Source organism: Vidua macroura, chromosome 2 (assembly GCF_024509145.1).
Source record: "Vidua macroura isolate BioBank_ID:100142 chromosome 2, ASM2450914v1, whole genome shotgun sequence".
In the NCBI taxonomy this organism is placed as follows: domain Eukaryota; kingdom Metazoa; phylum Chordata; class Aves; order Passeriformes; family Viduidae; genus Vidua; species Vidua macroura.
In genome coordinates, this window is record NC_071572.1 from 93,350,049 (window position 1) to 93,494,227 (window position 144,179).

General features: G+C 43.0%; 1 protein-coding gene and 1 long non-coding RNA gene across 3 annotated transcripts; both read right to left on the reverse strand.

Moving 5' to 3' along the window:
* Positions 1 to 7,638: 7,638 nt before the first annotated feature.
* Positions 7,639 to 10,320, reverse strand: LOC128803771 (uncharacterized). The gene is made up of 2 exons (XR_008435828.1): positions 10,216 to 10,320; positions 7,639 to 7,951 (listed from the first exon to the last, which is right to left on the reverse strand). It is a non-coding gene; the product is annotated as an uncharacterized LOC128803771 (long non-coding RNA).
* Positions 10,321 to 19,110: 8,790 nt separating this feature from the next.
* UBL3 (ubiquitin like 3) lies at positions 19,111 to 73,243 on the reverse strand. 2 transcript variants are annotated; one of them, XM_053971432.1, is made up of 5 exons: positions 72,242 to 73,243; positions 29,166 to 29,274; positions 25,517 to 25,603; positions 21,272 to 21,349; positions 19,111 to 20,866 (listed from the first exon to the last, which is right to left on the reverse strand). In XM_053971432.1, the coding sequence occupies exons 1-5, from the start codon at positions 72,266 to 72,268 to the stop codon at positions 20,814 to 20,816; spliced, it is 354 nt and encodes a 117-aa protein (XP_053827407.1). In that variant the 5' UTR covers positions 72,269 to 73,243; the 3' UTR covers positions 19,111 to 20,813. The 2 variants fall into 2 exon arrangements, with proteins under 2 accessions (XP_053827407.1, XP_053827406.1); XM_053971431.1 differs by lacking the exon at positions 72,242 to 73,243 and adding an exon at positions 61,503 to 61,589.
* Between the last annotated feature and the right edge of the window lie 70,936 nt (positions 73,244 to 144,179).

Sequence of the window (144,179 nt, forward strand, 5' to 3'; positions counted from 1 at the left end):
AAATACACAAGGGACCATATGTGCACTCCAGTGTCTTGGCTGTGAGTAGAGCTGGAGGAAAGTGCTGGATCCTAATCCTCTCCCCAGGATGTGACAGCTCCTTCCAGTTCCCTACCAGCCCTCCCAGGGACCAGCAGCACCTCCAACACCTGGGTGAGAGGTGCTCTTTGGATGGGTTGAGTTTTAAACCTTTCTATTAATTAGTTGAACCAAGAAAATGACAATGGCTTTCTGTTTTGTTTTCCTAGTCCAGTAGACTTTTCCTTCTACCCTGTTGGTCTTGGAGAAACCTCCCTTGCCTTCAAACCATTTAGCTCAGTTTTGCTCTTCACTGCTTGCCCTGTGCTCAGTACTCTTCTATTCCTTGCACTCCCATGTGCATTGCCATGTAAGGGATCTTTTAGACGACATTCCTGACATGCATCCAAGTAATCTCAGCTGTCTTTTCCAACACTTCAGTAACAAGGCAGCTTCTCCTCTTAGCTGTTTCCCTCATCACATCATCTTTTATTTTCTGCAGCTCTAGCCCAGCTGGCTTCTCTCTGTGGTGCCCATCCCTGAGTTGCTGCCGTTCTCGTGCTCCACACCCTGAGCCATTCAGTGAAGCCATCTTAAACACACTCATTCCTGACTTTGGCAAAATGTTGGGAGTGCACTCCAGTCTTGCAGCTTCTAGAACTGTTCCTCTCCTGGTGCCAGTTTCACAGCTCTAATCACTTCCAGTAGCTCTCCACCAGGTTTTTCCCTTCCCAACTCCCAATTCAATCTTTTTCTCTTCCTGTTGGTTTCCATTTGAAATTATTTTCTCCTGCATGCTAAGCCTCTGTCCAAGCTTTCTGAACTTTCAGTCCCACTTTATCCGTTATTCCCTGCAGGCCTTTTTTCATCAGTGGTACCAGGTCATCAAGAGAGCTGAGCTGGGAAAGCGGCAATGAATAATTTATGTGAGGGGTGTAGCTCCTTTGTGTGCCATGGCATAGCCGTGAGCAGTTCGTGTTTCCCTGGACTGCTTCCAGGCCCTAGCCCCATTCAGAAGCCTGTTAATCACCAAGAGTTTTATTACTCACTCACAGGCTCATCAGCCTGGGGGAAGCCAAGCCCTGGCTCTCACCAAGTCCCAGCAGCACCTGGTCTTGCACCGGCATCCAGCACTGGTGGCCGAGCAATTTTCCCTCTACAGGCACCTCACTGCTGCTGCCTTCCACTGGAAGAGGCATTTGGGAGATTCCCCTAGGGGTGGAAGAAGTGGTTCTCACACACCTGTGGAGGCAGCATGGTCATTCCTCATCACTGAGCATGAACAGCAACGTGGCTGGTCTGGGTGAGCATGTGTGGCAGCTGGCTCCCAGAGGGATTTTGGGAGAACATGGGGCCAAGGGGCTGTTTGTGGCACACAGGTAGGAGCCTCACCCAGCTCCCATCATGGGACAAACTCCTGATAGAGACCTCTCCATAAGGAGCTGCAAAGGCTACCAGGTAATTTTAAAATCTAATTTCATCACCAGTTAAGTCAGAAGAAAAGGTTGTCAGGAAGGTGAATAGCACAGAGAAATGTCTGACTCTTAGAAATGTCAAGGATTATTCAGGGAAACCAGTGTGCTGGCCACTTCTTTCTGAGCAATCCTTGCACTGATAAAGGGATACCTAAACTGAGCCCAGCCCTTCCTCCCCTTGTAACCTCAGTCACAACAGACTGATAGACAGACAGACAATCTTATGTAAGTAAGAGAGCAGAGCTAATGGGTTGCCTTCATTCCCTGAAGGGATGGGATTTTATTCCCTTTTAGCTTCAAGTGCTGCCTTTGCACATTGGACTGCAGTGGTGATTAATAGGAGGAAGAAGCCCATTGACCCAAACAAAAGCCCATTACAGTAAATGGATGCTGCCCATTGATTTTTCTGCATCCTTCCTCCCGTGGTCCAGTGAGAGAGGATGTCCCTAGAGCTGGTCTGAAACACTGCTGCCTCTTGGAAACTACTTGGGTTGGGAAGGTGGGAAGTGAAGGATGGTTCAGATCCCCCCAGCTGTGCATCCCCACTGCCCCATGTTTTGGGCCCAGCACATCATGACATTGTTTGCTCTGACAATATGAGTGCATACAGTCACTCCACATTACTAAAGTCATCATAGTGATGAACCTCATGGAAGAGGCTGTGCAGGCCCTGGGATGGGGGGATAAAGCTGGGGATATAAACACCCTGGGTGTGGTAGGGTTTACCCCAGGGCTCTACTTCACGGCTCACTGATTTGGAAGGGCTCAGGAAGGGAAAAAGGTTCCTGAAAGAGCAAGTCCTGGCAGAGGAAGGTTGCTCCTTTGAGGGCTTTGAGGGGAGCACAGTCACATCACGCAAACAAATGTATGCACTGTTGACTCCATCAGCTGGGGTCAAAAGGACTCTCAGGATTTAAAACCTGTGTTTTCTGGCATACCCTAATCTGGTTCACAGGAGGTCACCAGTCAAAACCAGGTCATCTTTTTGCCCTTGAAATCTTCACTGTCCCATGGAAAAGCTTCATTTTCACATGGGAGCCTGGAGTTCCGATGCAAGTCAGCTGGCACAAAAGCTACCACTCCAGACAAATATTAGATGTGTGCAGTTTCTACATCATTGCAGACAACAAACAGCTTGTCTGGATATTCACAAATTGGAACAGGCATAAAGTTAGAAAGGGAAGTTAAAAGACCAATGGGAACAAACACAAATGCTAAGCAACAGCAGAAAAAATACTTGAAATACGCTGGATACCATCCTGGGACTGTTTTCTCTCCAGATGATAATAGCTTTCAAGTCTCTAAATATTGGCTAGATGTTAGGATACAGCAAAATGGCATCTATAAGTCAGAGTAGATTACTTTTCACCTGGGATCTGTTGAAAATGTTGTTATAACAGTCTAGAGAAAGTTAAGGTTATTAAGCCACTGGCTCTTGGAGCTCAGTCTGCAAGACAGTTTTATTCCCATAAAACCAGTGATGTGGCAAAGCAAGCCCTGGTAATATCTAAATGTGCTTCCCCCTGCAGTCTCACCGTGAGGATTATGATGCTTGGCAGCTGAATAGTAGTGTGTTTGAATTCATGAGATTTGGAGTTATTTCAGGGTAAAATCTCACAAAGTTGTTTTTTTTTAAAAAAAAGAAGTCTACATGTTTAAAGGGTCAGAAAAACAGAAAAGGGGATAAATGAGGCAGGATTTACTCTTAGCTATTCAAAAGACTGAATTCAAAATGGAAAAAGCCTTCTCCATGGAACTCCATCCTCCTGCAGTGTGGAGTCCATGAACACAGGATGCCCTGAGTTCAGAGAGAAGAAGAGGAGAAGAAAGGAGCATTTGTCTCTGTTCTGTGCCAAGTGGTGCCCTGGCTTCTGTCTGCCACGCTTTGCACTCCCTGGCAATTTAAATCAGGATTTCCCAAGCTGCGGTCCAGCCTACGCAATAGGAGTTGAAATACTGAGCATGTGGCTGCCTGAAGGCAGGCAGAGGCCCGAGGCAGGGCCAGGCAGGGAGGGAGATGAAGGGCCTGGCTCCTCCGACTTCACACAAAATGCAAATGCATTGCTCTGCTTTGACCACAGGGAAACAGGGGGAAATAACTGTGCCCCCAGGCCAGCCCCCGGCAGCTTCTGCCCCGTCTCTGCCTTTCCTGGTTGTTCAGCTCCCGCTCCACTTTGCAGGCAGTGGTTGTCCTGGGGATGGCAGAGGAAGAAAAGAGAGATTTTCCCAAGAACTGAGTCCAAAATCTTATCACAGCAGAACTCATGTCCTACTTCCCACCTCTGTCTCCAGCTGGCATCCATCTACCTGGCACCTCCACTGGGAGGCAGGCCATCTCCACATGCTGCTGTCATGTCCCCAGCTCCTTGTGTGGTCATCAGTGGGTCACACTAGCAACGAATACCTCCGCTCACACTCCTGCCTTCCCCCTCTGGGTGTCCAGACCTCTCACCCACGCTGCCATCCATCACTGCTAACATCACCTGTAAGATCTCACTACTGGGAGTGACACCTGCCTGGCAGATTGAGATAGAGTTGATCAGTGGCATCAGAAGCTGCTGAGAGCAAGCAGAGACAGCTTGGGTGCCTGGCTGGTGAGACAGATGCCTCGTGTGAGTTTATGGACCTCATTTCCTAAGAAATCTAAGCTAAAATTAAGTGTTTGTCCATGACAGCAGTGGTTCCTGTGATGATGTGAAGAGGTAGCTCTGGGCTCGCTGCATGTCCTGAGAGCAAAAGGTCAAATACATATATCCAGCAATAAAGATGTCCTATTAACACAGGCCTTCTTACTTCTTTGGCTGACAGAGAAATCCATCCCCAAGCACAGAAGCAGAGTCACAGAAAATAAGGATGGAAAAGCCTTTAAATAGGAATTCAGCCCCCCTTCCTCAGCTGGCACAACCCAGCCCCAGAGTGGGGGTGTCTGACTGCTGCCCACTGACTCTGCATCCGCCCTCTCTCCACGCTTCCGGTGGTTTGGGGAGCCTTCTAGGGACAGCCTCATGGCCAGCAGGCCCTTCACTCATACAGCAGTGGGTCCCAGCTCACCTACTGCCCATGCTTGCTCAGCTTCCTTGAAAAGAGTCAGTTAAGCCTTATTTAGCTGAGCCTCCCTTGCAGAAAAAGCTGTACTCCATCTAAGTCCAGGACAAAGCCTGTTCTGCCATTTTTGTCCATCTTATCTGGGAGAGGAGGGCACAAGTGGCCCGGAGCAGTCAGGCTGGGGTGCAAGGCTCATCCATTCCTTTCTCAGGGACAGCACTGCTGCCTGCCAGGCTCATGCCAGGCGTTGTCTGTATGATGGTTCTGACTTCAGGAGAAGAACAGAGTGATCATTCTCTTGCCGTGTTTCCTTCTGCTCTGTCTGACAGCGGTCACAGCCAAACAACATGAACATTGTGTGGGTGGTGCCCAGCCCAGAGACCTCACAGCTCTCTGCAGCTGTACCTTTCTGCTTTTCTCCTCTCACCCCCTCTTGCACAACAAAAAGGGACACTCAGGGTGCTTCCCAAAGAGCACACCTACAGCACCACACAGCAAAGATGAGCAGGGGCCCAGGGGAAACAGCCATCACCTCTACCCCAAGGATAACTTATGCCAACCCTCCTTTTTCTTCTTGGAGGAAGGCACAGGAGGCTTTGCCCTACAAGGTGATGACAGCCTTTTAGAACTATGGCACTAAAAGAGATCAAAAAGCAAATTTAAAAATACCATTAAGAGACATGAACAAGACCAGCATCTCCTGTGTCCAGTCACAGGGTCAATAGGCCAGTGCAGGAAGAGGGATGCTGGGGCCATGCCAGCAGCAGCAGGCAGGGAAGGGGCCAGAAACCCCTCTGAAAATTGCTTCTGGCAACTTCAGTTCAGTGAAGCCTGTTCAGGAGCCCCAATGCCTTCTTTTCTTCAGAAGGCATTGCTCTGCTGTGGCTCTGCACCACTGCACAGAGATCAGTCTCAATAAAATCTACTTTAAAAATAGATGGGCAAAACCCAGAGGTGGTTCCTCAGGCAGGGAGGGGGCCACTGTTCATCCCTTCTTTGCTTTCCTGCAGCCAGCATGCTCAGCACTGCCAGGGATGTGTGCAGCCTCCCCTTTTTGTCTCACTGCAGTCTGCTGGTGCTGAGGAGGCAGCAGCAGAGTGCAGAGAAACAGGGAATAGTTACCTGCAGCCACCACAGCCATGCCCTTCTCTGCAGGCAGAGCGTCCGCAGCCAAGCTGCCCTTCTGATCTGGAGCAGTCTCTGCCATCATGAAATAGCCAATAAAATAAAGTTTTGCATATAAGCAAAATATAAATTAATTTCCTCCCATTTTCTCCCTCTTCTTTGTGGTTTATAGGAGGTGAAGCACATGCTGCACCCTGACACTCATGTGCTGCCTTCAGGATGCTCTCCCACGGCAGGAATATGCCCATCTATCAGGGCCAGACAAGGGCACACTAACAGGCTTTCTGTGTTCCTGAAATCACAAAAGAACACATACCCTCTGCCAGGAGGCTCCTGTTGAAAACCAGGGACACCAGAAAATGGAAGTGGCTCTGTTAAATGGCAGGGACAAGGGAAAATTTCCTGGTGTTCAAGCAAAAGCCTCAGCCAAAGGATTTTGTTTTTCAGCCAGAATTTCACCTGACTGCAGCCATCCTCCTGGCTCCCCCTTTGACATGAGTCAACATCTCATTCCTGTAATTGGATAATTATGTCAATTATGAAGGTGAGGGAAAATTTTTAAGCCTGTAGATGCCAATACAGCCTCATGGAGACAACCTCTCACCACACAGCCAATGCCTGTGGCTCGGGAAGCCTTCTGCATCAAAGATGAAATTCACCCCTAGGAGAGACATGCCAGAACAAACCTATGTGCGCACACGTGGTCCGTGGGTGGGGAAGGGCTGAGCTATTGTCCTAGTTTAGGGACATAAAGCCACCCTAGGACAGCTATCCCCCACTCATCCCCTGCTGCCTGGTTTGGAGGTGCCTCTGGGTCTGTCTCGGCACACTGAGGCTCAGGGCTGCAGTAGTGGGAAGCTGCTTCCCCTGTCCCTGAAACCACCACGAGTGTCTCTGCTGCATAAACTGCTGTGAAATAGATGCTTTTTTTTTTTTTTTTTCTCTTCCCTTACAAGCAGATAAACAGTGTATTTGATCCTGTGAAAGCTGTGGTGTGTGCCACATGCCCCAGTCCCTGTCTCTGCTGTAGAGCCTGGGAGCAGCACTGGCAGGTCCTGGCAAGGGCCAAGAGCTGAGGGGGAGGCAGCAGCCCCTGGCATGGGGTGCACACCCAGGGGGAATTGAATGGAGCTCAAGAGGGTTTTCCCCAGGCATTCTATGAACATTATATCACGGTATAATCTAAAGTCATCTGACTCCAAAACCCAAAAGCTCAAAATCCAGCTAAAGACATTAAAGGGAGTAAAAGTGTCTTCAGTCACCTCTACTGCCCTCTGCAGGATGATGCAGGAGTAACTGGGAGTATAGCACAGCCAGGGACAGGAGGGGGATCCAGCACTGCCCCCGCCTGTACCTTCCAAAATAAACACGGATTTCCACTGCATGGGCTTGTAGCGAAGGCTAGGAGCACTTTTGGTCAGTTGTAAAGAAAGTTTTTTCATTCATCAGGAATTGCATCCTTGTTATGCCACCAATGGTAAATGGTGATATGGCAGGGGCTGGAGTGGCAGCATGAATTGCAGCTTCCAGAGACTGGGCTTTGCTGTGACAAAGGAGGAAAATGCTTTTGAACCAGCAAACTGAGCTGGGGCATGGGAATTCGAGGGTTTCTTTCAGTGCACCCAGCTCAACTGGCAAAGCAATGAGCTCAGCAGTCTGCAGCAAGAGCAGTGAAGTCACAGCAGATAAGTGATCTCAGAAGGACAGGAAGGGTTGTATTGATTTAGGGGCTTGGAGACCACTTTCATGCAGAGGATGCACAGGAAAGCCAGGGCTGTTTAGCAGAAAATGTACCTTTTTTTTTTTTTTTTTTTTTTTGTTGAAGCTATGAGATATCTGCCAGAGGAAAAGTGGCTTGGACAGGAAACGAACTGCCTTCTACTCCTGCCACATTACCCGTGTATTTTTTGGCAGAATCATCTGAATTGGAGACACTGTTAAATGTAAGAGAGAAAATAAATTACCCTTTTCAGACTGACCTTTCTTACATTCACTTTAATGTGGATTGCCTGCCTCACTCCAATCTGGAAGGCAAAGGCTTTTAAGTATGCAGGGGTCCTCATCACCTGCAATCATTCCAGGCAGGGCCAGAGAGAGGCTTTCTCCTCTTGCCCCCTGTATGCACATCACTGTTTTCCTTTTCTGTCCCTGCAGAGCCTCCTCAGAGGATGCTGCAGCTATTCCTGCTTCTCCCATCCTCACCTCAGGGTGACTTCAAAGAGCAAGACTGCCTTTTCTGTAGTGACAACCAGTTTTGTACTTCTCCCTGGTTTTAAGCAAGAAGGTTTCTGGAAAAAGTTGTGAGTAAATAGCTTTTGGACCTAGCAGTCAGCCATATCATTTGGTATGTCTGCTCACACTGGAGCCATTTTTAATGGAAGTATCTCTGGGTTTTTTTTGTAATTCTCAAGAAACCATTTGGAAATAGATACATAGCAAACAAGGCTGGGGCTGCTGCGTGTATGAGAGGGGAAGGGATGCATTTTGTTCATCTTAGGACCCTTGGATACTTCTGGCAGGAGCCTCAGGAGGTCTTCAGTCCAGCCCAGAGCAAGGTCAGCTTTGAGATTTGACAAATGCCCTCTCTTGCCCCCTCCAGGTAACTGGTTAACAATGTTAAACAGAACAGGTGCCCACGATGGCCCTTGGCACCCCACTCACGGGGCTGTGGGTAGAGCACAACCCATTATCTTCTGATCATCTAGACAGGTTTTTGCTTTTACTCTTCAACACAGCAGAGAGTAGGAAGAGGATGGTAAATTTGAAAAGCTGGTCTCTGATGGCACTACTAATTTCTCCTCCCTTCACAAATTTTGCCCTCTTCTCAGTAATTATTTAGAAGTGTGTTAACACTAGTCTTTGTGAGATCAGAAGCTTGCTTTCGCAAAGAGCAGACATGACAAAGATTAGGAGGAATTAAACAGAACCCATGAAGTGGTACTATAATAATCTGGGCAGATAAAAGTGTTCTTATGTCCCATCCATGGCTGCATCTGCAACATGGGCAGAGCAAAACAACAAGCCACCAAGAGAAAGATGTTTTCTCCTAGCCCGTTGCAGGAAGTCCTCAAAGGTAAACTGTGGCAGGGGAAGATTGATCCAGCCTGCTGACTTATTCAGATATCCAGGGGGATCTTCCTCCCAGAGAGACTTGACTCTGATCTTGAAAAGGACAGAGATATCTTGCACTCAGAAAAGGGACAAAGTCTTTCACAGGGAAACTTCCATCAGAGCTATCACCATGTTTAGTATAGGAGCCAAATGCAAACAAAGTAACAACTGGAGTCAACAAAAAACTTTCCATGAGCTCCTGTAGGAGCAAGACGAGGCCACATTTCTCAGTACCTTTTTCTTTTTGCTACTCCTCTCTATTGGCAGTCCTTGGAGACCAGCCAAGTCTGCTTCCTGTGTTCCTCATTTTTCAGCACACACCTAAAAATCAATAGCTTTGCACTGGCTGCTTCTGTTAGTGCATTATCATTTCCTGCAACAAGGATAGCTTGACAAAATGAAGTCTCAGCTAATTAAAGACTGTAAAACAGTTGTGTTGACAACTGGGTCTCCAGCACTCTGTAAGCCATTTCAAACATTTTCTTCTGGAGGAGACTGAAAGATCTTAGCTCCTTCATGAGTCCTTCTGCAGTTGCTACTCCTGTGTGGTGCTCAGGTAGGACTCTGTCCCCTATCCATTAGGAATTGCTTTGATTTTAAGGATGCAAGTATCATCCAGGTTCAAAGGGCTGTGAGCCCTTTGCATTGCTGTTGACACAAAGGCAAGGAAGGCTCCATCCACATGCAAATTTCCCATCTGTTAATGCTGAAACCTCCCTCATGGCACATGCAATCCTTCATGTAAATGAGCATCAGCCTTTCTGATTTCCAAAATGTTTTCAGCAGAACAGGTGTCTGCTGAGAGAACAACAAGAGATTGCCAAACCAAACGGCTCCCAAGAGCTGACCAAGGAGCCTTTGAAGGGAAGGAAACTGTGCAGCAGTTTTCAGTTTGCTGATAAATCCCAGGGTAGTCTGGGCAGAGGAAGACTGAGCAAAATCTGACAGCCATAGCTCGCCAACAGTCCAGTTAGGCGTGACAGATTTAGCAGACCAGTTTGCTTAGCAGCATCATGTAACACACGAGCTTCAAGTACTCAGGTAAGGTGGATCCTCAGGTTTTCAGACAGATGCAAAAAAGCACTGAGGGACCAACACAGCAGCGAAGCTAAATAGGGCAAAGTCAGTACAAGCTCCTTTACTCTCTGCCCTTTCTCTAACAGGGATATGATGTCAGCTTAGAGCTGTGTTAAGTTGCTCAGAGAAAAATCTTTCTTGCCTCCTTCTAAACACATGGTAAACGCAGGCCTGCAGCTTGGCAGAAGACAAATGCAAAAAGCCCAAAAGAGAGGATGTGCTGAAAGAGGAATCTAAGAGTGTGGCTGTGAAACAGCTGCTGGTGAGAGCAGACAGCCCTCTGTTTTGGTCCCAGTGTTCCAATATGTTAATTTACACCAGCCCAAAGTCAGTCATCACATGATGCACCTGTACACAGGCCCACCTTCCCATCCATAGACTAAAGCCTTTTCTGTATGGTCTTGGAGTACAGCAGCCTTATTTCCTCCTTCCCAGTGTGATGTGTGTGATGCAGCTCTCAGCTGTTTTTGCTGAGCCTTCCCTGCGATTGCTTAGTAATGACTGCACTAGCAGAGCAGCTATTGCTCTGCACACAACTGCATCATAAAGGTGCTTACCTCATAGGAGGAAAGGAGATTGATTCCTGCTGCTGCAGCTGGGCCAACCAAATCCTGTAGCTGGCACATCAAAAAAAAAAAAAATAAAAGAGTATATAAGTACACCGACCACTGGTACAGGATCTATGCAGAGACACAAATTGGGGAATTATTATAGGGTTTTTCTAAAGAAGTTCAGAGGCTTGCCCATTCAGAGGCTGCCCTGGCAGCCTCATCCAAGGTGTGATTGAGAGCCAAAGGTGGTGACCTCTGCCTCTGTCCATGGTCATGCCAGCAGTCCCAAGAGGGAGCAGTATACTTCTCACCACAGCAGGACTGATGGTCCAGCATTGCCAAGATGTCACATCACCCTGAAAGGTGATTTTTCATGTTGATCAAGTGAATTCAGTGCTCAAAAGAGGTGTAAAGAAGGGACAGAAAAAGAAGAATTTTTTGTTTAATCAGATGCTAACATTGTGTCTGGATTTTCAGTCTAGAAATGAATAATAGCATCTATTACAAGCTCCTGCATCTTTAGTCTTTTACAATCCTTTTTTTCCAGTTTTCAGTAGAAAAATACTGTTTTCATTACAAAACTAGGACCGAAAGTCAAGCTACTTTTACAGGACTATAAAGGTGACAAAAAGGGCCCACTCTGGTAATTATCCTTTGGTGAGACCTTATTTTCACCCTTAAGAAAATATCAGTAAGCACAAATACCCTGATGCAGGAATGGCAGCAGGTACAGTAGGGAAAGCCCTGATCTGTAGGTGCTGTGAGTCCCTTGTCAGGACCTGACATGAATGTCAGATGAAAAGCCACAACCTCAAGTTCCCCTCACCAGTCACTTCTGTCCTTCCTGACAAAACCAGCTCATCTCCTTGGAGCATTTCTTAGCACAAAGCTCTTTTCAGCACTAGAAACTGTACTACTGTAAAGAAACAAGCTCGAGAACTGCAGCTGTAATGAGCTATCAGATGTCAGAATTCAGCACCTGTATTCAGGGATCGATAACAGCCTCAATAGGGCAGTCTGCAAAATCCCAAAGTGCTGGAAGCAGCATTATTTACAAGCAGCCTTTCGTTGCCAATGCCAGTCACTGCAGTAGCCTGCTTGCTTCCCCAGCTGAATGGCACTCAGCCTTTTTCCTCTTCTTCCATTACTGTGCTGCTTTCACCTTGGAAACTGGCATCTCTGACAGCAATGCTGCTTCAGGGGAGTTGAAGGTATGATCTCTTTCCCCTTCCACAAATACTTTGTTTCAGCTTTGTCTCACAGCCCTTTTGGCTTATTTGGCCTGACGGTGCAATTAGGGATGCCCACATTCCTAATTTTAACCTCCTTATGCAGTTGAGCAGGGCTGAGGCAGCTCCACCAAGCAGCTGCTGGGCCCCTTCTCTCTCCTCCCACACCGGTGCCAGTGTGGCTGGGGCTGCCCCAGACTCTCTGGCCCCACACAAGGCCAGGAACTCTGGAGGGCTATCAAGTTCCCTTGTCTTCTCACTCAGCAGATAATAAGCTTCAGTCTGGGATTTTGCAATTCCCATTGGCTATCTTCAAAGAAACATCTGGCGAGCCAGGGAGTATTCATCCCAGGGGGTAGGAACTGAACCACTCACATTTAAATAACTCTCAGTGTCTGAAAAGGTGAGTTGTTGAACGCCAATTATGCCATGCTCTCAGAAGCTTCATTATCTCCAGGCTCTCGTGTTTGCCCTAATCCACCAACATAGAAATGTCTCTTGTCTCCATTTTTCATTTTTTCACCTGAGAAAGGAGAGGCTTCTCTCCAGGTTTTGGAATCAGCCTACATGGACCAGAGGAACCAGTCAGGTTTTTCCTGGCAGCAGTGATATTTCACTCTAAGGAGGATGCGAGGAATCTCCGTGTTTGCTGTCTGTGGCCAACTCTTCCCTCCTGGAGCACAGGGGAATACCTACACCTGCCCTCCAGGCAGCTATTTCCAGCAAAACTCTTACCAGAACTGACTAACGTCTGCACACTTCTTTCCCTTTCCAGGAAACAGGATTAAAGTTCTTTACTGAATCAAAGGGAAGCTGAGTTAGAGATTTAGCTATCACAACTCCAACCCAACATCTTTAAGACCAGGCTCCCTCAAGCAGCCCATGAACTTGTGCATGCAAGCCTTGCCACAGACAGATCCTCCCACCCATGCACAACCCTACATCGCTGATAGCCCAGCCCTCCTCAAAGGCAGGGTGGGTGTTTGGCATGTACACAAGCAACAAAGCACCACACCTTCAAGCTGCCTTAATTTCCAGAGGTAAGGAGAGGCTTCTAAGTGCCTGGCTGCAGTCTCCAGGGCTTAACGATTAACTTTCAGGTGAGAAAGAACAGCCAGGCACACGTACAGTCCAACAGAAACAAAAGCCTTCTCAGGCTTTTAACCAGCATCCAGAAGAAACTGTGTCTTTGAAGACGAAACTCCCACACCCCTGAAGCCCAGGAGAAGCTGCCAGGCCAATGAGGCAAAAGGAAAGCAACAGGCTTAGGCCTGGTAGCCTGCAAGACCTTCTGGAAGCTCAGGTGCCCCCATCCCACCTGGTGCACACTGGGGCACACCTCCAGGGAGCTCATGGGAGCATTTGATTCCTGAGGAGTTACCAGCTCAGATGTGAGTGCTGGATCTGGGAATAAGAGGGGGCAGTGAGGCTGCTCCCTGGTAGTCAGGTTGAGCCATGCAAGGTCAACGTGGTAATCGAGGTCACTTCTCGAAAGGGACTGGGGCACAGATGAGCAGTTGTGCTGCCACGGGGAGCTGGCAGAAGTGATCTGCACTGACTGCACCTCCCTAGAGGCTCTCCAAGGACAGGGCTGCCTCAGGATGTCTCAGCCCTGCAGTTACATCCCAGCCTCCCAATTTGGAGCTCAGGATTATTCTAATCATCACAGACCTTGAGATGGTAAAATGCACTGGCAGCTGAGCAGCCCCCAGGCGAGTTCCTCCCAGGGCAGCTTAGGGTGCTGAAGCCAGGGCCTGTGATCCCAGCTCTGTTCCACTGTGACAAGGAGCTCCAGCAGCTCCTTGAAGAACAAGGCCAGGTCCCAAACCATCCCCCTCAAGCACTCTTCCCCTGCTCATTCCCCATGGTCCCCAGAGTAGCCAGCATAGCACTCATCTCTACAGTAGGGGCAGAGCTTAGGGTGCTCTTGACCCACATCTGCTCTCCTGATCAGACCTGGAGAAGCAGCCCAGGAGTTACAGCCTCCCTGCTGCAGGAGGGCCAGTAGCTCTCACTAGTTTGGTCACCAGTGAGGTTCTCTGCTGCAATACAGTCTTACCCAAAGGAAAGAGGCAAATGCAGCTGGAGCTGGGGGCTGGCCAGTGTCATGAACGGTGGGTCTGCACTTTGCTTGGAAGCTCAAAGCATGTTCCTCTCCTCTAGACAGTTCAGACTACCCATCAACAACCAGAGCCATGGAGGAGTCCTGTCTGCAGGCAGGAGAATGATGTGATACTCATAGACCTTGGTGATGAAGCTAGAGACGGTCATTGCTCAGGGCACAAGAAAAATAGAGCCTAAGGCAGCCTTCATATCTGTTTGTTGAGACCAGACCCTTCCTTGCAATGCTGTCAGTCATGGTGACAGGAGCCAAAAGGTTTGGTTGGCATCGCTTGATTAAAGCCAGAGTGCAAGAGAAGACTCTTGCCTATTTGCTTCGCAGAGCACCCATCAAATTCACTGAAAGACAGCTCAGCTGGTACAGTCCCATGGATTTGGTGGAGTTCCCCAGTCTGGACACCTGCTGAGTTGCTACACTGACATTACATCCCACTCAAGACCTTTGTGCTTCTCCTGTCACACACTGGGCAGTTGCAGTGACTTTTCACCTGGTGAGACTGCAGAGCACCCTGGAGCTCCCTGCCAGCTCCAGCAGAGCCGTAACCTTGGGACCACTGGGGATTAATGAGCCTTATTTAGGGACACATGAGCTGCACAAATTAAAGAACTGAAACCCAATCTTTCTTTAATTTAGCCAGCACAGCTAACAGACAGATCAAGGTAAGATAAACACCAGTAGGTATTTCCCTCATTCTGGAAGTCCAATATCATCCATCCAATATGGAATTGGCTTCCAGCATAATGGATTTTTAAAAACATTAGTTTTCCAATCTAACCTCTACAGGCAGTTCCACTCTGTTATTTTGCTCCCTAATGACTGCTGCAAGATCCTATTCCCATTTTTTGCCAGGCAACAGCTGAAAGTCCCAAAGTGACAACTTGTCACCCCCTTTTGCCTCTCATTCTCAACCTGAGCTATTTCACCCTTGCAATCTCTTGCTGATGTGGGCAGTGATCTCCTCTTTCCTACAATTGCTCTTTCTTGCACAGATAGCTGCTGGTCAGTTTATTTTCCCCAGACATTTAATGGTTGATCCTATGGTAGGTATCTAAAACTTCTCCCATTGTTTCTTCCTGATTTTCAGTTCAAAGAAAGTAAAAGGAAACCTGTTGTTTCATCCTACTACTTTGCCTCTATCCAAACAAAATAGTAGTTGAAGAGTATTTTCTGTCAGAGTATGTCAACACATTTACTACCTATAAATGCATCATCCTTGGAATTGATAAAAGCAGGGTGCTTACATGTGGCACCACTTAAGAGGCGGCAGCTTCTGCCCTAAGGAACTGTGGTTCACATTGTCTACCAGCTAAAACACAGTAAATTATTCCCTCAAGGCAGCTCCAGGAAAGCACAAACATCCCCTTGACTCTGACCAAAATTTCTTCTGGGGAAGCAGAAGGTTTGTAGAGATAAACTCCTGCTGGAGTATATTATATGCTGGCCCTGGGGCTCACATTATGTACTTGCTTGTACATAATGGAGGTGGTGACATGCTAGAAGTATTTTTCCCCACAAAGCTGGGCTTTTCACTGAAAGGTAACATGATGTCTGAAGGACAAAAATACTAATTTATTGGGAAAGAGTTTGGCATCACTAATGTTGCTAATTCTGGAAATTCTATCAATTTTCATTGATACAATAATCCATTTTACTTTTATATCTAGTTCAGCTGTTCTCCTCAAATTACTTCTGGTGGCAGTGAGTGCCATTCATTTAATGTAAAAATGTTTCTATCAAATCTGAATTTGTCACCTCTGCTTTACAAATGTAAAAACTGGGCCTATAAAGCTACGGGACAAAAATAGAAGTTCTCCATCCATTTTGTCTGTGTTAATCACCACTGTAGCTATTTTAACCTCTCTTTCTCTTCAATCTCTCTGTAATATTTCTGCTGTCTCACTATTTTTGTTAGCATTTTCAAAATCCTAAGGAAATTGAAATACAAAGCATCTGCCCATGATGCCCAGAACTGAGATTTGGACTGATCCAGGTAATTTCAAAAATAAGAGTTGTGAGAATACTTTGTTTTCTCTACCTATGCTGTCCTTCACATTTCAAACTGCAGCTTCCCTTGTAACTGTGATCCACTCCCTGAGCTTGATAACGTATCATTGTATCATTACAGTCTCTTTTTTGTTTTTTTTTTTGTGAGCTTGACTTTCATAACCTTCATTATTTTCTATCATACTAGTCCTTTTCCAGGTTAATTTAAAAATCCCAAATCAAATCCTTATCAACAAAAAAAAAAAAAAAAAAAAAAAAAAAAAAAAGCCAAGCAGAAATCAATAATAAATACTAGAAAAACCCGGAGTATAACAACGGTTTTGTAATTATACAGTCTAGTGTAATAAATTGGTAAGCAAATTAGCTCGCACATTTTAAATCTCTTCACAGGTATGTACATGTGGCACAGAAGGATAAATATGCCTTTATTATCCTACTTTATGAGGATTGTTGACAGCTTATTATCATGAACCATATATTACCATCAGCCTCTTGAGTAACAACAAACCTTTTATTGTGCTCTGAAAATAAGCTTGAAACTCAAAGCTACAGCCAAGATGGTATCTAGGAAGAACCTCAGTACTGCAGCAGAAATAAAGGGGGAAGGAACTCTCCTTTAAGAATCTTAACAGATCTTGGCATTTCCTCTGATTTAGGCACAGAATTCCTCCCAATGCCAATTTACACAGGACATATAGCTCGAAATCTGCTTAAGTTAGCATAAAGTTAGCAAGAGAGTTTTAGATGGAGAAGTATATCCATCCCTCTATTTACTTCTCGAAGCAAGATTTGTGTAAGAAATCTTATCAGAGCACACACAGAACTACAAAATACACAAGCTTTACTCCGCTGGAAAGCAGCAGCAGCCACTCCTGATTTCTAGCTAGCCCAGAAACACCTGCCTGCCTTCTTACCTGTGAGAGAGAAAGGATGTGTTTACAATGTGCTTATGTTTCTCTTTTAAGTTAAGTCATTGTTCCTTCTGTTGCAAATGTACTAAGGAATGGTATCCATAAACTGCAGAAATCAGCATTAAATTAATCTTGATGCAGCACCTCAGCAAAGCCTCTAATATTACAGTGGCCACGCTTTCTTCCTCCAGCAGCTGAGCTAATCCCTATGACTGTTTCCAGAACTTTATAAGAAGTTGTAGAGCACTTCCATTGCAACCAGATATTACAGAATCACAGAATGCTGGAAGGCACCACAGTCATTCATCTGGTCCAACCTCCCTGCTCAAGCAGGGCCATCCTAGAGCAAATGGCACAGGCTTGTGTCCAAACAGTTCTGGAATGTCTCCAGTGAGGGACACTCCACACCCTCTCTGGGCATCCTGTTCCAGTGTGTGGCCACTGCACAGTAAAGAAGTCCTTCCTCATGTTCAGGTGGAACTTCCCGTGCATCAATTTCTGCCTGTTGCCTTCTGTCCTATTGCTCAGCACTGCTGAGCAGGGCCTGGGTCTGTCTTCTGACACCTCCCTCTGGATACTTGCAGACACTGGTGATGTCCCATCTCAGTCATCTCCTCTGGTGGCCTTTCCTTGTAAGAGATGCTCCAGTCCCCCAGGCATCCTTGCTCTTCTCCACTGGACCTGCTCCAGGAGCTCCATGTCTCTCTTGTCCTGAGGAGCCCAGAAAAGGACACAGCACTCCAGATGTGCCTCACCAGGGCAGAGTAGAGGGGCAGGATCACCTCCCCTGACCTGCTGGCACTACTTTTCCATCCTAATCCACCCCAGGACACCAATGCCCTTCTTGGCCACTCAGGGGCACCTTGTTGTCCACCAGGACCCCCTGGTCCTTCTCCACAGAGCTCCTTCCCTCAGCCTGTTCTGTTGCAAGGGGAAGAACCCTGCATTTGCCTTTGTTGAATTTCAGACAGTTCCTCTCTGCCCATCTCTCCCCATCGAGGTCCTTCTGAAGGGCTGCACAGCACTCTGGGCTATCGGTCACAATATCACTCCTCAGGTGTGTGGTTGTTTATAACACACACACAATGGCAGAGGAGACAGATGCAGTCCCTTCATGGTATTTCAGAATAAGAAGGACTCCAGATCATCCTGTCCTTCCCTTCCTTCATGACATCTTTTAACTGATGCATAGGGAAAAGATAATTTCCATCTAGCAGTGCAAATCAAAAAAATGTCAAACTCTTCAGTGCATTATCAGACCATCCAACAGCCTGACCCTGCAAAGACTTAGCTTTAATCTTTTTGGGCTGCTAGTATCCACTTTACTCCAATCAAAGAAGAAAAGAAGCATATGCGTGAGCTTTAGCTAGGCTGGGAAATGTGGGACTAAGAGCTACTGCTTTTGTTTTGGCAAATGCACAAACCACAATACAAAGCACACAAGGAAAAGAGCACACATCTTTTAGCAATCCCCCTGCCCCAGTTTTCTACCCTCCTCACACCACAACAGAAATGCTCTTTCAAGGGCAGAACTCTGACAACTGGTGGAAAAAATCAGGCAAACTGTTCTATCCACTTTCTGCAGGAGTCATTTTGGCATGCTTTAAATGCCAGGCAGTATTTAAGGATTTGCTTGGACATGTGCATATATGCATCTTATTCATCATAACAAAAGGGAATTCCACATACTTTGGCTACAGAACCTCACCAAATACTTTAACTAGAAGCTTCTGGATTTTCATGTATTTATTCTCTATTAAGTACCTGTCTACTTTTTCAAACCAGGATTACATCTCATGCATTTGTTTTTCAAAATCAATGCATTTGAAAGACTTGTTTAACTAACTGAGCATGTCCTGTCTCAGACCATTTCTTTTTCTTGTGCTGTCATAGCCATTTCCCATCTAAGTCTGTGTTACTTGGGTGGTCAGCATTTTGGACAAGGGAAGTCTATCACACTTTGGTCTTTTTAAAGAAGGTTTGTGTCCCTACAGTTTCTTATTTAGCAACCACACTGCAGAGCAGAAGGAAATGCCCCCTCCCAAGATTCATTTTGGTAATGAGCACACAGTGGTGTCATCTCAGTTCCCAGCACCTCAAGGGCTATGTCCGTGCTCTCTGCTATCAGTAAATGAAGACTGCAAAACCTCACAGTACGAGCACACGGCTCCTGTGAGGCACACAAGGGTGTGACACAGCTGCACATTTGCAACTGCTCACGCTCACATTCCTCTTCAACAGAAGAAAGACTTTCAGGCCACTTATGGAGTGAAAGGAAAACAAATATTGAAGTGATAAATCCCATTAGCATTTTTCAGCAAGCTTTGTACCCCTCCTTTTTTTAAAAAATAAATAAAATGGAGTCCTTACTTAATTTCCAGATTAACAAGTACTATTATAAGCAGTTCAGGCTCAATTACAACCCTTGAAACACCACTGAAATGCACTACAATATTCTTTTATTTAGTTTACAGAAGAGTCTATCAGTACAGGTTGCAGAAAGAAAATGTTTAGTGCTATTTACAATTTGTTTTAAAACTCTGCTCTATACAAATTTAATTCTGATCAGTATGAACAATATTTCTGTAAATCTACTGCATATAAAGCATTTCATCAAAGCAGTAACAATGAATAAAATAACCTGTTTACATTTGAATGATGCCAATCATTCGGAAAAACGATTACACAGAACATCTGTAAGAGTTGTGGACACTTAAGTACAGAACACAATGTCAACCTGTGACTCAGTTTTTTAAAGGCTAAAGCTATTTATATGGAATATTGTTCTATTATACTACACGCCAATCTATATTTAACTTCTATAGTTATGTATTTTATAAGACTTTTATTAAATATATTCTACACATATTTGTAATTTCACCCAGGAAGAATTCCTCCCCAGTGAAAAAATATAAAATCTTTTATATTTTTAAATTTTTATTTGTTTTTATTTTTTACAGGTTTAGATGAAAGTAGCTCATGCTTTAGTGCTGTGCAAATTTCTTTAGCATATCAACATTTCAATTATTGATATGAAATAAAAGAATGGCATCCTTTTCAATCATGTATGCCTTCAAAAATCAGCTTCTGATTTTAATACCATTGCAAGCACTAATACCAAATGCAGATTATGTAAAGAAACAAAACTAGTACTATGGCAGAAGTTTTTCTTTTTGCTTTTTAAATTTTAGTAATTCTCTTGAAATCTCTAATGAGTAAGCATGACACTGAAGTCTAAGGTACAGATGAGAAAAATGACTGAAAACCACCAATTGCCAATATTCAAATACATAAAACTGATTAGTAAATGATGTTTTCTAACATTTATGCACAATAATAAAAGCCTATGAACTACAGGAAACTACCCCTCCCATATTAAGGCTAGGAAATGCACTCTCTGCACTTGTTTGTGCTGTCTGAATAAGCACTCAACTAACACACGATTGGAGTGCACACAGTAACAAAAAATCAGTTTCATCAGCCCTCTACAGAGTGCTTTTAAATTACAGGCACATAGTATTTTGTCTTTGTTGCAGTGAAAAGATATATAGTTAGACTTGGTTTAGTTAGTATTCTGTGCCAGTTTGGCCACTGAGGTTGACTTAGGTAGAATTGACTTAACAGTTTTTCCTTTGATTTGGCCATAAGTGAGATTTGTTTTAATTATTAATATACTATTTTCCAGTGTTGCATTATCCCTTGTGGGTTATTACTAGATGTCTCAAATATTGTTAGAGATTGTTGAGGAGAATTATACTGTCAACCATATTTAGTGCAAATTGAATCTAGAAAGCTTGACTGGTTAGATCTGGTTAATGCAAATTTTTGTGGTAGCAAAAAGATTCCTGCTATGGAAAAAAACACAAACTTTTCTGGAGACTGAATTCTTTCAAAAAGTGATGTACTGTAACATTATTCAACAAAAGGAGGAATTGAAAAAAAATAAACATTAAAGTGTTCATAGATGTTTCACTTTTTAAAAAAAAAAAGACTAATGACAGTGTTCATGTATTATTTCAGTTCCATGGATTTACAGACAGGCTCTTCCTACAGGTGTTTGAAGCAAGGTAGGGCCTCTTCTATTCCAGCAGCATGAAAGACAAAGACTATATTACATCACACTTAGCAGGTAAAGCTAACAGGGTTTACAGGATTACACAGCAATTGCTTTCTCCAGTTTTTTCACGGTTCCTTTGACCTGCAAAGAAGAGCGAAGTATTACTTACATTTCATTTCTAAATCAAGAGGCTGTTCTGTGTGTGAGTATGCTTAATACATATCTGTTCTTAATTATTTCCAGTAAAAAAATTATTTCTTTCTATACACATGCATACATAACTGAAAAATAAATCAGGACTAGTTTTTCACAATAAAAACAAGAGCTTTTAAGGTCTGAGTCAATTTCTGGACTATATAAAAATGCTAAACCAGAAAATTAATTTCTTAGTTTTTGACAAACATGTACAAAAGCATTCCATTAATTCTTCACAAAAGAGCACAAGGACTTGACTTTTCTCTGCTATGAAATACTCAAAGAGCCTGTAAGAGACCTGACCACTTTGCCATGTACTCAAGTAAGAAACTCCTCTAGTGCCCAGCCTACCTTGAGAGTTTGGTTCTGGCAGTGTCTCTCTAGCCACCAAATGCATCACTGTTGTTTTGCCAAAAGGAAGTTTTAATGCTGCAAAAGGAGAAAGGGAGAGTTATTAACACATTATATCAGCCTTTTTTTCTCCAAAATATCCAGTTGAAACTAACTATAATTGGATTAGCACCTATTCAAAAGCTCATACTGTTAGGTTTGAACTGCTTACTGGTTGAAGTTTGGTAAATCAGGGACTCAGGGCATGATGATATTCACTTACAACACTGCATTCTTAAAGACATGATACTCCTGTTACAAAGCTTAGCTTTCCTCTTTTGAGTAAAAAGTGAAGTGGGCATTTATGCCAAGACTCAGGTGTTAAGCAGTCTTTAATGATAAAGACACAAAAAAGTTGCTAATGCAGCCACCAAACTGTTATTCCTGAGATATCAAAACACTGAGCCTCTACAGCAAAACAGATTTTCCAAAAACATATTTTGATCCATGACATAGATTTTTTTAAATACAAAATGTCTGCATCTTTCCTTTTAATACTAATCTGTAACATCAGCTGCATGTGGAAAATATCAAATTTACAGTAGTAGTTCTTACAATGCTGCCTTTGTTAGCTCTAGCAACACAAAATTTTAAAAAACGGTGCTTTCCACAATTCACTGTGCTTGTGTCTGAAACTAAAATGATAATTTTTCTACATTCCAATTTAAGTATAACAATACACTGTATACTTAGAGTATCTTCCTTGATTATTTTTCTGAGAAATAAAAGTCAAAGATGATCTTCTGGAAAAGTTCTGTCTTTCCCACTTTATAGTAGAAAAAAAAGTCAGTGATAAATTTAACAAGAATTTAATCCTTAATACACAAATAATTTTGATTTGAGTAGACTTTGTCCTATCAAACTCAAGTTACAGCTTTTATTTTCACATACACTGAAATGGCATTTTAAGTGAATAAATGAATAAGGAATGGGCAATAAACCTGAAGGCAACAGAAGCGAAAAATGCCTCTGTTTTAATCACTACAGCATAGATTAAAGATTCACTAATAAAAAGCCTCACTACAACACCACTATTAAATCATGTTTGTTGCCTACATATTTATTTAAATAAATGCAAATTATGATTAAAACACAGGTTCAAACAGAGGTGTAAGCACATAAAGTGATACAGAACTCCACAAGATTCTTTGAAGCAGCTGTACTTTGGGAAAACCCATCTCTATGGAAAGGCAAATCTGAAAGTTGCTTAGTTTACTTGAAGCACTGCCTGTGCCTGCAACTAGAAGCTATTGAAAACTCAAAATCTGACAAAGATCATGTATTTTGGGTACTTGATACCATGATACAACTGAAAACTCTGACTGTTAATATGGTCTTTGCAAACTCCATGGAAAAGGATTGTCTTCTAACATAAACTCTTGAATTACAAAATAATCACATTAGGAACATCTTTCATAATAGCAACACAATTCAGGAGACTTGATTAGTGACTTATGGAGATTAACTATTTACAGTAATCCAGTAGTACTATGCTAATATTTGTATTAACTAACTTCAGCTAGTAGTTCACATAGTTTACACAAGTACTTGCTAGAAATTTCCAGCTTCTTGCTTGGAGCACCACGACAGCATCTGAGCAGCCTAACCTATGCTCGGTAATCCTTTCTTGCTCTTCTCTTTGTGCTCTCACCCCTTTCTCTCAGTTTACCCAATTTGTATTTAATTCCTTTCCTAACTGTACAATTTCATTGTTGCTTTGCATTTTCTATTGTCAGAACTTACTTTTCACCCCCTTTTGGAATGTGGATGGCACATGGTGGGTTAAACTTCCATTCCCCAGTAAATAAGGAAGCAAATGCTGCTGATTACCATTATCTACCAAGAAATGGAGAACTGTTGATTATGTATTACTTCCCTAATTAATATTATTTGAAATGCAAACTGCAGAACAAATATTTAGCTAAAGGATTAAATTTCCTGTTGGAAGCTAAACAATGGACTCTGCCTCGCTAGCCAACTCCCCAGCCCTCTGCACAGGCAGGACACAAGAAAGCAGTGCGGCTCTAGCACTGCAGGCAGGAGCAGTGCAGCTTTACAGAGGTGTCTGTTCCACACTGCTCCCAGTGCCATTAGCTCTGCTGTTCCTGTAGTGACAGGCCATTCAGAGGAGGTATCACAAGGGATGATTCATTGAAAATAAAGTTTGTCACCCAAAAGCACATTTTCCTACCAATTTCTCTTTTTTGAGGCATCTTAGTTTATAGGAGTCTCAAATTCATAAGCCACTACATAGACATTAAGGTAAAAGTGAACATAAAAGGTCTCCAGTTAAAAAGGAAAACACCAAACTGTTTCCTTGGAAACTTTTGTTTCACTAGATGATAAAGTGATTTTCAGGAGGTCCAAATTCCAATCAATATTTCCTAATCACCTAAAGCAAATATAACACTAAGTGCTATAACTCAGTCGAAGAGAACTGCAGCTAGAAAAGCTTAATGAAAGTTAAGCTAAGAAACATAATATAAATATTGTTTAATAAACTCCTCCCTTCACCTCCCTTTTAAAGGTAACTAGTTCACTTAAGGTTACCTCTAATGAACAACACAAACTGAAGTAAGAGTCTTTTCAGGCTCTTTCATGAATTCCTGTTCCACTTTCAGCTGTGTAATCTTACTCCTGATAACTTCATTAGTTAAGCCAATGTTTTAGGGATTCTTTTTCTTAAAACAATACCGCAACAAAAATATTTTTGAAAAACAGTAATATACATGTAAGATCCTTGGGGTAAAAACATGATGATTAAATCTCAACGCATGAGTGATTAAGAATGAACTAAAATGCCCTGAACCCAAGTAAGTGTTCAAAATTCATAGACCTAAGCTAATGCACGCATTCAGCTATTATTTTTCAGCTTAATTCATTAAATAATATATTAAATATATTAAACAAATATTTAACATTTTCTCAGATTTAGACAAATGTCACTAAAGGGAAAAAATGGTGGTAAAGAACAGCACTCAGATGAATGGTGAAGTAAGTCCCAGTTAACTATCCTTGCCTGGAAATGTAGGGTAAGACTAGCATCTTTAATTGCAGAGATGATCCAAGACTTAACATTTGTCTTTCAACTCTACTCCAACTGCTACTAGCTGCACTCACTGTCACCTGGTAAAAATACAAATTAAAGAGTGAATAAAAATTTCAGATTTCTTCCAGCTGAGCTGACAATCATCTTGTTTGTGTATATATAGAAGCATTAAAAATGTATATATGTGGAGAGTAAATCTATAAGTATATCACTAGGCAACACTGGGAATGGTAGAAAGTGAATCAATAGCTATATCATCCCAGTCAATTCTTCATGGAACATCACCATAAGCAGTCCAGAAATATTATTTTCAGATTCCTGTTAACTTCAAAAATAATTAATTGGTGATTTTGTATTATGTTATATTCTCCTTTCTGTACTGCATTCAGGTACCAAACCATAAATAATTTGAACATACAAAGTAGGAGCATTATTTTGTTTTTAAACTGGCACAGAATGGAGAATCTCATATTGTTTAGTCATTGATACAGCTGATATTCCCATTGGCAAATGCTACCTAGAAAAGGAGGGATGACTTAACAAATGTGTGTCACACTTCTATCAAGGGTTCCCACCAAAATGCATAATTGTGGGGAAACAGTTGCCACGAGGGGGCACAGTTGAATTGCAGTTCCTTAGCAAACGAAGTGAAGCCATTTACTGTTGTTTTCGCATAACTATGCAATTGTATCCCTGGGAGAGCACTGGACAGCAAGAATGCTTCCCCTCATTCTCATTCACAGGGTGTCTTCCTGCGTTGCACGAAGATTTAAAGTATTGTTTGACCAATTATCATAAAGTTTATCAAGCATTTTAAAATACTTCAGATATTTTTTAAGTAGCTTGTCCTGCAAATGCAGTGTAAGAGAAGTGGAACAAAATATTCCATTTAGAAAGACAACAAATAAAAGCAGCACTACAGTTTCTTTGTGTGAGAGGAGACTTGACTTAGCAGGTGGCACCTCGCAAAGTTTAACAGCTCGTGGTAACAAGATGGAAAAATATGCAATAAAGTACAATGTCACTCTATGCACAAGAACAGCAGTATAAAGCAGGCCATCCTGTGATCTTGAACAGTAAAGCAGTATTCACTGAACTGTAAATAAATATCCCCTTTTGCCTAACTGTAACATGTATAATGAAAATTATTTTCATACCTCCTAATGTCACATTGCCATGAAGAAACCTCCCTTGATAAATAAGCCGCAAGATATTTGGACTGCTGACTTGTTCTTCTTCCCAATCTGAAGAGAGAGAGAATTTCCACAGTTAAATTGTAATAAAAACATCTTTTGTTATTTCTCTCACCTTTCCCCAGGAAGAAAATCAGGAAGGGACTCTTGCATAAAACACTAAAGAGAGAATACAGGCTGAAGGTACAGGAAAGTAATTCAAGGCCAGCACTCCTGAAGTCTATTCTTGAATCTATTATTTGACCCTGGGCATTGAAACACATAATTTTATGTCTGCAAGTAAAAATATTACTGATGTCACAAACTACAGGATATATTTAGCACATACACAATTCCTAAAGAAAATATTTCATACATGCAAATTGCTTCCTGAATCTTGATATCCAGGCCATTCTGAAGTTTCCCAAGCCATACTCCTCAACACTGGCTAATTGACTAACTGGAGCCATTCTCCAGCAACGGGAAGCTGCTGCACACAGAGCAAGCACACATGTGATGGGTCACTTGAAACAGGACTCTGAGATCACAGCACTGAAAAAAAGCTCCGGAGGCAGCTCAGCGCCGTTCGATGGCGGCCAGATCCAACCAGTTCCATGTCTGGAGGGGGCAGTGACCTGAGCAGCCCCTCAACCGCCACCACAGAGCTGGAACAGAGGCTCTCTCAGAGCACACACTCACCAATACATTTTAAGGAGTTTCTCAAAGGCCCATCCATTTTTATGTGTGTTTTTATGTCTTTCAATGTTTTTATGTGGCAAACAGTGGTTCAAAAAAAGCAAGCTTGCATTTTCCTATAATGCTTAAGCTATCATAAATAAATGGTAAGCTTAAATGGTCTTTTTCTACTCTTTTCCCGTTCCCTGTCACAATGTGAAGAACAAATAAATATGCACTTTGCTTTCAGAACAAGTATCATAAAGCCTTGAAATGTTGAATTTAAATGGTCTCTCTGGGAATACAGTGTCTTCTGTTTCTTAGATGACCAGAACACAAATGTTCTCTCTTTCTGTTTTTGTAGTGTTTATATAGCAAAATCAATATTCAGCAAGGGATCAGGACAAGCCACAGAAACCAACCTGTTCACTGGGAACACACAATTAACATACAGGCAAATAGCAACTGGCACCACAAAAGGAGAAGAACTGAAAAGGGTAGAAGGGGAAGCATTTAAAACAAAAGCCACAGCTGCAGAGTGTACAGAGAGGCATCTGGCGCAAAAAGCAAGCAGGCAGAGACTGGGCAGCAGGAGCCATCTCAACCCCAGACCACGGTGGGAGCAAGGCTGGTACCAACAGTAGAATGTGCAACACTCCCAGGTGCTCCCATGTGCCTGGTTTATAGGATTAGATCAAATTAGGCAACCAAAGCTATTTGAATTTCAAGTATTGCCACTTAGGGTCTGATTCAATTGTCTTGCATTTTAAGCACATGCCCATTCCACTGTACTGTGAAGTGGGCTACATCAAAAATCTGAATTATCGCACTGCTACCATAATAGTTTTGTTTTGTTTGTTTTTTTTTTTTCACTCCATACAGTCTGGACTCCACTATAATGTGGCTGTAAAGAGGAGAAATTCAGCCAGTTGACAGTGCCATAATGATGTAAAACCACAACCAAAAGAAGACAGACTAGATTTTGGCACAGGTACTTTCTCACTGTTAAGCTGCCAAGTTATCCATCCTTTTAATTTCTGCTTCTTGGCTGGAAGTCTGAAACATTTCTTCCTGACATGAATTCAAATTTTAATTTCCCCCAATGAGTAAATGAGCCAAGGACTCACTGAATCTACTTTTTTTTTTTTTTTTAAGGTTCAGATAATTGTTGTACAAGAAAGAAGTTCATATTATTTAGCAGAAAATGGGAAGGGGAAGAAGAGAACAGGTAACCTATCTAGATGATATACATTAAAAAAATTTGGCATTTTCTACTGCAAGACGAGAGATCCTTAATTAACAACTGTGTTGCCAAAAGAGGTGGGGCGAGGTCTGCCTTAATCCTGCCAGCATGTGACGGAGGTTATTTCATTCCTTTTTTCCCCACAAGAACATGACAAGTCAAAATGGTGGTAAAAACAATTGTAACGTCTTTGTTTCAAGGCAAATTTAGTCCTCATCAAGATTTCTCAGTCCTGTGGCAAGGAGGAGAACTCTCAGTCTGAAAACATCTAATGGGCTAATGTTTGTGAAAATCTATATGCTATTCTAAAGCGAGATTTTTTCCCTTTTAAATTGAGACTATTCTTCTTTGCAAAAGCAATTAAATATTCATCAAAATTTAGAGCACTCCCTCAGGACAGCAGGTATTTGAACTGAGGTTTCCATGTCTGGTTCTACTGTTTTTTTTAAAGAAGAGACTTTAAGGTCTGGGTTTCTTCCCAGCTCTAAACTCAGAATCTGCAACTTTCAAGCTCTTCACAAGACTTTGAACATGACATCACATGTTCATGAGCATAAACTTGAGTAAGGAAAAAAATCCAGTTCTACCTCTACCAATTCACATAAATGTACACAAAGAACATTTGGTTATGACAACTATGTTATAGGCACACATTAAATATGTACAGCACAGAAGCTATGTTAACCTATTTTTAAAGCGTTTTACATCTGTAACTAATACTTCAGAGACTTAAAACCTCCCCCTTCATTACATATTTTACTAAATACATAATACTGCATCCCAGCAAATCAAACAGCAAACTGAACCTTTTTCCTGACCTCAAAGACCAGTTTAAGGCCTAAAATACCGATTATCACCATTAACTTTTTGGCATAAACTATCATCCACCATATGTCTTTGACAAAGGCACCACAGAAACAGATAGTGCAATGTTTTAGTTTGTCTAAATAGTAGTCCTTTTAACATCAAAACAGTAACCCAAATGAAGTCCTGTACCAAAAGAAGCATTTTCTTTCATCGTATGTAATGCTATGTCTGTGTTTTGGCTATTTTCCCATGAAATCATAGTCAGGGAGAACAGAAGCACTTTGTTTTGGGGAGCTATTCACATATGTGAATACACATCTTAAGTTCTCAAGTCCATTTTCCAAAGCCTGTATTCCTGTATGACATCAAGTATATTTACACAAACAACATCCAGTCTTCTAATGTCTCTTAAAATGGGCTTTTATATTTGTTTTCTTCCTGGAAAAATATCAGTATTACAGATCCTTTCCAAGATAAGGCAGTAAGGAAAAAGTACTTCAGACTCAATTTCACTAATGCATTCCTGTGACTTCCCATGTTTTATTTTAGCTGTCCTCACGTAAGAGGTTTTATATCACCAACATTTCCTCACACTTACCAGATCCTCTAAATCGATCGATAAAGAAAAGTGTCTAAAGATAGGGGGAAAGAAGTACTTCAATTTGGGGAAGCAAATTTTAGAAATTAAGTAGGATACAGTCCTGACATCTAAAAATCTGCCCAACTGAAGGAACTGTGAAAAAGAAGGCAGGACACCACTGATTTCTACATAAATCTTTGTCCAGATAGTGAATAAACATACTTAATTTGAATGTTGAGCAAGAGATCAGTTAACTGACACTTCAGTCTGAATACACAGGGAATCTCCTTGCTCACCAGTTAAAAAGCCAAAGCCACACTGCTACTCACCCATTGGCCAGTTGTCATACACATGTTTTGCAATATCTGCAGCAGAGTCATTCGGTGAAAACAGGAACTCTTTTGTTTTCCCGCTTACCAAGATGAGGCGCAAATTTATCTGGTAAAAAACCCCAAAACATCAGTATTAGGAAAGTTTACAGAGACAACTTAAATTATTCATTTTTTACACTTACTAAAAACTTCCAAAACTGTTGGTTTTGGAAGACTGATCCAAATTATTTGAGAAAACAGTTTAACATATTAACATATGTTAAAAAGAGGGTCAAAGAGGTCAATAAAATGTTGTTCACATACCCATAATCTAGGAAGATTAAATTCTAACAGCTGGTATTTTTGATTATAAACACGAGAAGATTCTATTAGTGATTGAATCAACTAAGTAAAAAATAGGTTTCAATAAGGTAGAAACATACTCTAGCAATGACACATAAGCAACACAGCTCCTGAAAGAAAAGGAAAAATATAAACCTGAAAAATTAACTTAGAATTAAAATATCCAAATCTGCACCTGAATAGCCTGTGAGCCTAAACAAAAGCCCTAGAATGCTCCCTCCTGTTCTCAGCCAGTGCATCTCCTACAAAATGCCAGAGAGTTAGACAGCATCCTTCCTTGCTCCCAGCTGCCACAAAGCTGCCTTCCTGAATCCCTCTGCCAGTCTTCTGAATCCAAAACTTTGTTGCACAACTGTCTTTCACCACAAACAAAGTGAGGTCCACATGCAACACAATAATAACATCACACTGTAATTTTTCTTTGATTAATTTCCTCCATATAACCACCAGCACCTTCAGCCATCATTTTCCTCTCTTCTATTTGCAAACTACTGAATAGAATTTATTTTCCATACAGCATTAAAATAACACATATAAAGAGCTCACTATGACGTTATTTACAATGCAAAAGAGATTAAATTTTGGCTCCTCGAGCGTCTGTTAGCAACAAAATACATTTGGGTAGCTAGCACTTAGCAATGCCCATGGCAAGTAGGAGTCTAGCTGCTGTTGTACTTTGACCTACAAGCCCATGTTTCATCAAATTTCAGTGAGACTTTAGCAGACTAACTGCTTGGATACTTTTTTCCAAGTCACACTCTCAAGCTGTGGCTCTCACTTTAGGTAAGTTGCAACAAAGCTTTCTTTGTTGGAATCCAGCAAACTGTTTTCTGCATCAAATATCAAGTGCAAAATTTACAGCAAAGTCCAGGTTTTCTAGACTTTTTGAAAAAAATCTCAGTGCATCACATCTTCTGAACATAAGAGCCCTGCCTCAGCTGCCTACTCTCCACTTATTTCAGAAGCTCTTTAGACAGATCATCTATTCCCTCCTGAATGCTTTGGCTTGGATTCATCCTACCTATCTTTAAGCACCTAATGGAGGTATCCAAATTACAATCTCTACCCCGTCCAGCACACTGCAAGGTCAATGAAGGAAATGACCCCTCTTAAAAGCAATTCAGTGTCTATTTCAAAGTGTAGCAAGTATAAAGAGCGAGCATAAAAGGCTAGGTTCTCTTCCCTGTCCTCCTACTAACACCCTTTGAAAAAATACAAGTTCTCCCATTAGCCCAGGAAAGCAATTGATAGCTGTCTCTGAAAAAGCACCACAGCCACTCCAGGAGCATCACTGCATACCAGGAAATGACAAAAAACTTGAAAGAGAGAAACTGAGGGAATGCTGTTTAGTCAAAGACAATTCTTCATCAAATTCAGAATACATTTGGCTATACACAATAAAGTTTTGTTGTCTTTGGAATTTCCACAATGATTAAGGAATTATTTTCAAATGTCACCAATATTTAGCAGAAAAAGCAGATCAATTTCTGCTGTTCTTGTTTACTCCAAAAACCTGACTATTGTGAGGAAACTACAGCTTCAAAGAGTTGGACTATGTTCAGGTGTTGTTTTGCTTATATTGTCTTTCAGTTTCAGTATTTCGACCCCTTTTACTGTCTCCACCTGTGTACGTATAGACAACACTCACATATAGTTTCTTTAGCTGGACCACCCTAGATAAGCTCTTCAAGCTTTCTCTGGTGAGACACCTATTCCTCCTTTCATCCTAAGAGCCTGTCTCTGCACAATTTTTTCTATTTTCTCCTCAAACAAACGACAATTTCTGAAGCATACTACATGATGTCTAACCAGATGCTTGTAGAATACCACCAGTAATTTCCTCTGTCTACTGGAAACATCTGTGACTGCGTCCCAAGAGCACATATGCCTTCTTCATAACTGCACCATGCTGTTTGCTTGGTTACTTTGCACCCTTTTCTGCTTTGATCCTTTCAATTATTCAGCCTCCAAGCTTTTATCTTGGCTGTATCACCCTAAAACACATGGCTACAAATTTCATCCCACTCCTATTACTCCATACCTCAGAGAGAAAGGAGGCTAGGTGTAAAGAAGCATTCTGCATCACAGAGATGTTTCAGCTTTCCCCCATGTCTGGGCACTGGACTTAGGAAATCCCCCAAAGTTCTTCCTCCTCTCTACATTACAAGCACTTTTCAAACTTCATGTCATCAATGAATTCTAGCAGCAAGATGTCTTTACACTTACCTTTGTCATTAAATGAATTAGGAAACATGAAAATTGATCTGACAGTTGTTTCATAATGAATTTAATAACAAGCACTCTCTGAGCTGTCTCCTCCACTCTCAAGCAAGGTCCTTTATATGAGGCTCACAGACACACAGTTTCTCTAATACTTTTTAATTTCTCCTGTTTAACCAACCGTTTGCAAAACAGCATCACATCAGTCACTAAGTACATATTCAGATGACACTATAAAAATATGCATGTAGAAAGTAAGTTCTTTTCATCTGTTTGCTACGCTCCAGCTTTTGGAAGTGGGGTGTACTGCATTGGATTCCACTCTCTCTATACCTCATTATTTTAAATTATTTTTTAAGCATTAATGCACCTTTTTAAAATACCAACATACTGCCAAAAATTTAGGAAGTTCAGACCACATCACGTTACTTGTGCTTGGAATGGGCTGCCTGTTTAAAAGAACAAACAAACCAACCCCCAATTTTCAGCACCAGTGCCTTAGTTTCTTCACCAGCAGCCCTTTTACCTCTCACTCCAATTCCCCATATCCATTTCCTGTACTCTAACTGGCTCATGAGACACCCTCCTTAGCTTGCCCCCTCTGGCTAAGCAGTTCCCAAACTCTGAATTTATATAATTTATCGAAGGATTTATTTTGTTTCATCTGTGTGTAGTTTAGCTGTAGCGGGGGTTACCTGTTTTGAAGACACTTTCCTAGGCAGTAGACATAACACCAAACCATCTACTCCCTAGAACTATCTAGTTTGTATCCTACAAGGAGATGACTTAAAAACCCCCAAAAGATTATTCCTGCTCGTCACTTAAAAGTATGATTATGACACTGTGTTAACATAGAAGTGAAGTTCATCTTCTTCTTCTACCACAACATTAGGGAGACATATTTCTTTTTTTTCTAAAGTAAATACAGAAAGAAGATGAATATCACTAAAAAAATAACAAAAACTAACTTGGCTTCCTGGAAAATTTGATTAAATTATATCTCTGCAGTTAATATACAACATAAAATCAATATAAGCAACCTGGGTGGGGGTGGGGGGTAGGAAAGAGTGAAAAATGTTAGATCCTTTTTTCCCTCTACCTCCCCAATAAGGACAGAGGGAGGGCATTTCTTAAAGTCTTACGATGAAATATAAAAGCCACATTGAGATAAGATAATAATTTTACAGGGTATATTACAAAGAATGTGTAAAACACAGGATAAATATTTTCATTAAAAAAAATCATCACATATCAGCAGAAGCCCAAAATGAATTTTTAAGTCAGTCAAGTAGATGTTACATGAAGTGCAAAGATATAGCTGTTCCAATGAAAGGTTTGAATATTTTCTTATTTATAGTGCAGCATGCCACTGACACATCTAGTTTGCATGTTTCTTTCTCTCTCTCTCTCTATATATATATATATTTATGTTTCTTAATCTTGGCTTGAAGGAATCTTAATCTTAAATTGCATATCACACTACCCCAAAGGGTTTGAAGCAAATAATCCCAAAACTTGCCTCTAAATTTAAAATCCAATCTCATTTCCCTCAAGAATATTGGTAAATTTAACAAGTTGCAACTGCTGTACTACTTAATCTTGTAAATAAACTATAGGGGATCTGAAAAAAAAAAACATTTCTGGCAAAATTCCAGAACCCTCAGAACTAAAAGAAGAAAGAGAGAAGATAGGAGCATATGTATATACATTATTACTCAAAGTGAACAAAAAAGTCTTGGTTAGGTAGAGGAATTTTGACACAAAAGCTTCAAAGTTTTGTTTTTCAACTTAAGAAAGGATTCTTAGCAATCTTAGCTCTCCTATTTCCTACCTTAAAAGCTGCCAAGGAGGTTGTGTCTGTATTCCTTGTATGCTTAAAGCCCCTCCACCTATTCTTGTCAAGTGTCTTGGTTGCAAAAGACTTTTGCAGCTCTCATGGCCCTGACAAGTTTGCTCTTCAACTGGGAATGTTATAACAACTGTCCTGATTATGTTTTTTTTTTCTTTTTTTCAGGGTACCAAAGGGAGTTCCACCCTTCTGCTGCAACAAAGTGATAGGGATCATATCCTCACACTTCTGCATTGTAGCACCAACTGCAATTTTACTGCTGAAAGCAGTCAAGGGCAGTCAAGGTATCAGAAGAAGGATTAAATACAATTTGCAGACTACATCCCCTCTGCACTCTTATGTAATAGCACATTCTGTTTGTGATCTCGAGCATGCAAACATCATCCTCTCCCCCCAACCCCAATCTCATAATCACAGCTCCAGTAACTACTCCATCAGTTGCACTGCATAAAATTTTCAGTGTAGATTATATTCTGCAAACTACAACAAATCCCACCAAACAGAAAACCACCCAAAAATAAAATTATATGAAAAGATTATAGTAACAAGTGTGACTACAATTTTTGGAAGAGAAATTTGGGTCATATCTATGCTGATGTAGATTAAGTTGTGTTTTCTTTGTTCTAGGCATCTGCAAAGTTTGTTCATTCTTTAAGGCATACCTACAAAATGTCTTAGTGCCACAGTGCTTCTAATTTCACAGCTAATGTTAAATAAATGGGAAGTCACTTGAACATCAATAAACATTGTGTAGGTTGGAAATCTCATTTCTTAATGTTTGACTTCTCATCTATTCAGTTAAACAAGCTAGTTGGTTATCAATTTTATGCTCCAGTAGCAGCTTAAGATTGGTCCCCAACTTACAATTAAAATGCAGAGAAGTCTCATATATCACTACATCATATGCAGCCCCAAGTTTAAACTAACCGCTTTTCTTTAGCTGTTTTAAGATTGAAATACATATAGAAAACAATTTTTCCTCAACATCCAGTACACTTACTTTCTTGTTCAAGTTCATTATTGTAAGAAGTAAGCTGGTTCTCTAAAGACACTTTAAGGTTTCCTAATGACTCTAGGCAAAAGAGAAACCTCCCAGCCTCATTTTAGTGACTGAATTCCACCAGATTTACATACAAGGTTGAACCAAGCTCAAATAACAGTCTAAGTATCACAGCAGCATCACACAAGCCAAGTTAGCAGGGACCTGCAGGTTCTGTACACCAGGTCACTCCTGGAATGCATCCACCTGAATATAATTAAGAACTTCAGTTTTTACATGTCCTGGAAGTCTGTTGTAGAACCTGAGCTGTTTTTCACTGAGTGCTTTATTCTCATTCCCAGCTTAAATTTATTCTTGAATAAGATACACTCACTGACGTCACACACACATCATGCTTTAGCCAAAAAAAAACACCTGGGGTTTTGATGGCTTTCTTCTGCATCTGTAGGAAAGGACACACTTAGCTAAAATTAAGAAGCAAAGGTTCTCCTCATTAAAAGGCTGGCCCTTAGTGGGAACACTGTCTTCAGAATGTTGAAGCACATCAATAGAGATTAAGGTAACTGGGCTTGATAGGCCTGGAGGGGACCTATTAGCAGCCTTCCCATGCCTAAATTACCACATGACCTCTTTACTGAGGTCCAAGAGAGAAGACCAACAGACAATGGTCATAAATGCAAACAAGAGACTCTGAACTGCGATCAGGTAAAAGGTTTTCACCCTGAGAATCTCAAAACAGTGGTTACTCAGAGATGCTCTGAAAGCTCTGGCATTGTGAATTTTCAAGATCCAGCCAACAAAGCCCCAAGCAATTTGGTCTGAATTCAGTGTTGAGTCTGCTCCCAGCAGGAGCTTGGGCCAGAAAATTGTTCAAGGTCCTTTCCAAAGTGAACAACTCCACAATCCACTTTAATCCCTATCCATATCTTTAGTTTTGTTTAAACTTTCTTAAGTATACATAATTAGAATGATACACAGTATTTCAGGAATTTGTAAAATGATACTAGAACCTCCTTAAACCGACTACAAAAGCCTCTCCATTTTCAATTGCAAACATCATAACTGTCTTATATTTGCAACACAGCAATCTCACAGTGCTCTTCTCTAGCCCAGTTGTTTCTATGACATAAACTTTCAAGCTTGCATTTCAAAATACAGCTTTTAACCACCCATATTGTAGAGGATATTTTTATTGTAATTCAACTAATTTTGTTCCTATTAATTCAGTCTTTGAGACAATCCCATTTCCACACAACACCACATCATCTTCTATACTATTCATCGTCAACAAGTTTCATCAGCATACTGATTTTCCTTGTCCTAGAAGCATAAATGAAAACTATACAAAGACAGCTGGTCCCAAAATTATCTTTAAGGAATTCCGCTAAGCATAACTGACAGCCCGACACTTGCATCCTGAACGCTATACTTTACCACCTAAGTCACACACTCAGTATCTTCTCCGCCTAAGTCACATACTCAATCAAACCCTGCCTTCCCCAGCTGATCCCCTGCTACGCAACATCAACTACTCACTGAAGTCTAGGCAGATTACACCTCTTCTACATTTCCCTCATTTCCAGAGAAAATTGGCTGATGAATATGTCATGATCTAATTCAGATAAATAGAAATAATTGTATTCTATTATTTCTTCTCTGCTCCTTCTCAGCATCCTTCCTGAGATGGTTACTCATCTGTCAAGTTCAAAGTCTCTCCTCACATCTTTTCACTAAACTAGCATGCAGATATTTTATTACATAATTTCTTCAACCTGAAAAAACAAGAAGCATGCAAATTCCTCAGATACACTACATTTAGTCTAATCAGTATCAGTATCAGCTGGTAGAAGGACTGAGGTGCCCAAGGTAAGAAAATAAGAGAGCAAAAGTATAAATTTGTAGCCCAACCGGGCAAGCACTTTCAATAAGAGAGAAGAGATCCTTCATTTTGAGATCTTCTTCAAGAGTCAGTTGATAAAATAAATTAAATTACAGCTCTCATGAATCACACTTCTAGATACTTATTTTCACCAGATACTTTATAGGAAATACAGGTAACTTAACCAAACTTCCTCAATTGAACACCTAAAATTTACACTTGGCAACCCTCAGAACCCCTGTATTTAGCTTTGCTCTACCTCTACAGCACCTTGCAGTACCTGCAATAGATTTACTTTGTATCATGAAAAAAAGATTGACACAGAAAATGAGAAGAAACATAAACTGTCCAAGTGAATGAACACAGCTCTGAAGATCCATTGCCAGCTGCATCACTTGTTCAAACTACTTGTGAAAGTAGGGCAATCCCAACACGACACCAGGTAAATGTGACAGCACTCTGCGTCACTCTATTCAGGGCTAAGGTGAACTTCAAACCAGTTCCAATGACACACTCACCTTTAGATTACTACAAAGTGAGACAAATATGGTTTTACATTCAACTGCTTTCTCAAACAAGGAATGGCTACGGCAGCTTTGCACTGCTAAAAATTTAGTTAGCAAATTTCAGAAACTTGAAGTGAAAAGAAAGAGAAAACCAAAAAAGGAACATAAATTTTATTTTAAGGGGGTGGGGGGAAAGCAAAATCCTATACACATTTAACCCGGTAACTATGATAGAACTAACTGTTTCTATGGAAACTATGACACCCTTGAACTTAAAATCCTAGTGCTTGGTTCATCCATTTCCTCACTTCAGTTCAAATAACACAGGAACAATGGCAATATCCTCCAATGAGTTCCAGGGTTATGTTTTCAGAAGAAATATCTAGGGAACACTGTTCTTCAAAATAAATTAATACAGCCATTGTGACAAATAACCAGCAAAATACAATGGACTTCAGTCAAGTTTACATACCATTTCCTTTACTATCCTGACTATTTGCATTCCTGGAAAAATTCTGGGTTGGTTTGGTTTTTTGGGGTTTTGTGGGGAGAGATGAGGTAAACACAACACACTAATGTGTCTGCTGGAGTTAATTAAGAACTAAGAATTTTCACTGAAAATCAACTTGAACAAGACTTTAAAACCAGAAGAATAACTTTTCCTTACAATATATTGGTTCTATTAGCAAAAGATTTTTTCATGATTTAATGAAATAAGACTCTAACACAGAATAATTTGTCTCACACCAGTAAAAGAAAACTGAGGCACTACTTTACCTGAAATAAGGCAAGTGATCAAGTACCTGGTCTTCTCAGCTCACGTGGAATTTTGGCTATTGTATCCCAAGTACATACTTCAGTCATAAACTGTCTCCTGCTGTCCCCCAGGAGAATTCTCTCTGACAGAGAAGACTCAGACCTACTCTGATTACTCATTAGCCATAGTCAGGGCAGTTTCACCCTGCACATGTTATAATTGTCTTAGTCCATCGTGATCCTAATGTGCAAATTACAAGACACAGAAGACCTTTAACTTGTCCTTAACACATGTCAGAAGACCAGGAAACTTAATATAAATGGGTAGTAAAAAATGCAGAAATTAAACCATGTGGCATTCAAGTTTGCTATTTTTAAAGTTCATCCTTTCAACTCAGTGTTGGAACAAGTGTACTTTCACTGAGGAACAAAATGACTAAAACACAAAACAGAGAAATTTATATACTCAGATTAATGTGACATTCGGGTAGAGACCATTTTAGCCATCGGTATACCACATTGAGCCAGTCCATTCCAAACACAAGAGTGGAAACAGCAGTAAAATTGCATCCAACATCAATGCCCACAAGGGAAGTTCATGCTTGCAGGCTGAACCAGTTAGCTCTGGTCAGCACAGCCACAGTGAGGTGATTTGGTAACTACGGTGGTTTACAGCTCAGGAGGGACCTGTAAAACAGGAACCAGGCCATCCTGCTGTGACATATCCTGGGGTCCCTGGCCTCCAGTGCATGGAGTTAGTGCTGAAGCTCCAACACAGGGGTTTGTATGCCTTCTTCAGAACTTACATATAATAATAGCAGAGAAGAGCATCCCAGGGCTTCTTTCTGAAGTGGGAAAGAGTGTGAGTAGGAGAGAGAGACAGAGAGAGAAGAAGGTGTCTGTTTCTATATTTTCAATCTCTGTCTCCCTAAAAATATCTTTTAATGACACACATCCCAACGTTTGACTCCAGAATTTAAAAGTGAAATCAGCGTGTACCATTTGTGTTACCATTCTGCCATCTCTTCTCAAGAGCTGCCCCTGGATAAACCCAACACCTTGTTTTTGATCTTCTCCTATTAAGCTGATATTTGAAGCTTAGGAATCCACCCCACAAATATTATTAATCATAATTCTAGTCACTTAAATTTGGATTTAATTCTGATATAACACCATAATTGTTCTATTGTGTTCTGTAGAGAGAATATTTATGTATTATTTTAAAATATTATTTAGGATAGTTCAGTGGCACCTTTTAAAAGACTGATGCAAGACCACCAAGTCTGTGAACACTGATGTTGTGTAATGCCTAACAGCTCCAATTTGAAAGTCAACACTACCACTGCTGCTAACAAAGGAGAACATATAATTCCATGGAACCAGTTCCATACATAGCTACTTTTTCCAAGTGCAAGTGGCAGACAGATACTCTCTATCCCTTCATAATCCCCAATCAATTATTTTTTCTTACCTTTAACCAACTTTGTAGGGCTCAATTTGATTTACCTACCTTCATGTACCTAGAAGATTACCTAGACTGGGAGATACTACAATTTTATAACCCACACAGGTCATACCATAGACAAAAGTCAAAGCAGTCTTCCACTTACAGCCTGGATGAAAATAAACATCAGCTTCAATTTGACCAAAACTAAAGCTCTTTGGGGGAAAATAAAGTGAACACAAAGAAAACATTAAAAATACATGGAAAAGATGGACATTTCAAGGAAGCTGCTACTTACTGAAGCAATCAAAATAACTATAATTGCAAGCAGCACGTATTCGTGGATATCCTCTAGTTCCACATCCTAATTTTCAAGAGAAAAGTTTGGGTTTTTTTTAATGTTTTCTGTTTGTTTTTAAATTAAATTTTAAAACATGATTTTTTCATATTAAGTTACCTAAACATAATAAAGATGCACTGGGCTCTCTGCATTCCTGAGCTAGACTTTATTGCAGAAGTCTAACTGTTCCTCCCTTTGCTTCCCCTTTCTACCATGTGAAGCAGGAACACCAACTAAGGATCACTTCAGTGTGTATATTCAGGCACATGAACATATACATAAAAAGACACAAGTAACTAGCCAATTCCGAAAATCTCTTGGGAAATCTTTAAATAAGGAAAAAACAGCATTTCTTTAAAAAGAAAAAAAAATCCAAACATAAAACAAACATGCAAACACAAAAAAACCCATACAAACCCACAAAAAATATCACCCCACTGTCCTGGAAAGGAAGGTCTACTCCTCACATATGAGAGCATAAAGATTCATGAGATCTTACTCATGAAGATTACAGCATGAGATATACTTTTCCTCAGAAACAAACTGATCTCCAACTCAAAGACTATATTTAAAATGTGCTACTCTTCAGGCCCCCAAAAAGGGACAATGACAAACAAGTACAAAAATAGCCTGATTTGGAGCAGAAAAAAAAATAATACAAGTCCAAGGAAACAACCCAACCTTCTGAATCCAATTATATCTTCTCTTTTCTCTTGCAATAAGTGTTGCATTATATGTTATTTAATAGTTTACTGTGCAATACATAAAACATCACCCTGACTAAGTAGGAGATTATAGCTAAAAAAATACTATTTGCCATTTCAACTAAACACAGCTTGAAAAACTCCTAGGAAAAAAAAGTCACTCCATAAGGATAAATAAAGATTGACACAGTTCTATGGAAGTCCCCTCATATAAACTCTGAGCTATCAATAAGTATGTTGCGAGAAAAAAAAAACTTCCCTAGGATTTTTCAGGACCTAGATCCCAATGGAAATACTAGCAATAGGAGGTCAAATTTGCAGCTTCTCACTTCAGAGTCATATTGGGACTCTGCTGACAGGTCCTTTAACTTGGTCAGGACCAAAGTATGAAATTTTTCAGGCCTTGCGAGTGTGTGTCAAAAACAAAATAGAAAAAAAAATCTTAAAAATCTTTTAAAACATCAAAGAGGCAAAGAATTGCACCTTGACTTAGAGATATATTCCAGATCACTTGGGTGGGCATACCATAAAATTAAATTTTTATTAATAGCTACCAATTCCTAGCTTCTCTGGGCTTACTGTGTATCATGGCAGTCAGCCAAAGTTTTGCCATTCCAAAGGACTATATAAATCACTGAGCTGTGATAATTAAAGGCAAGAGACAAGACATTATATATTTTTGTCTCTGATGCAAAATATAGTTCATATTTTAATCAAAATGGATGTTTCAATGACCAGAGAGCTCCTTTATTCTAGCAAAACCAAGCAACTCCAATATGAATGAGAACACAACCTTTTCTAATTGTTTTCCTTTTAAAATAGCCCAGAGAAAACACTGAATTAAGTGATAAAAATCAAGGATTTTGATGCTGATGTCAATTTATTCAGAATACAACTCTTCAAGAGCAAACAGCTTGACTTTGACCTCTGCCTGTACTTCTCAGAATAGAATAACGAACAAACTTACTTTCCTTTTTTTCTTTCCTCAATGAGTTACCCTTAATGTTCAACAAAAATTTAAGCCATGTTTATAGAAAGCTTACATGTTTTTCTACTATTTAAACATTATGGCACTAATGCATCCCCAAGCTAAGTTTGCTGAAGTCAACTGACTGAATTAATGGAATGACATCACAAATAAGGTCTGATGCAGTTATTTACTGTGCTCTGCATTCACTGTTGAGCACTAAAAGGCACAGCTTATTCCCCTCTGAAGCCAGTCAAGTGCTTGTGCTGTTCCAACCAGCTGTCAGTCTAAGAGTAATTCTTATCCTGTTTCCATCATGAAGAGCACTAGCACATCCAGACTGCCTATTAATGATTAAAAGAGTTAAAGCTGCCCTTTCATTTTGGTCTCCTCCTTTTCCAAAATTGTTAAGACTTCTGTAGAGTCAGAAACATACAATTTACCAGCTGTTAACTTACCACTCAACTTCCTTGGATGATCTAGTTTCTGATGCTGTATCCCTTTATGACTACCCCGTGGCTTTGTGAAGTACTTGTGTCTGCATGGGAAGGTACCTTAAATTTTTTCATCCACACAAAAGTTTTCTTCAAAGAAAAACAGATTTTAGTGAAGACGGAAAAAAAATCACTTATAAGAAAAGCTTTTTAGAGCTTTCTTCTATCTTCATTTGTCTTATATGCCCAGAGTCTACACAAAAAGCATCAAAATACATAAAAATGCTTTGTTCCAGCCCTTCAGAAAAATCTGCCTTCATACAATTAGCACAATTTAAGATCCAATTGATATTCAGGCATCTTCTAAGCATAAATATCCTCTTGGTCTAGGATCTCACTAAATTCTTACCATGAGGAAAGAAGAGTGATGCCTTCTTTAAGGCAATACAGTCTTTTAATCAGTAGTGATTATAAGCAACACCAGTCACAGCTCTCAGTTCTTACTGCATCAACAACTACATTATAACAAGCCATCTGCTCTGTGTCAAAGCAGTGAGTAAGGTTGGCTTCTGTGAATCTGGGGCAACATGTGTTCTAGCTTGCATCTTAATTATGGTTTACAAAACACTATGTATGGACAACCACAGAGGTATGTCACTGACAGCTCCCCAAGTAGCTATGATTCTTACCTTTAAAGCAAAAAGGATTACTTCCCTGAACTAATTTGTTTGAACCTATATACATAGGCAACAGCAGAATACATAATTTAACATGCTTTTCTTCTCACACGTTGTGACTTTTGTTAGAATAAAATAATTTTAGACCTAAGTCATATTCTAAAACTCTAAATTTGCCTGTCCTCATGTTTTTGCACATGGTCAATACAGCTAGCACACAGTACTCACCACCTCTACATGTCCAAGTCCTCCGAGACCTGGAGATCACCTGACTCTCCTCATTTTTGCTTCTTGTGTACTCAGACTGTTCAGATTTTTAGGATAGCTATCTGTTATGCCTGACATATAATATTATTTCCAGGCTACAAGAAAGATGCTGATTTAAAATTAAGAGTGTTTTATTAATAGTTCCACAAATGCTATAATGGGTTTCAAAGACCCTCTAAGCCTCTATTTTCATTAAGGAAAAGGCCTGACAGTCTAGAGTGATAGCATCAACTGACCATGTTATGAAAAATGTCACTGGCACCACTGGTTATAATGAGCTACAGTTAGAGAAGAATGATTCCCTAGACAATTACTAAACTTTTGTATTTATCTCAGCTCAAGCATTACTTTGATGTTACAAGAAACAGAATAACCTCTTGCAAAAACCAGCAAGTCAGAAGGTTGTCTTCCTTAATGGGGTTCAATATGTTCAGCTCAAGAGTTGTGGACAGACGTCCATGTCAGCAGCAATAACCAATCTTTAACAAAAATAATTTTATTCATATATAAATATATTTATATTATATATAATATTTTATATATATATATATAAATATAAATAAATATAAAGGCATCTTTTAATTATAGGGAAGAAAGATGCTATAGTTTAGCACTTCCTGTCATGATATAATAAAGTTAATGGAACCATGCTTTTGAAGAGAAAAGGATAAGAATAGAATTTAGCAAGCTCTCTCCGTCAGGAGACACCACATCCATTATTATAAGTTTGTTTTTAGGGAAATATGTATGTATATTGGCCAAATGTCAGTTCTGTACATCCAACCTGATGCTAACAGCATTATGGTTCAAAAGTTTCCAGTTATCAGACAAATTATTTTCTAGCTAATTACCAAGTCAAAATTACAGCACAGTAGTAGAATTGTAGATATAACTACTTACAAAGGATCTAGCACATACACACAAGACAGCCTAGAAAAATACAGCTGCTCTACAGGAAGAGAATGAAGGTCCACATAGTCAGATCTATTCCATTCTTCCCTATCAGTTAGGGAGGCAAATAATTATACAAAGCTGAAAGGAAGAGCTGGCATTTAGAAAGAAAACTGTATTTGTCATACAGTACAGCTATCAAGAAAACTATTGTCTTAAGTTACGCTTGGGCTTGGGCAGCTATTCAGCAGAGAGTCAATGAGCATCAACCTGCGACAAGTAATACTGTCCCTTACTGGTGCCAGACACAGCTATGGCATCATCTGCTTTTCACACTCCCATCCTCATTCAGAAATTACTTTTCAGCAAATATAATGAATTCTCATGTGCATATAACTATTCCATTGACTACTTCAACAAGCAAGACTTGAAGACTTGCAAGAAACAGCCCATCAGATCATACCAAATAAGTGTTATACGAACACTATGCAGTATTTACACAACAAATCAAGGATCTGAGAAGCTGAATAAGCGTATACTGATGGATACTGTCTAGAATCTAAACATCACCACATTACACAAACATTCAAACTTGCCATCTTGGGAACACATTTGTTAGCGTGTCAACTATCTGACAGGTGAGTTCCATGTGGGACAGTTCAGTTTTGTTTTAATCTGTAATGTAAGTGATACTCAAAAAACTTTTTTTTTAAAATTCAAGATTTTTTTAATAAAGCCTGAAATCACTATAAAGCAACTAGACAAAGCAGCACAGAGGGGAAGAACAAATGTAGAAGTGGAACATGATGACAGCTACAAAAACTCGTAGAATGTGGAAACTGTCTCCCTGGGAAAAAACCAAACAAACAAATCCAAAGCAAAACACAAACAGAAAATAACTACATACAAAAAACCCACAAAAATCCAAACCCAACTCAATTCCAGACTGCAAAGAACACAGGAATAACATCAGCAAGGGAAACAGAACAGTAGCAAAAGGATAAAAATCAAGAACAGTGGTGATGAACACAGCATGGAACTGCTACAAACTTTGTAAAGCTACCTGAAGCCTATGAGGCTCTAAGCCATGAAAAGTAACTGGCCACAAATATTCATGGCTAATCAATTAAAAATAAGTAAAATCAAGGTAATAATCAATTGAGTCTCCTGAGTTGGAAAAATTTCCAAGAAAGAGCACGTGAATACACATAACATGAGATGCCCCACATAAAAGCTTGGCCAAAGTACCTCTGAGGCAAATGTTTAGAAACTTCTAATACAGTATCAAAGTTTATATTTTATCCTGGCAAAAACATGTTTCACATTTTAATAACTGCAGCACAGAGAATTGTAACAGACAGTAAGCAAAACTCCTCTTTTCAAAATCCATGGTATTTTGGACCTTTCCAATACATGCCTCAATAAACATTAAGAAGTTTAATTAGCTTTTTATGCAAGTAGTGAACCAGCTGATCATATTCACCTTCCTCCCCAAGTGCGTCAGTGCAGTCATCAGGGTACTATTTGCTCCCTGAAGAAGAGACCATTATCATGATTACCTGCTAACAGTCAAATCTCAAAAGCCTTGGTGTCATCTCAAAACAACATAGGAAAGGTTGCATGATTGCTCTTGTTATACAGCATAGATCTTGCACTCTTGTACCTATCCACACTCTGGAAATGAGAACACACCTGTGCTCCATAATCCATCTTCCTTTCTTTAAATGAGAAGAAAATGGACTTTCTCCACAATAAACTAAAATCCTTACATTAACAAATGTAATATTACTTACATTACACACATTTATATACATTATACTAGGAAATAGATTAACAAAACAGAACCAATCTTCAACACACTAAGTATGGAAACAAGAATAAGTCTTTTTTAAAAAGATAAGTCTCCATCAGAATATGATCAGAAACTTCAAAACACTGAACAAACAGGAATGCACATAAGAGAATAGATTAAGTAATAAAAATGTGACCAGTGTTGCTAAAACCTACCAGTTTTCTAAGCATTACACATACCCTGAGTCAATCTGGTTGCATTATAAGAAGAATAACTCACATGCAACATCATTGTGAAAAATTAACATAAACTACCCATAGAATTTAGTTTCACTAATAATGAGAATATTAATAATATATACAATATTAATTATTTATGCTTTCACAAATAAAATTGAGAAATTTTATGAGGCAGTATTTCAATCCTACATTCTATAATGCTTGTCAGGTCACAAATTTAAACTTCTCTTAAACTTCACAGATATTCCTTTGCAACTCAAATATTATTAGCATTTTTCCAAAAGGCACCTCTATCTTTCCTCATTAAAAACTCTGCCAAAAATACAACCGTAAATTCCATATACTGGCAAGCAGTTCCATAACTATTAATTACAGTATTACTTCTCAGTACTAATTCTGCCTACAGAGAATATTAACTTGTAGATGGAGCTTTATTTTATCACAAGCCTATTTTGGATATCTCAGAGAAAGGAGTAAAATTTTTATGGAGAGTCCCATTTTCACTGTGCTATAACTGAAGAATGTTTTCCTGCCTTCAATGACTGGTTTTGGGTCTTGAAAATTAACAGCCCTGTTTCTAAATGATTCTTACTAAATTATATCTTTTGTCTCATTAAAACAAACTAGTAAATTCCACTCAATACTTACCTTGAACATCCTCCGTGTTCTTGAAACCTGACCATTAATCTCCCTCATTGTCCAAAGACAACTGATATGGTTATTAACTCTTATAGCATTTTCCCATCCTTTTCTTACCTCAAAAGGGGATTCAGCATGTTTTTCACATCCAAAAAGGAAGTAATTCTGCACGTGGCATACCTAATTTTGGTCTATTTTGAAACATTGTATTTAATCAAGGAAAAGTAGCCTTTCACTCCCAAAACAGCATTTTACTCTCTAATATACATTAACTTCTCACTTCTCTTCAAATTTAGGGGTTAATAACAATTCACAGCTTCTCATACTCCATTATTTTCTCAGTTAATGTTTAATAGTTAATATAATTCATAATATCGTATTTCCACATATAGATAAAGTTCAAGTCAAATACAAGTGCACTAAGGATGAAAAAACATTAACTTTGATCTTGCTTTAAATAGTGATAATCATTACCAAAAATCCACATGAACATACATACAGAGAAAACATATTTCTTAAGAACTCTGCAAATTTCAGCATAAACCCAAATGTTTCTTGCCTACTAATAAATTTTTTCGTGGTTTGGTAACAGAGAGAACTTGCACAGAGCGAAGGTACTTGCAATAAGCTAAATTACTATAGGGACATAAATCAAAATAGTATTTCACCCTCTTCTGCTTCACAAGCTACATTCACAGACACTCATCAGTTAAGTACTTCCAAACTTTCCAAAGGAAAATACAACGGTAAATAATACTTCCTTGTTATTAAACTGTTTGTTTCATCAAGGAAGGAAATGTAACTGACATTAAAACCACAAGAGACAAAGTCATTATGACTCTTAATTATTATTTTTCCCCTCTCTCAACAAACTAAGCTCTGAATGGACACTGAGTGTCCAACTGACACTGATTCAACAGGAGAAGTTACAAGTGAGGCCTCTACAGCGTTTCCATGTGCTTGTAGGTGGGGGTGACCTGAAGTTTGACTTGCAGCTCCCCAGGCTGCTGCTTCTGCTGCCTCCTAACAATGAGCTGAAGCCAAACAGATTCTCCTACAGAGTTGTTACGGCTCTGTAGAAAAGCATTAAGAAGAAAACCAAAGAGAAATATTAAAGATGACAAGCTGCTAAATGGACCCCCTTCCACTCCCTTCTGTCTCTCCAAAACCACACACAGGCTGTCATATGATTTGTCTCCTGCACATAAACGTGTGGAGACAGAAACACTAGGAAATACATATGGGGAAAAATTATCCTACAGGCAAACCAGCAAGATTAACAGTTGGAAGCATAAGTTCATGACAACAAGCCAAACCTTTCCATTTGAAAACTGTGCCATACCTATGTACACTTAAAATAGATTTAGTTAGACATAATGTCCCTGGAAAGGGGTATAAAAGTACCACTCACAGTACATGCTCTTAGTTTGAGCTTAAGAGAAAGAACAACCAATCTTCCACAGGCAGCAATTCAATGTGCAGAGAAGGGAACTGAACCACTGGCTTCCAAAATTAAGATTTTAAAGACCTTATGACTTCTGATCCAGAGTGCTTAGTAAGGACAAGAATTAGTAGTTTTTCCAACAGTACTTCAAGAACTTCAGTATATTTTTGTGGTAGCTTCTTTTTCTTTCTTCTTTTTTTTTTTTTTTTTTTGTGACACTTAAAAAGTGTGCCCTAGCATAGAAACTCTATTACTAACCAAAATGTTTTCCCCTTTGCACATGATTCAAGTATGAAAGCAGTACAAAACACAGAACAAATATTTAATTTCTGGAAATAACACTGATTGCTTCCCTTTCCAGAAAAGCATTAAGTGCTTGTGAATGCATATCTTTTAAGAGATTAGATACTTCTATGTAAAATAAAGGCTTAGAGTTGCTTGGGCTTTTAAACAGCCACAATTATTTTAATTGCTTCAGAAACAACACAATTACATTTCTGTTGTATAAAACTGCAGGTTGTACATATGACTCCAATATTTCCAGAAAAACATTATTAGAGACAAACAGGCCCACATTCACTGCATTACTGACACATACAATGTTAGCAGCAAAGGGATACTTAGCACTTACTGAGGTTTTCCATTGAAACCTTCTGCACTGATCACACTTAATATTCTGAGACCTATATCTGTGACACTGAGATTTTCTACATGAGTTTTCACTTAAGATAGGGCTTGCTTTGTATGTCCAAAAGGAGGGCTGGAATGAAGAAATTGCTTCTGAAAAAAGTGAAGAAACAAGGAAAAAGGAGAAATACTTCCACTTATTTTTTAAAAAGCAACTTCTAAATTTTAGATTGAAGTTTGAAACAACTGTATTAATACAAATGGAAAGGAACCTAAATTACAGTGGTAATGTTCAAGTGATGTGTACCCATGTGCTCTACTGTGCTCTTGTGAGACCCCACATGGAGAACTGCCTACAGTTCTGGTGTCCCCAATAGAAGGACATGGAGCTGTTGGAGCACGTCCAGAGGAAAGCCACAAAGTTGGTAAGAGCCTGGAGCACCTCCCTTATGAAGACAGGCTGGGAAAGTTGGGGCTGTTCTGCCTGGAGAAGAGGAGGGTGTGTAGAGAGACCTTATAGCAACCTTCCAGTACCAAAGGGGGCCTACAGGGAAGCTGTACAGGGACTCTTCCATCAGGAACTGATAGGACAAAGAGTTATGGATGAAAACTGAAAGAGGGGAAACTTAAGTTAGAATTAGGAAAAAAAATTTCACTGCAGAGGTGGTGAGACCACTCTGGGCTTCTCTGAAGTTGCCCAGAGAAGCTGTGAATGTCCCAACCCTTGCAGTGTTCAAGGCCAGGTTGGATAAGGCCTTGAGCAACCTGGTCTGGCGGGAGGCGTCCCTGCCCATGGCAGGGAGTTGGGGCTGGATCATCTTTAAGGCCCATTCCAACCCCTTAATGTTTATTATCTAACACAGCTATCTACCACTTCTAACTCAAGCAAAGAAAATTAAGCTGTTTACAGTTATCTCAGAAACTGTATCAGAACACAACATTTAGTCTTTCCTGAAAGAGTTACATTTTAAAGGGAAGCTTTGCAACAAGTCATCCTTTGCAGATGTTATTTTAGCTGACAGGTTTCTGGTAATTAATTCATTGGCCCACATTTGCTGTCTGTAGCTTAGGTTTATTTCCTAGCTCACAGTGAACTAGATACAACTAGATGAAGAAGTAAATACTATCCAAGAGACCAAGCATTCACAACAATAAAGGTAAGTAAGTAACACTGAAGAAATCTTTCTATAAATATTCCTTTATCATATTCAGCTTCCCTCAGGAATCATCCTATACAACTAACTTTACTTTTTCTAAGTGGGTGAGTTCTTGCTCCTTGGGAAAAGCAGTACAAATCACTAGAAAACATGGATTGCATCACCTCTCCTATTTGACTGGAACTTGCCAAGAAGCCAAAAACCAATTAACTCCCAGAAGGTGAACAAAACTAGCAAGAAACCACTCTGATGACTGCTTAATCCCTAGTCATCTGCTGTGATCCTGGATGCTCTTTGCTCTCTCTACCTCTTACAATACTTCAGCTTCCTATCAATTTTCTGACTTATTTTCCTAACTTTTTCCCCTTTCAGCACAGTTTTGTCATTATCTGCACCTAGTACAATGTGTCTCATTTGTGTTCAGACATTTATTTGACACTATACATTGAAGCACTTTCCCTTAATTTAGTCACATATGTGATAATTCATTTTATCTGCAGGCAGCTCAGTCTCAGCACAATCCAAAGTAAGCTTGTGTTTTGCCTTCAAACTCTTTCCTACTTTTACTTAATACTATTGTCCTATTTTTCTGACTGCTGTGAGTAGTTGCTGGCTGGGAATCACTCAGGAGCACCTTACAATTTTCATCTGTTCCTTACAAACATGGACAGACACTGTTCACCTTTTCCTTACTTATCTGTATCACAACATTGCCTAGAAACCCAAGTCTAGCACACTTAACTGTTACCAGAATAGACAAGCTGTCCCTTATAACTCAAGGTTGACAAAAAAAAATACAAAACCTCTACAGACAAAACATAAAGGCAGCACTGCTGACTATTATTATGCTCAGTGGTCTTAGAATAACACCTATGTGTTGTCAAAATCTTTGTGGAAATTTGCAAAAGATATTCAAGGGGTAAGAAAAAAGGAAAATAATAGTTTTGCAACAGACATACACAATACTCTTTCTGAACAGAATGAGCACTATGGGATAAAGGTCAAGATGTACTCACTGGATCATTAAGTGCACATGCAGCTGCCAGTGAGACAAACAATCCAGCAGCAAACAGAAGTGTATAATAAAAAGATAAGCAATCTATTTTTTCATGAACTAGGGAATAAAGAGACAGTGAATAGACATATTAACAATGCAAACATTACATGTATTATCTTTGCAGATCATTCTGAAAGCTTATAAAATAGTCTAGAGAAAAGAATACTGCAGCAACTGAAAAAAAAAAAAAAAAAACAAAAGAAGAACCTGGACAGTAAGAGCTGTAGGGACAAGAAAATGTAAGTTACTTAGAGGTGCTATGAATGAAGAATCTGAAAGCTTTAGATGAACATCTTATTAAGGCCTTTCAATCACACCCATTCAAAAATGTCACCCAGATTACAGGCCCAAGTGATGATCAGAAAGCTGATGCTGCTCATGTAACCAGAACCGAGGTAAAAGCGAACAGCTTTAGGACCAGTTTTGCTCAAGCTAATAGAAGATGTATTAGAGGGACAGAGATCTTAGTTGGACCAAAAGACAAGCCTGGACTAGAGGTTTTCACACAAACCTGGCAGCAGATGGTTCTCTGTGAACAAGGAAGTGCTTGGGAAAGTCGTAGCAAGGAGAGACAGAGCAAAGATGGGTACACAAACACAAATGAGCAAAGTGCCAAGGACAGTGTATTTTGAGACCTCTACAAGAAAGCCTGGAGTGAAAGAGTTTGAGCCATCTAAAGAAATAAAGATACTGCAGAAAAAAAAAAGAGTTAAAAATGTTACAGTATACCTGAGGGACAGACTTCCTCAAATCCATTATAACCCCAAGGCTGTAATGTATTGCCAATAGTGAGATATATGCACACATCTCATTTAGAGGTTAGTAACAAGTGTATTATTCAATGAATATTGGACACAGATATAAGATGTAGCTGAAGATTACATTTCTCTCAAGGATTTACAGGCACTAGAGTGGGCACAGAAGTTGGAACAAGAAGTTTTGAGTCTTTTTGAGTTGTTCCTAGCAGGACAAAAACAATTGCAAATTACACCAGATAAAATTGCAATTCCATCTTCAGGAAAGTAATACAGCACTTGTATTAACACAACAGAAGACATTGTATGAAGTAAGACACTTCAAGAAAGTTATTAAATATGTTCACAGCCTTTCAGGACTTAAAAGCCAGAGATTTGAAAAAAAAAAAAAAAAAAAAAAAAAAAAAAAAAAAAAAAAAAAGAGGCTCCAGGAGTAGCAACTACATATGGAACACAACACCAAAAGACAGCATCCCAGTCAAGGTGGGTTTCAAGAAATAAAATATGGCAAACCATCTGGATACAAGAGGGAGGTATTCCAGATTCAATCTTAATGCATATCAGTTAACTGTAACACTCTCTTCCATTTCTGTAGTTGTGTTCTTTACATCATTTATGTTTTCTATTTGAAATATTATAAATATAGCAGGGGGGATTAAATTTTATCTAAACCTAGATTTAAGCAAAAATAATTCCAAAGTAAACCTGAACACTAAGGACATGAAGCAAGCTTATGAATGAGTCAAATTTCATAAAGATGAATGCAAAACTAAAAAAAAAAAATGCCACCAGTATTCCCCCATCACCTAATTCTAAACCTTTCTTGTTCCCATTTATGACCACTGTCATTCATTCTTTCACCATTTTAATTTAGTAAAAAGATTGGCTTCAGCTTTTAGACAAGCTCCTTGCAGATACAAGGAGGCTGGTGTAAGGTCTCCCCAAAGTCAGCTTTTCTCCAGGCTGAAGAAGCCTTGTTCCCCCAGCCTCCCTCACAGAAATGCTCCACCTCAGTGCTCTCTGCTGAACATGCTACAGCTGATGGACACGTTTCCTCTTTCAGTGCAGAACAGGAAATGAAGCTCAAAGCTGGCCACTATATTCCTGATGCAGCCTACTGAGTGCCAAGTAAAGGTGAACATTCACTTCCCCTACTTCCCTAGTTTATGCTCCTCCTGGAATCACCTGGGTGGTGTCAGTCTTTACTCCTGCCCTGGCAGCTCATGTCTGGCTCCCAGTCAGTCAGTCCCCAGCATGCATCACTTTTAGAGCTTAGTCCACCCTGGGTGCAAGACATCTGTTCTTGCTGAATTGCCCAAAGTTCCTGCTGGTCCATTCCCTGGGCTGGAATCCCCTGGGTCCCTCTGCATGGCAGCCCTACTGCTCCTGCAGTTTGTTGCTCACAAGAGTTCACAAGGCAGGAGTGTCTCCTTCTCCAGGTCACCGATAAAAGATATTAAATAATCTGGTCCAACAACAGAGCCCTGCAGGTCTGCTTGTACCCAACCTGCAGGATGGAAAAGAACCATTAGGCACAACCTCTAAAGTTTAAAGACCCAACCATGAGTTCCCTGTTTAACCAACCAGCCTACGGGCTCCTCTCTTCATTTTCCCCATTCCTGGGATAGACTATCTCTGTGCTGAGAGCAAGTGGAATCTGCAAAAAGCCCTGATAAAGCAAGCTCAGACAAGGGAAGCTTCAGCAGTTTGGCAAGAGGCATGGCACAGTTTCCAGCTGGCACTGTAGGATGCTGCAGTCTACAGGGTCTCCACCATTATCTAATTAAAAAAAAAAAAATCCTTCTGTTTCTTCTCCTACCATATGTCTGTCTAAAGAATACCTGAATTAACCCAGTTTTCCCCCACAACCATACCACAGATGTTAGGACTTTCAGGCCAAGCAAAAGTCCAGGGAAGAAAGGCATGTCTTATCATAATATTTTCAATTGTTGGTATATAAACCTACTTATAAATTATTCTCATTTTATTAATAATCCTCCCTTGGCACTGAGAATTAAATGTACATTTAATATACCAATCCTTGGATCTCTTTAGAAAGACAAACATATTGAAGGGAATAAATATCTGTTCAGAAAGTAATTTAGGTTTTGAAGGTATTTTTTGTGCTTTTTAATGATTTCTTCCTCTAACTACTACGACTATGAAAAGGTCATTTTTTAAATTCATTAAAAACAGCATGAACTTTTCGTCCCTTCATAACCCATATTTGAAGGGAGGAAAAAAAATGCCATAGTGTCATTTTCATTAAAATTAAGATATTCAGAAGCATCACTTCCCTAGAATATAACCCAAACCCTTTACAAGCTTTATGGATGATTTGGACATTTTCTTCGGTCATAATTTTATTTCCAGTGTTGCAATTCTTTCTTTGAGTGACAGGCATGTATTTTTTCTTCCTATATCTGAAACGATCAAAAGAGTCACCATGTATAAGCAGTCACCCACATTCCCTTGATATGCAAATGCTATAAATATGCTTTTCTTCACTGAGTCACTGCCTGTTCACACCTGGACGTGGAATGAGAGAGCAACACAGGAGCAGAGACAGCGTGAAAAACACTAGTCAGTATACGGTCACACCACCTAAAATACTACACAACCTGCTGCAAGGACGACACTGCTTGATAGCACTCAGATGAAGGTATTGTACATCTAATGTGACAGTATCCTGAGGGGCACAGCTCCCAGTGGCCCTGCAGGATTAAACTGCTGTGTTTTATCACTTCAGAAAACGGAAGGGCTTTTCAGAAATAAAGCCAGGAGAACAGATAATCAAATGAAAAAGTTTGTTATGTACAAATAGCAAGGTACAGTGACAGCGTGGACATTCAAGTGAAGCACAGGACAGTGAAACACACATCACATGTTTGACCAGACAGGGACAACATCACTGAGGCCCGTTTCCTAGCAGATAACAAAAGCAAAGAGCAATATTCTGCTCCAGATCTCCTCCTTTTCCAGTAATTAGTACAAAATTCCACCAGGATACATATTTCTGAGATGACAACTCTAGTAATATCTGTTTTCAAAAATTTATGAAGCACATGCAATAAAGCATTTCAGAGAACAACTTAAAATGCAATTTCCACATCTTTCAGTATCAATGACACCACTTAGATTAAATAAGGTATTTGCTGGTTTCTTTACCCCCTTTTTCTGTTTGTTTCTTTCAGTAGCCTGAATGCTTAAAATAAAGTTTAAAACAAAACCAAAAGCAAGCAAGCAACCAAACAACCTCTCCAACACATTAAGTGAAGTATATAAGTGAACAAAATACAGGTTACTATACATGCAAGGAACAAAAGGTTAACTTCTGACCCAGAAGATTGGATGGGAGAACATAACATTTTGCATACACTTTTAAAGCACTTTCCCTTGTTACTAACAGCAAAAAGAGAAGAAACTTTTCCTTGTTTATTGTTTTTTGCCTTACAAAAATCTGATCAACTGCTCCTCTCCAAAGCTTCACACACACAATAGCCTATTTAGCATTTGGGAAGAATTCTTTTCTTTGTTCCTATTTAGCTATCTAGTTTCAATTGAAGTATCTTGCTGTTTTTGAAGTCCCTCTTAATCCAAAAAAATAAATTTGCTTTCTCTTTCCTACTTCCACCCAAGTAACTGAGATGGCCTTTTTAGTTGGTATTTCAGGTAAGCTTTATTTTCAATACAAATCTATACAATCACAACCATTCCATATTTAGATGGGGGCAAACATTTAAATGAAGTGAGGAATGCAGAATGACAGGCTGTTTTGGTAAAACTTCAGAGATATATCTTCAAGCTCCTACGTACAGACAAAATCCTTATCCACTATAGATGCCAAATCAACCACATATGGACTTTAAAATAAAAGGAATTCTGTTGTAGTTTGGTTTCCAAGAGCAAAAGTATCTAAGAGCATTTTTACCATCTCCATGGTGGCAAGCTGCAGCAAGGGAAATTCCCACTACCCGTGCAGATACAGCCTTCCTAGTGAAGGCAGGTTAAGCTCTGGCCCTACAAGGCAGCAGAATCAGCATGTTTGGACACAGCCAGAACTCAAATGCAAAAGGCTCAAGCAGCATGATCTAAGTCTGAGGTTAGCCCTGCTTTGAACGACCATCACAGCTAGCTATGCTACACAGCTGCAGAGGTCTCTTCTAATCTTAAGACTCAATGATCTATAAATATAGATTTTCTTACTCTTATTTAGCATTTGCATTAAACACATTGCATATATCAAAAACTGGTAAACTGAATAGACTTTCAAAGTTTGTGTTTGGCAGCTTCAGCTGCCAAGCTAATAAGCCCACTAAACCCAGCTAGTAAGATCTGGAAAAATTATTTATTATGAGTCTAGAACTGTATCTCTGCATAACAAACTCTGACTTACAACTTTTCTATAAGACTCCAAGAGTTAAAAAGAAAAAACAATCTGTTATTCTGCCTTAACATTTTATACTATCACTTCACTACAAGTGATAGCTGAAGGGATAAACAAACAAAAAAACATTTTACGGGAATAGGTGGACATCCCCAGTGCCTCTCACATATATGCACATGACAGTTTTATTAAAACTGTAATGTATTAAAAGTCCTTTCTCAGACCAATGGACTTTTATTGCTACAGATTCCTCACTGTTCCTCTGACTTCCTCCCCGCTCTCCCAAAGCAGAACCTGTTGGGAGATTAATGTCTGATGAATATGGCACCAGGAATATGAGAAGAGAGTGTGTAAATATTGTATAAAAAAGGAATTAGAATGAAAGAAGTTTATTTCCTAAATTCTCTTCTCGGGTTATTCAATTCCATCAGAAGTCTACAATAGCAATAACTACCTAAAATGAAGATTATTTAGGTATTCATCTGCCTTTCACTGTTAATATATTCAGTTCATGAGATTAAAAAAAAAAAAAAAAATCAGAAGAGTGCTTCTGTTTTGCCTGACAAACAACTAATCCTTTAAGCTGTGTTCACGGCTATGATCCGACTTGGAGACTGGCATTGTCTCAGAACAGTGGTGGTTACATAAATGTAAGCAGACTTGGATCTCTAGCATTCATCTTGCTGGTCTTTTTCTGTTACCTCTCGTGAGGTAACAAAGGCTATCAATAAAAGGGATCCTCCCACTCTCTCCCCTTTGCTGGGGTCAGATCTAATGACCTACTATCACCAAATCAGTGGGTTTAAGCTGGACCTATGGAAAAGCTTTGGGGAATTTCTGGCAGATTACTGCTCCCTCAAATCACTCACTGGCTAATTCCTCTTGAGGCAGTAGGATCTCTAACTAAGTCCTACTGTAAGGACATGGTGGCCAGTGGAGGGCAAGTATTACGTGGTTAATTGTGTACAGACATAATGACTAGATGGGAAGGTAGATAGGGAAACAGAGCTTACAGCACAATTTTGTCTACTGGTTCATGTGAAGATGTTCAAAATCCACCCAAATGTGTTCCTGTATAACCTGCACTAGGTGACCCTGCTTTGGCTGGGGGGTTGGACTAGATGATCTCCAGAGGTGCTTGGTTTGGCTGTCCACTTGCCAGGAACACAGATAAATGGACCATTTTGCAATCATCTTATATACTCTGGTTTTAGCTACAAAGCTTCCAGTGAGATTTTGAAGACAAGGGCTGGGGCAAAGGAGATTTTAAAAGCATAGATTTGAGGTCCTTGATCTTCCTAGAATAAGCCTCTGATGAGCTGGGCCAATAAAGTTAAGCCAAAGCAAACCATGTACAAACAGCAGAGACTGGATGCAATTAATTCTAAAGTTCAGTTTATCCAACTCACATATGCATAAAAAAGCCCCAAGCATTTAAAGTATTTTGATATCATAGCTTGATTAGTAGTCCAGATGTACTCCATACAATAGCAACAAATTCTTGTTTTCATTTCACTTGCATATCTACAATTCGGAGAAACAGCAAAATGCTACTCCATCAAGCTGCTGAACATAAACAGTGCTGCTGTTCTGGGAAAATCAAAAATGAAGCTGGACAGGGCAAGAATATACTGGGGTATTCATACATAACATTGAATTGAGAGGTTCCATGCTTTTAAGGGGCACAAACATGTCTAGCTAACACAGTGATGAAGAATAAGCAAACAAGGACCCCCATCTTTCCCAGCAGAGCAGTATCATCCTGACTGAACAGAGTGAGCCAATGAAAGGAGCTTTGCCACTCTGAGTGATCAGACACAGCACACAATTTATTTCAGGGAAATCCAAATCAGAAAATACAGTGCATTGCCTCAGGTAGCTTCTTCAACTGACTTCTGCCCAATTTTACTAAGTCATTATTATGCAATTTAAAAAAGGCAAAAGTCCTGTGGAAGTCAGAAAATTAACTTCTAAAACTATGTTTTAAAGCCAGCTCTAAATTGCAGTCAACAAAAAGTTTTTAATTCTAAACCATTTTCTACAATTCATTATTTTTTCCTGAAGAGAGGTTGTTTTGCTACAAATTGAGCAGCAGAATAGAATGATTACCTGACCTGCAATAACCTTCTTCCTAGGCTTTTGTAAATACTGACTTCTTTCCTTGTCTCATCATCACTTATATAAATTATAATCAAGTACACAAACAACATAACACTAAAATCTGCCAGGTCACCCTGACACCATTACAGAACAGATCTTTTTATCGTGAAGACAACACTTAAAACCAGAAATGATTTCAGCAAACTCTAGTGGTCTGAATGACCATCCCAAGACACTCATGTAAAGGAAAACAAAGTTACAGAAAGCTGTATCATCTCACAGGGTCAGACAAAGCAAGGAGAGCGCTGGACAGATTAAGTGAACGCCACGTGGGCTGGATGTCAATAGGATTAGAGTGGACTTTGGCTGCCGTGAGCAAAGACGTCCACATGCCTCGCAGAGGGGTCGCTGCGAAGGCACGTCTCCTTCTGTGCGGCAGCTCCGGACCTCAGTGGGAGAAGATGAAAGCACAAACCAGAGGAGTGCAGCAGGGGAAAGGTTTCAAATACATTCCTCAGCCAGAGACTAAATATAAGGAAGTGTCAGACAAGCTAGGGAGTTTCAGATGAAAATAAAAAAGCTTTTTGTCAACTCACAGAAAGCCTACTGTGTTATTCTTAAATGCACGCCTCCATCCAGGCAACATTATAAAATGGACAGCTGGCTAAACCCATCCAGAAAAAAATAAGCTTCTGGTGTATTTAACAGATGGTGACACAGGTTATGAAATTGGTCTTTGCTTCAGTCTCTAAATATTATTTTTAACATAATTAAGATATAATATTTAAACACCCTTAGAATAATTCTCAAATGAAACAAAACAAAGCACTTACCAGAGTGCATGTGTATATATAGATTATATCCTATTTCACATTTGTTATCTGAGAAAAAGAATCTGTGCTTACAAAAGTGAGGAGTTTAGGGTGACTTTCTTGTATCTATACATTATATCGCTTAAAAAAATTACAAATAATAGAAATTTTCCCCTCATACATATAGCTACCAAGTTGTTTTCTACATGCCATGAAACAACATGCAATTTTTACAGAGAAAAGAGTAGGGCTGTTATCTTTGTCTTATATCACAGGATTTCAGGGGAAAAAGAGATTTGTTTTTTATAAATAACAAAGATCATTCTCTTCTATTCCTTCACTTATGACCACTAGATTTCTACCTCAACTTAAAAAAGCAAACCAAAACGAGCAACAACAAAAACACAACAAAAAACACCACATATACAAAACTAATGTTTCAAAACTTAAATTCAGACAGAAGTGATAATATGAAACGCACCACAAAGGCTTCACTCAATCTATAAGTTAATCTTTAGCAGTACATACATATCAAAAGCTGCCCTCCAAAATATAAATGGAAAATATATTCATCAAAATGTAAGTGTGAAATTACTCTAGTATCCAACTGGAGAAATTGCATTGAATTCCTAGGGCAATGATAACAAATCTCCCTGCATTTATATCTTACATAATGCCAAAGAATCCTCATTATTTAATTATGTAAGCATAATTTTCCAACCCACTCATATTCATTTCTGCTCTGAGGATATGAAATATCTTGCAAACATTTCAGGCCAAATGTCAGGAGAGACCTGTCAAGCTTCAAGCAGTAAGCCTCTTTTTTTTAATCTAATACAAAAACCACCAAACCAATCCATATCTATCTTTGCAAGATTCCATTATAAAAAATTCAGTTATTAAAGCAACCTAGCATTGGTATAGGCAGTGATCTATCTCTCCTGCTCCACAGGTGTGATTATACACCTAAGCAAAAGCACAGCACATTTCTGGTATCATTTTTAGAACAGACCATTCAAGTCCAACTTTACACAACAGATTGTGATGAGAATGGATGATGCTCTTTAAAATTCTTCAGAATTACCCCAAATTAAATTAACCCAATTTTGTTTGATAACTTAGATTACTTTTAAATTTACTGTGATAACACATATAAAATTCCTTTATCTTCTTTTTAACAGGCTGTGTGCAACAGCTTAGATGGGATCAAACTTGGCAAACATCTGCAACCACACTGTACTTACTTTACCATCACAAGCAGCTGTACAATATTTCCATATTGCTGTACTTAGGAGATCTGCTACACTCAAATGGCAGCAATGTATTTTGAAACCCAGAAAAGTTTCCTTCTTTTGGAGTGTTCATGTCTGTAGATGTGAGAGCTTTCTGTAGGAAGTAAAAAAGCTGGTAGAACTGTGATTACCTGCAAATTGAACCATTTAATGATTTTGAAACACTACTTAATAAATTTAAGCTAGGAAAAGCCAACCTATCAAAAACCCATATAAAAGGAAGAGAAATAAGGCTTTACAAAACCCCAACAGCTCAAAAGCATTATCTAAATATATACATCTAGTGCTATTTCCAGGTGTCATGAAATATTCCCTTTGTCCAGAGCAGCTGCATCTCCTGCAGGGCATGGGTCTCCTGCAGCTCATGTGTCATTGCTGCCTACCCTTTTTGGCCATTCTGGGAATGCTGGCATGTGCACACTGGCACTGGATGCCATGTTTAGGCAACTGAATCATGTGTTTGAAGCTTTATTGCTGAAAAGCCTGTGTAAGATTTACTTTTGCCAAAAGGTGAGATAATGTTTACATGGACACTTCTCAACAGTTTTTCCATCCAGCAAAGTAACACACACTGCTTTTCTATCTCCACTCAGCAGCAATACTGAAAATACAAATATTAAGTGATGGATTTGGATATGTTTGTGTCTGGAAGGCAGAGGAACAGGGAGGGTGTTCTTCATCAGAAACCTCTTATCATTTGACACACTAATAGCTTAATTAAATGGAATTTAATCTCTCCAAATAAAACCTATGCATGGTAAGAGAAATTCATTAGAATTCCTTAACTGCTTCTTGCAGCCCATTGTGCTTGTACAGCAAATTACTGTCCATAAATAAGCCTGATGGCTTTGACACTGATATGTTCAGTGTCTGTACCTTTATCACTACACGATTGTGTAATCATGATTTGTCTTTCCCTTTAACTCCTTTCAGCTTCTACCACCATCCATCCTACAAACTGCTACACTACTCCAAAATGCCTGCACTGACAAGTGAATACCATCTTATCCAGCCACCCAGCAAGAACTACTTTGAAATAATTCAAAAGACTTCTCTTCCCTATCCCAATGGCTCTACAGACACTCTGAGGGGTTAGCCAATACACCTTCCAACAGAGCCCCACAAAATAACTGCTGGCTTTATCCAAAAGTTATACAGGACAAAAATACAAGACTACTATATTTTTGGATTTTGAGTAAGTGATTTCTGCACAGAAAATTTTAAACTGCTACAACAAAGAGCTGTGGGTCTTCCTAAACACTGGGTTTCCATTTTTTGGAACATGCTACAATGCGATTTTACAAGAAAAACTATGATGTGATACAAAACACAGCAGAAAATGCTGTGTTCATTCAAGTATAATTCTCTATCTTCTATTTCCTGCAAAACAGCACCTAGTCAAAGAAAAGAAAAAACAACTTCAAAACTGTACTTCAAATGGTCTTCATTTCTATATGTTAAGAATTTCAAGATAAAACAAGAAGTTTCTTTTTTTTTTTTCCTTTCCTGCAGAGAACAATAAAGGGGAACAAAATCCCCTGCAAACCACAAGTTCATTATAAATAAAATTAATAACCTAGGACACTTATTTAAGCATCAAAGTTAGGACAGACATGTAGGAGCAGAATCAAGTACGAAAGGCAGCAAACTATTTACCTACACTCTGCCTTATCTGGCACTACTCAGCACACTGAATTATTCACTTTGGTGCTTCTCTGTTGGTTGTGGGCTTTTTTAAAGCTGACTTTGAAACTTACCAAGCAGCACATTTGGAGATAAAGGCACTGACTGATAATCATTCTGTGCTCTATGCTTAGGGCAAGCTGTCTTTCCTACATTTCATTTCCTGAAAAAAAAAAGTTAATACAGAATTTAAAGGAGATAATTTAAGAATAAAACTAAATCCCCATGTCCTTGAACACTGGGAACTACTCCGGATTTATCTTCTTCTCCTGAGATTGTTCCAGATTTAAACTGAGGGAATGCTATTTAAAAAGTAGGAACATGAAAATTGACAGATATATTAAATCAATATTTGACAATCAAGAGCTCAGAATTACTACTTTATTAAAAGATCAACAAAAACACATCAACAAAACCACATGATTCTCAAATAGTAGGGAGTGGAAAGAAATACTAACATAAGCCTAAAAACCAGCTTCCCATATGCATTAGCCTCAAAACTTGCTTTTTACAACTCATTAACAAATACAGTTACAACCTTTCTCCAAATGTTCTTGGGAGCATTTCTCTATGTGTAAATATTGTATTGTCTTTTGCCTGATTTTAATTAACTCGCTGTCCACAAGTCCTTTGAAATAAACCCTTCACATCAGCACAGAGCATACTGGCTTAACTGAAATGCTAGTAAAGTTATGCTCTGGACAACCAAGACTGACAGGCACAGAAGATGCACCAGAGCAAAACTGGCTTGAGAAATTTCAACAGAATTTGACTAAAATAAGAAATGTCATTTTAAAAACAAACCACAAAAAAACACAAGAAAGTCTTGATCTTGTTTGAATTTTGTTTGACTCACTCAAATTCAAACTGTAAGATTTTATTCCCTGCAGCTCTGCTGCAGTTATCTAGCATAAGAGTATATTTGAGTGAAACTACATTTCCACAACATACACCATTTTTGATATATAATAACCTTCTTCCCAAAAAAATAGATGGATTTTTATTAAGTACTTGTTAAGAAGACTAGTGTCACAGGAAGGCTGAAGATTAAGCTCTATCTTCCAAGAAAAGTTTGAACAATGAAGGAAGGTAAGACACCGATCCAGTCTCTGAACAATGAGGAAGCGCTGAATAAGGGGAGGGGCAAAAGCACATGATTCTGGAAGAAGAGAGACAATTAAGCATTTACACCACAGGATAGATAAATATTGTTGAACAGTCAGATATTTAGGACCAGTTGTACTTGATTTAACAAGTGAAGGGAGTTCCCCCAATATGGGGTTTCCCTGTATGATATAGCACAATGGTATATACACCACACTCACAGCAGCCAAACAGACAAGATAAAATTGAAAGCCATAAAATCTGCACTGAAAGACAATCTAAGCTTAATGCCAAGCTCTTTGCAGAGAGATATTTCAGTCTTCGTAGTTAATTCAGGGACAGTTACAGCTGCACTTCTGGAGTCCACCCCCACCAAAAGTTCACCCTTAAAAACTTTCCACTCCTTACTCCTGCAGTTAAGTGCAAGGAGCACATATGCTGGGATCATCAAGTGCCTGCATGAGAATGCTGGAACAAGTATTGAGCAACTGCACTGCAGCCCTCCGTAGGGATTTCCCTGGCTATCCCTTGAACCACCTTCTCCCTTCCTAGTGAGAAGAAACAATTCAAAAGTGATCCTCTCCAAATTAAAACAATTTTGCAAATACCTGCTGCCACTTTCACCAGAGGTCTCATCACAACCTTGCTCAGTTTACCAAGCATTCCACCCACTACGATGGCTATTTTGAACCTCCAAATAATTCCAAACATATGCAATTTGAAAAAAAAAAAAAAATTATCCATTTGGAGACTTATATGAAATCCTGATTTATCCAGAAATATATTAGCCAGATGCATTAAGCAGACAGAAATCAAACCCAATTGCACTTTGTCTTTATTAAGAGCTCCTAGCTATCTTGTCATTAGTTAAGAAAATAAGATCCTCAAAACAAAGTCAAATATCTCAGTAACAAACTGTTGTCTCAGCGCCAGACCTAACCTATTGCACTCAAAAATCTCAGTCTTATGTCTAGAACACTAGAAATGACCACTAGCATAATCTCTTTTTTTTGAGATAAAAGCTTTCCTTGCTACTTTCTTGAGATTAAAATGAACTTGCATAGGGTTGACCTTTCAAAAAATACTTACCATGTCTTTAAATTATACAGGTGGTCTCTAAAACACCTTTTCTTGGAAATCCACAGCATGAAGCATATACATTACGGCACATTTTGGTACAAAATCTTTAAATATTCATGTCAAACATTACTCCACTTATGTGCTGTAATATGGTTACTTATTAAGTACTAATTACTTTTTATTACTTATTAAGGAAGTTACTAATTTTGTTTTGGGACTTCATATTAACATCATTACCACTGAATCACATGGACTTAGCAAATGTGGATTTATTCCCCATATGTAAAATGTTTTAATAAAGCTTTATGCATATTCGGGGTTTATTACCAAAAAATACCTATACAAGTATGCAAAGGATAAATCACTAAAACTTGCAAGTCTGATAGAGTTTGTTTGCATCACAGATCAATAACCCGGATTCAGAAGTGAGAGCTAAGTTTTCGCTGTCACACCACACAACTGTTATGATGAACAGATTAAAAATAAATTCACAGGCAAAATGACATAAATATTCACATGTAATATGCCCTAAGTAATGTGTTGTGCATCAAATACAACCACCAAGCACTATTTCAAAAATTAAGTTTATTTTGATGTTACTGCCCATTCAAATAAGAATTCTATAAATAAAAGAAAATACTGCAACCAGGTATTCCAGACTTTAAAAGCACACAAAGGCTTTTAGTTACTCTCTTATAGCATATAAAAGGTAAGCATGCCTAAAAACACTTGCGCAATATTTAATCTTCAAAGATATGCTGAAAAGAAATGCTATTTTAGAAGAACTATTTCAGAGTAATGTAATTTATAGTAAGTTTTCTGAGACTTAATAGTATATGCCACAAATATTCACATATAGATTGGCACTAATCTACTTTCAAGAAGAGAATCCTGAATTTACAACCTCAGCTACGAAAGATTTTTGACTAGCACTGCACTTCACTATTTTATCACTATTCCATTATTTCTCTATATTAAAAACATATGTCAGATTCTGGGGACAGATTAGGTAGTACCATCTAGAGCATATATTAAGTATCAAAAACAGATTATGATGATGTGGATCTCTGCCAAACCACAGAGCATTACAACATCACAATTTTGCTGAGGAGATACCAACCAATGCTACAGTATATGGCTGTGAAGTACTGTTCTTTTTGAGATGAAATACACTGTTCTTTTCAGTCTCAGAGAAGAACACACATAGCTTCCTTTTGTTTATTTTGAAATTGGTATCCCATTTTCATCAAATGCTGGAGATAATTTCTTATGCAACATAAAACAGTTAATATTGCATAATGAAGACCACAGAAGAGCTTACAGAAGAACTCAGGACTACCTTAAAAAAAAAAAAAAAGAAAAGGAGCTTAGCTTTCATTTCCATCCAAACTGTCCATAGAGTCACAGACTAAAATCCAGACCCTCAGCTGCAGCTAAAAAGCACCCCAGGATAAGATCACCTTTGTTCCTCAGCAGTGGTCCAAGCCCTTGACATAAATCATACCAGCCCTGAGAGAGGCTGAAACCATCACAGCAGGTAGACACCAACACAAAAAATTCCAGTTTGTATTCCTTGTGTGAACATCAAGTATCATTTTGGCATCTCCATCCCACCAAGGCACAGATTTCTTGTTAGTAGTAAAACAAACCTACCGAACTCCCAGACAGAATCTCTCATTTTACTTGGCCAATTTCTATGGGATACATAAAACTCAAGGAGTTTCTTGCTTACAATAACAGTGTAAGCAACAGTGTCATGGAATAAAGTCTCAGCTAAACTCTGCCACAAGACTTCCATTTAACTCTAAAATGAATCTCTCAAATAATTTTAAGTAAGCAGCCAAACCAAAACAAACCCACAAATTTAATCCTGTCACTGGCAAGCTATTTTCAAATTTCTTTACAGAAAGTAAGAAATAAACTCCAAGACGCTGATGGCAGTGTCAGAGATGTGCAATCTGACAAATCTTTATTTTACACGAAGTTTCTATCTGTTGAAAATGTACTTTTTTTTTTAATCACATTTTACCATACATGCAGAGTCTTACTACAAATTGAGAGAAAGTCTTCACTGTGGATGGTATACAAGCAGCAATAAATTTATCCTCTGTCAAGGAGCTAAACACAATCCCAGTTAGTGACCACAAAATACACCAAATTTCCACAAATATATAAGAGCTGTCAGCTGCAACATTTAAGTATTTCTGCAGAACTATACTTCTCAGGCTCAGCAAACCTACAAATAAAAAGGTCTTAACTTTTTCTTTAAGTATTGCTCTCAAAACTCAACAGACCTCCTAAATAGTTTATCTACATTGTTAGAAAGCTTTTAGAGCAACTTTTCTCCCACTTCAAATTTCTTTTCAGATATTGAAGCGCATTGACATGCTGCTCATTTTCCAATGTTTTTAAAATGAAAACAACACAGTCATATTCCTTTAATAATCACAATGAGCTAAAGTTTACCCATGCAAAATTGTGTCAGGAAAGGCTTGCTACTTTAGTAGGCTCAATTAATTGCTGGAAAAACAGACTCAATGTGAAAAAGAATACTGATCAGCAGCAATGTCTTTCACTATATTCAGAATAAGAAATAACCAACCTAGTGGATCTAATACTGTACTCGGAAGAGACTGAAAATTAACTGAATTATCTCTTTTACATAAAACCACAAGAATGATTAGTCACATTCTACTTATTTCTGGATTCCTGCAAGCTAGTGTAGCACTCGCAGGCTGAGTGCTAGAACTGAGAGTCTCCATTCTGCTCACTATTACATAAGCAGATATAGAGACATCTCCAAAAGTTTACATTCTGAGTTTTACTGAGTAACAAAGCTGACTGACCAGAAGTATAAAACAAGTAAATCCCACTGATTACAAATACCATTTCCATGGCTTTCAACATTCACAAAAGTTATACCTAGGAGGAACTCTCAACTAAAAAAAAGCAGTAAAGCATGCCTTTAGTCATTTTGTTCATAGTATCATGAAAGTATTTCTTACCAAGACCGCTGTAAGGACCACATTCAGACAGCCTAAGTTCCTGCCACAGCCTTAAGCCAAACCAAGGGAATGAGATATAGGCTTTGAACGATCGAAAGTTTAGGATTAGATACGCACAAAGCAGTCATGGTGAAACACGGACTACAGATACCTGACATTGTTCCTTATTCCACATCAGAGAGGTAAAAGTTGTTACCAGTCAGGCCCTGACTGACCTGTCCAGTTACCAGATGATGTCTGCTAATTTTTTAACATGCAGAATTGGGCATTCCTTCTGTAGATATGATCGTTTTCCTACACTCACATATACTCAGCATTTGTTTTTTGCCTCTCAGTTCTGCTGGAACCTGCCAGCAGCTACTTCCCAGCATTCCCAAAGTGGGAATCTCCTTAATCTCCTTCAGTATCTATCCCCTCCAGTATTTCATGAAGTTACACAACAAAAGCAGAAAGAAACCAGTTCAGGTAATGACAACAACAAGGGTGGGTGGCAGGAAGGAAGGAACAGTTTATATCATCAGCTTACACTTCCATCCGTAGTATAGAGCTGCACCACAGCCCAGAGTAAGGATCAATCCAACCACAGGTTACAGCTGCTCATCCCCAAAGAAAATGAGATGACAGTCATGCAAACATTGTTTCAGAATATGTCAGATGTATTAGTATGTTACAAAGTTTCTCCTACAGTGCCGTATCTAAAAATATCAGTGGTTGCTAAGATGTTTCTTTTTGGTTCTTAGATACATTTTTAATCTGCGAAACAAAAAAAAAAGGTGGGTGGGAAAAATGATAAAGACAAATAATTTTGGAACATACCCAAATATATACACACCAAGGATGAGCTTTAGCAAGTTTATCCCTGGCCACTGCTTCAGACAACAGAGAAAGGTTCTTCATTTCATTACAAGCACCACTGCAATATGCTACAAAGGCTCAACTGGCTCATATATTGGCTCAATATTAATTAAAATCAAGATAAGGAGTCCGAAAGAAGCTTCTTCAAGCTCTTTTTTCTAACACATATCCCACTTCCAATTCCTTCTCCAAGAGGAGAAGGACAAACCCAAAACAAACGAGAATGGCAAAAGATAGGCTACTAATTTCTGTTACAATCAGCAAACAATTGTGAAAAAAAAAATAAAAAAAGGGAAGGAAAAAATACCCATACAGAAAAACTCAATTAGCTATTTTTATTAGAGAATGTAATGAATTAGAACTTTCAACATGTGGGTGATACAAAAATAGAGAGAAATAATCATATTTCTATTGCTATAAAAACAAAGGCTACTAGGAATACAATAATTTTCAAAACTACAAAAAGAATCCATTGAAGGAAAAAAAAAACAGTTAAAACAGAAGAGCAGAGATGCAGGACTTCTCACATTTTGTTCTGATACATTAAAATGCTATAGTGAACAAATTATTTTCTACGTTCCAACTGTATTATAATGCTACTGCACCTATTAGTCTTAAATGAAATAATTTTTCAAACTGAATGATGGACAACTAAACTCAGTTGCCATACAACCAACTACTCCTTTAAGTATCTGAACTTTATTCTTGGATGCCAAAATTCCCTTACTGATGTAGCATCAGTTTCTGTCCATCCTTTTCCACTGTTAGCCTCCATTAATATGTATTAAGAAGGAAGTCTTTATATATGTTCAACTATTCATCAACATTCTATATTAAATTTCCTAAAGAAGAAGATGCACAGATTTCCACTAAAGATGTTAACTCTAACAAGGAGTGAACTGAGCAGGGTTTCTATTTGTTATTCTTCTTCCACCTACTGCCCCTTTTTAACATTGACCACATATAACTGTTTTAGACCATATACTCCATGCTCTTCTATGTCTGCAAATGTTGCGCACCAAACATTCAGTTTTCTTAAAAATAATCTCTCCCAAACCACCTACATCTCTTAAGTATAGCATATGGTTGAAGTGCCGTGCATATTAAAATTAAAACCTTTAATAGTTTAGTAGATTCCAACACTTTGCTGTTTACCAAATGCAGAAAAACCCAAACAAGAAAACAAACCAACAATAAAAACCCCACCATGAGCCAAAAACATCACCCTCTGTTACTGCTCAAACAGAAAAAGAATTGGATCTCCTAGAAGGCACGCAAAGAACTAACTAGAAAGAAAGTGATGGGAAAGCCTTTTCATACTGATATAAAACACACAGACTATAGGAAACAGTGGACACCATTAATACTTTTTAGTCATGCAGGTGGCTTTCTGTGGACTCCTAAAATCCCTGAAGAATTCTAACTATAAGGAGAAGTATCACAGGCACACAGAATACAGAGAGAAAGCTTCCCAGATTCTGATGAAAACTCCACTAAAATAAAAGGGATTGTTCAGTTGAGTAAGAACTTCTTGACTGAGCATTAGTTTTTCATAGCTTGCTTTAAAATTGTCAGCTAGAGTGTTTAAATAAATATCAAACCATTTTCATTTGGTCCACTCAAAAAGCCAGTGTGATTAATTTCACAAGTCCATAAACCACTGCATGTCTATTTATCATTACAAAAGAAATATAACTTGCAAACAGCCCTGCTGTTATTCACAGTCAAACTCTAGCTGACACCAAATGGTAAAATTGATAAATTACCTGATTAAATTACTGAACATAATCAGAGATGCCTGCTGCCACTACAGGCATCAGTGCATATGTGAAAAATTGAGCAAAATTAGGTTCTAGATATGCAGTTTAGTCTTCAAGAACTGCCCCAGACACATCTAGTCCTAATAAAGTTAATGAAACTATTCAGGTAGAGAGGTCAGTATTAGCAGGTTTAATTCCAGGAGTGGAGTTTTAAGCCATTGCTTAAGGAATAATGCTAAGCAATAAGGAAACATTGCTAAGGAATAATGCACCACAAACTTACAACACCGGGAATGTGGTGTGTCACTATCCAATTTATTAGTGGAATGCAAATGATAAAGTACTGTGTTAATTATTTAGGAAGTGATGTTGAAATGGTTAGCTGGTAAAAACTGCAGTAGTTCTGGAAACAAGTGAACTCAATGTCAGAGAACAGGAGACTGGGTCAAATTATGTCTACTCAGAAATCCAAAGCTTACTGGAAATCAGATAATTTACTATTAATTTATACATAGCAGATCATTCTCACAGGTGGGACAGGCAGACAAATTAACACATTTTTAAGAAGCAGCAATTATTATATTATTATTATTATGAGCAGGTTAGTTCGTGAATTTGACATAAAGGGTTTCAAACATTATTATTATAATACTTATGTAATTCATAGCAGATTTACTAAGTATAATGGAGTCTTCATAAAATGACACTCCATCACACTGCTGCCAGCTCCTACAGAAATGGGAAATCAATTTTTTGCAAATGCAAATTACACAGTGGGTGGCTAAGAGAAATGCAAACTGCAAAATCCTACACTAAATAAAAACATATATAAACATGGTGACAGCCTGGTAAGGGCTTCTCTTCAAATAGCTAAGGAATGGCAATCCCATTTTCCTTCCTGAACAAACTCCTTTCAAATATGGAGGATGGCAACAAAAAGACACCAAAAATGAGTTTTCAAACAATCTTTTCATAAAGTAATATTTATTAGTTGTAATTAATAAATGGAAATTCTACAGCACACTTCAAACTTTCAGAGAGAAACTGCATCTAATAATGCAGAAACTAAGAGAAAAATGATGCCATGACAGGCCAGAAAATATCTATTTATTTAGTTAATTCTACCAACATTGGTAACATCTCCATTCAAATGTTTTTGTAATGACTCAGTATTTAAACATCACTATGTATAACAAGTTTCTTCCTGATTTGAATAAACAGAGCAGCACTAGGCCCAGCTAACCCCAGCAGTGGTATTCTCATTACACTGTAACAACACAAGGAAATAGTTTTCATAGAAAAAATTGTATTTTGCCTATCTTAAAATCTGTGAACTTTGTAGCAAATGTCAAGCGTTACAAGCCTAGCGGCAGCAGTGGGACTCCCAGGCAGGCAGGCCCTAGGAGGAGCACGGAGGTGGCAGCTCAGCCCAGGGTGACAGGGAGGAGGAGTGTGTTTCATGTCACAGTCAAGGGACTCCTCCAGGCAACTTAAAAAGCAGCACTGAGATTTGCACCTAATCCTCCACGGCCCAGGCGAGGATTTCTGTGATATAACGCTAGACAGCCACGTGCAGGAGAGAAGGGGGTTCAAAAGGCTCCAATAGTCACAGAGAGACACACACTAAAAAGAAACATGTGAAAACTGATAGCTGGGGAGCTTATTGCCTCTGAGTTTAAATCCTTTCACCACTTTTCATCCAGGGGAGGCAAAATTTACTTATAGTATTTGAGAAAGGCAGGGGAAAGAAAAGAAAAAACCTGTAAGCTTTTAACTTGCTGTTTGATCCTCCTCTGTACCTTACTGTTTCTGCTTCTTTTTTTTTTTTTTTTGGTCAAAATTCACTCATTGTGAGTGCTGTACAAAAGCTGTGAAGGAAATACAGAAAGCAAGCAACTAAACAGATACTATTATTTCAACAGCCCAGTTGCCATACATATCCCAATTAACTGTACATCAATGACTTAAACAAGGGCTACTGGGTTTTATTGTTCTCACTACTGGGGCAGGTTGTACCTACAGAACTTCATCCTGAAATTTAAAAAATAAAAAAGCATAGACAAGTCCTCTGCTTTTGGGGAGTAAAAAACAGTACCTTTAAATATGAACAGCCATGTGGAGATATGTGAAAATATTCTGCTGTAAGAATAAAGAATTAACACACCAAACTGCAGCTACAAGTTCGTGGGTGTTTTTTCCAATTAAGTGACTTATGAAAATATATCCTGATTTATGGAAATACATACAAATGGAGAAAGTCGTGCTGAATGGAAGATTACCTAGCAGACCTGATTCGCCCATCTCCTCATGATCTGCTATACCTTCCTGATTTAAACGTACCGAGCCGAGTATCCAATACAAGCTGAACTACAGTCCGCCATAAGAAGTACTAGGAGTGCCCTTGAAAAATGTCCAGATTGCAGCTAGTGCACAAAGGATCTCGCCATGAAAATAAAGCGCATGAAAATTTCTCTCTCGCTCTTGAGCCGGCAGCAAGTGAAGAGATTAACTTCCCACCAACAGCGGAAGACAAAGTGTTGGCAAGACACACAAACCAAGTTTAAGAGGTTTAGAAAGAAAGAAAGAAAGGAAAAAAAAAAAAAAAAAGAATGAAAGAAATGGGTCGAGCAATTAATCCCGAATACTCTGCTTCGTATTTATCTCCCCCCAAAAAATGCTTGACGGAGCTGAAGAGCAGTGCTACACGATCCAAGCGTGATCACTCAGGTACTGACTGCCATAGGTAAGGGAGTCTGGCATCCCCCTTCCCTCGCTACACGGGAGGCGACGCTGCAGATCTCCCACTCCATCACCAAAAAGCGAAGCAGAACCAGCATCTGGAGTAGGAGGGCGAAGGTAATTAACTGGGAACTTTATGTTCCTTAAATATGCAACCAAGACCTTTTTTTTCTTCCCACGCCCCTCTTCTTTCCATGTTGTCTGTCAAAACCAGGCTGAAATAAACGTTAATCTGTAATATAACTATTAAATAAGCAGTACAACACTCACCATATCAGCTGGAACGCTGCTGGACATTTTGATGTTACCCTAAATGGCTTAAAATCAACTTTAAAAAAAAAAAAGAAAAAAAGGGAAAAAAAAAAAAAAAGCAGCAACACCAAGAGCAGCCCTCCGGAGATCTTCAAAACGCAAAACCGGTGTCAGTATCGGAGGCAGCAGCTTCCACGTCCCCTACGCGAAAGAGGTGCCCGATAAGTAGTGGGGAAGGCGGCCGGCTGAGGAGCACGAATATCCAGGGGCAGCGGTGCCGGGCTGGACCGGAGGAGCCAGCGGGAGACCAGAGATGGCAGCAGATCCCTGTCAGCGGCAGCGGCGGCAGCACCAGCGGTGCCAGGTAGACCAGGCAGCAGGACTACACCGCCACATGAGCTGCGTGCGGGCTTTTTCCCCCCTTCTCGCCCTCTGCCTTCTCTCCCAGCCTCGACAAATGACGACGGGATGATTCACACGGGATAATAGTGCGTCCAAGTCACCTCCTCAGTCGGCGCAGGCGACCCGGGCGCGCAGGCAGGACCTGGCTCCTGCCCTGGGCGGCGGGGCAGGGAGGCGGGAGGGCCGGGGTGGGCCCGGGGCCGCTGGGGAGGACGCCGGGCTGCGGCCCCCCCTAGGCGGTGTGCGGCATCCAACAGCGCCCGGCGGGGACGCGGGCCGGGGAGGGAAGGGAGGGAGGGAGGGCGCTCGGAGGGGAGAGCCCTCCCCCGCGGCGCTCGGAGGGGGCCGGGGGGCGTTCGACGGCGGCCGCCTCCCGCAGCCTCAGCTCTCCGCTCGCATCGCCGCCGCCGCCGCCTCAGTCCGCCCTCCCTCCCTCCCCCGCCTCGTCCGCCGGCGGCTCCGGCCGCCCCCCGAGAGCCGCGCTGCGAGCCGGATGTGCCGCTCCTTCAGCGCGATCCTCGCCCGCAGCCGCCCCCTGTCATCTTCGGCTCAAGCCAACATGGCGCCCGCCGAGCCGAGCGAGGGGACGCGGCAGGGGAGACACGGACCCTCCGCCGCCGCCTCCACCACCCCCGCTCCCGGCGCGTCACACGCCGCCGCCCCGCGCGGCACCATGGGGCTTGTAGGCGGCCAGGGCCCACCGCCGCCGGGGCGGAGCCACCCGCCCTCCGCGGGCCCGGCCCGCCCCGCCGCGGGAGCCGCTCGGCCCCGCCGGGCTCCCACAGCGTCGGACCGGGCGGCTCCGAGGGGCTCCGCGGCACCGGCGGCGCCGCTTCCCTCCCGGGCAGCAGAGACGCGCCGAGCTTCACGTGAAACGGCGCTTTTCCCCCACGGGCGCTGCGGCTCCCTCAGGGACGTTCTGGCGCTCCCCTCGCAGCCCCTGCCTTCCGTAGCGAGTGCCGTTCCCGGCGGGTGGGCCCGCGCTGTCCTCTTGGACAGCTTCCAATAAAAACAAACAAAACAAAACAAAAAACCAAACAAAAAAAAAGTAATTAGCATAGATGATAAGGATTTGGAATGGAGCTCAAAGATCATCTAGTCCTAACCCTGCCACTAGACTATGTTGCTTAAGGCCTTATCCAACCTGGCCTTGAACACTGCCAGGATTGGGGCATCCACAACCTGCCTGAGAAACATTTTCCAGTGTTTCACTGCCCTCTGGTTAAAGAATTTCTTCCTAATATCTGTATTTTCTCTCATTATGTTTGTACCCATTACTCCTTGTCCTATTACCTGTTGTCCTATCATTACAGTTCCTGACAAGAGTCCCTCTATAAATTCCCTGTAGATATGCTACATTTTCATGTTACTGTTTTAATTGTTTTGCACCCCAGATCTTCAAGTCTGGGCCTGTACATCACATTTTTTATTTCTCATTCTCACATTGTTCTCTAGGTTTTTCTTGAGTTTGGTTTTTTAAAATTATTTTAATTATTTAATTTTTTTGTTTCTTTTTTTTCCAAACTCTGTAGTTTTAACAATGGAAAAAAGCTTCTGTAAGATTCACAGTGCAAACAATAACTGCCACCTGCACTCTGAGAAAGGGAACTCCCTCATCATGTCAAATGCCCCTTCAAAAGCTGCCTTGCTTCCTGAAGAGCTCTGCATTTTGTTATGGACCCAAGTTATCAGAAACTGTGTGTGCAACTGGTGTTTTATCCTTTATTCCAGGCAGCTCCTGGAGACCAGCATTCAACAATGAAAGACAGTGTCTGATGAAAAGTGCACTGCAGCTCAAAAATACAAAAAAAAAAATCCACACAAGGCACATGTCTGCTGAAGAAATGAGTTGGCCTTTGAGAGGGGTGTGGATAGGCACATTCACATACCAAGACTGTGAAACTGTCCAAGAAAAAAAAAAATAAATCAAGAAAATGAAGCAGATGGTGACAGATGGTTCCTTTGTGGACAAATCTCATGTAAAACCACAGGAAATTAAGACAGAGTTGTTCCCTTTAATTCTAAAGGTTCGAGTCTGCCTTTGCTCTGTAGGACTTCATACTGCAAAGGCAACCCCTAGCAAGACACTGTCACCTGCAGGGGTTATAATTCTTTACTTTGTACTCTGCCCCAAAATAGCTCAAAACTTCTGACTTCAGAAGATAGATCTGTTTGATGCCTGGGAAAAGAGTTGGGGGCCAACAGAAGTGGCCCTACAAGCATGATCTCTCTGAGGAATCTGTACTGCCACATTGAGTGACTTTAAGCATGTCACTCCCTCTCTTGCCAGCCAAATTTGCTTAGATAGTACATTTTTGGGAGTCAGTGACAGCCCCAGGCTTCTAGACACCAACAGGATAAAAGGTCTTGTGTCTGTGGGAGTAATAGTAAGTTGTTGAAGCACCGCTTACTCTCTCCCTGACTGGGTATCCTTGAGGGACAGAGAAAGGACAAGAGGAGAGTCAAAGAGATGAGACTTGAAATATGGCTCTCTATTTCAAACATTATGCATTCTTGGGTATCTGTGACTTTCTGATTGAATCTGTGACAGACTAAGGAACTGTAAAAGATCTTGCTTTAGTAGACTTTACACTTAGAACCTTACTAATGTGGGCTTTTCCCTGAAAAAACAATCAAACAAAAAAAAAGAAAAACCAAGAAACTTACATACAACAGCTTAAATTTAATCAGGATCATAAGATATGCACCAAGGCCATCCTGCAGACCAGCCTTTCACTCCTCTCAGACAGCAGCCCTGTACAGGTGCCTCGAGAGGATCCAGGTAATCTAGGAAATGCTCTGCCCATACCTTTCCCACTAGCACTCTTATAGTAGGGGCAAGAGAACAGGCACCACAACTGCTTTACAGGCACCGCACATCACAGCTGTCTCCTGATGTAAACTGGAATTGGTGGCAGCGCAATTATGTCCTCGGCCACTGTGACTGCTGAGGTGTGTGGCCCTTCCCACCTCCCTTGCTAGAAGCAGGCAATGCAGACAGCGGGGCTTTGTAATCCTTTGCAGCTCAAATGGTGGATTGCCAAAGATTATGTGGAAATACCCTTCCACTGAACATCAAGAAGTCCATGTGCCCAAGCAAGTCAGGCAAGTAAGGACAGCAACAGGCAAACTGGATGAGGGGTCAGCAAGGCAAGCAGGCAGCAGCAGGGCACATCTGCTGCACTGGAGATGGTTCTTTCTAATGTTCAGATGGAGGAACTCTTCTGTGGCATGTAATGATAAACACATCCAAAGGGCATAACCACAGGAAAGAAACCACCGTGATTCTATGGGTTTTGCTTTTTTGCCTCTATTTTAGCAGTGCATTAAGAGGAAGGAACATGTGTTGGTGAAGCAGTGGAATACAGGAGGGGTCAGGAGTCCTGACTACTTTGAGTTTCTTCTGCTTTGTATATGCAGTCGACTTAGTCAACTTTTCTGCCAAGTGTTGTATAAATGAGAATCAGCTCCTCTCTTTGATACACAACTGTACTGACCAAGAGATGCCAATTACCTTTTTAGCAGTTATGACTGCTGACAAGAGTACTGTATAAGTACATATTGTGTCCTGCTCTGAAAGGTTCATAAGTCTGGGTTTGCCCAACAGCTGATATTTATGTAATATTCGAATGATTGTTTTTTCCCCTTGCTCTTATCTGTGATGACCAAACACAAATGAATGGAGGATCTAGTACAACTGGTACATGCTGGAGATCATTTCAGAGTGATTGTGTGATGGGCAAATAAATAAGAAGAGGTGTTGAACGATGATCCTGGTAGAAGTTGCACTACATATGACAGGGTTTTACCCTATCGGTTTCGTAGAGGCGAGGTCATATACTTGAAATGAGGGTGGTCAAATATAAAACAGAAAAATGATCTTTTCTCTCTGGCATGTATAAAGAAATGCTGTTATGATAGTATTCATTTCACATTTGCAGAGAGAGGAAATGAGAGTTGTGGTCAGCAGTGGTTGCCTGGAACAAGGGACCCTGCAAAAGCATAACCACAGGCTGAGTCTGCGATCAGCTTGCATATAAATCCCAAGCAAGTGCAACAGGCATACACATCTGAAAACAAATCTTTTCCACATCCAAAGATCAAGTTAAAAAAGGGAAAATGCTGTTCAAGAGGAATGCTAGTAACATAGGAAGCTTAAAAGGCCATTCTGTTTTCGGGGTCTAATCCTGTACTCAGATGCACAAATCTTATTTCCATTAAGTCTCCTTTGCAGAACTGTCATTTGAATTTGGACATCCAGGAACAAAATCATTCATCATTATTACTTTGGCAATTTATGGGGGAAATTGATGAAGTATACAACTAATATTTCATTCCTTATTTGAAAAATATGACATGAGACAAGTAGAATTTGGCCATTCTGTATTCCCTTAGAGAAGAATTGTGCCAGGTATCTTCAAGTAGACTGAGCTGTGGATTAAGTGTTTCATGGCCGTCAGTACTAGTTGAAAGCTGATGCTGTACTGAGATGTACTTAATAGGAATAAAAGGTCTGTTATACTAAATCAGATTAGTAGTCCAGCCAATGTGATATCCTGTCTCCAACAGTGGCCAGCATCAAATGCTTCAGAAAAGGACACACAGACCCCCACAGTGGACAATCACGTTACAATCATCTTATTTGCTAAGTTTCCACTGCTGCCAAGGCTGCCAGAGAGGCTGGTTTATGCCCTGGAGCACAAAACTTCATGTCATTTATAGCCTTAATGGCAGCATAACCCACTGTTAACATGTGAGACTGATTGTCATTTTTCAGAAGAGCAGTACTCTCTCCCGAGTTTTGTTATTGCTGGGGTTGGAGACCACGTTGAGACTACATCCCACAACCGACATTAGAAGCTTTCAGCCCAGTACTGTCCTCCAGCATTTTCCCTTTGAGGCAGGCTGTGAACAGGAGCATCTTCAGGAGAGGTAACACACCATCAGGAAATTTCTCTTAAGGTGATTTCTGATTTGCCTCCAGATTTTCAGAGCACCCTGAGAAGGTGAAAGGCTCTCAAGACAAAAGGTTTAATTCTTTGTGGTTTGGCCATGGGACAGATCAGGATTCTTTCCCTCTCTGGCAGCCACAGCAGCAAGATATCCAGGGCAGCAAGGAGCACACCGGGTTACTCGACAGGATACTTTTAATGGCTTTGTAGAAACATGTGGCCTTTTTTTTTTTTTTAACTCTTACAGAGCCAAGTTTGCATTCAGCTCAGTATGACTCAGTCACACTGAATTCAGGCACCTTACAAAGAAGTGTTCAGGCAAAAAGCTGCACTGGAAATGAGGGCTGGATTCCATAGAATGCTTGCCACCCGCTGTCTGCTCCTATGCTCTGCTGGTTTCTCATTCTGGCCACAAAAAACTCCTATTTTCTATGTTCAGATTTTTATTTTTTTTTTTAACTAAAGTGACTCCTTTCCCCTTGGAAGAACATTGGTTTTTCCCTGTTTCTGCTCCTGTGTGAAGCCAAACCAGCATGTGGGTCCTATCAGCCTCTCCGTCAATGCGAGCAGCCTTCTGGGAACAGCATTCCTCAGGTCCTCACCTTTTTCTGAGCCAGCAGGAAGGCAACAGAAGGACCTCTTAGATTTTGTAGCATTTAGAACACATACTGCCAGGCAGAATCATGGTTTATTTATCTATTTTTAAAGTTACTCATCAGATTGATCTTGCCGGAAAATAAAAACACAGAGCCAGTTTAAACCAACTCACATTGTTCCTCTGAATGCCCCAATTTGCTTTAAGGGTTTATTTTCCCCCCTCACATCTGCAGTACTCGTGTACAAACAGAAGATGATAGGAAACAACTGAGTGACTCTGAGTGCCTGAGGTTATTCCTGACCTTCCTGATGCAGCTGAACCAGGCAGGAACTGTGCTCTGCCAGTCTAGTGGGTGTTGCTGAGATATGGCATAGTGGTGTTACACTTACTGATGTCACAGATTATGTCAGGTAACTCCTAACGGCAGAGGTGAGGACTGATAGAAGAGGTTACAAAGGTGGAATAAGAGCAAGAAGTCCCCAAGCCTGTTTTAGAGAGTATTCAAATCACCAGAGTTCTGGAGGTGGTTTGAGGTGATTTAATTATCTGTATACCTAGGAATAAATGGATACATGTGTCCAGTTCATACAGAAAAATAATCCTGAAAACAGTTGGGATAGGTCCCTTATTTTACAATATATAAGAAACAGGAAGGAGAAATTTTAGCAGAAAATCTTCCATCCTGGATCAGCTTCCTGACAATGAGAGGGATCTAGGGGGAGCATTGAGGTAACACTACAGCTCTGAACTTGAAACTTGAATTTAACAAAATATAACTGTAAAATGTTCTTTAATATCAGGAAATAAATATGTGGAAATTAAGAAGTCCTACACAACTGATTACAAGAGTTATGGTGGCAAAAATTATTAAATTTTCCAGAGAAGAGGGAGGTCAAAGAACATGAAAAGTGCCATATCAAATTAAATGACAGCTCTGCAGAAAAAAGAACATGAATTTGTGGCTTTGGGGAATGACTGTTGCAAAACTCAGTGCTGCAAAAGAAATTGTCTAGAAAAAAAATGGAAAAAAAAGTATGGTTAGTGTGACACTAAAGCATAAGAAAAAGCAGTAGAAAGAGAAAACAATAAGAAACAGTAGAAGAGCACCAGGTATCAGTCTCAGACCGATCAAGGATGTAAAAGGAGAATGGCTTTGTAAAACTGTTAAACATGAAGGCTAAAGCTCAGATTGTTTGTTGGTGCTACCAGAATCCCAGCTATTGTTTGTGCCTTACATGAGCCACAGCAGCCCAAGGCTGAGTGTAGTCTATTAGTGGTGCAGAGCCAGAATCGGCAGGGACCCTGGGGTACCAGCTGTGTTTTATCATCCCTTTGTCCTGCTGACTGCAGCAGGTTATTTTTTACTCTAATAGGCAGCTAAGTTCATTTTTGTTTTTACTGTAAGGGTCTCTAGTGGGTAGGTAAAAATTAGTGAGCTCCATTATAGCTCAGATTTACTATTTATAAAATTAGTACTAAAAATACTAAATTGAAGTAAGAAATAAGTTTTGCTTCTTTGAATTTCATGTCTGTTATCTGTACTGCATTACAACGATTCAGGTTTTTTTTAATTTAAGGACTTCATATGCCTGTAATTTCAGGCTGTTACTTATATGCATGTGTATATGTACTTAAACATATGTTTATAAAGCTCTCAATCTGTATGCACACATACATATTAATACTCTGAACACTTTTTAAATTAGCTGAAGCACTCAGATAGATTACATGCAAATCTAACTGTATACTACTTGAACTGAAACAAAAACCCAACCCAGAATCTGCACTGAGGAGTTAATTGCTGTTTACATAAGTTATGTCAATGTAATATAATATTTTATTTGCCTTATTTTCTATCATACATTAGTCTTTAGATCAGAAACAATATCTGAATGAAGCAGTGTCTAGAAATGCTATTTTTAATTGGCTAAAGAGATTGGTTGACCTCTGGTAACTGGTCACTGTTGTTGGGGAGACTCTCCATGAGTGGTGGTGCATTGTTTAAACATAATGGGACAACAGTCTCATGTCATCCATAGGATATGGAGACACCACAGTTTTGTGTTTCTTTTACTTTATTACTATACATGCGAGGCACAATCGACAAAGACTTCCTGAGGATGAATGTTGTCAGTATATGAAACACTGAATAACTGCTTTTTGTTTTGATGAATAGTCCCCTTTCTTTCAGATTTAAAGGGGAAACCCTTTTTCTGTACAGAAAAAAAAAGTAGTAGCTCTGGGGAATGGAATCTTGAAGATAGGATTTTTTTTTTTTTTAACAGGCTTTGGGCTGCATTAAGTTCTTACAATAATTTTATATTACTTTTACTCCATTGATATAATCTAAATGATTCCAGGCTTACAATACAATATTGGGGACTGGGCAAATTAATAAGAAGCTGAATTCCATGTTACTGCCAAGCTCACAGTCACTTAGGTCCTGAATGTTGCCAGTGTTGGGATTGATTTTTTGTTTCTCTATTTTCACTTTTGCTCATCATAAGCATGAAACCCAAGAGAGCCTGATTTCATTCTAGTTTCCCTTTCTTAATCCAGTTCCAAGGCCTCTGTGGACAGTAATAGGTATTTGTGTTGCAGAGACAACTGCTCCCAAAATAGCCAGCTCTAGAAGTCTTCTAATTGGTTTCCTGTCAGCAACAGAGCAACAGAATCTGAAAGACCGAGAGGACAGGTTTTACCATGTTTGAGTTTGTTCTATGTATGTGTAGTTGCTTTGAAAGAGCTTGATTCATTTTTACTAATCTTAGTTTTATTAATTTATTAAAAATATTTTAATGAAAAGTTCAATAAAGGGAGGCTTTGTCAGACATCAGTGTCACTGCTCACTTATGTTGTGTCTGTCATTGGCAGTGGGCTGGTGCCTTGGGTGCCAGCTGCAGGCACAAGAGATAAATGAGGAGCAATAGTGTCAATTCTTGTCCGTGTGCAAAAACTTAGGCCACATTTTTAGATTCCCTTTAGCATAACTCTAGGGGTGGGACTCAACTCATCTAAATCTAATCCTCTAAAAATACTGGATATCATAGCTAAACTACTTTTGCAGCCTCTATTTGTCATTAGTGGACCAAAGTACATACATCACTTTGACCTCTTAGATAAGATTCTTGATGTCCTTCTATTGACTATTTTGAAAGCCTTTAAAAGTCTAGATGCTTAATTTTTATACAGCTGAAGATAACCTTTGTCAATTCTCTCCAATCTCTCTCACTTCTCTCAACCAGCATGGTGTTTTCTGCTCCCTACTCATCTGGGAAGTTAACCATGATTTGATGCTCAGGGCTGTTCCACAATAACCTACTCAGACCCTGGCATTGTTCATGCTCCAGAGTGCTGAGATCCAATGACAGGGAGGCTGCAAACATTTATGCAGGACCTTCAGCATGAAAGAAGTACCACCATGGCTGGAGTCACTGGGCACAGGCTGAAGGAATTACCTAACAGAAGCAGAACTGGTTACATACTTAAGCAGGTGCACAAACTTTGGCAGGATCAAGGCTTAAAAAACAATTACCGCAAGGCAAGAAAATGTTTTTCTTTTGTTTCCTTTGCAGCACAACACTTTCTATTGTCACTTAATTAACTTGGTTTTCAAAGTGATGAATGATGGAGTAACTTTGGAAGCATTACAATAATGGCATCACTTGAAATGCCTCAGTGTGCTCCTGAGAGAGGTGAGAAGCTTATGGGCTGCCTGTTCTGCTAAATGAGGCTACTTGGTGATCACAGCATGTGCTCTGGAGTCTGCCACATCAAGTCCTTGGGGTGCAACCTGGCTGCTATTAAACTGTATGGGCAGAGTCCCATTACCCAGGTAAGAGTTGCATCAGGTCTGAAAACCTTTCATTTTTTCAGAAAGATCCTTATGTAGGACACCGAGGACACAGTAAGGGAGTTGAATGTTATAGGTTTGTTGAAAAAGAGCAAGAAGAAAGCATGAAAGCTTGGAGAAAATATGCCTAGATCTCTTCTTCTTCATAGCTTTAATATGGCATGTAATGTGTGTATGCTTCCTAGTTCACTGCTGCAGATTTCTCTGTAGATGCAGCAAGAGACAGTTCTTAAGCAGAGACCGGTAATACAGAATATTAGAGTATTTCGAGGGTATTAAAAATGCCACTAAACAAAGATCTTGTTCACTCACCCTGCCCTTTCTGTGACAAATGACTGCAGTAAAAGTGAACTCCTGCTTTTCCTTATTTATGAAACACCTCTTCCCTTTTGTATGTAGAACTAATATTCCTGTGCTTTAGAAAGTGTGCAAGTGGCAGTTGAGAGAGCGGGTGAAAGCTGTTCATTAAAGTGGTGGAACAAGGCAAGTACTGAAAAACAAAAAGCTTTTCAGATTTTCCTTTTTCCCTAAAAGAAAATGAATGAAAACTCTCATCAGACTAAATTGTTCCACTCCTGATTACTGTGTGTAGCATGATGAAACAAAAAATGCATTTCCATTTCAGCTTTTGCAGGCAATATATGCCTGCAAACCTTTTGATAAAGAACTGATTTTCAAAGCAGCACATTCCTGTAGGCTGTCAGTGATCCAGCAGAGCTCTCACGCTGCTTTGACTTTTCCTCCTCCCAAGAGTATCAGAGTCTTCTGTGGAGAAGTTTGCCTATATTATTAAATTTGCTACAATTCTTTCTAGGATCCTAGCAAATTTAATAATACAGGCAAACTTCTCCACAGATTGATTTTGGATTTACAAGGCCCCTGGCTGTTTGCTTGCGAGACATAATCAAGAGGCAGAACCCACATATCAGTCTTGAAAAAAACAACCTCATTTGCACAAGATAGATTTTACTCTTCAACATCTTCACAACTGAAACTGGCAATGTGTCACACTTAGCCATAAACATTTTTTCAGGAAGGAACTGGTCTCAAATAAGCCAGTTTAAATAAGATCAGCAAAGCCATCTCCAGTAATACCATCTGGTGACTCTTAATCACATTTGAGTCTAGAATATTGAAAATATGAGTCAGGCTAGAAAAGACATGAGAAAAACAGTGTGAGCAGGGAAGTGCAAGAGTATTAACTAAGAGTAGCTTGCAGGGTGTAGGAAGGAGAAGAGCAATAAAGAGGAACATGTAGCAAAACAATTCATAAACTCAGGGACTAAGGCAATATTTTCTTGTTAAAATGCAACCATTTGCCAACACTACCCTGCCCATTCTAATGTCTAGTTTTGGCTTAGTCCTTATGTGCCACCCAGGTACTGAGACAGGTGCAGAGATGAAAGATAAGTGCAGAGTTGAGCGTGTTTTCTGTGGTGTCACCAGCACTGAACTGTCCCTCCCCTGCCTGGGGAGCCAGAGCAGCAGCATGTGCCTCCTGAAAGTACATAAGAACCCATGAGCCACCATTGCATCAACTGCATTTTTTAAGCCACTAGCAATATATTGTAGAATTTGAACTTTTGTGTGTGAAGTGCTGACATTTTTTTTCTTTTCCACATTTGTTTTTTCTTTTCTGCAGTTGAACCCTTAAATAAATAATGGCTTGTAGCAGTTTGTATCAAGAGTAACAAGAAGGTGGCTGACACCTGTGCTGGTTTGAAGAAAAAATTTAAAGAGTTTGGTTATGAATTCTTCTGCAAAGGATTTTTTTTTCTTTTTTCTTTTTTCTTTTTTCTTTTTTCTTTTTTCTTTTTTCTTTTTTCTTTTTTCTTTTTTCTTTTTTCTTTTTTCTTTTTTCTTTTTTCTTTTTTTTTTTTCTTTTTCTGCTGGCATGCTTTGTTAGATTCAGTTTAATTTTACTGTCTGCGAGGCCATTCCTTCTCCACAATAAGCATCTAAGTGATGCATCACAGGCTTGCTGTATCAGGGAATGCTGACAAATAAATGAATGTGCTGTTTTCTTTGGCATTTAAGCCTTTTATTCAGTCCTCTAAGCTAAAGACAGGTGATTTCTTAAAATGGATTTACATGCCAGCAAATATAAATAAGCACTTAAAGTGACAGTAGAGATCTCTATAGGCTTGCAAGTTATCAGAAAAATAAATTTAAAAGGTGAGAGTAGTTTCCCATTTTACAAATATTTTCTAATTAGTTTAATAGGATTTTACAGCTTGATGAACAAGTAGCTGAGTAGTTTGGGCAGCATGTGTCTAATCTTGTTCTGAATATTTTGTTTTCTTTAAGCAGGTAGCAGAGCGTGCATCTGTCTCTTCATCACTGACCTCCGTTCTCACACTCTTTCTTTTCCTTCTTCGGGCAAAATATTTTTGCACATGCTTCATCCCAAGAACATCATTAATCCCAGGATCTTTATGCATGGAAACGAAGCACAGCTTTCAGTACTTCATTGGCCTGTGCTGAGACACCCAGGGACACATCCCATAGGAATCCATCTATCCTGGGAAAGTCTGTGCTGTGTGCTCTGTGTGTGGGATTGACTTCTACTGGCCAAGGGTGGGGAGGTGACAACCTCTCCCTGTGGCCATAAGGAAGCCATTGGGTCATGCACAGCGTGACCTTGAAAATCAGGCTTGTGCACCTGCTCTGGCAACTAAGTTCATGAAATTAGTGAACTGTTCAGGTGGTCTATTCTAAATGTCAAGCTCAAGCAGTTGGTTTAAGTCCATCTTAGGTGTTTCAGCATAGTGTCTGCTTGTAAGATTTGCAGTGTGGCAGGTCTGGGTTCAGGCCTGTTTTTTTTCTCACATTTTCAGACTGAGTCCTGGCTTTGCAGCTGTGAAGAACTGGGACCCTGAAACACCCCTCGCCCTTTTCTCACACAGTAGGTGACCAGATCTGTCAGAAGTCTCATGGGGATAGTCTCTTCCCATTTGTGAGCTTCACTCACTATTGGAATTTGTGTAAGGTAAAGCAATGTGTGATGGATGCTCTCGTCATGTATTGAATTATTTAAATCCTCTTGAGAGAGTCTGGGCATCCACTTCCTCCTACTGGGAACAGGAGATCTTCAGCTGTCCTGCAGTCAAGGAAAAGTACTGATCAGAGAGGTGAACATGAAAAAATACATGTATCAAAATATATATTTCTAGAAGTATATATGTGTGTGCATGAGTAAAGCCAGTTGTTTCTTTTCCCCATATCTATTGCCTGGGAGTGCTATTACCTGGTGCTTAGCCCTCAGGATATTTTGTGTGGTTGTAGAATTAATTCGTATGTTTGGTGGGGTCTTCTAGTGATAGACATTTGGGGTATTTTGGTTAAGAGTTAGTTTTATCAGTACTCTCACTCATACAGAATCAAATGTACATGTTCAAATAAAGCAAGGAAGGATACAGTTACCTTTATGATTAATTTGATTGACAAAGTATGGGAATAGAGTGTTTCTTTGTCCTTGTAGAGGACGTTTGTTCTTCAAGCACTTTTGTGAGCAAATGAATATGTTAAATTAAGTCCTGTAGAGACTTGTTGGCAAGTGGCATAAAGAAGTGGCATATTCCAGCTTTGCAGGGATAGCTCCTTTTCTTAATCTACCAAATTAAGTATTGGGTAGGCTTTTTTAATGAACAAATGGCAGAGACATGCCAAGACTATTCTTTGACCCTCCTGCTCTCAGGTCTGTGACCACCCTCTCTTTCCTGAGGGGGAACCAGAATTCTGTGTTCTGCAGAATCAGTGCAGACCTTTTCTGGCATACAAGCCTGTCTCAGATCAAACACCTCCCTTGGAAAATACTGACACATGTTAGAAGAAAACAAACCAAGCCAGAAAAAAACCCCCATCTGTTAGTTTCTTCACAGGTTTCACATTTGTTTTGAGCATGCTGGTCAGAAAAACACACCCCAACAACATAATCACATGGAGAAAATATCAGTTCCTCACCTCAGAGAAAAGTCTTCTGCAGCAACTTTGAACACTTTGGAGTGGATTCCTCTTAAAGCCATCTGAAAGGTTGGTGTTTACCTTAAGATTCAAATGAACTACAAAAAAAAAAAAAAAGGCAGGAGGAGAGGGCAAGCCATCCCCTCTACTCTGATAGCTGTCTTCAGAGGGGTGAACCATATTTTAGCAACCCTTCTCTTTTCTGACCAGATAGGCTGCCAGCTAGGCTGGCTAAGATTAGATGCCTGACTCCTGAAAAGCTAAATTAAAGTGGTAAGAATCCCAACCTTAAATTTTTAATCTTAAGACAAAATGAGTGGCTGTGAGTCCCCCAAGAGTTTATTGTTCCTTTTCCAAAAATCCAAGTGCTTTGTGTCATGCCAGATCAATTTTAAAGACTGGTTGCCCTTCAGTTGAGATGTAGTATTCCTGCTGCTAGATCATTCCTGCTTTGCAGATAATGTATAAAAAAGAAAAATATCCCCTCCATCTGCACATTGAGCAGTGAGGAGCCTGGGGCTGGGAACAACAGAGTGCTCAAGTGATTTTGACCAGTACATCTGAATAAAACAACCTTCATAATATTTGAACAACACTTTACTGCTCTTAGAACAGCAAACCCCTTTGCACACAATAGCAAAGCGAGTTATTACTGTTGCTAGAGCACAATGATACCTCATCAAGGGATCCATGTCTTACCTTTCCAGCATTAATCACTGGAAATTCTCACTGTACCAATAAGCTTTTACTTGTACACAGTGAAAATAATGGTCTCACCTATACACAGTGAAGTCAGAGAGAAGGCAATGGTGCAGAGCCACCGGTAGCTTTTAGATCCTGTATAGGGAAATCTGGCAATGTATCCTTATACAGAAGCTAAAATACTCTGCTTGAAAATAAAGACAGTAACACTCAAAAGCCACTTCTTGTACCATTGTATTTGCTGCTTCTCACTTTGAAACCAGAAAGTGTGTGTGCCTTTTAAAAATCAAAATACACAGAAAGCAGAAAATGTAATGACTTGATTTTGTAATAAGACCCAGGCACAGGAACCCATGAGGATTTTCTTCCTAATGTTGAACTTCACATCTCACACTTGGAGAGGCCACATGCTGGCTTTGGCTCCCAGCACTGTCCCCAAATGCCTTCTGGCATGGAGAGGAGAAAGCCTTCTCTGGTTACCTCCAGACTTGTCCTTGGACTGCAGGAAGAGAGGGAAAGGACAAATCAGTGTTGACATCAGGAAAAGACTATTGTCTGAGCCCCTTGCTAGAAGGTGAGTGCACAGCAGTACAGGCAATGCTGGGGTTTCCTTCAGCCAAAATGTGTCTGCCAAACCATTCCTCTCTCTGGGGACAGCAGCAGAAGGTCCATTGCTGATCCTACTCTCCGTCAGGGATGCTCTATAAAACAGAGAAAAAAACATCGGGCAGAGTAAATATTACCAGTCCCGCTCATTGCTGCATGCACAATGAAAATCGTCTGTTTCTGCTCATGGATGAAAAAAAATCTCATGGATTTGATGAAGAGCAAAGAAAGAAAATGTAGGAGTACCCAGAGACAGATCCTGTAGACACAATGCTTCTGGAGACATGATCATAGAGCTACTCTCCTCCCTAGTTATTTCCAGAGCACATGAAGTTCTACTGTAGCCAGGTCAAAGCATGCTTATCTGTATCTGGAAGGACTTACTAGTGTACCAGTCTTCACACTTACAGTCATGAGCCCAGATACCCTCATCTTTCCCCTAATTCCTCCCAATACAGGAATTCCTCCCTGTGACAGGGAGGGGGAAAACAACTTATTTCAGAAGAATAATAGGGCTAAGCCCAAAGGTGAATGCTGACTCAATGTGAGCACTATTTCACACAGAGTCAGGAAGAAAATTATCCTAAAGGCCTACAAAATTCCTTCATCTCAGCTGCTGGAACTACCTGTATGTTTTGGAGTGACTCATTGTCTTGTCAGAGCTGGACTTCATTCAGGAAAACAAATTGCTTTTTTTATTCCAGAAGCATTCCACCCGATACCAAAATCTTTGCAGAGAAATGCTCCTCTCTTGAATTTTATCTCTGCATGTGGCACAGCTTGTGCAGAGAGACAAAGGACATGGCCATGAGGCAGAAAAAATCGATGTACTGAGGTGCTGCATGAGAGCACCCAATGTGGGTTTGCTCCATTACCCACACAAAGGAGGTTCCAGGCTGTCCTGGCTGCCAGAGCCAGGCAGGATAACTGGGGGCAAGGGCATGGAGGGGGTTCAAACTAAACCAAGGATAAATGTAAGCTTCAGCCATGCAAACAGAGGCGAGAAGCCCTTTGCTGAAAGTCATTTCCCCTCTTTCAGCAGCACCAGCTCCTCACATATCACCATATGCCTTGTTTGCAACGCTGGGGAAGGGAAGCTGGTGGAAGTGATTTCCTTACATTTCTGGATCCTTTCAAGCCTGAACAAAAGACTTACTACTTCTGACATTGGATTCCTGTGTCTGATGAGCCCCTGCCTTCCCTTACTTGAATAAGTAGTTTAATTCATAGTGGAGCTGATTTCATTTGGTGGTGTTGAAGTGTTGTCATCGCAGCATCATTCAACACAGGATAGGAAGGTGACCAGGAAAAACTGAAATTAATAGTGCTTTCATATGGCCTTCCTAGAAGAGTGTGAACAAAAAGAAGCCATAACTGTAGAGGAAAAATTGCAATTTCTGTACGGAAAGGATTCATTCTGGCATTTGCTCTCTGGATCATTATATTTGCTTTCCACCACCACCATCGCTCCTTTACTGTAAGATAGTAACTTTTCAGAAACCTGTTCTCCATTGACATTTCACTTCTATTTCATTGGCTCAGACAACTTGAAGTGACTTGGAAAACATTTAGTTAAAGAAAACAGCCTGAATCTGATCAAACATTCTTTTCTTTGATGGAACACTTAAAAACAAACCAACAAAAATATATGAAATATATGGTTAGTATCATCATGTGTTCTTAATTTTGTTGGGTTACTAAATTACAGGGACTGAAAAAGGAGATATTATATAAATCCTATGTGAACATATGGCATTTTCCCCCCTTCTGAGACTTCAGGATGAATCTATGCAATCCTGTTAACAAAATGAGCCTTGTCATTTGAGGAGTAGTGCTTAATGACAGTTGTCAGTCATCAGTAGGTACCACACTCAAGGGACATCTTGATACGCCTGTGACAGACAGATTAGATATTGTCTGGAGAGGGTTGTGCAGCAGCTGTAAGAAAGCCTAGTGGAGAGGAAATGAGGATAAAAAAAAAGAGTGAGGAAATCAGATACAGCTCTTCCAGCCCCTGATCTCTGGAGCAGATGATTCTTCTGCTCAGGTATGAGTTCTGTGTGTCTGAAGTTAATGGCTGGATGGGAGATGGTTGCTGCTGAGGTTTGACTTCAGTCACCCAGAATCGCAGCCTTGTTTTGATCACACCTGGACAGATGAAAACCCTCTTTCCCCCCCAAATAGTTTGCCATATAATCAGCTTTCCTTCCCATTCTTGAGTCTTTTGCACTGAGGGCAATCAGCACAGCTATGTCTGAGGCAGAAAGAGATCGAAATCATTTGGCAGTTGTGACTTTCACTGCCAATAGCAGGAGCTAGTGGAGGGAGGCTACTGTCCATCCTTGTGCCCTGGAGGGGATCTGTTCAGTGCCAGAAGAGGTTCTGGAGCTGGCACAGGACCCTGCTCCCACTGCCAGAGACCCACAGCTCCCAGCTTAGGTATACCTGTAGGGATTGCCTCCCAAACAGCTCTTTGCTTCATTTGTCCTTGTTAATTTGCCATGTGGAAACCAAAGAGATGCAGGGATCAACTCAGGAGTCTATGTACACACTGCTCTCATGAAAACGTGCTCTGTATCCATGAGTGACCAGAGACTGAGCCTGTCGACCAGAGAAAAGGCCTTTCATGCATTTCTAGTAATAGCCACAAGGTCATTCAACATAGGTTTGGGCAGTAGGAGGTAGGATTTGGAGCCTCTGCTGCAAAAGTCCTTTATCTTTTTTTCAGCCAAGGGTCAAGTGAGACTGTAGAGCAAGAAAAACAAATGGGACACCAGCCCCAGGAGACCTGATGCAGGAGGCCAGTGGAGGCTGCCGAGACAGCAGGTTGTAGCACACGTAATGCTGCTCACATAAAGCTGAGCAGTGAAACTGCAGCACTCTGGGGCCTGTAAAACTGCTCCCTGCTGCCTGGCTGGGACAGCGGTGATGATGGATTACACTGGCTCCACTCTGCAGGACGCTCCCTGCTGCTGGATACTGCTGATGTCTCAGGAGGCTGCAGCCAGCATCTCCCACAGTGAACTGCTCCCCAGGGACCAGCCCTCTGCTCACATCAGCTTTTTTCTCTTGTGAAGTCAGGAAACTCCTTGAGGATTCATAAAGTGCAACACACCCCACCTAATACCTTCAGTCTTGATCTTCATGTCCAGAAAAGCAGATATGAACAGAACACACTACAGAACAATAGAAGTTGTATAAAAAGAAAGGAAATAAATGACCTTGAAGGGGCAAATTCAAGGTTTAAAGTTAATTAGCCCTTGAACTGTCAGGCCCAATTATTTCCAGCAGGCTCTGACATTTCGAAGATTAATTAGGGAGTCCATTGTCATGTCTCATAAAGGACCACCATTATGCCAGAGAAAACCTACCTGCTTTCTGCACACAGTGTCTTGAAATTTTGCAAAAAACTAATTGGGGACCTTTGATAAAAGCTTTCTGATTGTTGTATCCATTTTGAGGAATACATTCTATTTATATGCTGAAATAAATCTGGCAGCTTTGAAGGGAATGTTTAACTCCCTGGATGTTTATTTGAAATACTTGCAGCTCCTAGGAGAAAGGTCCTTATATTCCTCTACTTCTTTCACAATACTCTTGTTGCATCCAGCATAGATTATGCTGTAGTGCTGTACACAGTATATATAAATTATTTAGCACATTTACTCCCAAGCAGATCCGTGCGTGTTACTGTGTACCTGTCACTGAAATCAGCCTCCTGAATGATTTCTGAGCAGCAGAAATGCAGCTCCACAAATCTGAGTAAGAAGCAGCCTCCTGCAGCAGCAAAAGCAAGCCAGCTCCTGGGCTGGACTGGCAAGGGCATAGCTGAAAGAGCAGGGAATGGGATTCTTACACTCTTCTGTGGAGTCCATGGGCCTGGTACAATTCCAAAGACACATTGGAAAATAGGAGAGGATGCAGTGGATGGCTATGATGGTGCTTAACTAGTTGGAAAATCCAGTTTAAGACCCTGTTTTCAAGGGAAAGTCACAGCAGGTAATTCCCAGAAGTTTCTGTCCTATTCTGGTATGATATATTAACCCTTTGTTCTTCCCCAGGACAGACCAGCTCCCTGCAGAGCTGGAGGGAGAGGCCATGTGCTGAGCTTTCTGCTCACCGGTGCACTGAGCTCTGCAGCAGTGAACCAGGATTCTACCTGCAAGTCTGTCTGTCTCACACCATTTAAAATGTTGTTGTGAGCTTCTTAGCAGATAAAAAGCCCTCCCCAGCTCACAACAAAGTTTGAAGCTTTGACATAGTGATCATGGATAGGGTCCTTCAGAAAAATTGGAACAGAAAAAAAACAAAAGAAAGGAAAAGGAAATGAAATCCCATTTTAGACACAAAATGGTTTCTGGCTTACAGCCGTGCAGATATTTTTAACATGTCCATCAATAGAGTCTCTGTGCACAGCAACTGACTGATCTGTGACTCTCTATTCATGCTTCCGTCTCTCCCTCAATGACCAGAGGGTGTCTTTAAAAGAATAATTTGGTCATAACTATTTTTATTTTCCTTTATCATCAGGGGATACTTATGTGAAAGCTGAGCTTTAGAGAGGTGGGACCTCTTGCCAGAGAGGTGGTAGATGTCCCATCTCTGGAAACATTCAAGGTCAGGTTGGATGGAGCTCTGAGAAACCTGATCTAGTTGAAGGTGTCCCTGCTCATTGCAGGGGGGTTTGGACTACATGGCCTTTAAAGGTCACTTCCAGCCCAAACTATTTTATGATTCTCTTGGAAGGTGGTTGTTTCTGTGGTCTTTTTGGTGTCCATGGGAGGGGGGTTCCATGGCCATGGCAGAGCTGTGTGCAGCAGACAGTCTCCTGCAGGGACCCCCTCAGCCCCAGCACAGCAAGCTCAGAGGCCGCTGGGGAACATGCTGCCCAATCCATGCCACCAAGATGGGAATCACCAATGAGCTCTCTGACCTCAGTCAGCTGAGGTACATGCCTACAAGCCAGTGCAGCTGCAAGGCAAGGTCCTGAGGAGGATAAGGCTAGGACTCATCCTAATCTCCATCTCAAAATTAAACAGCTAAGCCAAGCTGAGAACCTCTTTTGAAAATTTTTCTTTTTAGTAGGTTTTCCCAAAAAGCATTTCATCTAATTTCAAGGCATGTGGGATGGTTCACCCTCCATCACTTATAGGGAGAACTTGTGGTATCTGTAGGGCCTGGCCCCAGGGCTCAGGGGATGATCCTGACTTAGGTTTTCTCTCTCTGGGAGTTAGACTTGAACTTTTAAAACCCTAAAACAGAAGTGTTTTGCTCTCCTAGTGACCCATTCAAGGTCATAGACTTGGCAACCAGACCAGGAAATTATGTGCCCCAGCCACAAGCCTGTTTTTTCTCGCATGCTTTTCTAGCCATTTTCAAATCTACCAGGAACAGATCAGAAAAAAAAACAAAAAAAACAAAAAAAAAAAAACAAACAACAACAAAAAAAAAACCAACAAAAAAACAACAAACAACAACAACAACAACAACAACAACAACAACAAAAACAAACAAACAAAAAAAAAAAAAAACAAAAAAAACCACCAACAACAACAACAAAAAACACCTGAGACTCCAAATGCCTTCTAATCTTCCATACCATCAATGCCAATGCCATGATCATAAGTACCCACTGGAACCAACCCAAGGATAGTTTTCCATTTCATCTTTCAAGGTCTATTTTTTTAAAAGCCAAGAGAAAAACTAGTTCCTCTACAGAAAACAGTTAATCATTAATGGTACATGCAAAACATAACATGCTTGACCCTTTGACATGGTAGGAGCAGCATGTAAGTGGAGATGACGGGATATATAGGCTTTTGCTCCTCCCAGAAAAATCTGCCTCGCTATGGGAAGGGAGGAATTGAAATCTTTATCACCTGAGCTTGGTAAGGATGTTGCCTTTGAAAGGGAGCAATTGATTATTTTAAGGCTGCTAGCTTGTAGCCACTTCAGTAATTCTGCCTAATAAACGCAAAGTCATTCATGCTTTGTGGTTGATGTCCAGCATCAGACGGGGAAGTGCTTAGTCAGCCTTATTTTGCTGACTCACTGACTCAGCTTTTGGAGGCACAGCCCGTCTTCCCTGGGCAGTGCTTTGCAGGGTGAAATGCAGGAGCTGGCAGGCAAGCAGGCTGGGATCAGCATCCTGCATGCTTCTCTGTCACCTCAGTGGCACTCAGAGATGCTGCCTAAGAGATGTGTTCCTGGATCCTCTTGGAGTCGGACCCAAGGCACTGAGTACCCTCAACTCCTCAGGTCAGGAGAATATAAGGATGCTTGGCATATTGCACATCCAGCCATTTATTTCCTGGAAATAAACACGGCAGCATTCCTTCATTAGTTTTTGCAATAACAGATCTTTAGAGAAAATCAGCGTTTATAAATGTATTTTGTAAATTCACCCACCCAGTGCTTTGCAGCCCTAGACTCATCCGCACTTAAAAAAAAAAAAAAAAAAAAAAAAAAAAAAAAAAAAAAAAAAAAAAAAAAAAAAATCAAAAATTGAACAAACAGAGGGAAAAAAAATAGAAAAGCAGACGTTTTTCTTGGTTTCCCTGGCCAGGGCGTTGAGAGTGGCGATGCCATCTGCTGGCGACAGAAAGCCGGGTCCCCTTGCGTCTCTGCAGTTTGTACTGCATAGCCTTTGGTGTCACTGTGATGATTTTTAAAAATGAGGTGCTCAGCCGTGGCACAGGGTGGGTGTCCCTGTGCGAGGCTTGCAGAGTGGGATGCTCAGCCGTTTGTGTCACAGGTGATCCCCACAGGAATGACTAACCCCTTGGGAAGCGGAGGTCTGTACATGTGCTGTTCACAAGATGTAAGAGGGTAATACTGTGTCTGGGTTTGGTGGGCAAGGGGGAATGCTGGGCAGGAGGATGCTCTTTCTGCTCAGACACTTCCACAGGCACTGTGCTCATATATCCCAAATTTCCCCCTCTGTGAGCCCCTAACATATGGCTTTGCATCAGTAGCAGCTGAAGTCCCCTGTGGTAATGCAGGAGCTCCCAAGGAATGATACAAAGAGAAACAGCCCAGAATCAGGGACTGGAAACTATGAACCTCCTGCCGTGCCAGGTCTGCTGCCCACTCAGCAGCGTAGTCACGCTCCTCCCCACTCCTGTGTCTGCCTGTCTTAGCAGAGGGAAGCAATTTCAACAGCCCCAGAGCCCTTCCCTGACCTTACAAAACATGTCCAACCAGGCAAGGAACATCTCTGAGACGTTCACAGGAGCTGTAAAGCTTATTCCTGTACATCTGCACCAGCTGTGCTGGAAGGGAAGGTGGGCAGCATGTCTGTGCCAGGAGCCTTCCTGTCCCGTGGGCACACCTTCTCCTCCAGTCCCCCAGAGACCACAGGAACCATACAATGTACTCTCTGGCCACCAGATCATTTTGGCCAGAGGCAGCCAGTGCTGCCTAGGAGTTCATGTGCCTGTGCATTGTTTGCCCAAACACACACATAGGGTCAGAGCTGGGACTGAACAGGTTTCACTGCTCATCTTGCCCTGGGAGAACTTGGTTGTCTCTCGCCCAAATGTTTTGACCAGTGTGTGTTGCCAAAAACTGTAGGTAAGTGTAAGATGGAGGCTTGGAGAGGCAAATGCAATAATTGCAGAGCTAAAGAAGATTTGACCCTATTCAGTTTGCAATGCCTTGGCACTTAAGAGTCCTCCTGTGCAGTGTGCTGTGAGCTGTAGCTGTGGGGCAAGGCACACTCTTGCACAGCAAACGTGTTGCAGCTTCTTCTTCAGAGCACGTAGTTCTGAAAGAAAGACTGGATGGTTAAGTGCATACAGAAAATCTTCTGAAACCAAGTTTCGAGCCCCCAGGCAATACTAGGAACTCTTGAGAGGGCTATCCAGGGGCTATCACCTATGGTGGAAGCTGAAAACAATCCTGGGTCATTCTTCCAGTCTTCTTCCAGAAGAGACCTTGGCCTTGAAGGCGTGTTTTGCGCTTAACACCACGGAGCTGAATGAGAGGGAAGGAAAGAGTGGGGTGGCAGAGCCAGGGGAGCAGGAGCCCTGTGCAGCAAGTGGCCACAGTGCCACCACGCTCTTCTGCTGGGTCATAAATGGAACAGCAGGGGATCTGGAGCATGAGACTCCAGCACAGGACAGAGAGTAGGCACCCACTGAGTGGCTCCCACGTGCTGTGCTGGGTGCCTGAACCCTCACAGCAGGGCAGTGTGTGCCCCTGACCACCAGCTTGCTGCTTTTCGCAATGGCATTGAGACAGCTTGAGCATTCTGAGCTCCTGGAACCCTGGGAGCTGAACGCCTGGTTCTGCCCTTGCCAGCATCCTCCCAGGATCACAGTGGCACAGAGGAAAGGGAAGAGAAAAGTGATGTTTCATGCCTGGGCAGAGACCAGCTGATCTCAAGAGGAAGCATAAAAAAATAGTTTCTGATTTAAAATACCCTCAAACAATTTCTTACTGCCCTTTCTCATTGGTATGGCTGTGATTAATGACAACAGGCTCCCACCTAGCAGCTGGGATAGCTGCTCAGAAAAGTGAGAGGGAGTGTGTCAGGTGATGACAGCTTCTTCCAGGGCAGGCGGGCTGTGGCTTGGGCACTCAGTGAAGACAACCAGTTAAGCTTTCTGTGAAACAGCAGCATTTCAGCTGTGACTTCTGCAAAGAGCTGTGCTGAGGACTGGAGTATGGTGACAGCCAGGCTGCTCCAGCACCATATATGCAGCATTAGAACTGGGATGGCAGGTCAGCCACTCCAGAGATCACTGTCAGTGTGGCGTTTGGCCAGCAGCCAACCCTCTACATTGGCTGTTAATTCTGATTGAAAGATACGCTGCATAAAGTCATAAAATAAAAAATGGGGACAGGAGAGGGGGCATGAACTGTTTAATTTCTTGCCTAACTCATCTGAGGAAGCTGCAAAAAAGAACTTGCCATTCTTGGCCATTTGCCCAAGGCTGTGTGCAGCTGGGGAAAGAAGAAGTGAAAGGAAGAACCTCCCACTTGGGTACCAGAGGGAAGCATGGTGCTGATAGAATACAAAGCTCAAGTCTGCAGCAACCAGGCCAAAAATGCACGCAGTAAGTAAGAGCCCTAAGGCAGTCCTGCCTAACTGTACATGCAATGAGAACATACAGTGCCAAGGGGATCTGAGCTAATTGCCCTTCTAGCCTGCACTCTGACCCTGGGCAAGTCTCTTCACCTCTGTGCTCTGTGTTGGCTGCTCAGATTTCCAAACCTCCAGGCTCTCCCCATGCATTTGACACAGTGCCTTGGACTGCTGCAATCCCACTGATAATAAACTGGTGGTGAAGTCTTTCACAATGTCCATCAGCCCTGACTGAGCAAGCCAAGCCCCTTATAACCTCACTCTCCTTGAAATGTTTTGTTTTGTACAGCTCTTTCTGTAAGGTAACTCCTCATTGTGGCATCAGAGACCTGAAAAATCTGACTCTGGATTCAGGATCTCCAGAAACTGAATCCCTCAAATCCTAATGATCTACTTCATCATGTCTTGGAAGCCAAGCCACGTTTCTTTGCTAAAGGTAAGTTGATTGTTGAAAAAAAGTCAGATCTCAGTTATTATTTAATAACAATTTATTTAATTCCTCATTGTTTTATCAGTTATTTTCTCCTTTGTCATACTCCTCTTAGTTTGTGTAAATGAATGTCTGGAAAGACTCTTGCTCCCTTTTGATTAATGTGCTTATTAGCTGCCCTCATCTCACCCATTTTCTGAACAGTTCTGAGTTCATTTGAAAGAAAACACAGTATTTTATTTGGTTATGGTGGGTTGACCTTGGCTGGATGCCAGATGTCCACCAAAGCCATTCTGTCATTTCCCTCCTCAGCTGGGCAAGGAAGAAAAAATGTGATGAAAGGCTTGTGGGTTGAGGTAAGGGCAGGGAGAGATCACTCACTAGCTACTGTCACAGGCAAAACAGGCTTGACTTGGGGAAATTACTTAAATTTATTACCAATCAAATCAGAATAGAATAATGAGAAATAAATCCAAATCTTAAAAACACCTTCCCCCCACACATTGCTGCTTCCCAGGCTCATCTTCACTCCTGAATTCTCTACCTCCTTCTCCCAGAGGGACGGGGAATAGGGGCTGTGCTCAGTTCATCATACCTGGTTTCTGCCACTCCTTCCCCCTCTGGGGGAGGAGTGCTCACACTCCTCCCCTGTTCCAGCATGGGGTCTCTCCCAAAGGAGACAGTCCTCTATAAACTTCTTCAATATCCTTCCCACAAGCTGCAATTTTCCACAAACTGCTCCAGAATGGGTGCAATCCTTCAGGAACAGGTTGCTCCAGCATAGGGACGCAGTGGGGTCACAGCTCCTGCCAAAAAAACTGCTGCTGTGTGAGCTCGTCTCTCCACGGGGCCACAGGTCCTGCTGGGAACAAGCTCCAGCATGGGCTTTCCACAAGGTCACAGCCTCCTGTGGGCTTCCACCTGCTGTGGTGTGGGGTCCTCTGTGGGTTGCAGATGGGTATCTGCTCGCCCAGGGAGTGCCATGGCCTGCAGGGGAATCTCTGCTCCATCTGCCAGAGCACCTCCTCCGCCCCCATCTTCTTCATTGACCTTGGTGTCCAAGGGGCTGTTCCTCTCACATGTTCTCACTCCTATCTGTCTGCAGTTGCTGCTGTGCAGTGTTTTTCCACCACTTCTTTGACCTGTTATCCCAGAGGCACTACCACTCTTCCTGGCAGGCTTGGCTCTGGACAGCAGCAGGTCCATCTTAGAGCCTGCTGTCATTGGCTCTGTTAGACATGGGCCATCTTCTCAGAGAAGCCCTGTAGCCCTTCTCTGTAGCCATGAAAACCCAACACATCAGTTTATAAATAAAAGTATCTAGTGGTATATAATCACTGTGGATGTAAATAATGTATCTTATACCACTTCATGAACAGATGAATCATATTCTGCTGGCACACTGTAAAAGGTACTACCCAGCCTAGCTCAGGCCCTGGTGTGCAGCACATTGTGCTTGGAGGAGGCACTGGCTGTCCCGGGACCTGGAGGCTCTTTCTACCTGGGCACAGCCTGGTGGGCTCCAGCAGATGAGCTCCTGCAGCTCTGTCAGGCTCTTTCCCAGCAGAGCTGCCTATCTCCCTGCAGATGCTGCCATGCCCCGGGGCTGGAGCAGCCCTCACATGTCAGAGCAAACCCCAACACTGACATACAGTCAAAACCCAAACAACTCCTGTCATCCAAACCAGTTGAAGGGTGTGGAAAACCCTGGCATGGCTAACCTCTTTGGGACTTTTTCTTTCTAACCCAGCAATAACACTGTGAAATTCAGTGAGGCTATCCCAGCTCTGAGAAACACCTCATTAGTGGGAATGACAAATGAATATTTACATTCCTCCAGATACAAGAATTATCAGCAGAGATGGATACAGCTGAATTGACCTGGGCATGCCATTCTTGCTGCTGATAACCAGGGAATAAATGGGGTCACTGCAGTCTCCTCCAACAGCTGTATCTGGGACACCAGGAATCCTAGGGTGAGGGTGAGCAAGCTATCAGACCATTATGCCAGTTGTCAATATAAAACCAGATTTAAATTGAGGAAAGCTGGAGGAAAAATCTTATGGGTGGGCAGGAAACTCCCCTCCCTAGGAGTCTGCTGGCCTGGAGGTGGCCACCATCCCCAGCCAGGGCTTCAGGCAGGTCTTTGATGTCTCTGGGTCCTTGCTGCATCCCTGCTTCCATTTCTCTACTCACACCCTTGACAACTTCAGGGGCTGCATGGCTCGCTAGGGTTTCCCAGATGCAATGTGTCTGGTAGCTGCTTCTTCTGGGCTTTGTCCCCACTTGCTCCTCCTTGTTAATGAGACCAGCATGGCTTCCAGTGTTGCCAACTGCCCAGCCCTGGCTGTGCTACATTTTTTTCACCCATGGGACTCATTTCTTTCTGGGGTAGAGAGTGAAATTCCCAGGCCTAATTCTTCTAGGTTTCTTCTCTTCTGTGAAAGGAGATCAACTGATGTTATTGTCGGACGGACATTGCAGGCATCATCAGTGTCCGGGATGTGGTTTCACCCAGCAGCTTACCTTGGGGATCCCTGCAGATTGCCAATCCAATGACTGCTTGTTCAGTGCAGGAAGCAGATGTTGCTCTGCTCCACAATTCCCTTGTTGGAGGGAGCACTGCTGGGATAACCCCTGCCTGCCAGTGACTGCTGCAGTTCACCAAAGGGTTTCCAGACTCCACGGCTGCCCTGGGGAGCTCAGGGACTTCACAAGACATCACTTCAGTGGTGAGAGATATTCCCTTCTAACCTGAGCTGTTGTGGAGACAGGTTATAATTTTTTTCTTTTCTGATGCCAGAATTTACCTTAAATAGACTTCCCTACCCTCTCGGGAATTTGCAGCAGGCAGTGACAGCTCCTCTTGGCTTTCCTTTGGGTACACCACAAACATCAGGTTTTTTCTTAAAGCAGCCTCCATTTCCTTGGTCAACTGGTTCTCCAGGTACTGGTTCTTTGTGGGGCACTTTGCTCTTGTAACCAACATCAGTGTTTGTGCAGTGCCAAAGCACTGTCTGAACTGCGCAGACACACAGAGAGGTGCCGAACAATATTGACTTCCTTGCTTGGTTTTCTCATGGGTTGGGCCTCATAATCCTGTAACTTGATCATTATTGTTGGCAAATGGGCCTCTGGGCACTCTTTCGGGTGAGGTGCTGACAACCAGAACCACAAACTTTAAAATATTTATCTTTCCAGGACAAGCAAATAGAGCTTGCCTTATTCCCAAAGTATTTCCCTACACATCTCCCAAATATATGTAAAAATGGGCATTTTTGGCCAGCTTTATGTCCTCTTTGAAATTTACTCAGCAAATTGTTCTACATCTGCTCCAGGACAAGCTCTGTTAAGTTACTCCAACTATTTATTTTGGTGCAAATATTGGCATGCTTACCTCCAGGTCCGTGCCCTTTTTTCCCTGATTTTAGTTCAATATACCTTGTGTGTTGCAATCATTTGTGAGAAGTGTTGAGGCACAGCTTAGGTTTCTGGCAAATCTCTTAAACTGCTGTGTCCCTGGTGTCCCACAAGGAACCAGATCAGCCTTGGACTGCTTCAGCAGGAGGTCTCTGACAACTGCAACCCAGCCTGCTGGGAGGAAGCTGAAGGACCAGCAACAGCAGTTGTTAACCTCAGTGCTTGGTGCAGTGCATCCAATGGGAACCCACTTCAACAACCTTATTTACTGAGAAGGAGGTAAAATAACATCCCTTTTGTGCTGCAGGAATTTGTTTGATTGCTAGAAAAAAAAAAAAAACAAACCATGATTGCAAGCGAGAAGTGTCTTGGTCTGAGTGAAAGATTATTAGATGGAGTTGGGAAAACCTTATTGTTTGAGAAAATTATCCCAGTTCATGAGAAGAGAGGAAAAAGATGTTAAAAAGAATCAGTGGCTGTGTTTTCTTTACTTGTTTCTTCTTTTAAAATTTAATACAGAAAAGATGTGTGTCTCATCCCCAGTGCCAAACTCAGAGGGTATTGGGTGACAGACCTTCTCCATGCCTGTCACAGTGGGAGCTCTGGAAGGGTTTTACTTAGTGCAAAGTGAGTCCAGGACCATCAGTGGTCACTGGGCTCACTGCAGGGGGTCTTCTGGAGATGAAGGCGAAGTAGACAGAACCCCTTCCCAGGACATACTCAGCAGGTCACAGAAAGCAGCTCTGCTGTCATCTCTGCAGTCCAAAATACTTGTGGGACCTGGGTCCGCTGTCTGGGGACCCAGATTCAGTAAGGTGACACCTTCTTGCATTCAGCCAAAGCATCCACTTCACAATATCATGGAGGAATATAATTTTGTGTTTGGTTTTGGAGTAATAGTCAAGGACTGGTTTAGGTGTAATTCTTCTGGAACAACTACATCTGTAAATTTTCACATTTGGGCAAGACTTGCGCTGCTGTAAATCTGTATTACCCCGTTGAGCAGAAGAGAATAGAATTAGATTTTACACTACAGATGTAAGCAGGAGGAGGGCCTGGCTGGATGATTAGTGTCTTTGCTCAAATCACACTTTGATAGCACCAGATTTGTTGCTGAGCTCTGTCACAGAGGCCAAACACCTTGAAGCCCCTCAACCTGAGCATCTGAAAATAGAGCAACCTCAGCTGAAATTCACCTCATGCAGCATCATCCCTCTTCTGTAAGCCATCCTGTGTCTATCCATGGTTAGCACAGAAAAACAGGCAGGAGGAGAGCACTCAGTGACTGGACACTAATCCTGGCAGCACAAGAAACACAGACGTTCAGCTGAGGCTGAAGGAAACTTTCATACGGTGCAAGTTAAAGAAGCCCAACCCCAAGACCAGAGGTCATGCTTGAAAATTGTGACTGTGGATTTTATCTTAGGTCCCATCGCTGTGGCCGCTGGGAACTCTATGGGAAGCATACAGACCATCAGACAGAGGACATGAAACCTAAGGAAAAGGAAACACTGATAAAAAACTGAATACAACTGGTCTTTTCTCAGTTAAGGAGTCATGCTGATTACTCCAGTGCTCTTGGCCTGCTGGTATTTTAATCAGAGGGTCCCACGAGCACATTGCACTTAATGTGCATTAAACACCCCAGCCAGGAATGCAGGCAGCAGAGACAGGAACACTCAAGGATGAAGTGCCTCTTAATGCGTTTTCCTGTTTAAACAAAACCATGTACTCGCTAAACACCGCTACAGAAGGAGGCAGCAGCCCTTGGCAAGCCAGCCTACCTGCGGCACGCTCTCAGCGCATGTTTGCTCAGTGGCTTTGAGAAGTGTACCCAGTGTGTTGACATTATAAAGCCGTGTTCACTGTGGGCCCTGCCAGGCAGGAGGGAGGGCTGCCCATCTAATCGCTGCCCCCGGACTTACTCTAACCCAGGACATCGTTATTTCTTTGCAAATAGCTGGCACTCGGAAGAACTGGATTAATTCCCAGGCAAATTTAGAAAGAAATTTAAGTTCTGCCACCAATCAAAGATCAAACACAGAGCAAACACATGCAAAATTACTCGAGGGGAAAACAAAGGCCTTGTGTGGCAGGTTACAAGCCCTGCCTGGGTGCAGACAGACATCACTACCCAGAGAGATTCTATGGCTGATGCACAGTACCCAAAACAGTATCTGGGTATCAGGGGAGTCACAAAGATCTGCCTGAAGCTGGACAGATGCCACACTCCCTCTCTTCCTGCATGGAGGTCAAACCTTATTACCAGGTTTAAGAGTCTAACCCAATACATTCAGTATCATCTTGCTTTTGGGCCAAATCTAAGTAAAAGCAGAATATCCAACTGTCAGTATCTGTCCATTTCCTTCCCATTATGAAGTTGACATTAAATCCTGCTATTTGAAAAAAAAAAAAAAAAAAAAGCACATTTATGTAATAATTTCTTTATTTTTATTTTTGGTTAAGGTGCATGGCTCATGCTGACCAATCCCAGATGCTACCTGATTGCCCCCAAAATTTTCATCCTGCTTGTAAACACTGAGGCTTTCAAACCACAGAAAATAGACATCTTTCACAAGCTCTTTGAAGCCTGATCTTCAGGACTTGGAGTTTCAAGTTTTCTTCTTTCACACAGAAGAGAGAAAGAAGATGATGTAACAAAAAGTTGCAATGCTGCTAAAGCTTTGCAACTGCAGCCTCTTGGTCCTTAACATAAGCTCCAGATACTGGAATTTAAGATTAAATAAATCAGATTGACAACATTGTATGAAAAGCACTAAATACATTTTCACTCTTATTATTCTGTTTCTCTCTGTGTGACTGTACTTGTGATGACAAGTCCTGCAGTTTAGATAAGGAACCAGGCTTTGAAGCCAGGACTTGAATTAGGTTTTGGTGTCTTTTCCTTCGTAGGAAACTCTGCCTGTTTGGTTGGTCTCTTTCTGCATTGAAAAGAAATATCCTCAAGCCAGGCAAGCTCCACTTTTCCCCAGATCTCTTTCAATTTCAGCTCGTTCTGGCTCAGTGCCTCTTTATGCCATCCAAAGAATTGCCTGCAATACAAAGAACAGAAAAAGAGAAATCCATTCAATTAAAAAATGACACAAAATAAAAAGTGCTTTGGAGGGCAGGTGTCAGAGCTGGGCACTGTTCTCACTGTCTGACTCTTGCGAATTTGTTAACCTTAAGGATTATGAACAGAAAATTTATTTCCTGTTCTTACACAGGTTTCATCGTCAATTTGTGGAGGCTTGGTGTGTTTTTTTTCTAGTTTGAAAATGTTTTCTCTTGTCTATGTACACTGATAAATTCCCATTACATCTCCTGAGAAAAAGTAATGTCTCTGTTAAAAGAAAAGAAAGCCGTGGTGTTCTGTGAAGGCCTCACTAAGGCAGAGAGACCCTTTCTCTAGATTCTGTTCTCTATTCATCATGAGGATTCCCTGACTGCTCTGGAGCTCCTAATTTTTGCTAAATCTGGTAAGGTGTCTGTTGGAGGAATCAGTATGCACATGGGCCTTTCTCCAAAGCTGCCTCCTTCAGCATAGAGCAAATTAAATTCAGTGTCAGTCCCAGGGCTGCTTCCCTCAGGGCCCTTTGAAAACCCCAGCTTTTAAGTCTTGCTTCAGCCTTGCAGTGGTTTTCTGTAAAGCTTAACAAGCTTAATTTGTTTAGTTTTCTTTCCTTTTTTTCCCAGACTTAATTTGTCTCTCAGCACTGTCTTCACCATATACGAAAAGTCTGTTTTGAGCAAAAGATGTGGCAATATAATATGAACATACAGAGACTCCTAAAACTGTCCTTCCTTAAGGTTTCCTAAAAATTGTACATGTTTAGCAAAGGGAGGTAGGGGAAGTTTAATGAGCTGGCCTTGTAGGAATTTGAGAGGGGGTTGGTGAATAATTAAATTTAGTTGTGGGGTTATGGCTTTGGTGGTGTTAGGGTAACCACTGAGAGATGGGGGAAGACGAACCTGCACACCTCCAGCTGAAGAGGGAGGGAGACGTGGGCAAAGTGAGCACAGTGAGCAAAGAGAGGGGGTAGAAGGGCATAAAGCCCGGGCAGTGATGTGGCCACCACAGCAGAGCTGGGATCGGCCAGGGGCTTGGGAAAATCCTCACCTCACACTGGGCTTGTGTGCAGCAGTGCACGAGGAGTTTATGAATATAATTCCAGGGAGGATCTGTCTGAAGTGTAAGCATGGGCAATTTCCCTAATTAGGGGAAGTTCATTTAAACATGGAGAGGAGCCAGAGCTATTCTCTGCGTCCGGTTACCACTCTGCCTGGGAAATGCCTCCAGGCTTGAACACTGCTGCAAACTGAGCAGCCACGGGGCCACACCGCCGGACACAGCGCGGCACAGAGGAGGGGACAAGGTGTGAGGAGCAGGGCAAGGCTTTGAGCACGCAGGTACTGATACAGAGACAACCACCCATTTCCTCAGAAAAATGGAATATAAGGGGAGCTGTGCTGTTTCACCACTGGAAAGAGGGAAATGAATGTGTGCAACATCACTCCAGCTCCTTGTGCTGAAGGAGGATATGGAAACTGAGCCAGTCTCCCATGTGCTGGATAAGGAGAAGGAAGAGGGCTGGGGCCAAAAGAAGAGGTGACAGCCTCCCCACCAGTGGCTTTTTCTAGCTGGAACACCTGACCTCTGATGGAAAAACTGAGTTGATGCAGGGTGCTAAGAAAATTGCTGGTTAGTAATGGAAGCAAGAAGCTCAGGTAAGAGGCTGATGAAGAAGAACCTTTAATTTCAGATGGCTAAAAGGCCTTCCAGGAAAAGCCCAAGGTACAGTACAGAGGAAGCCAGAAACAATTACAGAGAAAAGAGCTGCAGACAAAGGCATGAGGATACAACCAGCTCTCAGATATTGCATCTGCAGAGCTCTCCTTTCTCCTACAGATCAATAAAAAAGATTCAGAGAAAAAGAAAAGAGAAGAAAAACCCCACATTTTGTAGTGAATACCTCCTGAAGCATCAGCTCTTGGCTGTATTACCTGATGCCAGCCCTCTCTGAAATTGAGCTCCTTTCATTCACTGTCAATCAGTAGCCACTGACCCAAGTTTAATTTTCTGTTATTTCATGTTATTTTTATTTTGGTAGTGTGAGGTGGAAGGATTGCCACTGTGCTGTGCAGTGAGAGGCAGCCTGAGCAGAGGACATTATGGTCCATGGTGGGAAAGGGAGTGACTCTCCCTGTTTCACAGACACTGACCACAATTCATGTGCAGTAACAAAGTCTGGAAATGGATGAAAAGATGACTCCAGTTTTCCCCACAGCAGGTCTTTCATATTTTTGCTCCCCCAGCCACAGCAAAGCTTTATTTTCTCTCTTCTTCCACACCAGCATCTCTCCTAGTAGGAGCCTCAAAATCCTTTAATGCTTTTAAAAGCCTTTGCACTTTAACTTTGGATTTGAAATCTATATAAGCATGCATATATACGGTAAGTGTGAGTGTAGGCACATACCTTAAGGAGTTCCTAAACAAAAAGGCCTGTCAAGGTTAGGTGCTAAGTGAGCATTTTCCTCCCTCGCCCCCAGTCTGGTCCTCTTTCCTGGGGGCTGATCCTGTGCCTGGCATGGATGGAGTGTGCCTGCAGGGCACATTCTGCAGGCTGCTGGCCCCCTGGGCTCAGCCCCCAACTCACAGCATATTCCCACTGTGCAAGCTTTGCAGCTCAGAGCAGGGTCTCTACCTGGACTTCTCTAAGGCCTTTGGGGCAATCCTTCACATCATTCTTGACACTAAGTAGGAAATACTGTATGGACCGTTAGATGGATAAGGAATTGGCTGGGTGGTAGTTATAGTTATGTCCAGATGGAAACCAGTAAAGAGAGGTGTCCCTCAAGGGTCAGTACTGGGACCAATACTATTTAGTATCTTCATCAGTGACATTGACAGTGGGATTGAGTGCACCCTCAGTGAGTTTGCAGACCACCAAGCTGAACTGTGCTTTGAAGAGTGCAGGCTTGAGAGTGCACCTATGGGACTCCCATGAGGTTCAGCAAGACCAAGTACAAGGTGCTGCACCTGGGCTGGGACAACCTCTGGTATCAGCACAGGCTGGGGGATGAATGCATCAAGAGCAGCCCTGCAGAGGACTTGATACTGGTGGGTGGAAACTAGACATGACCCAGCAATGTATGATTGCAGCCCAGAAAGCCAACTATATCCTGGGCTGCATCCAAAGCAGCGTGGGCAGCAGCGGGAGGGAGAGGATTCTTCCCTTCTACTCCTCTCTGGTGAGACGCCATCTGGAGTGCTGCATCCAGCTCCAGGACCCCCAGCACAGGAAATGCATGGACCTATTTGAGTGGGCCCAGAGTAGGGCCACAAAAATGATCAGAAGGATGGCATAGCCAAAGAAAGGCTGAGAGAGTTGGGGTTGTGCAGCCTGGAGAAGGGAAGACTCTGAAGAGACCTAACTGTGGCCTTTCAGTACTAAAAGTGTATTTATTAGAATAATGAAGAGAAGCTTTTCACCAGGGACAGGATTAGGGGTAACAGTTTTAATCTGAGAGAGAGTAAGTTTTGATTGGACATAAGAAAGAGATTCTTTACTGTGAGAGTGGTGAGACACTGGTACAGGTTGCCCAGGGGAGCTGCGGACGCCCACACCTGGTAAGAGCAAGGGCTGCGGCACAACCACCTGGAGAGGCTCTGTTTTCCTCCAGAGATCCATCCCTGCAGCACTGCAGAGCCTGAGCTGTGCTGCACATTCAGGGCTACTCTGGCCCCTACAGGTTCAGAAAATGGCTCCTGTCTTTAGCTTTCTTAGGGAGATATTGCTAATTTTATGGACTGCCAAGACTGACGTTTCTCTGACCATTTGTCAGAATCACCACAGCAAAAATAGTACCATTAAAAATGGATCCTACCTGTGACTTGAAACTGAAAGCCATTATGTGGGCTAGCTCTAAAATTTATGCCTTAATATTGTGAGATGGGTTTATAAAGGAGCTCCATTTCAGGTTCCCATTTTCATCTCTTCATGCAGCCAGCACTGAAGGATTACAAGCACTTTTCTGACAGGCTGTCTCTTTACTCCGTCTCTTACTCATCCCTAAAAATCACCAAGTGAGTTTTTCCAATATCCCATTAGTCACCTAAGAACACTATTCATGCTGAAGTTCATTACTTTCAGTTTAAGGAAGATCTGTGGCACACGGTAGCTAAAGTTCGATTGAAAATCCTTTATTTCCAAAGACAAAATTCATCCCCCTAATAATGTTTATTAACAATTTTTAACTATCACACAAAATTTTCATCTTACCAGCTGGGTACACTCAGCTGGGTACACTCAGCACACTCAGGTTCAGGTCACTCGTGCACAGGATGAATGGCAACTGGCCATAATCTGTGCACTCACCACTTTCCAAAGGCTCTGCATACACAACCAGCAAAACCAAAGGCTTTTATTCCCAAAGACACCCAAATCTGAATATGTCTCCCTGGAGAGGGAGGATAGTCTGTCACCTCCCTTGGTGGGCCAGCAGGGGAAGCTGGGCAGCGGGAGCCCTTTGCCCTGCATTGGTGCCTGTCTCCTGCCTTGGGATGCACTCACTGCGAATGCCCCGTGACTCCTTCAGTGCCTGCATTTGACTCTTCTTACATCTGATTGTTCCTAAATTATTAACATGCCTACTACTCTGTGCTGTGGCTTTGTCTGAACCCTTTTCCTTTGATCTCTGTAGTCTTTGAAACTCTGCCTGTGTGTGTGGGCAAGCCTCTCTGCTTTCTGCAAACCACCCTGCAGGGTGATATTTCTCTCGCTGAAACCAGTGCAAAAGATCCTGCAAACCCTCTGGAGCTCAGGACGCAAATGATGCATTGTTTTAATGTTGGGGTATTTTTTTAAGAGCCTGGACATTTCCCTATGTCTCACAAGGTGTGAGGCATCTCCTGCAGTCACCAGCAGCAGGTGAGAGCACCAACACATCCTCAGAGGCCCACAGCATCTCCAGTATTAGATCCATCTGTTGCTGCTGCTGGTTTATACCCTTCAAGTATAAATTCAAGTTGGTTTACACCCTTCAAGTGCCACGCAAGAAAGCTCAAGCATTATCACTGCACAGATTTGTATTGCAAAAATGCACATCTTGTGCCAGACCAGCAGCTGGGTTGCCCAAAAATCTGTCTGTGAAGGCATTCTCCTTCTGGAGGAGTGTCAGAAAAGGGATGTGCCAGAGCAGTCTTACACATGGTGTATAGTTGAACCCTCCAACACAAAACCATTTGAAGATATTATGAGGCTTGAGTTTGAAGGCAGGCTTTGGCATGCAGGATGGACAGATCATTGCTTCCCATCTTGACCTTAAATTCTGGAATGTGTCAAAGAACAAAACACAGACATAGGAAAGCACCAACTATGACTCTTAGCAAATCCAGTGGACCAGCTGATTACCTGTTGATGAGCAATTTAATTTGAGTTGAATTATATGCTCTGGAAGTCTGGCTCTCAGGGAGGTAATTAACCCGAATGTCTCCCTTCTGATGGGGCCCAGCACACTGGTGTATGTGGGGTGTCCATCCACGAGCAACCCACCAGCTGGCAGGGACCAGGCTGCTGCAGGAAATGTCCTGACAGGTGTGCAGGGAGGGAGAGAGTCCTGGCTGCTGAGCACAAGGAATATCCATACTGCTCATCTTCTCATGTTATGGCACTTTTGAAACACCAGTTAATAGGGACTGTTTCAAGAATGCTTTTAAATCAGGAAAAAACCCTACCGTTTGAGCCATGTGCTGAGTGTTTGATTTGAGGGGAAGCCAGGATAGCCAACACCCCCTAACATTAACATGAGCTGGCTGGGGCCCCAGGCTATCACAATTTTATTTACTGGAGACTTTATCTTTCATGTCCGGTTTATATTTAGGCCTGGTTGTGCAAGGCTGTCGCATGCTGCTGGGCATGCACTCATTTCCTCTGGCATTAATGGCAGCGTTTACATGGGGGTGGACTCACTAAGGTGAGTAAAGGGTGGCTTTTGTGAGAAAAAGCAAAGTTTCCAAAATGGTAAAGGCCTTCCTTGTCTTGGATGTTTTGGCTGGGCTCACATTGCAGCAATCACAAAGTGTGGTGGAGGCTCCATTTTAGGAGGACATTGTTCAACCAAAGGAGGAGGCAATTCTAGCTCTGGTGGGAAGCCCCGCTTCTTTAAATTCCTAACACTTCAACACTTCCTTAAATGCTTCTGTTATGGTCTTTGATAAAATGTTTGAACAGGTATTTCTTTGTTGTGTGATTATTTGTGCCTTGATCTTGCTCTTCCAAAGCAAAAGAAGACAGCATGTTATAAACAGAACTGCAACAAGAGTTACACTGGCAAGATTGCTGAAAAATCAGTAGGACTGAGGCATGTGCCAGGAGCCAAGCAGTTGGTAATTCTGGCGTGAATGAGGCCTTATATTGTTTTTATCCAGGATCTACAGGAGCAAATCAAGTTTATATAGACAAAGATCACATCCTACCATGCTGTAAAGTGCAAACAGTATTTGCTGGCAGAAACAGCTGGCAGAGCTTTGTGGACACAAAGATGGATTATTAATTAGGAAAGGATATTTCTGCTGTTATGAGATCATATATTTTGGGGGTGGAGAGATGGTGCATAACAAAACCAGGGTCTGAGCTCACTTCCACCTTGTGCAGCTGTATAAGGTCTCGGCAGAGCTGAAGTCTTCTCCAGCTCCTGTCCATCACTCATTCTGGAGCAGGTCTGCTCCCTGAGCATTACCCTTGTCTGCCAGTAAACACACAGCTGCTTGCACCTTCAGTTTCTGAAACCACCACTTGATTGCCAAGATTTCTCAATGCAGCTCTTCAGAGGCATGTCTAACTATGCAGTTCCCTTTACTTAATGCAAAAAGAAAGAAAGGGTGGGGAAAAAAGAAGATTATCAGTCAGATCTATGTGTCCTACATCTCTATGGCAACCATGTGCAGTTTGGCAGCGACACAGGTACATCCAGGAACTCTCTTAACAGCATCCACCTCAACCCAGCAGCCTGCAAAGAGTGCTGGAAATCTGTCTGGCACTCTGAGAGTAAGTAAGGCAGGGGAATTGGCAGCACAGAATTACCCTCCCAGGGAATTTTGATGTTTTTACTAGAGGACAGTCAGGCATGAGTCACACTGTGCCTCGCACAGCACATGACACCAAAGCAGCTACATTCCCCCTTTAGGTGAAGGAGCACCTGTGGTCAGAAGGCACTGCAGTGACTTAGTGAGCATCTATCAGCTTTGGGGTGACATGAGGGATCCAATGAGCAAGGGAAGGTCGGGATACGAGGTGCAGGTTTTGCCACACTCATATTTTTATGTAACCAAGCAGGTCTCAAAATGAGGCCAACTTTCCCTGATTCCCTCTCCGCAGTTTTAGTCCAAGCTGTGATGGGAGGAGCAGAATGCATGGGACATCAGCCACCAGCAAGAAGTCACATCAGTGGGCATGAGTTTGTTGTATCTCGAGGAAGGAGCAAAGGGCAAAAAGGGGTAACATTTTTGAACTAACTTGTTGGGATATCCACCAGCTGCTGTAGAGGCTGTACCCCCCAAGCCAGCACAAGCCATGGCTGCCCTGGCCCAGACAGGTTTCCAGTAGTGTCAGTGCTATGAAGGTGGTGGCAAGCAGTGGAGTAGTTTGAAGGAGAGCATGGTTCAAAGGTGCTTTTAGCTCCCAAACAACAACAACAACAGGACTTTTAGCTCCCAAACAGAGTGGTTAAGCATGGGGGAAGCTCTCCAAGAGACTTCTGTCCCAGCAGCACCATGTCTCTCCTCACGTCCTGCCCTCCACCTCCTTCCAGAGCTACCCATCTCAGGATGCTGGTGAGCATTACCACTTCCAGGCTGGCTCCTCTGCTGGTCCATGGGGCAGGAACCTGAACTTTGGGGCAAAAGCATAAAGGTCTAACACTGCCCATCCTAGTGGATTGGCTAGTTTTTTTCCACTTAAGCCTTAAGAGATCCTTGACTGGAATGGGACCTGAACTTGTTTAACCCTTCAATGAATATTTGTCCATACTTTTCTCTGAGGATGAATATCTTTGCAAGATTATATCCCATTACTTCTTCCTCATTTCTCAAGCCATGCTCTCAGTTTTATTCTAAGCAAATACAGGTTTTAGGCTTCTTGAGAAGTCAAATATTTAATGAACTCTCTCAGTGATGGTATTTTCCCTCCAAACTCTGTGACTAACACATAATTTCTTGTTTAGAGCTTTGCTAAGCGGGGGGTGGGGGCTGGCCACCCATGGGGCCACATTAGCAAGAGAGTATGCAGGACATGGAGGGAAATGAGAATTCCCCTCAGTACCCATGGGGCTGCATCTAGGGGACTGTGGTAGGGGGGAGTCCTAATGCTGTCTATGGTGGGGGACCTAGTTCTGTTGTCCATTGCCTAAAGGGAATTACAGGGAAGAGAGAGGCAGGATCTTCCCAGAGAGGCACATGGCAATGGTCACACGTCGTGACAAGGGAAAATCTGGTTTGTTAAAAGGAAAGTGTTTTGCCACCAGGTTGGTCAAACACTGGCACAGATTGCCCAGTGAGGAGCTGGGATATCCATCCCTAGAAAAACTCATAATCAGAGTCCTGAGGTCCTGGTCTAGCTTTGGAGCTGGCCATGGCTTGAGTTCCTTCTCCTTGAAATCATCCTGTGACTCTGTAATTCTATTGTACACATAAAAAAAGGATGAGAAAATTAAAAAGAAATGTAAAGAGAAACAGTTGTTTCTGTTCTGATGGCAATAAAAAAATAAAGCAGCAGGCTTAAGCACAGCTCTGAAATGATTCAGTCTGATGAGTCTGCTGATGGTTATGCCTGAGAAAAACACAAGCTGCAAAACACAGCTAAACATTGTTTATTCTAAACCTAACATAAGATTTCTACTTTTTTTTTCTCCTTATGAGTTTTCAAATTCACACAGGACCCTTCTGCCCCCTTGAATGCACACAAATCAAATATGGATTTTGCTTTGCTGTGTGAAAGCAGAGAGCTGGATCTGCCTGTTTTAAAGCTGTTAAAGCTCCCTCAGGGTGGCAGGGTGGCCATTTTATTTCCTTCAGCTTGAAATAAAGCCCTCTTTTTAAAGCCCTCGTTTGATTTCCACACTTGATCTCTGGTATTCTTGAGAACCAGAGCCTTATCACTACAAAGGTATTGCAGATAAAAGGCCTGACACCCACCCTCCTTGAGGCCTTTTGCCAGGAGAGCCAGGGGCATAGCTCCCTGCAAAGCAGCTGTTTTATTCCCACTGCTTTGCTGCAAACTCCTCTGGTGTTTTTTTTCTGCCCCAGGTCCTTGGACTGCCTGCACTGGGTGGAAATTCCACTCACAGCAGCCTTTCCCACTCCTTTTCTTTCTTGAAATTTCTCAGGTATCTGATTCAGATTAAATTCTCTCTCTCCCACCCAAAGGCAATTGACCCCTGAATTCTTTAGGAAGGGGTGTTTCTGGCTGCTGTAATCTCTTTGGAACCCCAAGGGTTTCTCAAGCAGAGCATTTCCTATTTTGCAGCCATAAGGTGCTCTCCCCCAGGTGGGCAATTCTACCCTGCAGCTCCATCATCAATAAACTGAGAAAAATCACCCATCTGGGGATGTCTGGCCTGGATTAGACAGAGGCACATACATGGGTTCATTTCTGTTGAACTGGCCCAGGAGGTGGCACAGGGTTGCACCAGCCACAGGGGAACAGACAGTCCCTGATGGGACATAGAGTGAACCTGTCAGCTTTCAAATAACAGGTTCCCACCAGCACAATGTGTTTATTCCAGATACACTTTTTGTATCAGGGGACTGTGGCAGTTCTGGTTTGATGGAAAAAGCCCCAGAGTTGCACTTAGCCTGCTGCCAAGCACAAACCCAGGGGGCCCTTTCTGTCCCACCAACAGAGACTCTCCCAACACCACGTGCTCCAGCAGCCACGCTGAAGGTGTCAGCACAGGCACGGCACAAATTCCTGCAGCTCTTTGCCACCATGTGAAAGGGGCAGGTCTGGGAGTAAGCTGGGGCTTAAAGTGGCAAGGAGGCTGAGGCAGCTGAACTCCAGAACCTCTTCCCAACAGATCCCATGTGGTGGATCTCCACGAAAATTGCAGCTGGCGAGATGATGGCATGGTGAGCTTGGCTGTCCGATGCCAGGGGTGCTTCAATCACAGCTTCTGGGATGATGATCACAGCCAGACAGCCCACAGACCACCTGAGGCAGAAAGTGGAGCCATGGACACTTAGGCATATCCTCTTGGAGCTTACAGCTTCTGTGAAAACTCAAACTGCTCCTGTGGCAGTTCCCACTGGCTTGTCTCTGCTGCTTCTCCAAAGCAGTGCTCAGCTCCTGCAAACTCCCACAGGATTTTAGGCACCAAATCTGCTGAAGAGTAGCAGAGGAAACTAAAAGAGAACTTGGAAATCTCTTTCATGTGGTGCTAGAAAGACAAAATAGTGGCTTTAAGTAACACGGTATAAAACAAAGTAACTTGTGGCTGCCAAGATGTAGGCTGCCTGCAAGTAATCCTTTAGGCATGACACTCTTCTGTCACAGGAAAGGAGTCACTCTCTTGCACATGACCAACAACAGTGACGGGAGATCAGGAAGGAAGAGAGCTATCACGGTGACAAGCTGTATTATATGACACTGCAGCACAGATCCTGATGAGGCAAAAATAGCATCATGATTGTCTGGGCAGGTCAAAGGATGATCAGGAGCTCAGAGGGGGAGTTTTCAGGGCAAATCAAGAGCTATCCCTGCAACACCCATGCCTTGTCTCTGTGCCATGCGGGTGGTGCTGTCTCTCATGGCTGGTGACAGAGCATTCCCATGGAGCTCAGGTGCAAGGGCTGGCACATGGCATTAGGAGGAACATCACAGTGGTCCCATGCCAGGCAGGATTCTCTTCAAAGGTCACTGCAGGACCTGCCAAGGGGACACCTGCCCAAGGAATGGGTCAGATAGCCATGCATGTGGAAATGGTTACAGCAGCTCAGGCAGAGCAGGTGCCCTGTGAGTCATGGCTGGGTGGGGAGCAAAGCGTTTTTACTCCTCACCAGACAGCCCTGCCTGGGCAGAGGTGGGTGGGAGGCACACAGGGCACTGCCATCTCCAGATCCAGGGCCCTGGCAGCTGCTCCATGACAGTGTCTTGTTGCAAAGGGGCCAGCTTAGAGGTGGCCCCTGGTTCTGAGCTCTTCAGACTGGTGGGGTTTGCCTCCAGCCTCTGTGCTGAGGGAGAGGTGCAGTGAAAAGCAGACCATTCCTACACACTCCCATTCTTTCTCTTTTACTGTTTTTCCCTCTGTCAAATTGAGAACAAATCCAGGCCCAAGGCAAGGACACCAACATCTTCCCAAAGTGATGAACTGGAGAGAAACGTGATCAGTATCCACACTTTGCCCACCTTTCCCCCCATGCCTCCCTTAAACACTGTGCTCAGGGAACCTGCATTATATTTCCATTTTTTTGCCTGTTTGCCACAGACATACACACAGAGCAATTATGGCAGGGAAACAGTAATAAAAAGTATATTTAGCAAACCTGTCCTCACCTCACCTTGAATTCTGTGTGAAGTTTTGATCACTGCAATATGAAAAAGATATTAAACTACTGTAGAGCATCCAAAGCAGGGCAATGAAGATGGTGAAGGGCCTTGAGGGGAAGATGGATGAGGAGTAGCTGAGGTCACTTGGTCTGCTCAGCCTGGAGGAGACTGAGGGGAGACCTCATTGCAGTTACAACCTCCTTGTGAGGGGAAAAGGAGGGGCAAACTCTGATCTCTTCTCTGTGGTGACCAGTGACAGGGTCCGAGGGAATGGCCTGAAGCTGTGCCAGGGGAGGTTTAGATTGGATATTAGAAAAAGGTTCATCACCCAGAGGCTGGTTGGGCTTTGGAACAGGCTCTCCAGGGAAGTGGTCACAGCACCAGCCTGAATCCACAGAGTGGATCCATAAAGTGTTTAGACAGTGCTCTCAGACACATGGTGCGACTCTTGGGGATGGTGCTGTGCAGGGCTAGGAGTTTACTTCAATGATCCTTGTGGTTCCCTTCCAACTCAGCATATTCTGTGATTCCTTTTTTAACTGCAGAGTTGTATTTTAAGCTGGGTATTACAAGGCTTACTTACCACCTTATTTTTGATGGTAAAGAGAGTGGAAGGAACCAAATGACTCATCTCATCGGCCAGCAGAAAGGCAAACCACTGCTCCTCCCTCTTCAGCTCCGACGGCCTCAGACACCATGCTGCTCAGGCTCCCTCTGCCTGGGACATTTGAGCTCAGCAAAATACCAATGTGTGAGGAAAAAGCATCCTCAGTGCCACCAGAGAAGGAGTGCACACATGAGGGTGTGTTTGTGGGCACACAGGCACATCCACCTAGGATCAGGGACTTGTTTCTGTGGCAGAACAGGCAGTGACTTGGGTGTCCATCTGCAAGTCCTGTGACCAGCTTCCCAAGTGGCTTTCACAGAATCAGTCTGTCCCCACTCAGCAAAAGACAGATGCTGGGAAGAGGCAAACCCCTAATGACAAGGACCCACTTGCCTCTGTCCCCTTACCCTGGAGTGGTGCTGGAGTGAGGGGCTTGCCCAGACTCACACTGGAGGTAGCAACAATTCAGATTTCACAAAGTCCAGCATTGTGCTTTGTGCTAAGAGGGTTTTAAGCTGTAATCTTCCTTTGCTAGCTCTCATATACAGATCATAGGGCGGGATACTGTACTGGCTTTTTTGGATGAAAGATACTTTAAAAAGTAGAGAAGCATTTATTCCTGACCCCTTTCCACCCTGATTTGAAATAAAGGATCACACCAGGCTCACTGGCAGCCAGGCTGGCACAGCAGCTTCCCCCAGAGGGAGATTTTGCCACATGACATGTGTCTGCGGGCAAGGGAGGAACAGTGATAGCATCAGCTGAGATAAGGGGAGAGAAGCTGTTATCCTGGCAGCCTGGAGGTCAGGAGAAGAAGAGGCTGAACAAATTACAGCTCCAAGGGCCCCAAACCACAACTATCATGTTGTGGATTATTTTGAAATAAATATGCACATGCCACTCCCAGCACTCAATTGCTTTCCATCATCAAACTGAAAGAGAGTAGGTTTGGATTAGATATTATGAAAAAATTCTTTACTGTGAGGGTGGTGAGGCACTATCACAGGTTGCCCAGAGAAGCTGTGGATGCCCCATCCCAGTAAGTGTTTAAGGCCAGGTTGGATGGAGATCTGGTCTAGTGAGCAATCTGGTCTAGTGGAAGGGGTCCCTGTCCACGGCAGGGGGGTTAGATGTGAACTAGGTGATCTTCAAGGTCCCTTCCAACACAAACCATTCTATGCTTCTATAATCTTCTGATCCTTAGCTGTGCTGGGGCTGTTCCACGAGCATCTGCAGGTCAAGTGCACACCACAAATCCCTCCTGGAGACAAGCACAGTTCAGCCACTGTGGCATGCAGAATGGCCTCCTCTGATAAATAAACCAGTGCAGCGCTTCCCACAGGAAGAGTCGCTTTCTCTCTGCCTCATCCCAAAGTAGAAGGAATAAGTGTGACCCAAGGCAGGCAGGTGTCAGCAGCCTGGAAAGACTCTGTGCTCAGATCAGCAAGCTGGGAGCAGCAATTGGAGCTGCTGGTGTGCAGCTAAGAGGGCTGCAGAAAGGGATGTGAATTTAGGTCCATGCCAAGTACTTCCATGTGAAAGAATTATTGTTCTGCCTGGCAGCCGTGCCCACAGAGAGAAATAAGACACCATCACTGCAGAGGTCATTGCCCACTTGAGGCATAAACTGTGCCCAGCTCATCCTCTCTGTGTTTTTCCAGATTTGTCTGGGGAATTTCTCAGAGGAAAAAACAAAAAGATTTTTCTGTCAAACACACCTCTTCAGGCAATTTTTTCCCACCTGGTCTGGCTGCACAGTTCTGGATGCAAATCCAGGTGGGGTGAGGTCTCTGCTCATGCTCTCAGTGGCTGCTGCTGTGGGGACCCCTGGTCCAGTGGTGCATCCCAGCATATGGCACCACACCCTGAGCTTCCAGCCTCCTTCCCTGTGGACATGCACATGCATGGGCATCTCGCTGCCTCTCTGCTCCCCTCTGGAGTAATTTTTTACCTTACTGGCCTACCTCAGCCAAACGCAGCACCAGGGCAAAGGCGATCCAGCCAACCAGGTTTGCACAAATCCAGTAAAAACAGCCCCCAAGGTAAGGCAGGATGCCCTTTGTACTGGGGAGAGCAGATAAAAAGCTGGCATCAGTGCAACATCAGGAAACCCAGGTGAACATGATCTCTTACGCAAGCATAATATGATGGGGGAGGCTGTGGGCTGATCCTAACTTTCATGGAAAAGATTTTCCCTGGTAAACGTGCTGAGAACTGCAAATCCCCATGCATGCTGTGTTCTCAGCCTCTTTCAAGGCCAGGAATTAAGCCAGCTTTGCAGGCAAAGCCATGAGGACACTAGGGAGCTGTCAGCCCAGCAGATGATTTAGTAGACCAGCAACACCACAAGAAGGGCCAGGGCCAGGCTGGGGACACCAGTCGCTCTTGGGCAGCGCAGCATCACCCTGGCTCCGTGCTAAGCCCGGGCCACTGCAGCCCACACAAAGCCATATGCCTGAACCACAGCAGCAGACAGAGCATCTGCCACTGCCCTGGCCGGCTTGTCAAGGACTGGGGGCATGGGTCTAATGGGAACAGTTTTATTTCCCATTCTGGAGAGGTTTTTCTCCATTTGGAAGAGACCTATCAGCCTTTTCTGACCTTCTTCCAAGGGACAGATGTTTTTGCTCTATCACTCATTCACTGCTAAGGCTCCGGGCTATAGCTACCGCTATTTCTTTGAGGTTTTGGATTCAGTTCCACAGCAGTGGTCCCTGGCTAAGGTAGGCTGTTTAATTAGTTATTAAAATGGAAACGCTCTTTTTTTAATCACATCTCCTACCATTTTGGAACACGTCCATTAAGAGTAGACACTACTCAGACAAGCATTTATTACTGTGCTTTGAACAGATTAAATAATTTTGGCAAGTCAACCTTTCTCCTTTGGATTTGCCAGGCATCTGACTCCCTCTCACATTTGCTTTCAGGAGGATATGGCTGCCAAAGGCAAGGCAGCTGGACCAGGCACAGTAGTGTCACCCCGGCAGCAGCATTCCCACCTAGCATTACAAGAGGATATAGGGTTGCTCCATCTCTTTGGGGTGATGGTTTGCTCTGAAAGCCTGACTAAGTGCTTGTGGAGGTATCTTGTGGCAGGATTTCCTGTTTATGTTGCCCTACACCTTGTTATTAGCATCACACCTCGGCTGAATGCACGCCTTCACCCTGCAGCTCTATGTGAGGGGGGCGGGAGGAGGTGGTTTGGGAAGGTGAGTCAGGAAAACACTGGGGACAATGGCTCTAAGCTGCATGACAGAGAGGAGGAACCATGTGGGAGCAGTTACACTGTGCTGTGAGGGGACAGACCGCAGCATGCCTCCTCTCCTCCTGGTAAACTCACCAATTTACTTTCCAACTACACTCCAGAGTCCACCATGCATTCATCTGGGATTTGTTTTGGCACAGGGTACCCAAGAGCCCTGAGATGCCAGGAGCACAGACAGATCCTTAAGGGTCTCAGGCTGCTTTTCTTGGCTGCTTTTTGTCCTCTCATGCATTTTACCTTCCAGAACACTCCTTTCCTCTGCAGGAAGGTGTCGCAGGCTCTGTGCCATGCAGGCAGCCTCAGCAGGGTCGTGTCACCCTGGCCCCACCATGCATTGTGCCCTCACATCCTATACCAAATTAAGCAGTGACCTTCGAGTCAGCTCGACACCAAGGAACCAGCTCTGGGTGCCTGACAGAAACAAATCAGCATTTCAGTGGGGGATGCAAGTGTCACAGATGCTCCAAGGCAGTCTGGGGGAAGCCAGAGCAGACCACAGAATGAATATTTCGGTTTCTTGGTTTTGTGACAGGCTGGCAATTAGCTTGGCCTTTGCATCGAACTAATGAGATGTCTCTGCACAAAGTGACGCCCACGTCCCCCTCTGAGGCTTGCGTGGGGCAGCGCCTCCCATCACCCAGGCACAACTGGAGCCTTCCCCCTTTAGAGGAAGATTGATGATTTCTGAGTGCTTAGCATCTATCTAACACTGTTCCCTTCCTTGGCAAGAGGTATTTCCAGGGTCTGGGATATATTCCTGGCAGGCAAAAAGTGGAAGTATGTGGCAGCAGATCTCTGGCCACAGTGAGCAGGCACAGACTTTCCCAGGCATTTTCCCAGGGAAGGCTGTGAGAAGATCAGAGAAAGAACAAGAAACAATTCTTATCTCCACTTGTTGGACCTGCTGTTGTGTGCATGTGGAATGTGTCATGGAGATTTGTTTACCAAAGGGTGACTTCTTAATTGGACACTGGATGGTGTTTGGATTGATTGACCAATTAGGTCAAAGCTGTATCGGACTGGCTGTAAAGGTTACTGAGTTTCTTAATAAGTACAGTATAATATAGTGCAAGATGAGATAATAAAGCAATTGATCAACCTTCTACAATCATGGAGTCAATGCTAATTATTACCCGGCTGGGGGCCTGCGGCGACAGAAGTACACTTCCAGTACGTGCCAACCCCAGCTACCCAGTGTTCCCACCACTGATACGCATGGTGGGTGGTAGGTGAAACCTCAGATGTTAGGATGAGCTTTTCCAAGACCCTTCAGAAAAGTTGGACGTTTGCTGTAAAAAAGAGAAAACTATCAAAAGAAGGATTTCCTTGTCAGACATGAATGTTTTCTGCTGCAAATCAAATAAGGAATGCCTCAGGGCTACACCGAGCACCCAAGATTACCCAGTTGTTAGCATTTGCATGTTTAGCTGAGGCAAGGGACAAGCACACCATCTCTGTCTCTGTGCAACCTGCCACACCACCCTGGAAGCAAAATTAGCTACTTATCAGATATGAAGACTGTATCCCTGCTAAATGGCTTAATTTGTGCCTCCATTCAGAGGGGCAGCCACAGGGCACATCAGCCCACCACTGCCGTAGCCATAATCCATTGGAGTGACATTTCACCAGGTGACAGAGCTGTGGACTGTGTTAGAGAGGTGGTGGTGCTCAATACCTGCAGAAATCGAAACTCTGTGTCTGTCATGCACAGCCTCAAAGCTGCAAAGGCAGCTTGTGAAAAGGGGTCATATGGCCCCTTGCTCCTTAAAACGCACAAGGCTAAAGTGCTTGTGGGTGTGCACTTCTAGGGGTGCTGGGATGATCCCACCTTCCTGGCAGGGAGCCAGGGTGTGGCTGGGACAAACCAGCAGTTCTGGAAGATGTGGAGTTGTACTGGGCCCAGCACCACTGCCGTGTCCCAAGGCTGAGCAGTGCCTCTGCCTTGGCTGGGGTTGCAGGTATCTAACCCTGACAGGCTTTGGTGGTGCCTCCCCTGGGTACTGCTTTTGGCCCCTTGGTCCCCTCCTCAGGCTATGCCAGCAGAAGCCAGCCCAGGGAAGAGGTGTGGGGAACACCCAGGTGAGTGCTGGCCTGGGTGAGGCAGGAGGGGAATCTCCATCCGCAGCCCCAAGCAAGGCACTGTCACATCCCAGATTCACTGCAGGATGTGGGGCATGTGCTATCTCAGCTGCCCTAGCAGCTGGCAGGGATGGGGTCCAAGCTGTGCTGAATTGCACACCCTGACACGAGGCATGTCCCCAGGCAGGGCAAGCGACAAAAGCCAAGGCAGGAGGATGATTCCTCATCCACTATTATAGCCTCTACTGCCTCCATTACCTGTGAGCTGGGCTGGACTTCCACAGGTCCAGCTAAGCTGTGGCAGTGCTGTCAAAGGCCTCCTATGCCAGAGGTGGCTGCAGGCAGCTCCACAGACAGACAAACAGCCATCTCACTGCAGAGCCAACCTCAAAGTGCTCCTGCCAGGCTGCCCAGCAGCCCTGAAAACACCCATTGGTTTGCTGTGCACAGCACACACTGCACAGTCACACCCCACAAAAACAAAAATAAAAGATGCCCATGTTTCAGCAGTTCCCCCTTGGCTGTGCTACCAGAAAAAGGGCATTTAGGGTAACAATGGAGTCTCTGGGAAGCTTGGCATTGCACAGGGAGCTGCAGACTAAGTTCCCCCCTTCCAATTTCCAGACCAGATGGAGCTCAGGCAGGATGTGACAGACCAAGCACCCACTGCAAGATTTTTCCTGGCTCGCTTGGCAAGGGATTATATGGTTGTGGCAGCAGGAAGAGAGCCAACAGAGACCTGTGGCCAGACCATGTGGGGCAGCAGGCTCTGGTGTCCCTGCTCTGTGCAAGCCCAGAGCTGCCCACAGCTCCCTGCTAAGGAGGGCTCTGCAGCCAGCTGTGGAGAGCCCGTCCCGGCAGCGCATGGGTGGCCTCAGCTCATCCGCAGCGCCGATGCTGCCGTGGGGAGCTGTGAGGAAAGCTGCTTAGTGGAGGCGATGCTCGGGTGTCTCTGGAGCTGGGCCCTGGCAGCAGTCCTGGCTGCCTTCACGTGGCAGGATGGCAGCAGCAGAGCAAGCAGCAGCGACAAGCGACAGCTGCTCTCTTTGCTTTGGGGATGCTGTGCCTCTGGGCTTGCCACCTCACTCTTTTAATGCATTAAGTCCATTTCCTCAAACTGAAGCCCTGGCAGGACAAAGTAGGTTCCCATCGGCCTTCTTCACCATGAGTTGTAGACCACGAAGTCACCACACTCCAGGCATAGAAGCATTCCACACCAAAGCTTTCCACCACAGCAGCAAAAGTGATTTTTAAGCTTTTAATTTCAAGAAATGAAGTGTGTCTGTGGAGTACACCTGGTCTCCTTATTACACCCTCACCAAGGCTGTTGCTGCATGGCAAAGGGCTGCCATTGCAGGGAACACTTCCTCTCCAGGGAAGGGCTTCTTGCAGCCAGCAGGTTGGTCAGGCTGACCCCAATATCCTGGCATCTTAATGTGGGCAATTACTGTTATGGCTGGGCTCAGTCTAGCCCCAGGAATGTCTCAATAACTGCAAAAGAGAACAGCTGCTTCTTTACTCATTCATCCAAAAGTTGAATTTATGGAGAGACTCCACAGTCCATTGCTGTCAGTGTCAGGTCAGCACAGTGCAGGGTCCTCGGAGGGACGCACTAGGCAGGGGAGGATGCCAATCCCTACTGGACCACAGCATTGTTGCACTGAAGCTTTCAGCCTTGACATATTAAGAGGAGAGGGCATCTTGCAGGAAGCAATGATCCCTTAGTTAAGCACTGAAGATGTTGTTAAGGGTATTGTTTGCTGTCAGGCCAGGGGATGACTCTGCCCAGCCTCTCTCCTTGAGGGTGGGAATGTTGCCAAAAAGGTGTTGCAGGAATATCAAAAACTTCTCCCTGCATAAGCTAAGAATCAGTAACACTTGGGGAAGGGAAGAAGGAAATATTTTCTTCTGAGAAAAAGGGGTGGGGTTGTTTCTAGGGGCAGAGTGAAGGTCCAAGCAGCCTTTCCTCCATGACTGCAGAGCTGGGCCTGCAGGAGAGGTTGGCTGCACCACCAGAAGAAGCTGGAGCACCCTAAGTGACAGGGCCTCCTTGGATCTGATCCAACAGTAGACAGATATCAGCATGGTTTTCTTTAAATTCCACACAGCTGTCCCACTACAAAGTAATTTCATATTTACACCCACACAGTGCCCATCTCTGCCCAAGCTCATACCAGGGTGTCCAGGCACCCACTGACAGGACTAACTAAGGCTCTGGCAGACAAGCTATGCTGTCTTTCAGCAGGAGTATGCACATCAGCTCTCAAAGATCTACATCCCAATGGCCTGCCTGTGGCTTTTACGCCACTACAAGAAAGCACAGAAGGCTGGAAGGTGTTGTTACACAGTGGAGAATTCTCCTGCTAAATTGATGGTTTGCTGTGGTGTATTACGAACACAGGAAGAGCTGGGGATGGGGAAGATGCTTCATTGTTTCTCCTTGCTTTGGTAGGACTGATCAGCATCATTGCAGGATGGTGAGGGTCACCTCTGGTCTTTCCCCCATAGAAGCCATGCTTTTTGAAGAACATTTTAAAGGGTAGGATCTCCCCATAAGTGGGGCTTGTTTGCAGTTTTTACTGTTTAAGACCTGAGGGAAAGCTGAATTTAGATGGTGCTGTGCAAACAGAAAATAAGAATTAATCAAAGTACTCAGAAAAACTGATAGCTCAGCATTTTAAACCACTAGTTTCATCCTTCAGAACATGTTTCTACCAGCATGGTACATGATATAACAAATAGCTGGTCTAGGGTATATAAATAAAATATATTCTCACTCTTTCTTAGGTGTACTTGAGTTTCCTAGACAAGTTGCTTGGGCAGCTTTCACTTAACCTGTGGATTAGGAAAATTAATGACATGCTCACATACTGGAGATTGACTGGAATACCTGCTCCCACCTGTGACAGGAGAGACAATGCTCCAGGAACATGTCTGGACTGTGCACAGGAAAGGCTCCTGCCTCAAAGATCACTGCCTGTATAATGTAGTTGGGAAGGAAAGAAGGGAAAGAGGAACAGTGACTTGCTAAAGTGACAGGCTGAAGGAGCTGTTGGCCCTACCAGAGAATGGGGATCTACCCTTGCTGAACTTGTGATATTTCTGTTTCTGCCACCAGCCCGCCAGCCCACAGGTCGTGTGCTTTCCCTGTCTCCCAGACACCCAGTAAGCAGGAAGAGCTATGTGTGATTTTGAGGCAGGCTAGGCATGCAGAGCTGCACCAAAATGTGCTCTACACACTGAAAATATCCTGCCCTGAGCGCCCCAGATGAGGAGGGCAGACTGACCCCAGCCCCTTCACTGCATAGCTGAGAGGGGAGGCTTGCCTGTGCTTGCAAGGGAACAGAGGAGACAGCAGCAGCAGCAGCTGCAAGTTGCTGCCACACAAACACCTTTGCAGAAGCACATGTGAGGAAATGAGCCATTATAAAGCCTGTGCAGGGAGTATCTGGGTGCACACAACCAAGCCATGAACTGAAGGTGGATAGTAAAGGCAAAAAGGGGGTAAGTGAAGGGAATGAAGGTTCCAGACCCACAGCTGCAGGAGAGGATGCCAGGTTAGAACAGGGACCTGGAGTGACCAGCACTGCTGGCCATGCTTGGCTTGCTTCTCCTCCCCTGCCACCTCCCTCCTGCTGAAAACCCTCATCCCAGCCCTGTGAGCAAACTGGTGTGTCATGGTGCAATTACAGGCTGTCAACCTGTGTCACCCAGAGGTGGGTGGGAATTAAGGCATTTTTCTCATTTTTGACAGTCTGACTAATTTCAGAGTAATTTGGTGTCTTCTTGCAATTCTGCCGTTTGGGTTTGGGTTTTATCATTATTACTATAATAACATTATATTTATGCATGTTTCTGCTTGATTAAGCATCAAATAGCAAATATCCACATGTAATACTTGCAACAAGAATAAATCCAGGGATCTTCGGTCTCTAGCTGGCCCTGGAGCAAAAAGCACATGACCCAGGACCTTCACCTTAGAGGAACGCATGGATTCTGGATATGATGATCAGAGAATTGCCTCTGGGCAAAGCCAGGAAAAACAGTTTGTTCCCAGGCTCCACTGTCCTTTGGGTTCCTACAGCAATCAAGCATCTTCCTTCCTCTCTTTACTCACCTGCTGTTTGTAGCTTAACAGTTGTGTTAACGTGTGAGGGATGAATGTTGTCTAGAATATGTATCTATGCAACCTCTTAGGCATTTGAGGATGTTTCAGAGGCAGTAAGATACATGAGCACCACCATCAGCAATGCTCACCAAGGCATTACTTGACAATGATCAAGATTTCTCTTTTTGGGCAAGTTATAATTCTGGGTAACAGTGGCACCTTGATTTAGGAAGTTATTTGCACCTGCCAGCTGTGCTGGAGCAACTCTCTGTGATCATGTTCAGCAGACAGTTTCAATGGAAATGGTGCAGGAAGGTGAGCCAAGGGCCCACAGGTGGATCGGTGTCACCAGGTGTAAGCTGGTGGCGATGGCATGGCTTTGGTGATGAGTGCCCACTTCTGGGTGCAGGGAGACAAGGAGCAAGAGCACAAGGATGAAAATGCCAATGTCCCCTCTGTGCTGCAAAGAGGTCACGAGGGAGCCCCTGGTCCCAGGGAATGCACCCACCTACACTAGTGGGAATTGCAAGTTGTTCCATGTGGGCCAGGGGCAGTGAGGGAGGGCACAACGGAAGGAAGCACTTAAAGACACGGGAGGTGTCTCACCATCATTGCTGCTGGGGTGGAAGTCATTCTGGGACACGGTGCACATCCTGTCCCAGCCTTGGCATCAGGGTCCTGAGCACGGCTTCATTTTTTGGTTGGTTTACATTTCTCCCAAACCACTGCGGTTGCAGAACCAGACTTGAAAACCTCAGCTCACCACAAGTGAGAGCTCCAATGCAAGGCTACCCCGACCAAGGCAAGGGATGGATGTCACCATCAGGAGGTAACCACAAGGGCAGGAGGGTTTGGGTGGACCTGGCTACTTGTGAAAGAGCAGGTTTGAGTTCTAGTCTGTGAGAGCAAACTGGCTTTGCCAGGCAGGGACAGCTCTGGCTTGGCACAATTTCAGCTCTTCCAGAACCACTCCCCAGAGGAGAAAATATATTACTTTTCTTTGTGACTGGAGATGTGACTTCCCTGGCCCCTCCAGAGCAGAGGCTTTGCAAGAGGAAGGTCTCTGGACCTGAGAGCCACAGGAGCTATTCTGGTCCATTAAAAGGGGACTAGAGCATGCTCTCATCTTCAGGTGGCTTTCTACCCTGCTTGTTGCCCCAGCACATCCTATGGCTGTTTTCCCTTCCAGAACCAGCAGGCATTTCCTCAGGGTTTCACCCAGGAAGCACACAACATGTTATATCTGATGCCCATCAACAGGTTTAGTCAAACCCTGAGGTGCCTGGGTCAGGGCCTGTTTGTGTACGACACACTCAGACTTCTTCCGCAGCTGTCACAGGAAGGGCACAATTTCACATCACTTATTGTTTGAACATCAATGTGTAACATAACAGGAAGAGCCAAAGAGGGCATCTCACACCAGCTGCTCCAAGAAGGAGTTTGAAGCAAATGTGCCCATTTTGTGCCAACAGGATGGCTCAGGGGTGGTGTGAGGCTGCTCTGCTCTGTGATGCAGTGTGCAGCTGCTGCTTGCAGGGCACAGGGAGGGCCACTGGTGACCATCTGTGCACACGTGCAGCCAGCAAATACAGGAGCTCACCTAGGAGAAAATATGCAGAGACATTAAACCCAGGAGCTTTTCATCACCCCGTCGGACCAGTCCCAGCCTGACTAACAGGAGGCCAAGCCTATATTTACTGCAATTTATATAAATCAAGAGACATCCCATGAAAGACAGCCAACCAACCTAATTGCTCTAGGGACAAATTCCTTCTGACACATACATCTGATAACATCAATTACTTCCCAAACAGACTGATTGAAATTCTGTGGGTGTTTTCAGAGGTGATAAACATAATGGGAGGAGGCTGGGCTGAGGCTGAAACACGCTGGCAAAGGCATGGACCTGTAAGGAACAACATCCATCAGAGACCATGCACTCACAGGCAACAGAGACCCCAGAATGAGCTGTTCACATCTCCCTGCACACCACAGGCCAAAAAAAGTTTCCGTATAAATAAATAAATAAATAAATAAATTATAAATAATAAAATAAAATTCAGACTTATTGTTACAAAAAATTAGAAGCTAGATTGTGCTGAGGCACACTGCTGCATCAAAACCTCCTGCAATAGCAGGGAATATGTTGAATGAAAAATGCTTAAAACTGTGGAGACTGCTCGCTGACAGCCCCTCAACAAATCCATCCTGCTCTCCAGCTGGGTGCTTGGTGCTCAGGTGAGGGCAGGCTGGGCAGGTCAGCCGGAGGCCAGGCAGTGCCGCAGGAGAAGTGGATGACACTGCACCCATTACTATTCATTGGCACACACAGAGCAAACCTCCCTGCTGCTACAGATTCCTCTGCACCTCCACCTGCCCTTCAGGAGCTTTGGCTACCTGGGGGGAGCTTTGCAGGAGAAGCTGGTCCAGGTGAGCTCAGACAGCTGGAGCAGCACAGCTGAGCACCCTGCAGTCTCAGGTGACTTTGTGCCCCAGCTGCTCAAGCCCTTCCAGCTGGTGTTGCTTAGCAGGACTGAGCTCTGTGGCTGTGCAGCACAGGCACATCTCCGTCTGATGGCAGCCATCTCAATCTCCTCCCTGAGCCAAGGACAGCATCTCCTTCTCCATGGGCACACAGTGGCTTGTGCCCAGCCTGCTGGAAGGTGGCTTGGCCTCTCAGAGCTGGCCCAGGCTTGGAGCCCTGCACTGTGCCCCCACAGTCATTAAGTGTAATTGTTTTTTTTTCCGTGGTTTCCCAGTTCCAAGGGTCTGAAATAATATGTCATAGCCTGCCAATGAGGTGCCTTCTCATAGCAGTGGGTGCCAAGGGTGTGTTCTGTGTGCCCTGGGGTGCAGCAGAAGGGTTTTGGAGGGCATCCAAGGGTAAGAATCCCTGTAGGACTACAGCACTAAAGGACCATTAGGATAATTGGGACCAGTTTGCAGCAGGCTCAGTAGGCAGATTTCCTATCAGCTGGGTGAAATGGGCGGGTACAGGGAAGTTAGCCCTCATTTCCAGTTGCATTTCAGGGCTAAGAGCAGCTTTGCAGTGGACCTTTGTAGCTGCTGCCCACCCCAGTGAGTGTCTCACTCCTGGGAGAAACAGGGGGTGTGAAAAGGGAGGAGGAGAAAGACTGGGCAAGAGTTCAGAGAACTTCACTGTAAAGTGAGAAAGAATGAGGCGGGACAAAAGTGAAAAGTAAATTAAGTCAATAGAAAGCAGCAACTGTAGGACACTTAAATGAATTTGTAAATCTTGGGAATAAAAAGGAAGGAGTCATTGTTAGAGCAGAAAGGAAGCTTGAGACTACAAAAACTCTCTTGTGTCTGTGAGAAGTTGAGGTCAAAGTGAATGCCACACTGACCCTACTCCTACACTTTGAAATGCTGCAGGAAACCACCTCACTGTGAGGAGCAGCTGTAACTGAGAATGGACAAACTTCAGGTGGGAAGGGCTGTGCTCCCCAGTTTTTGCTAGGAGCTGAAGAACCTACAGCCAGCCACAGGAACAGAGGGAGAGGCATCTAAAGGTAATTGGTTGTGATTTGAAAGAACTAAATATAAATCCTGGGGGAAGACCTCAGCAAGCAGCACATCTCTCCAGGGGACGCTGACTCAAGCAGAAGTGGCGTGACACAGATGAACAGAGAGGCAAGACTGTCCTAAGCAGAAATCTCATTACAGCTACTTAGCTATTCCTGCTAAACTGCCTCCTATTTACTGCCCCAAGGGCTTAAGCAAAGAACATTAAGAGTGAGATTAAGAAAGCAGAAATGTAGGCTGAATGTCTGAAAAAATTTCCCTGACACAGCAGGATGAGCCAAGCATGTCTGCAGAGATCTTTGCCTGGTTGAGACAGAGTGGAAGCACGCACAGTCCTGCAGCAGCGACTCCTCCAGCCCCAACCAAAACTGCCTGGGGATGCTTCCCACCTGCAGGGCACCTCGGGGCTCCTGGCAGACAGAGGAATTGAGGATGCAAGCTCCTCCAGGGCATCCTGTGGGCAGGGATGCTCCCACTAGCTGGGTTATTGCCCTCAGTCTGGGTCAGTTGCCCACTTGCCACTCACCCTTGCTAGGGGTGGGGAGCAGCCCACACATCTTGGAGCTCAGGGTGGGGATTCCACACGGAGGGAACAACTCTGACCTGCATCCCACTGCCTGGCAGAGGAAGTGCAACATCTCCTAAGTCTCTGAGTGGAGGGGCGAGCCTGAAGAACTTTTATATTTTTATTTGTAACCTTTCAGCTGTTCCCACAGCCCCTGAGAGCACTGAGGCTCACACAGGACTGTGCTGTAACAGTGAAACTTCAGCATGTGCTCACCCAAACAACAGTTTCCCATCTCTCACCTAACTCTGTTTTTTGGTCCTCTTCAAAATGGACAAACTAATCAGAAAATGAAAAAATACTGGGGCCCAAGCCTCGCTAATGGACAGCAAAGCCTTCCTCCCTCTCCTGTCCCCACTGCTGCCCTCTCCAGCAGCAGGACCTGCACCAACTGCAGGAATCCTTTGTTGCTGGCAGTGCAACTCAAGGCTGACTTGTGCTGTCTGTGCTGTAATTTGCTACACTGGCACAGGCATCTGTGTTGGTAATTATGCACATAGTGGGATCCACAGGGTTACCCACAGGGGCTGGCCCCAGCAAAGGGCCAGAAGGGCGAGAGCACAGCTGAGTGAGGAGTCTGGCACCCACAGAAAATGTCACACAGTGTGTATCAGTGCCTCCCTATGGTGGGAAGTGACTGCAAATACTTGCTTTTACAAACAAGAGTTGAGTAACAAGTGCATAAATAATAGCACCTTTGTTCATCTTTCCACCACTCCTGCTATTGCAGTGTTGCCATCTAGGCAGAAAGTTAGCTATCTCTGGGATGGAAAGTGCAGCTTCCAGGGCAAGGGCTTTTCTTTGAAATCCAAGGGAACAGGGAAGTGGTTGCTGCCAGGTTTATGTGGATAATTGTCCCATACAGTCTGAGTAACTTTAGGCTGGAGAAGACTGAATGTCTGTGAGGTCTGAAGAGGGGATCAAATCTCCCACTCTCATTTGGACATCCCTGCATTGAAGCTTTTAAGTAGATGCTCAGCTTCACTCTCAAGCTCAGGTTCCAGAGCAGCAAAAAACACCTGTGGTTCACAGTCATGGCAAGATCCCATACCAGCTGCCACCAAACCCCAGTCCCAGAGGCTGTCAGGAGTTGATGGAGCTTCACCAGGCAGGAGGTAACAGTAATTCTTCCTTCTCAAAAGAATTTTGTCCTGAAAACATGTTTTCAGCAGTTGATATGCATCTCTTGTGACAGGACCTGGGCCCTGGGACCCAGATCTCCACTGCCAGGGATCTTCAAACACACAACAGGGGAAAACTGCCTTGGCCATGGAAATCCTGGTTCTGCAGCATCTCTTGAAATTGCCACACTGGAACACCCTGGCCTCAAAGCCCAGGAGCTGGAGTGGGGACATCATTTCCTTTCAGGCTCCATGCTCATTGCTGTTTTGTCTTGGGCAAAACAATAATCCCATGTCTTTTTGCCACTTCAGACCCAAAATAGCAATTTAAATTCTTCAGAAAAAAAAAAAAAAAAAAAAGAGATCATCCTTTAACAGTGTCCTGCTTTACAAAAGGGTGAGAACCTCATTTTTAGCTCCTGTTTGAATTGCTAAAATAATTCCTTACTTCTAGGCACTTTTAATTAAAACTCTGCTGTATTGCTAGTTATGTTTAAAACAGTTAATATTGAATCAGTCAATCTACAATTTCCTGAAAGCAACAACCACTGCTGCATTAAGTATTCCAATCCCAAACCATCCTGTAAGAGTTATATTTATTTGTACACTTCAGTGACCACTGGTAATTCTGTAGCTCAAATCAACATAATGCTTTTTCCATTCCCCAAAACGACACCAAAGTATTTGTGAGAATTGTAGTTGTCCAACCAAATTATCATCAATCACATTAAATTAGAAGGCATAAGAGGGACTGTTCCACTTTAAATGATCATTTTTGTTCCAAACAGAACAAGAGAAATACAGTTCCTATTCTTCCCTACTAACATTCGCAGACTGTGCTTCTCATTCCCTCTATTCCTGCTGCTGATGCTCTGCAGGCACCACCAGGTGTGGGGACTTTCCTTTGAGGATGACAAGAATTTGGAGATGTCATGGCATTGCCCAACCAGCACCCAGTGGAGCAGGCTGGGAAACCCAAGACTGCAATGGAGAGAAAAGAGAAGGAAAACGAAGTTCAGTAGAAAAAAGTTGCCTGCAGAGATATGCTGCCAAATGCTATAGTGGACCTGAGATCTCCATGGGATGTTGTGGTCGAATACCTCACCCAGGCATCCCTGTGCATCCTGGCTCAGCAGTGCCTCTGCCCCTCTGCTCTTCCACAGCCCACAGGCACTTTGGCAGGGGCTCCTTTTTCTGTGCCTGGCCTTCCTGGTTTGACTCATCATTTATGATAAGTGAAAACTACATTTCCAGAGTTCTCCCTGTATAGCCATTGCCTGGAATTGTGCACAGGTGGAGATCATACCCATCCGGGCACTAAAAATCCTGTTATTTCTCACATGGTATCTCCTTCCAACCTCTCTTTGACATTTGCATGGAAAGAGGCTTTACAGAAAATCTGGGGTAACACTGCATCTTTTTGTCAGGTGAAGCTAAATAACAATGCAACATCAAAACTCAGTTTAGAGTCACAGCTATCCCCTCCACACACCTTGGGATGGATGGATGGATGGATGGATGGATGGATGGATGGATGGATGGAAACAGCATCACTCACAACATCCTTGAGAAATCCCTTGGGAAGACCTAGCAGGAAAAAGATAGAGCTGGGACTTAGTCCTTCTGCTTCCTGCCTATAGGGAGTAAACCAACCCAGATTCTGGAGCACCCAAGTAATGTGTGAGCTATCAGGACCAGCTCTGCCAACTCGGCCAGCTGCCTTCAGTGCCGACCACAGGAGACAACAGGGTTGTCACCTGCATGGTCACACCCAGGCTGGATGCTCTGCTACCCTGCAGTTGATGTAGTTCTGCAGCACTGAGCCTCCAGACCCCAAAATGCCACCAGTGATGTGGGGTAAGTGTGAAGGAATTCATCACCTCTGCTTTCTCTGGTGCTCACCAGCAATGAAGCACTGACTGCTGAATGCAACAGCAAGACAGCCCCAATTCTCCTCTGGGACAAAGGATGAGATTTGCTTTCAAAACTGGAATTTAAATATGCTTTTAAAATTCTATTTCAGGGACTTTCGACTTAGATCCGACTAAGCCATATCTCCTCTGCCGGGAGCAGAAATGGCTGGGGATGACACAGACATATCAGGGAACCCAGAAGTGTAAGGAGCATCCAGGGACACTGAAGCATCTGACAACCAGCACCAAGCACCTCCGTTCTCCCACCCTCTCCATGCAGTGCAGGCGCTCCAGCACCCACGGCTACAGTTTAAGTTCGAGGTTTGCGCTCATCGCACAAAGGACGACCGAGCCTGGGAGAAACACCAGCTCCGCACGCTTCCACGGGCGGATGTGGCGCCGCACGGAAAGCAGCCTGGCTGGCTCCCAGGGAGCCCTGCCGGCCGCGGAGCAGCGCACGCACGCTGTTTTCCAAGGGAGGCCGGCAGAGGGCAGCTGCACCCTGCCGAACGCCGGGAATGCCGCGCCGGGAGCGGCTGCCCGCGCTCTCCCCGCCGCTGGGGCACGGGGGTCGCGCCCCGGCACCGGCAAAGGCACACGGAGGATGCCGCTCCGTCTGCTGCCCCGCTCCCCGCCCTCAGCGCCTCTGGGCGGTGCGGAGCCCGCCCGCCCTCTCTGCCGGGAATCTCGGGATATGAGTGGCAAAAGTGTTGCAACCCATCGTGTCTTTCGGGGCTGGTGGAGCTCCGGCGTGGTCCAGCTGTCCGGCGAGGGCTCAGTTTGGTCCTTGAGACGCCCCCGCTGAAGCTGCTGCCTTTCTGGAGGGAAGGATGGGTTGGGCAGGTGTCAACGCCCGTGCCCGTGGGGGTCCCAGACCGAAGGGTGAGTGACAGGGCGGCAGGGATGCCGTCCTCATCCTGGCCCCCATGGGGATGGTTTGAACGTTTCCTGGAAGAAGTCCATGCAACCCATGCTAGAAATTGGGTGAATGCTTTTCACCTTCCGCAGTGTGGTGGGCACACCCTCCGGGCACGGGAGGCTGCCCCGCTGCTCCCCTTTCCAAGCACTCACTGCCACACGTGAGTGAGGGGGTGAGCTGGGACAAGAACATGCCAGGCATCACAGAGCCATAAGGAAGGGCACAACCTTGTTAGAGATGCATTGTCTGCAAATCATTCCTCAGTAAAAAAACATAAACATCATCAAAGAGGGTGAGTGGAAGAAATTTTATCCCAGAAATAATTTATAGCCATTATTTCCCAATAGTTTTGGCCCAGGCAATTAGGTGATCCACATCCATGTGTGGCAAACAAACTTGGACTGGAAATGCTTGCTGGCTTCAGCAGTAATTTTGTTATCTTCCCAAAGGCTTCCGAAAGCAGTAATTTTGTTATCTTCCCAAATTTTGTTATCTTCTACCGGGGCCTATCTTGTGTCACAAGCGTTTTCTTTCTTCTCTTTCCTAAAGTCCACTCTGGGATTTACATCCTGGCTTTTCCCACACTTTATCTGCATGTGGGATAAAAACAATCATACAGCAAACAGCAACCACAACCATGATGTTTCCATCTGCAACATACAGTGCTGATGAAGGCTGGTGGAGACAGCCCATGTTTCCAAACTGAAAAGTCAGCAGGGAAGAGGTCCCTGGGAAAAATAATTAAGTATAATAATTAATTAGGAAATGACTGTGGCAATTTTATACCTCCAGGATAGCAAACACACCTGCAGCTCACTTCATTGGTACTTCACCATGTTCCTCTGTGGGAAAGGGAAAATATGTGGGAAGGACACACCGCTCATCCCAAAGGTGCTGTGCACACCAGTGGGACCAGAGATGTGTCACACACATGTTCCTGGCCCAAGCTGCATGGCCTCAAGCAATTCCAGGTGCATCACAGCACAAGGAGCCTGGTGCACTCCCCTCTTCAGCCACAGAGCCAGAGACTTCCTCATTTGTACAAGGACACCAACACTGAGTTAAGCAATCAGAAATGACACCAGCTCTTGGCACCAACCTACTGGTGTGGTGGCTCTGCCAGAGCGGGCAGTTGCCTGACGGTGGCCCACAACACCATGGAATGAGTGTCTCCTGTGTGCCAGGGAGATGTGGGTCCCACAGCCCGGGCTGGCCAGGTGAGCCAAGGTGGCTGCTTCCTTTGGTTGCTGATATTATCTTGCATTTTGAAGCCACAAACCCAGACAGGGATGGGCCCAGGCCATGGCACATTCCTGTGCTCAGCTGCACAGACAGATATTCACTTCTACATGGACATGGACATGGACATGGACATGGACAGCACGTTAAGGCTGACAAGAATCTGCCCTGGGCAGGGTGGTTGCCCCCATGTTTGTTCTCCTACCTTGTACAGCCACAGGCACAGGCAGGGACAGGACCAGACCATGACACACCCCCATCCCCTCCCTCCACAGCCACTCAGCCAGAGATTTCTGCAGCTTTCAACAAAGCCTAAGGGCAAAAAGGTACACGGGAGCCCCCGTCTGCACTGCACTATGCTCCCACAGGCAGCTGGAGGCTCCCCGCAGCCATAGACAAGGGGGAACCAGCCTCTGCAGTGCTCAAAAAACATGTGTTTGTGGCGCTTGGGGAAACGGCTTTGTGGTGAAGGTGAAGGTGGCAGTGCTGGGTTAATGGCTGGACTCCATGATCTCAGAGGTCTTTCCCAACCTTAACAATTCTATGATACCATGATTCTACAACACAACATGCTCAGTCTTCATTTACCTGACACGACTGTGACACAAATTCATATTCAGCTCAGGTTCTCTGAATGATTTTCAACAAATAAACTATTTATGAATAAAATGTAACCTATCGTACATACAAGGAATTTTCCTGGCACATACTCCTGGTTTGCAGTTCTCTCTCAAGTGTGCATTTCCTCAAATGAAAATCTGGAATTATGTATAAAAGAATCCAAAATTTTACAGGGCAAATCACTACTGTAGCTATAATTATTTTTCACCATCATAGTAATGTTGTTAAAACATGAAGCTCTCAGAACAAAGCGATGCCCAACTTAGACTATATTACAGGATGGTCTGTGGCATTTTTAGCAAAGAAAGTATGACAAGTCACATTCTGATTTCTTTTTCCACTTCAGCTTGTTCTCATTTTATGTATGGGATTTAAAACTGTTTAACTTTTTGTGGTTTAAAATGAAATGCGGATATTGTATTGTATTATTTTGTGACCTTGCATATTCTGGACTAATGAGAAATCAAGGTTCTCCTCCTGTGTAGAGGATCAACTAAATCAACTATTTACAAACTAATTCTTATCAGAAATACAGATTCTACAACTCTCAGGACAACCAATGCCAGTGCTTTGTCACCCCCATAGTGCAAAAGTGTTTCCTGATGTTTAGACAGAGCCTCCTGTTTCTGTTTGTGCCCATTGCCTCAAGTTCTGGGGATTTCTGGGGATGGTAGCATGGGCTGGCTTCTGCTGCGCAGTGTTGCCAGGATGTCTCACACAGTATCACACACATGGTGGTTACTCAGAAAGGAAACCAGGAAGGGAAGCAGGAGTCCTCCCTGGCAGAACAAGCCCTGGAGGGTGAAATGTTATAACCCCATCCCTGAGGTGAGGGGAGCTCTGCCTCCTCTTGAGGACTTGTTACACACCCTCAAAGCAAAACCGAGGCAGCCAGTGATGCTCCCTTGGCCACGACACACCGACCGAGCGCCTTGCCTGAGCACCTGCCACTGTTGCCACCCAGCACTCATTTCTGTTTCACTGTCCTTGAGCTTTTCTGTTCATGCATTTGGCCCTGAATCAAAAACCTTTGCAGTTTTAGAGGGATTCTAGTTCACAGGAACCAAGCTGCTTCTGCATGGACATCACAGCCCACAGACTGAGCAGAGAGTGAATGTCCAAGAGTCATGGAGCTTTTCTCCCACAGAGAAGCAGCTTGCTCTTGGTTATGTGCCGGAGGTGCCTGCGTCTCCAACAGGAGGTGGGAAAAGGAAGTTTTTAGCCCTCAAGTGTAAAACAAATGTTCAATAAATAGAATCACTTTTCAGCCATGAAAAAGCAGTGTTCAAGTCACTGGTGCCCCAGAGCTATTTACTTGCTACAAAACTGGTGGGTGTAGAACAAAGCAGCTCCCGAGTTTTGTCGTGCACACTGCAGGATTTTACTTGAGCACTTTGGGAGTCTGTCTGGATTGCTTTTAAGTAAGCATGAGGTGCAGGTGGTGCTGTGGGGACATGTGAATGGGGCAGCTCGAACTCAGCCCTTCCCAGGCACTCAGAGAAAAAGATCTGCTTGTAAAGTAGGGCAGACAAATGAGTAAAGTTTGCTGGCACTGTCACTTGTCTGGTGCTATCTCTCCCATTTCCCTAAATAATTTGTCATAAATTAATTAACACACTTGAAGCCTCAGCCCCCTCCAGTGCCCATCCCCTGCCACCCTCTGCACCGGTGTGCTGCTGAGAAAGCAGCAGTCAGTTGTGCTTTCTGAGATAAAAGCTGCATGTCAAATCATAAGGTCACTAGGGCTTTTTGTGGTTTGCACAGGAACAAGTCAAAATGCACCTACACTGGACAGAAATTTGGAATATTCACATATCCTGTCAGCTACCTCCCTGTTAGCACTGTGAGCATGGTAGGCAGCATTCCATGGAACTAGACCTCAGTGTCCCACCATGCCTCACCCATGCTGAGCATGATTAATCCAAATCCTTCCAGGGCATGCCCCAGCACTTCCCCTGGACAGGCTGATGCCAGATCCTTGCCCAGAGATGCAGAGATGTGTGTTTGGGTAGCATTTGCTCACAGGTCACCTCCCATCCCCTCCCGGGGAATTCCCCACTTGCCTTTGAGTCCCTGTAGGGTCTCTGCCCTAAAACAGAAGAGCACCCACAACCTATCCCACATCATCATCCCAGAGCAGGGGTTTTGGGGAAAATTACATGGCTGACCCCTGGCAGGGACAACTTGGACTTATTCTGGATATAATTCTGGTGCATTTGAGGGGCTGTTTGGTATTCATCTCTCTCCAGAGCTGAGCACAGCCAACAGGATACACCTTCTTCCTCCCCTCCACTCCACGCCGTGAGGGCCTGTCTAGCCTGAAACCTCATTAGCTTAATTTAAGAGGTTATTTTGTGAGAGTGACCCATGCCAAAACTAACACAGGAAAAGAACCATCATCTGTTTCCTCTTTAGGAAGTGTTACTGCTATGCCAAAACCATGGCCCAAACCCCTAATGTCTGATCCAAGACACTGTCCAACAACAATAAAACCACTTATGGTTGCACTCCTAGCCTAGTCCAGCCAGGAAGCAGGGAGCAACTAGTGCTTGGGAGGCATTTGCTTGGAAGACACTACTTTGGGACGCCCCATTTCCGTGAATAATTTGTTGTACAAAACCCAAATATTCCAGAGGAGACCATTTTGTGATGCCAACATCATTATTCAGTAGATTGCACATGCATCCAGTATCTTCATGGAAAACTAGGCTGAAATAACCACCTCTGAAGAAACCAGTACAGAGCAGTTAGATGATTAAGTAAAGCAAAAATAGTTTTAGTCCTAAACTGATTTATTCAGAATTAAATCCTTTTGTTTCAGAATAGAGTCCATGTGGGAGTTGCTTGGGTGTACATATGCCCAGCCCCCAGTGGGTTTTTTTTTTAATTTCAACATGAAATTAAAACACAAAATAAACATTTTAAAACTAGCACAAAATTTAAAAATTGAAAAATAAAAAAAGAAAACCAGTGGAAACAATCCCAAACAACAAATCCTGGAGCAAGTCCAGGAGCTGTGATATTGAACCAGGGTATCACAGCTGAGTGCCCAGGACGTAGTGCAAAATGCTGCCCAGTTTGGGGTGAGAACCCAGTGAAGGGATGGGGCACAGATAAGGGCTACATGGCCTAGGTGGGTGCTTGTGGGGTTTGCTGCTTCTGACCATACACTTGCAAGCAGGCAGGGTGGTACCTGCAAGGGAGAAAGATGACACCTACAATAAATTTTGACTGTCAAAGGCAGCCTGTGTCTGTGAATAATTCTGACCTGCCTGGGCTGTCCCACCCAAAACAGCCCCGCTCTGGTTTGCAGTCTCTGGCAAAGAGAAGGCACTCGCACAGTTCCCACTGCCTTGGCAGGAGGCACCCAGCTGAGCAGGTGGGGCAGCTTCTTCAGCCAAGCAAATGGTATTGCTTCATCAGGGAGCAGCCTCTGGATCCAGTCCATGCCTGCCTGGCATCACTCAGGGCATGGCAGGGCAAACCCAGCAGGGGCAAACAGGAAAGCTACACAGGCCAAAGGAGGATGCCCAGAGCCCTGCCCGTGCCCAGCCCAGCTGCAGGCTCCGGGCTGCTCCGCAGGCTGCCATCACGCTGAGCTGTAGCAGGGCTCAGGGAGGCTGCCTGCCACACAGGGGGGGTCATCCATCCCAGCCTCCAAAGGGCCACATCTGGCTGAGCCCTGAGCAGTGCCTGCTGCCAAGAGTCACAGTGGAGTGGGAAGAAACAAAAGGGAAGGGGGCTCTGGTGTCAGCAGGGCACGGTGAGAAGGTTTATTCCTGAAGGCTTTGCTGCAGGCACCAGAGAGTCTTCCCTGGTTATGAGAAAGATGTGCTGGGAGCAAAGAGATCAACTCTGAGCAGCCTGTGCCACGGGGTTGCAAAAAATATCACTGGAAGGATGTCAAGGCTCATGGCTAATATCTGAATTTTTGAAATTCACAAATAAATACAGAGTTCCTCTAATTTACTACCACATTAAACATATAAACCAAAAACTTATTGTTCCATAATCTCTCCCAGGGGAGGTTTGGCTGTTGCAGGGTCCTGCAAGAGCTGCAGTGAATGCTGGAGGTTACTCCAGCAATCTCATTGTGAGACCTCTTTGTGAGATGGGACTCCAGCAACAATCACTGCTCCCCAGGAAATGCAGCTTCACACTGCCATGGTTGTCTGAAGAAGAAATGGGGTGCTGGATGGAAAATGCTGTCCAGGAGCAACATACCCATGAAGCCTGCGGCTCTGCCGGTCCTGTGGTTTGCTGGGTCCCAGCAGAGCTTGAAGTCACCCTTCTGGGTTTCTTCCATGTCCACAGTGAGCTCTTCTTGGCCAACAATCTCTTCTTGGCCTCTCTGTTCCCTTGATTCTCATTCCAGAGAAATGCCTCCATTTCTCAAAAACTCCGCCTTTGCCCAGCAGCTTTCAAAGGACCTTTGGGACATTTTTCTTCTCTTTTGTTTTTCCATTCAATCCCATTTCTTCAGCAATTGTGTGATACTTAATGCAAATATCTTCATAGGTCAAGTCACTTCAGGTGTTGAGTTGTTGGAGATGAGAGACATAACAAGTTGTTCAGTCTGTTCAGTTTCTATGGCAGCAAGAAGAGAGGTTTTTTATTAGGCTTTGCTTCCAAGACACCGCTTCCAGAGCAGTTCCCAGGCTCTGGCAATCAGCAGTCCCTGTGTGACCTGTGGCTTCAGGACGTGCCAGACCCACAGACATGCCGCTAATGGAGCTGGCTGGCAGCTTGCATCTCAGGAGATCAGGGTGGAGAAGTCACAGGGCTGAAGGGCTGCTGAGCAGCAATTCAGGGAGAGAATAAGAAAATTTGGTGAAGACAGTCTAGTGGCTGAACTAAATGAATTAACATCTGCCCTCCCTCAGTCAGTCTCATGGGCAGAGGACACTGCTCCATCCCTAGGATCTAAAGCCAAAAGACTGACTTTTTACACAGACATGAGATACTGGACAAGAGGTGACACACTGTAATTCTTCCTGACATTACACAGGACTGAAAGTGCATAATCATATGTTTAAAATCTGGGAAGAGCTTTGCAATGGTGGAACAATTTCTGTAAGTAACATTTCATTTAATGTACCTGTGAAGCCAGATCAAAACTGCTTTTCCATCAGTGCTATTTGCAACGAATGAAAGTGTGTTGGGTGTCAGGGTCACCAGCAATGCTGCTTTGCCAGGAGTACTGAGGGACACGGAGCCTTCTCTGGGAACTGCCTGCTCCTGCATAGTAACTTGTCTGCACACTTGTAGATATCCTCCAAAATGTTCTTTTTGGATTTCCACAGAAACAAAACATATCTTTCACATTTGTGCTGACAGAACACAACATTTTAAGATTTAATTCAGCATTCTTGGCTTTATCCTCCATCTTATGGCACTGATAGGCCAGATCAGGTTTTTTCCTGATCAAAACACAGGCTGCCTTTAAGAATCAAATAGCAATGTGCTCTTCTCTCTTTGAAGAGCAGGGAAAGCTTTTCTGAAGTCTTGCAAAGCAGTCTCTGCAGTACATAATGTGGTAGATGGAGCAGGAGGAGGCACTGCTAGCACAGGAGGAAGAGTCAGCAAACAAAATTATGTATACCATTTAGGAGAAATGTGAGGGGCTTTGGGGAGGTGTCTGGAATCAGAGAATGGAAGAAAGAATGGGGAGAAAATTATGCACATGGATGCCTTTGGTAGTCTGGCCAAAGCAAATCAAGCTGAGGTGTTGCTTTTCCACCAAAGATGAACACATTTTTTCCTACAGAAAGCATAACTCTTCAGCTCCCCAGTATGAAAACATTGACTCTGAAAGAGCAGAAGTTCAGGATAGTGGCACATGGCATCAGGAACTGGACTTCCCTCTCTGGCTTTAGGCATATAAAACTCTAATTCCTGATCCCATGAAAGCAGTACATTGCCTTGGTGCTGAGCTTGGTGCTCACAGGGACTTGGTCTCTTCCCATATACGTTGAGTCACGTGGAGTCTTAAGGTTCACCTATAACCAAACCCCAAAACAGGTTGTTTCCACTGGCCAAGTCTAAGATGGTTGTCCCTCTAATCACCAGATTAGACTCCCACTCTGTAGCCAATAAAGAAAGACAGTAAACTCCAAATACCATCATCAACACTATCAACTCACCAGTCTCAAGACACACACCTCAGGATGAGCTGAATCCTCCAAGGGGAGCACACCACCTTCCACAGATGAAGGGGAGAGCCCAGTAAGCCAGCTGGGCTCCAGCCCTGCCTCCAAGACCTGAAGTGAGATGACATGACTCCCACCTCACACAACCTCTCACATAACCCCCATGTGGCCAAATGATGCTCATTAGTCTTCTGTCACTGCCTACGACCTGAGCATTAATGAGGATCACAGGCCAAGAGGTCACAACTATGGAATTCCCAGGTCTGTCTCCAGGGCCTTGGTGCAGCTGCTGCCTCTATGCGAGCTCCCAGCAGTGCTTGTAGGGCACCTGGAACATCTCTGGTCAAAGAGCACAGCTCTCCTTCAGCCCCTTTGTGCATTTCCCCAGTCCAAGGTGAAATGCTGCTCCATGGACTAGGATTACACTGCTTTCTTTAATAAAAGTGGTGCTGCATGAAGATTAAATTTTATCCAATTGCTCTGCCAATAAGCCATCTGCATAGCCTTCATTTCAAGGGATTGTGGCTGTCTCCTTGCTGTCATTGCCCTGCAGGTTACTTCAAGTGTGTCAGAGAATGACAGAATAACTCAGGTCAGAAGGGACCTCTGGAAGTCATCAGGTACCAGCCCAGCTCTAAGTAGGTCCAGTTATAGCAAGCTGATCAGGACCATGATGAATTACACCTCCAAGGACACACACTACCACCTCTCTGGGCAGCCTGTGCTGCCCAGAATGGTTTGACCATTCTTACAGTGCCATTCTGATGCCTTATATCTGCATAGAATTTCCTGTGCTGTCTCTTGCCCTTGCACCATGTGTGTCCTGTCAGGATTCATATTTTGTATTACCTCCCATAGGGTAGTTGCAAGCAAAAACTGGATCTTTCCTTTGCCTTCTCCTCATACGGCTGAATAAGCTCAGCTCTCTCACCATCTCCTGGTACCTCAATGTGCACCAGCCATCTTGGTGACCTCCACCAGGCTCTCTCCAGTCCATCAATCCCCCAACAACTGTCTCTATACACCAGGGCTCCTCTCCCTGGCTTTGCTTTGCCCCCTGCGGTAAGGACACTCTCGCACATCTCTCCAACAAGAAGCACACGCAGCAAGCACAGGACTAACAGTGCCCTCAGTGTCCAGGTTCCTGGGACACCCAAGCACCAGGGGTCAAAACCGCAATCAAGCAGGTCAGCGAGGGAGAAGGTTACACCTTGTCACTCTCATTCTGAGGACAGAAGCAGTGCAAAAAGGTTTGCAGCAGCACAAATGAAAGAACTTAGGATGGGATCTGAGCATCTTATCAAACCCCAAGATTGTTAAATTTATTTTACAGATATAGAAAAGAAGAAGAAGGAGATTAAGAAACTATCTCACAGAAAGCCTTCAAAGACCAGGAGATCTGACCACTGGCACAGGGTACATTACCCTTGAGATGCTTCAGGGAATTCCTCAAAGATTTTAGAGCAATTGAGTTCAGGTCACTGTCTCTAATACAGGAAGATGAGGCTTGTGCTGAGGATGTGTACTGAAAACGTATTTGCAAATGACACAGTGACTCTGCATTCAGTAAGTGTCACCAGGCATGGGAACTAAGGAAAAACCCTCCTGCTTGTGAAAGATTTTCAGTGCAGAAGACAGAGAGGACAAAGGGTTGTGGGTGCCTTCCTGTGTGAGAAGCCCTGATGGTATCTCACAGTTTGCAGGGCAGGTCTATCCACAGCCTGGATAGGCTGAGCCCAGAAAAGATCAGAGCTTGCCTCACGTCTCAAAGAGCCTGGAGGCACAATTCAGCAAGGCTCTCCAAGCACAGCCCTGTGATCCAGGAGTCAGTCACCCTCCCGGGGGCTGCCCTAGCACTTTGTGGCGCCCGGAGCACAGCCTGCCCACCACACAGGAGCCTTCACAGCAGCACAGCCTTGCAATCAGCTCTGAAGTGGAAGAAACTCTTTTCTCAGCATTTTTTTTTTTTCAACTAATGTGTCCAGGCTAGTATCACAGTGTGCTATTAATCCTGCCCTGGTTTGTAATTCTACTTTCATGTTGGCTCCATTTATCTCTTTTTAATACCACTATCTGGCCCTCTGGTTCTCAAATGTGGGGTCTATTTTTTTTTTTTTGTCTGCTACAGCAGAATGAGCTAATTTGGTCCTTCAGTGCATAAGCAACAGGACTGTGAAGTGGAATAGAAGGTGATTTTATCTCTATGTATGTCCTTGGTCAGGTTGACACTGGAACACTACATCCTGCTGAGGTGCCATATTTAAAAGAGCACATCAAAAAATTGGAACGGGTAAAGAAAAGAGACATAAAAAATGGTTTGAGAGCTGAAGAAAATAATTTCCAGGGAGAGACTTCTAGAGGTCAGCCTCTGTAACTTGTCAGAAAGAAAACTGAGAAGTGATCTGATGATGTGTATAAGTACATGTGTGGAGAGAAAATATGGGATGCTAATAGGGCACTAAGAATTTAGTCAGAGAAAGGCCCACAGATAGAAAGTGATGGGCACTGGAGAACATGCTGAGCTGAATTAGGAATCAGGCACACTTTTTAACTATAAGGACATTAACCTTCTGGAGAAAATTGCACAGTGAGTGATGGATAGTGCACTTCTTGAGATATTTGAGACAAGATTGGATGCTAATTCCACATGTCAGGATAGAGGCAGGGTTACCTAGCAGATGGAAATTGAGATGAGTTTGCCCAAATACAACCTGTGAGGCAATAGAATCTACCTTCACAAAAACTAGAATTCCACATTTTGTTTTATATGCCTTTTCTTGCTGTTGCCCATCATGTTCTTGGACAAAATCCTTGTCAGGATCAGCTCAGTCCCTAAAGAATTAGTAAACTATAAACAGGCCAAGTGGCCACTTTTAAGGCTGGAGGGGATATAGGGAGGGAGAGCTGGGGTGTGAGGATGTGTGCTGTGAGGCTGCTGTCATGTGAACACAGGGGTAAATGCCAGCACCCCAGCTGGCCCCAGTATTTCCACACTGGCCAGCGTGGAAATGCCCATCCAGCTTGGTGTGAAAAATGGCATCAGATTCCTGAAACGACACTTCTCCCTCTGCCTCTGCTGGTGAGTGCCAGTGGCAACTCATGAAGCAGTGCTTATAAACTCATGTTTTTGGTGTACAGGAGAAGGGGGAAAAGGCTGTAAGGCCCAAATTGTGCCAGACCTCATCAGAACTAGGTCTGGATGATTGCTCAGTCCACTTTCCTGCTCATAGGCAGGATGGCTCCTCCAGTGCTGTTTGTGGGGAACAATTT

Excerpts from the sequence above, each read along its gene's own strand:
- UBL3 (XM_053971431.1), bottom strand. The coding sequence starts at position 61,544 with ATGATTATCAGTCAGTGCCTTTATCTCCAAATGTGCTGCTTG. Across the intron at positions 29,275-61,502 it reads ATCTCCAAATGTGCTGCTTG|ATAAATTTGCGCCTCATCTT; the intron begins GTAAGTTTCAAA and ends GTTTTTTACCAG. Across the intron at positions 20,867-21,271 it reads GCCAGAACCAAACTCTCAAG|GTCAAAGGAACCGTGAAAAA; the intron begins GTAGGCTGGGCA and ends TCTTCTTTGCAG.